The sequence below is a fragment of the Gymnoscopelus microlampas genome (assembly GCF_963454915.1).
Source record: "Gymnoscopelus microlampas genome assembly, chromosome: 3".
NCBI lineage: Eukaryota > Metazoa > Chordata > Actinopteri > Myctophiformes > Myctophidae > Gymnoscopelus > Gymnoscopelus microlampas.
This window is the reverse complement of record NC_139940.1, coordinates 48,393,240-48,537,418: the sequence shown is the minus strand read 5'-3', so window position 1 is coordinate 48,537,418 and position 144,179 is coordinate 48,393,240. Positions and strand designations below refer to the sequence as shown.

The window sequence follows — 144,179 nt, the reverse complement described above, 5'->3', positions numbered from 1 at the left end:
TACGTTTCAGGCAATTTAGAGTTGATTGGTAAATTTATTTTACCGAAACGAAAGTTAAATCCGAAAAAATCACTAAGTGTGGAGGCCAAAATCGTCCGCCCAAAAACCTGTTAGGAGTACGTTTCAGGCAATTTAGAGTTGATTGGTAGTACTTTGTAGTGACTTTTTTTGGTCCCTAACATTCATCGAGCTCTGGACTTAGTACATTTATTTTTTCACCATTGTGTCAATACCGAAACGAAAGTTAAATCCGAAAAAATCACTAATTGTGGAGGCCAAAATCGTCCCCCCAAAAACCTGTTAGGAGTACGTTTCAGGCAATTTAGAGTTGATTGGTAATTTTCGTTTCGGTAAAATTTATTTTACCGAAACGAAAGTTAAATCCGAAAAAATCACTAAGTGTGGAGGCCAAAATCGTCCCCCCAAAAACCTGTCAGGAGTACGTTTCAGGCAATTTAGAGTTGATTGGTAATTTTCGTTTCGGTAAAATTTATTTTACCGAAACGAAAGTTAAATCCGAAATAATCACTAAGTTTGGAGGCCAAAATCGTCCCCCCAAAAAACCTGTTAGGAGTACGTTTCAGGCAATTTAGAGTTGATTGGTAAATTTATTTTACCGAAACGAAAGTTAAATCCGAAAAAATCACTAAGTGTGGAGGCCAAAATCGTCCCCCCGAAAACCTTTAGGAGTAGGTTTCAGGCAACCGAAACGAAAATTACCAATCAACTCTAAATTGTCTGAAACGTACTCCTAACAGGTTTTTGGGGGGACGATTTTGGCCTCCACACTTAGTGACTTTTTCGGATTTAACTTTTGTTGTTGTTCAAGTCAAAGCACCAGGAAGGCTGTATTTCTTGGCCAACAGTTAGCTCAATGGGTTGAGACGCAGTATTCATTATCCAGAGGCCATGAGCTCAAAACCCACTGGTGTCTTTACTATGATGCTTCCCTTTGCAGACTAACTTCTAGAAAAACAAGTTAAATCCACCAGGAAACTTTTAACTCTCAGCCAACAGCTTAGCTCAACTGGTAGAGCGTCTGTCCAATAACATGACTTGACTTGACTTGAGTGGGTTCGATTCCCACTCGAGTCAAGTGTCCCCGGTAACTTGGGGCAACGGATAAATTGACTGATATCCGTATAATAACTTGTAGGGTGGGGCAGAGTAGGAGCCGGGTAAGGGGCAGAGTAGGACCCGAGCCGGGCCCGGGCAGAGTAGGGGGACGAGTGGGTTATGGTTTTGGTTTCTGTATGTGAGGACTCAGTTGAAGATTATCGTTACGGCTAACATTCCTATTTCCCTCTAGTTGTCCTCTTATTGCAAATCTCTAATAAGATTTCAGCTCCACACACGCGATATTACAAATGTTTAATAAAATTTCACCTCCATACAGAAACCAAAACCATAACCCTCTCCTGGCCCTCTACTCCTGCCCCTACTCTGCCTCCTACTCCTCCCCCTACTCTGGGCCCTACTCCTCCCCCTACTCTGGGCCCTAATCCTACATCTCCCTGCTCGGGCCCTGGCCCCTACTCTGCCCAGGCCCGGCCCTTACTCTGCCCCGGCCCGGCCCCTACTCTGCCCGGCCCCTAACCTGCCCGGGCCCGGCTCCTACTCTGCACGGGCCCGGCTCCTACTCTGCCCCGGCCCCAACCCTGCCCCTACTCTGCCGGCCCCGGCTCCTACTTTGCCCGGGCCCCTACTCTGCCCCGGCCCCTACCCTGCTCCTACTCTGCCCGGCCCCTACCCCGCCCCAGCTCTGCCCGGCCCTACTCTGCCCAGCTCCTACTCTGCCCGGCCCCTAGTCCTCCCCCTAATCCTACCACTACTCCCCGACCATATTCCCTCTTTACTCTACCCCTACTCTACTCCGCCTACTCTACACACCCTCTATCTATCTCAGTAACTGAGACCGAATTGGCCAGATTCGGTCTCAGTTACTAAGGTGGTGACTGGATTTGAACCAGGACACTCCTACAAGTTATTCTACGGATATCAGTCAATTTATCCGTTTCCCCAACTTACCGGGAACCTTAAGTCCTTGATTGGGAATCAAACCCACTCAAGTCAAGTCAAGTCATGTTATTAGACAGACGCTCTACCAGTTGAGCTATGCTGTTGGCTGAAAGTTACAGGTTTCCTGGTGATTTTAACTTGTTTTTCTAGAAGTTAGTCTGCAAAGGGAAGCATCACTAAGGATATCAGTCAATTTATCCGTTGCCCCAAGTTACCGGGGACACTTGACTCGAGTGAAAATCGAACCCACTCAAGTCAAGTCAAGTCATGTTATTGGACAGACGCTCTACCAGTTGAGCTAAGCTATTGGCTGAGAGTAACAGGTTTCCTGGTGGTTTTAACTTGTTTTTCTAGAAGTTAGTCTGCAAAGGAACGCATCACTAAGGATATCAGTCAATTTATCCGTTGCCCCAAGTTACTGGGGACACTTGACTCGAGTGGGAATCGAACCCACTCAAGTCAAGTCAAGTCATGTTATTGGACAGACGCTCTACCAGTTGAGCTAAGCTGTTGGCTGAGAGTTACAGGTTTCCTGGTGGTTTTAACTTGTTTTTCTAGAAGTCAGTCTGCAAAGGGAAGCATCACTAAGGATATCAGTCAATTTATCCGTTGCCCCAAGTTACTGGGGACACTTGACTCGAGTGGGAATCGAACCCACTCAAGTCAAGTCAAGTCATGTTATTGGACAGACGCTCTACCAGTTGAGCTAAGCTGTTGGCTGAAAGTTACAGGTTTCTTGGTGGTTTTAACCTGTTTTTCTAGAAGTTAGTCTGCAAAGGGAAGCATCACTAAGGATATCAGTCAATTTATCCGTTGCCCCAAGTTACCGGGGACACCTGACTCGAGTGGGAATCAAACCCACTCAAGTCAAGTCATGTTATTGGACAGACGCTCTACCAGTTGAGCTAAGCTGTTGGCTGAGAGTTACAGGTTTCCTGGTGGTTTTAACTTTTTTTCTAGAAGTTAGTCTGCAAAGGAACGCATCACTAAGGATATCAGTCAATATATCCGTTGCCCCAAGTTACTGGGGACACTTGACTCAAGTGGGAATCGAACCCACTCAAGTCAAGTTATTGGACAGATGCTCTACCAGTTGAGCTAAGCTGTTCGCTGAGAGTTACAGGTTTCCTGGTGGTTTAAACTTGTTTTTCTAGAAGTTAGTCTGCAAAGGGAAGCATCACAGTAAAGACACCAGTGGGATTTGAACTCATGGCCTCTGGATCATGAATACTGCGTCTCAACCCATTGAGCTAACTATTGGCCAAGAAATACAGCCTTCCTGGTGCTTTGACTTGAACAACAAACAAGACAAATACATTTATTTTTTCACCATTGTGTCACTACCGAAACTAAAGTTTGTCACTGCCGAAACGAAAGTTAAATCCGAAAAAATCACTAAGTGTGGAGGCCAAAATCGTCCCCCCAAAAACCTGTTAGGAGTAGGTTTCAGGCAATTTAGAGTTGATTGGTAATTTTCGTTTCGGTAAAATGTATTTTACCGAAACGAAAGTTAAATCCGAAAAAATCACTAAGTATGGAGGCCAAAATCGTCCCCCCAAAAACCTGTTAGGAGTACGTTTAAGGCAATTTAGAGTTGATTGGTAATTTTCGTTTCGGTTGCCTGAAACGTACTCCTAACAGGTTTTTTGGGGGACGATTTTGGCCTCCACACTTAGTGATTTTTTCGGATTTAACTTTCGTTTCGGTAGTGACAAACTTTCGTTTCGGTAGTGACACAATGGTGAAAAAAAAAGTCACTACAAAGTACTACCAATCAACTCTAAATTGCCTGAAACGTACTCCTAACAGGTTTTTGGGGGGACGATTTTGGCCTCCACACTTAGTGATTTTTTCGGATTTAACTTTCGTTTCGGTAGTGATAAACTTTCGTTTCGGTAGTGACACAATGGTGAAAAAAAGAGTCACTACAAAGTACTACCAATCAAATCTAAATTGCCTGAAAAGTACTCCTAACAGGTTTTTGGGGGGACGATTTTGGCCTCCACACTTAGTGATTTTTTCGGATTTAACTTTCGTTTCGGTAAAATAAATTTTACCGAAACGAAAATTACCAATCAACTCTAAATTGCCTGAAACGTACTCCTAACAGTTTTTTGGGGGGAAGATTTTGGCCTCCACACTTAGTGATTTTTTCGGATTTAACTTTCGTTTCAGTAGTGACAAACTTTCGTTTAGGTAGTGACACAATGGTGGAAAAAAAAGTCACTACAAAGTACAGTATGTATAAAGGCCTACTATGCAAATATTTATCACATATTTAATCACATATTTAAAACCGGGAAAACATCTGTCATTTTAGATGTTACCGTCGGCTATTCAAAAATAGCAGATCTACAAGCTCATAGCACGGCACCAAGTGACGCCTATAAATACATGCAATCAGCAGGACATCGCAGGGACTTGAACCCTGTCCTAGTGAGCCAGGAGTGAACCGTACCAGTGTCTTTTACCTCTTTGACTCATTTACAGGCTCAATAAATCACATATTAACGTTCACACTCATTTATATTTCAACTTTTACCTAGAGACACTCCGATGAGACGTGTTGTGAGCTTGTAGATCGGCTATTTTCACTATTTTAAAATGTTCTTGAAACAAGGACCCCCAAATGAGTCCGTGAGCCAGGACCCCAAATACGGGGTCATCAGTATCATCTGGGGGGAATAATTCTCATAGTGATTTTTGAGTAGGTATACACCCCTAGTGCTAGGAAAAATGTGATAGCCTTGCATCGGTGGTAACTTTCTGTGTGTTATCACTCCGTTAACCACATGCCAAAACAGTTTTCAAAATCCGAATGAAGCATTCTTCTTCAAACTGATGGTTCTCCCTTATTATTGACCCTCTCTCTTTGAAAAATGGTTGGGATAAGGCTCAGACTATATACTGTTCAGAAAGGTTGTTAAAATTAGCATATCTAGATTTTTTTTTTCTATTACAGGCAGTGACAACATAGTGACTGTATATGGCATAAGATGTACTTGGGTTTTCATGAAAGATGTAACACAAAGGTTCACTTTGTACTTAACCTAAATATTTTAATAAATAAAATATAGTGTAACTAATGCATAGGCTAAATATATTGTATTTTATCAGACATGAATATCAGTGGGGGGTGGGGTATTACTGATTTACCTAGTCACACCTGGCCTGAGTCAACCTTACACAAGCTGTACAACTCAGAGCTGACCAAACCTTCTAGCAGTAACAAGCAGAGACATAGTTGCTGCAGAGGCCCACTATCATGTGTCTTATACAAGAATCAAGAAAAAGGACCAGGTGTACAAAAATAAGGATGAGGAAACAGATGGTGATGAACTGTATAAAAGGATTGAAAGGGAAGCCTATAGTGATCTTTTGAAATATATCAGAACTGATATCATACCCAACTAGAAAATGTGCTCCTCGGAGCACAAGTCTCCGCCAGCAAATATTGGAATTTATTCCAATATTTGCTCAAGATTGGAACTTTGATGATAGTGTGTACGTCAGATGGCACATTGACTGCATTACCGTGGATTGCCTTGAACTTGTTGGCAACTTCTTGGCAAGCCAACAAGTTTCATGAAGGAAATACGTTGACTTATCAACCTTTCCTCTAACGGGTGCAAATCCTGCAGTTCTCGGGGTATGGCATCCAGTAATAAGTTGTTAGCCCATAGTTGCACTGTGTCATCAACTGTGATCTCAGTTTGTACTGGAATGTACTGTTCTTGATTAATCCTGTCTAAGCTATTTATATTACATATTGTGATGACACCAGTGTGTCTACATAATGTATTGCTCCGCCATTTCTCAGCCATTTCGTGATTATTCCTGTCTTACCTCACTTTGAAAGAGGCCAAGACTCTTTCAAAGTGACACATCTATTTATAGGCCGCTATACGTCATGCGTCTCACTAGCCAATCAGAGCACACTCTTTCAATGTATTGTCACGTGTCACGTGAGGCTTGACCAATGTTAGCTTGGCCGAGGGGGGGGGGGGGGGGGACGGAAAGTGAAAACATAGTCTCCTGGCGGAGACAATAAGACCATTGTAGCCTACAAGTCACTTCTTTGGTCGCGAAACTTGAACATTTGTGACCATTTTTGACTGGAGGACAGTCATCTTGCTGGTGCCCATTGTTCAGGAAAGGAGAAAAACTTTTTTCTTTTTTTACACAAAATGATTTTATGGCCCAGTTAGACTCACATACCAGAGTATGTCTGACATACATTTCAGAGCTTAAATCGACATGTAAATGTTACAGGCCTCAGGAATGAGTACCCGTTAGCAGAAGATATGTCCTGTTTTATACAGGGAAGATATTCAGACAAGAGACGTTAGATTCACGTTGTTCAAAGCAGGCTGTAGTCTGTCTCATTTATTCACAGAATTGTATATTCACTTCTTTTCTCTTTTTCTCTCTTTAAATTCAATCATCTGTCATATCTCAATAATCACATATTTACAATCCACATTTCACAATTTACATTAAACTGCTACTGGTGGGATAACATTGCTACACATTGGTCTATTTTATGTTACACATTTCACCAATATAATGTTTACAAAATACAATATGTGCTCTGGTTCTCTTAATACTGCTGTTTTAATCAGTCTCTGTAGTTTACTTTTTAAACTGTTAGTACTGTTGTACTGTTTTAAACCTTGCATTGTTTAAGTTTTACAGTCTCACTGCATACAGAACGTTTTTATCAAGAACACACAATACACAATTAATCAAAAATACTTGTTCCCAAAATATTACAAAACCTTCCATCAACATTTGTAATCTTACACCAAACACTATTAAACTGTGGAGTTGAGGCACTATAATGTCAGGGAGCTGCCGTTTCTACACAGACAATAAACAAGGCCACCATTTTAGAAGTCATTCATTCAATGCACATTTCCATATGTCTATAACTTAACCAAAACACAATATTTATGGATCAGTCTTTGACCAAATAAAAGAAGGAAGGCTTATGATTCCTTTGAAATAACTTGTGATGCTTTTGCACATGTTACTAACCTGTTTTATACAGGGAAGATATTCAGACAAGAGACGTTAGATTCACGTTGTTCAAAGCAGGCTGTAGTCTGTCTGAAGAACGGAAGCCTCAGTGGTCCATAATATCACCCACACCATGACTCACCCTAGGGCGATACTCCCCCTGGTGGCGTGATTAAGTAACTACTTTTACTATGAGTTGAACACAAAACACATGGATTTGGCCTCTCTCAATGCACATACACAAAATAAAATAAATAGCATATCACAATTGTGCACATACACTTGTGGGTGTCACACACTCCCCAACAAAAAAAATAAATGGCTCCTGACATTTTACCACTCAAATAATACTCCACAAGACCCAAAATAACAAACTTTCAGTGCAATTTCTTAACCCTCTAAGAATAGGTTGGCATGTTCTGGAATACTGGACAGGGGTAAGGGGATGGCCAATATGGTGATGGTATGGGATAAGGGGTTGGGACTGGGTAATGTGTCAGAGGGTATACTTGCATTCCCCAATGTGCCATCTGGGGTGGTCCATAAACCTCTGCACTACTAACTGATGGGTGTCCCTGAACTGAAGGCTGACCTAAAGTGTTGTAAGTGAAACGTGGTGCTGGCCTCCTATCTCTAATGGACCTTCTGGGTGTGGATACATTAGTGTCAGGGGTCAGGCAAGGTCTCTCTTGTATCCTTTCTGGAACAGGCTCCTCTGCTTCACTTTCACTCGCCGTGGAAGGTGTGTGTCTGACCCTTGGCTCTCCATGTCCTTCAAGTTCCTCCTCTTCAATGTCACTGTTAGGTTCATTGTTCTGGTTATCACCATACTGTTCATGTTCTGTTTCTCTCGGTTCTGTGGGTATAACTTCCACTCTATTTCCACTTCTCAGATTATATCTTAGCTCATAGTAGGTGTTTCCATCCTCATCAGAACTTGTATCACTGTTGTGTTGTGGTTCTGTCTCTCTGTGAGGTGTATTTGGGACTCTCCTCTTCTTTGACTTAGGTTTTTCTGTCTCTGCAGGCAGATCAACAGGTAGATCATTGACAAGATGCAACAAATTGCGATGCAGGACACGTGACTTGTTTCTATCATTTTCTTTGACCACCTTGTAGACTGGATTGTCATTGATCTGTTCTGTCACAACATAGATGGTGCTTTCCCAATATGCCCTCAACTTTCCAGGACCACCCCTTTGATTCAGGTTGCGCAACAGCACTCGATCACCTGGTTGCAACACTACTCCTCTTGTGTGTTGGTCGTAGTACTTTTTCCCACGAGCACTTGACTTTTTGCTGTTTTCTGATGCTATACGGTATGCTTCTGTCATACGTTCTGCCCATTTCTCAGCATAGCCCCTTGCCGTCTGGGGTTCTTCACTCATAAACATCCTGAATAGCAAGTCTATTGGCAACTTTGGGTGTCTACCAAAAAGCAAGAAGAAAGGTGAGTAACCAGTCGCTTCATGGCGTGTGCTATTGTATGCATGTACAATCTGGGGAAGATAATCTTTCCAACTTTCCTTTTTTTCCTCACCTACGCAGCATCTGGAGTATTGTACGGTTAAACCGTTCGGCCGGATTGCCCTGAGGGTGGTAAGGGGTCGTTCGTGAGTGTCCCACTGTACTCATTTGCTGTAGTGTTCGAAATAGTTCATTCTCGAACTCGCGTCCTTGATCATGGTGCAATTTGGACATGTAACCGAATCTGGGAATATAATCATTAAATATCTTCTCCGCTGCTGTTTTCCCAGACTTGTTGCGGGTCGGATAGGCCTGTGCGTATCTGGTAAAGTGGTCTACCACAACGAGTATGTATTGGTACCCTCCTCTACTTGGCTCTAAGTGCATATAGTCAATGGACACAAGCTCAAGTGGTGAGCTGGTGGTTATGCTACCCATTGGTGCTCGTATGTGTGTCACTGGCTTCTTTTGCTTTATGCATTTGCACTGTCTGGTGACATAGGTTTCAATCTCACGTCTCATATAGGGCCAATAAAATCTCTGTCTTGCCAAATTGAGAACTCTTTCAGTGCCTACATGGCCCATATCATCGTGCAAGTGCTTGAGAACTAGTGGTTTAAAGCTAGCGGGCAAGACTAGTTGGCGTCTCTCTGCTGTCTTACGCTGCTGTCTTACGATAGAGAACCCCATCTTCTAAGTGAAGCCTTGTCCACTCATGCATCATTTTCTTGCCAGTGCCCTTCACACTCCGTTTCATGTCATCTGTCAGTGTTTTGTTTGACTCCTTCATTTTCAGAATTTCACCGATCACTGGATCTGTTCTCTGGGCTTTCTGCAGTTCAGCAAGGTCAATAGGTGTCACAGCTTCTCTGCTGCTTGGTTCAGACTGAGCACTCTGTGCTAGAGCCAGGGCAGCAATCCAGGCAACATCTCCACTCTCACCTGCCCTGCACCCTCCCCATGTAGCAGTGACAGCTTCTCTGGGCAGTTCCTGTGTACACTCAGTGACATATTTGTTGATGTCTAGGGGGCACCTGGACAGTGTATCGGCGTCACCATTTGCTTTGCCAGGTCGGTACTTTATGTCAAATCTAAAATCGGACAGTTCACCCACCCACCGGAACCCAACTGCATTCAACTTAGCGGTACTCATGACATACGTTAAGGGATTATTATCTGTATAGATGGTAAAATGTGGGGCATAGTACAAGTAATCCCTAAATTTCTCACAGACGGCCCACTTCAGAGCGAGAAATTCGAGTTTGCCTGAGTGCAGTCTGTAATTTCTTTCGGCTGGGGTGAGGGTTCTTGAGCCATAGCCAATTACTCTTAGCCTCCCATTCTGGCGTTGGTACAGGACAGCTCCAAGTCCCTTATCGGATGCATCCGTGTGGAGCACGAAAGGCAGCTCGAAGTCTGGGTAGGCGAGAATAGGGGGACTCACTAACTGGTCAATTAACCTACACAGGGTCTCTTGGTGCTGCTCAGTCCATTTAACTGGAGTTCTGGATGGCAACTGTGCACCCTTTCCCTTCTGTGCTCTGTGCCTCTCCTGAGACTGCTGTTCTTGGTTTCTCTTTTGCTGCAGGAGCTCATAGATGGGTTTTGCCACTCTGGAGAAATCTTGGACATAGGAGCGATAGTAGCTCAAGAATCCTGCTATCCTCCGAACATCTCCAATAGTGGCTGGTGTTTCCTTCTTCAGGGCGTACACCGCCTCCAAGTCTTTAGGATCGATGCGGATGCCCTCGGCTGAAACCAACCGTCCAACGTATCTCACTTCAGGTTTAAACAGGTCACATTTTGTGGGCCTGAGTTTCACTCCGTGACTCTGCAGAGCTCTAAGGACTTTCCTCAGTCCATCAACGTGGTCCTCGAATGTCTTGGCATAGCACAGTATGTCATCTAAATAGGGAATACAACACTCATCTCTCAGGGGGGCGAGCATTTCTTCCATACTACGTTGAAACGCAGCAGGGGCGTTGGTCAAACCAAAGGGTATCCGCACCCACTCGAACAGACCCCAGGGGGTGATGAAGGCAGTGAAGTGGCGTGACCCCTCAGCAATGAACCCCTGGTGGTACGCCTTCCCCTGATCTAGAATGGAGAACCAACTGTACCCACCCAAGGTGTCTGTGAGGTCTTGGATTCTCGGTAAGGGGTGGCGGTCTGTGACTGTGCGCTGGTTTAGGAGACGGTAATCGATACAGAGTCTGAGTGTGCCATCTTTCTTACGCACGCAGATGACAGGTGCTGAGTAGGGGGACTTAGACTTCACGATCCACCCTCTGGCAAGAAGATCCTCAATATACTCCTTTACCTCCTTGTACAGGGGTTTGGGGATGGAGGCATAGGATTTCTGAACAGGGTTATTGTCATTGAGTGTGATAGACATTTCTAAGCTTGTTATACACCCCATGTCATTGTCATCTTGTGCGAATGCTGCTGACTCCTCTCTTAACAGTTCTTTTGCAATTTTATGCTGCTCCTCACTTAAGTGGCTTACATCAACTGGTGGGTCCCACCGCTCTGCCACACTACTCCCCTTGTCCTGATCAGTCTTTGGGACTTCCTGACTGCTACTGGACTTCAGGCCTCCCTCGTCAGTCTGGATTATTTTAACTACTGGCTCAATGCTTCCTAGCACTGTTCTACAGGACAGGGTCACCTCATGCTTAGTGTGGTTACCAATGGGGACTCTCACATAGGGGAATGTTGCCTGACTGATTGCCACAAGGCTGTCGCCAACATCCAGTTGTTGTAACTGTGGATTGTTCTCAGTGGGTTCAAAGAGCACAAGTGGGTGAGACGTGTCAAAGGGGAATGGAACCCTACACTTCACATGTCTGACCTGACCTGCTGGAATGACTACATCATGCAGTCCCACTCTCAACACACTTCGACTGACTTTCTCCTCGTTGGTGAGTTTGGTTTGAACAAAGCTGACTAGTGCACTGGCTTTATCATCTTGGAGGTTCATTGCACCCCGCAGGAGGTTTACAAGGGTGGGTATGAGGTCAGCACCACCCTCCGGTCCCAGTATCAGCTGCTCTATCACATTGAAACCGATTAGGGGGCAGTCCATGGGCACACTACTAACCAGGAAGGGCACTTGTATTGTCAGACTGGGGTCACTGTTGTCTGGGAGACTAACCATCACTCCCACCCAGCCGTCATACGGCAACGGTTCCCCATTGACAGCCATCACACTGAGAGGCCGTCGTCCTATTAGTTCAGCCAATGGACGCACTTTGTGATCAGGAAGGTAAGTCTTTACCCACTGACGATCGAGGAGACTCACTTGGGCACCTGTGTCAAATAAACAGTCCATTGCATAGCCATTTATATAGCACTTTATGTTACATTTCCTTCCCACTAACTGGGCCACTCTTTCACGGATTTCAGTATCTTTGTTTATGGGTGAGGGGGTCACAAAGTTGGTTTTAACATGGGCTTGATTTTCTCGTGGCAGCTCTACTTCTGTGGAGCATTGCTGTTCACTGCTGCTTAGGGCATGGGCGTCAGCAGAGGAATGACTAGTGTTTCTGGTCTGCCCCCCTTTAAGACATCCTAGTGCCCTGTGACCTGCTTCCCCACATTTGAAACAATGGTTGCATGAGCTTAAGCCATTCTCAATACACTTAGGACATCCGTATTGCCTTGATGTTGGTCTGGGCTTTGGCTTTGTATGGGCACACTGACAGGGTTGTTCTGGGGTCTTAACAGCTGCGAGAGACTCAACCAATTTAGTGAGAGCATCAACTTTGGCATTCAATTCTTCTATCACATTATTTTTACACTTTGCCTTGTTTTCAGGTTGTTTTTCAGTGTCATTATTCTCGAGTTGAGCACTGTGAGCATGCGTTACTTTTTGGCGAGGGCCATGTCCCAGTCTTCGCTGTCTCTCATTCTCTTCACTGCATACTTTGTTCACCTGCCTTATCAGTGACTCATCTGACACAGTGTAATCAGACAAAAGGGGTTTGAGTTCAGTGCGGATATCACTGTACTTGGGGAGAAGGCCCTGATGAACTGTACGTAAGAAAACATTCTGGACTGTGCGAGGTTCATATTCAATGTCCATGTTACCCTGTCTGGATGCAAACATGACTTTCTGCTTCAGTCCTATCATCCTGTACAGAAATTGTTGTGGACTTTCCTGCTCATGTTGTTTAGTGCTCATCAACTCCTGAAATAACTCACTTCCACTCTTTTCACTCAAGTGTGAACGCATGAAGCTCTTGAGCTCACTAAGGGTTAAATCATCCTTGTTAATAAGCATGTCCTTGAACTGTCCTGGCTTGACAATGCGAAGAACACCCTGGATGATCTCACTCTCTGGATGCTTTCCTTTCAGCCCCCCATCGATCTGCTTACTGAGCTCATGGTAGCTGATGTCTGACGTGCTGTCCCCCACCTGACCCCCATGGATTTTGAATTCTCTGCGTTGCAGGAATGATAAGTCTCTAAGGGAAACCATACTGTCAGGCCGGCTGTGCGCTGGGTCTGTGGTAGAATGGTCCTGAGCTAATGTCCCTGCACTGAGATCTGATGGTGGTGAAACAGTGGAGGTAGGTGTGTGTTGGGCTGGTGTGGTCCTACATTCAGCTAATTTCTTGCCCAAAGCCTCATAATTAGCCATTAACATTTGATACTCAACTGCCTGTTGATCAGCAGGCTCAGTAGGAGATGTGTCAGCTACCTTACCCCCCGTACTCTGACTAATTATTTTAGCAGGTGTAGGTAGTGTGAAACGAAGAGCAATGATCTCATTAACAACATCCCTTAAAGACAACAAATGTGAAAGACCCTGATCCTCAGATTCAAGCAGTGTTTTACAATTCAAGTAAGTACAGATATAATCAAAACAACTCTCCTCATCACCCTTAGTTACCCTTGAAGAGTCGACATCTGGTACTGGTGTGATGTTCTCAACGACCTCGAAGAGTTCCTCTGATGTCAGCTTGTGAAGCCGTTTCTTTATCTTCCATGTCAGTTCTTTCCTTTCGTTGCCTGACATGTTTCTCTCATTCAGCAGCGTTTCAAAGTCTAGTGGTCTTCGTCCGGCTGCTCCGGCACGTTTCACAGTTCGCTATCTTCGTCCAGCTGCACTGGCACGTTTCGCAATTCGCAAACAGTATTCCTTATGCAGTTAAAACACTGACGGGTAACACTGAGCTAATCCAGACACTGAATAGGTTTGGGCATGGGGTGTCTTACTCCCAATTTGAAGAGAATGACACTGCTCTATGTCTCCAAAAGCTAGCAGCAGTATCCACCCAGAGTTGTCCTTCCAGCCTCCATCAAGCCTCATGTCTTCACCAATCTTGCATGGGACAATATTGATAGACTAGAGGAAACTTTCACTGGAAAGGATACATCACATAGAGTCAATGGCACTGTGGTGCAGGCAGATGTCTATGGACCACATCTGCCAAGAGCAGAGCTTCCACATATGAGAAACGTAAGTCACCATTGAGGGCCAAGCACTGGAAGTATATGTAGCAGGTGCACGTGTGGGCCCACAGCCTCTCCCAACCAGGGAACACTTGTCCAGGGAATGAAGGAAGCTTCTCTGTTTGCCTGCAAGAAGAACCTGGTGTGGACACTTGCAACGCAAACTGATTCAGACAATCAGGCAATCCCAAGCTGGACTGGCTTTAATATTCTCACTAGGGACCAAGAACCAATCTTACAAGATATTGTTGGGTATCTGCCAACCATCAAGTCACCAGCCACAGAGTTGACCACAGTATTTGAAATCCTGAACCAATCAGAGCTAATTAGGAAGGAACTGCATCTAGAAGCAGTTGTGGTAGTCATGGATCAAGCACTCTATGCAAAAGCCACTGAAATTGCCTGGAAGCACAAAGAGCGATTCTCAAACATTGTTCTCAGGATGGGGGCATTCCATACCATATGTAATGCCTTATCCATACTAGGAAAGCGATTTTGGGATGCTGGTTTAAAGGATATTATGCGTAGAGGCTGGAATTGCCGCAGAGGGGTCGAATGGAGTCCTTGATGGTAATTCAATTCAATTCTATCTTTATTTCAGACCCAAGGGCGATCTATATCACACATAAAAACACCATACAAAATATAACAATAATAGAAAAAGAAATACAATAAAAAGAATTCCACCATGTTCAGTTTCGAACATACAGACAAGTGCGCCAATGGTTCCACAGTGTAGAGGAGAACCTGACAGAACTACGTAACAGGTTACTTATGACAGAAATTATGTCATTTACTGACTCAGATGCCCTACACATAAATCTATACATAAGATTGCGTAGCACAGCAGAGCAGGTGGGTACCCCAACACTGACAAACATCTGGCTTGCACTGGAGCTTCTTGGCGCTCTCAGCAGCAGCCGCATACAGTCATTATAAGCCACTGTGAGTCGTCTGATGCTGCCTTGCTTGTAGCGACACCACAGGTGGGCAGTATACAGTACCCCCATAGCAGTGCCTGAGAGATAGAAGTCAGGAAAAGTTGACTGTCTGTCTTCTCTGCTTCGGACAAACATCATCTTACTCTTTTTAGCATTGCACTTTAATCAAAAGTCAAAATCAACACCATGCTGTGAGCATGCACTCAGAAGCTGTTGAAGACCAGCACTATAAGGACTAAAGATGACCAGGTCATCCGCATACATAAGGTGATTAATTAGCGAATTGCCAACCCTACACCCTGTATCACATGTGTTTAAAATCAAAGATAAATCATCCATATAAACGTTGAAGAGAAAAGGGGACAAAATCCCCCCCTGGCGTACCCCATTGTTCACACGAAAGGGAGCAGAGGTTGACCTCCCCCATTTCACTCGCATCGTCTGGTGAGTATACCAGAAGACCAGGATTCTGACTAGAAAACTAGGGACCCCTCTTTGTGACAATTTAAAAAATAATTTCTCATGATTAATGCGGTCAAACGCTTGTGACGCATCAATAAAACACATAAACATGTAGAATTTTGCCTATTATATTTATCTACCTGGTCATTGGACTAGATGGCATGGCCTGTTCATGGTTCCAGGACTACCTGTCCAACAGGACCCAGGCTATCATGGTTGGAGATACTAAGTCCAACTTCTTAGAAGCCAGAAAAGGAGTCCCCCAAGGATCTATACTTGGACCCATCTTATTTACCATCTACATAAATGATATCTCTAAGAATATAAAACATTGCAAAACACATTTCTATGCTGATGACACAATACTTTGCACCTCAGCACCAACCAGCAGCCAAACTAGAACAAGGTTACAATCTGCTTTCAATATTATTCAGCAAGCTCTAGCTGGTCTTAAACCGTCTTTAAATATAGGTAAGACAAAGTTTATGAGGTGGAAACAAGTGACCCTATATTGTCCCTGAGCGGGGAACAGATTGAGCAAGTCTCATCTTATAAGTATTTAGGGGTTTGGCTAGATGAGGACTTTTCTTTTAAAACTCATTTAGCAAATCTAGCTAAGAAAATTAAGCCTAAAATTGGCTTCCTCTACCGAAATAGATCTTGCTTTTCTCAAGAAAACAGAAATAGGGTCATTCAAGCTACAATCATGCCAATGGAGGCAAACCTCTCCGGTAACAAAAACGCAGAAAGAGTGACCAAAAAGCTCAACAAAACAACACGCTATTTGTGGAGGATTGATCGTCTAGTCAGTAAGAATACTCTGAAGATTCTTGCAGGGGCCCTCATACAAGGTCATTATGATTATGCATGCACTTCATGGTATCACAACACCTCCAAGGCCTTAAAAACAAGGCTCCAAACATCCCAAAACAAACTTGTAAGGCTACTTCTTGGCCTCAATCACAAAACCCATCTAACCCCTGCTCATTTTGCTAGGATTGGATGGCTTAGGGTTGAGGACAGAGTACAGCATCCCCCTGTATTTGTCAAAATACTTCCAAAATGTTAATAAAGTCCATGATCATAACACCAGAGGCAGCTCCACAAATCATGTTCAACCCAGATTTGGCTCAACAAAGGGAATTAACTCGTTCTCATGCTATTCATCAAAAATGTGGAATGCCCTACCAAAAGGAGTAAAGGAGTGTAAAACCCTACTCACTTTCAAAACTGCCCTAAAGATACACCTTCAGGAGGCTGCAATTCAAAAATGGCCCCTGTCCAAGTCCTAACCTACCCCATGTCCTAACCTAACCTACCCCCCTAACCCCCCCTCTCTCCTTCTCTTGTACATATTTTCACTCTTCATACCAGTAACCTGTAAACTGATTGTATGACATTCTGTATAGTAGAGTGTATATCTGTCTGTCTCTTACATGTCATCATGATTTGTGTGCGTGGGGATCTCATCTTAAACAAGCTTAGTGCTTACTGAGCTTTCCAGTTTGGTAGACCTTGTATTGTGAATTTGTACTTCCATGTACTGTTATGTACTGTCATGTACTGTTCTCATGTCTTACTAAATAAAGTACATCAATCAATCAATACATCAATACTTGACTATGGAGATATTTTATATATGCATGCCGCAGACAGCACTTTAAAACCCTTGGACGCAATCACAGTGCTCTCCGCTTTATTACAGGTGCAGGTTTCAGGACTCATCATTGTACATTGTACACCTCAGTAGGATGGTCTTCCCTGGCTCTTAGAAGGAAGCAACATGTCACCCTGTTTACGTACAAGGCGGGTGCATTTCTCCTTTCCGACATGTCGCCTTTCCGATGTTGACGAACCCTATACCTAACCCTAACCCTAACCCTAACCGCACGCGGAAGCCACTAGTCGGAGTGGTGAGATGTCGGAATGGAGAGTGAACACCGTACAAGGCACTACTTGGCAAACTGCCCCTGTATTTGACAAACCTGTTAGAGCCCAATACCTCAAGTCATGGTACCAGATCTCAAGATAATAACATTTTGCTGAAGGTGCCCACAACCAGTACTAAACTGGGAGATACAGCCTTCAGTGTATATGCTCCATATACATGGAACGAATGTCAAGAAAAGCTGTAGTTAGAGGCCCTTGTTTCTTATGCTATTTTTAAAAGATTTTTAGCTGACCTTATATTGGAAGAAGATCTATGCACCTGCTTGGTGTAATAGATGGTTTTAATATACTACTTTTGCAACCTTTTTTATTTTTATATGTACATTGTTGTCCTTGTCACATCTGTAAAACCACTGTTGTAAATGTATTTTTGTACAAAGGCCACCATTGAAAAAGAGACCCTGGTCTCAATGGATTTCCCTGAAATAAAGGTTTCAATCAATCAAAAATGTCTTTAAGTGCAAAAATACACATATCAGTGCCATGCTTACGTTTGAAGCCAAATTGGTTGTCAATAGACTTGATGTACTTCTCAAGTCTACTCAGAATAATTGTCTCCATAAGTTTGGACAACACGCTGGCTAGGGCTATAGGCCTATAGTTGTCTGAGCTGTTTAGCTAACAGAGAGCATAGAATCAGGTAAAAACCTGTGAACAAAGAAACCTGTAAAACACATCGCAATTACAGGACACAGTTTCTTACTGGGAAATGTAACATGTTCAGCTGTTATATTGTCCAGCCCACAGGCCTTATTATCACCAAGCTTCAGAATAGCTTCATGGACCTCACCAGGAGTGACAATCACATCATCATTGAAATCTACCTGATCCACTACAAACAGGTTACTTTTCACACAGTTAAACAGTTCAAAATACTGATTCTGCCATAATTGTGAGATTTGCTTCGGACCCACTCACACCATCTATGGGAGACATGTTAAACAATTATTCATATTTTTTATCTCCTTCCAGAAGTCATTTACATTATTCTTATGCAACTTTCTTGCTAGAAAATCTGACCTCATAGTGTTTTCATTTCTTTTGATAACGTTCATATTTAAAATCAGCATTAGTGTGTTTTTTCTTTTCAAACAGAGGTCCATGTCTACCTTTGCCCGACTCAGCCCACATTTTAAAAGCATTTCTAGCCTCTGCATGAAGCTCTTCAACATGGTCATTCCACCCTGGCTTAGCATTAAACACTTTTGCCCTGTGCTTATAGAGAGTCCTGCTGGAGATACACAGAGACTCCACAATAGCTTCATACAGGGAACGTAATAAATCACAGTGTTGTGGGTTCTTGCAGTTCATATCCCGACACATGACCACATTTTTTGAAATTTCAATATTACCCAGTAAGGCATCAGAATGCCTCAAGTATTTATCCAGATCTTTTTTGGTTAATTTAGACCAATCTATTTTCCCAGCACTCATGCTGTTATCCACAGGCAACACAGGTAAGTTGCCTGTTTTTAACACCACACGAAAGGGTATGTGGTCTGTGGTAGCCAAATCATAAACAATGTCTATTGTATCAATCGAGTCGTGAGCATCCACTGTACAGAGGCAGTGATCAAGCCAGGACGTCGTGTGCCAAGCCTCGCTGATATAGGTATAACTATTCTCTGGTAGACAAACCTTGCTAGATAAAATCAATCCACTGTCTGAACAGAAATCCATTAAATGTTTACCAAATAACGATTTAGCATCAGTTACATCTGCATTCATGTCACCGACCACATATATGCAGGTGGAAGGATTGTCCTGAATAAAAGACACAATGAATGCCAATCTACTGAGATATTCATCCTCATTTTGATAGCACTCATATGGTGTGTAAACATTCAAAATGATTATCTTTTTACCGTGACAGCACAGCTCTATCCCAATAGCCCAGTTAACTCCCAATCTAATGACATTAACCGACTCAACAATATAGTGCTTTCTCACTGTCAACAAACAGTAGGCCTATAGTGCTTTCTCACTGTCAACAAACAGTATAGTGCTTTCTCACACACGCAATTTTTCAAAAATAGTAGATATACAAGCTCGTAGCGCGGCACTCGGTGCCGCACTACAAGCTTTATATCTGCTATTTTTGAATAGCCAAAGTGTAAAATAATGCTTTTTAGCTCAAATCAAAAAATGACAGAGATGCGTTCCAGGTCATGGGTTAAAATGAATAATATTACAACCCCTAATCTAAAGACAAATTAAAACAAACAGAATAGTTTAGATAAAATCCTATATCCTCCTATAATTCTACGAAGCTCTGTGCGGTGAGCCCAAAATCTCTTCTGCCCGGTTCAGTGGCTGGAGCAATTGCTCTGCATTTGCACACAGCCATTGACCATTACCATTTGTTACACATACACACACACATTACCATGTGCACGGAACACCAAAGCCCGTTTTTAGCTTTCCCCAAATGTCAGCCGTTTATTAGCGTTTTTATGTAAGAGAATATCGCATCAACCCTCAGTGAGAACCCCCGCATCAACCCTCCCAGTCTGAAACGACCCCTCCCGTCACCCCACTCCCCCCCCCTCCCTCCGTCATCGGCCGACAGACAGACAGAGAAGTTGACGGTTCTCCGACAGTGATCCGTGCCACTGATGATAGAGCCCAAAGAAGTGCTGCCCCCCCCCCACCGCCGGATAAAAATGTGTCGCGTGAGAAACGACAAACTCAGTAGGCACCAACTGTAACAATGTAACCAATCAACTATAGAGTGCATATAAACCAAGGAAATGTAAATGCAACACAAACCATGAGCAGGGCACCACAGGGATTTGAACCCTGTCTTAGTAAAACCAGGAGAACCAGACCAGTGCCTTTTGTTTTGGTTTGTTGTCTCCACTAGGCCGAAGGTATGGCGAGAGTATGTTGTACCCCCTGTCTGTCCGCCCGTTCGTGTGTCATTTTGTGTATGCAAAACATACTCTCTCTCCATGCCTTTCGGCCTGGCGGAGACAATAATTGCATTCATTTGATTTTATTATTATTTTCTTTTGTATTTTTATTCATTCATGTAGAATTTCTTTTTACTATTTATTGTGTAGCAATCAAAGACAATATGTCTCAAAAACACTGGCTTACAGTTGAATTATTGGCAACAAAATAAATAGGAATTCAAGAAAATAAGCCAAATACTGAACATGCCTCTGAACATTGGCTTGCAGTTATTGCATATAGCCAAAATGAAATAATAATATTAGGCTTGTCATTGAGGATGGAAACTAAAGTTGTCCTTTTGAGGAGAAGTGGAACTTAGAAGTCAATTCAGTTGGATAGACCATTTGGTATCATTTTACGCTCTCAAGAGTTACAGATCTATAAGGGTCCATTTGGTTACCAACTCTCCATTACTTAGCTGGGGACCACCTGGAACCCCCTCAAGAACCACTGGTGGTCCACGGACCACTGGTTGAGAACCACTGGCCTACACACATACACACAAGACACAGACAAAACACAAGCGGTTACTGCTGCCATTAATTAGTTGCTGTTGATTGCCTATGTGGTCAAATCAGGGTCAAATGCACAGGCTCAACGAGCCATCGGTAACCTGCTTGTGTTGCATAGCTGCAGTGGTGTAAAGTACATTTACTTAAGTACAATGTTGAGGTATTTTTTACTTGTGGAGTATTTCCAATTTTCAATACTTTTACTTTTACTCCCTACATCTCAGAGGCAAATATTGTACTTTTACTCCACTGCACGCATTTTAAAACTTAAATTACTTTGTAAATTTTGATTATTATTACAAAACATACATTATCCACTTCAGCCCTATATACATTTTGGCTATTTGAAAATAGCAGATCTACAAACTCACAACGCGGCGCGATTAGACAGGTTGTGAGTTTTCTGGTGGTGGAAAGAGGTGGTTTGAATTATATATATATATATATATATATATATATATATATATATATATATATATATATATATATATATATATATATATATATATATATATATATAAAATCAAAATGACACCGAAGCTCACAATGCGTATTGTGAGCTTGTAGATCGTCTATTTTCAAATGGCCAAAATGTATATAGGGCTGAAGTGGTTAATGTATGTTTCGTAATGCTCAAAATCTACAAAGTAACAAGTATCTAAAGTTTTCAAATAATTGCAGTGAAGTAGAAATATAATATTTACATTTGAGATGTAGTGGAGTAGAAGTAAAGGTAGTGAAAATTGTGCTCCAGTAAAAAATACCTACATTTTACTTAAGTACAGTACTTGAGTAAAAGTACTTAGTTACCTTAGAACTGTGGTTAAATGGCCTGTCTTGGTTTAAAGCCCACTCACCACGACAAGGTGCAGGCCGAGAGTGGGGACACCCCCTCCCCCCCACAAAGGTGGGGGGGAGGGGATCAACAATTGGGACAAGACAACATGAAACATTTATTACAAACATAAGCAAACAGATATTACATAATTGTACGAGACTTGGGCGTCTTCTTCTTTCGTGTATCATCATCATCATATGTCCAGCTCAATGACGTGCAGCAACGGTCCCACATCAAAGAGACCGGCCTCCGATGGTGATCTGTAGAGGACACAGAGAGGAGATTAAGTGATCAGCTGTCTGCTCAAGCATACTGTGCTGTCTGCCAGGCCCCACTCTTCATGCATGTTTTTCAGTGTTGAACCCCAGCACGCAGTTGGTTCAGCTAGGTCAATTGCCGGTGTGGCAGATCTTCCTCCTTTGATGCTGTCTCCTGGGTCCCAGATGTAGTGGTGACAACGTGCGGGCCCATGTAGAAGACTCCCCACTCCTGCTTCCAGGATGCCTCCATCCATGCCTTTGTAGACAGGTCCTCAGGGATAGAACTGAGCATCTCTTGTTGAATGGGCGGCGGGACTTGAGTCAGTTTGGAGGCACGCTGTCATAGAGGTGTCATGCAGGATATGCCAATCATGTTTCTGGGCTTTCCTTAGGGCGAGGATGTGAGGGTAAGCAGCCTCTTGTTGGAGGCCGGTTGAGGCGATTCCTGCTAAGATTGGGAATTAGAACATTCAGGTGGGATTCAGGCAACCAGTTATGATCCGGAGAACGTTGCTAAATGGCAGCATCAACCTTTTTGGCATGTGGGCTCCTACACCAGGCTGAGGCACAGTGTTTGGCTGCAGCGAAGACCAGGGCTTGCTAGGGGATTCGTAGTACCTTGGAAGAGGAATCTCAGGACGTACCAGCGAGACATCAGATTGGCGAGACCCTTGATGACACTTTGGCCTCTGGGTGTTGTTTAAAAGACAGTGTCCTATCGAGATACCTTGGGGCTTGCTGGAACTCCAGGTGGTTGTCCATGAACACATCCGGTTCCCTTTCTGCTTCGCTGTTGTTGAGGTGATAAGCTGCCAACACCGTCTTGCCAATGCTGAGCTGCAGGCGCCACCTACGAAGGTAGGCTGCTAAGATGTCCATGTGGACATGATGGAGGTCATTGGGGTAGAGCGGCTTAATTGGATTTGACAGACCAGGAGTGTTGGTATAGGTAGAGGCATGGCTGAAGAGCTTTGCCCATCACTCACTTCTTGCTGATGCCGAAGTCAAAACACAGTATATACCTTATTGTGATAGCTGTATGTCTGCAGTACACCCGACTGGTGGCAATTGCCTGGTTTTGATGCGTAGATGTGATCAATCAGGGTAAGCTCTTTGGTCGTTGCAGTGGAGATAAGCTAATTTGTTGTTGCATTTTTTTTGTGTGGCATTTGATATTTTTGTGGCATTCGACAGTTTTTGTGGCATTTGACATTTTTGTGGCATTCATTTGACAGTTTTTGTGTCATTTGACATTTTTTGTGACATGTTTTTGTGTTTTGTGTGTGTATTTGTTATTTGGCATTTTTGTGACATTTTGTGTCATATTTGGTATTTGCGATTTTTTGGTGATATTTTTTATTTTAGGTGACTTTTCTTTTGTGGCATTTTGTGGAGGTTTCGTGAATTATTTTGTGGTCATTGTCATGTTTTGGGGGAATTATTTGTGGCTTCTTTGTGACTTTTTAATGGCGTTCTTTGAAATGTATTGTGACAGTTGAGTTATTTGTTGCGGCATTTGTGGTCTTTTTAAACAATTTTGAGGCATTTTGTGGTGATTTATTTGTGAACGACCAAAGAGCACACCCTGATTGATCACATCTACGCATCACGACCAGGCTATTGCCACCAGTCAGGTGTACTGCAGACTTATACAGCTATCACAATGAGGTAAATACTGTGTTTTTACTTCGGCATCAGCAAGAAGTGAGTGATGGGCAAAGCTCTTCGGCCATGCCTCTACCTATACCAACACTCCTGGTCTGTCAAATCCAACTCATCCGCTCTACCCCAATGACCTCCATCATGTCCACATGGACATCTTAGCAGCCTACCTTCGTAGGTGGCAATTGCAGCTCAGCATTGGGAAGACGGTGTTGGCAGCATATCCCCTCAACAACAGCGAAGCAAAACAGGAACTAGACGTGTTCATGGACCACAATCACCTGGAGTTCCAGCAAGCCCCAAGGTACGTGGATAGGACACTGTCTTCTAAGCAACACCCAGAGGCCAAAGTGTCATCAAGGGTCTCGCCAATCTGATGTCTCGCTGGTACGTCCTAGGATTCCTCTGCCAAAGTACTACGAATCCCCAGGCAAGCCCTGGTCTTCGCTGCAGCCAAACACTGTGCCTCAGCCTGGTGTAGAAGCCCACATGCCAAAAACGTTGATGCTGCCATTAACAATGTTCTCCGGATTATAACTGGTTGCCTGAATCCCACCCCTATGTTCTACTTACCAATCCTAGCAGGAATTGCCTCAACCGGCCTCCAACGAGAGGCTGCTACCCTCGCATCCTGGCCCCAAGGAAAGCCCAGAAACATGATTGGCATATCCTCCATGACAACACTATGACAGCATTGCCTCCAAACTGACTCTAGTCCCGCCGCCCATTCAACAAGAGATGCTCAGTTCCATCCCTGAGGACCTGTCTACAAAGGCATGGCTGGAGGCATCCTGGAAGCAGGAGTGGGGAGTCTTCTGCATGGGCCCAGACGTTGTCACCGCTACATCTGGGACCCAGGAGACGGCATCAAAGGAGGGAGATCTGCGATGCCGGAAATTGACCTAGCTGAACAGACTGCGTACTGGGGTTAGACACTTCAAAACATACATGAAGAAGTGGGTCCTGGTAGACAGCACAGTATGCTTGAGCAGACTGCTGATCACTTGTATAGCTATTGGATTGTATAGTTACCTTGCGATGATGGAACTCCAAAGGTGGGTGAGAAATCAAAAATACTTGCTCCATTGCTTAGAGATTTATCATTAAAAATATACATCTTGTTGACTCAGTTCAGGTATGTTGGGACACATCGACATGATGTTCTTGATCTTGATCTTGTTCTTGTTCTTCTTCGGGCAAGAAATTAAAATTGAATTAAACTTTTAAATGGAAAAACGCAGATCATCTTCATTAAAATGTAGCAGCTTCATGTGATTCTTGTTCTTCTTTCTTGTTCTTCTTTGGGCAAGAAATTAAACTTTTAAATGAAAAACTTAGATTATGTGATTAGTGTGAACTACATAGTTCCCCCCACCCCGACTTTACACCCAAAAAAGGTCACCTTTGGGACCTACCAAAAAGTGACCTTTCAAATGACCAGGTCTTTTGGACCTTTTCAAATGACCAGGTAGGGGCCCGGATTTACAGAGGCCTATGTCTAAAAACCTGAAAAAAAAGCAGCAGGTTAGGGTTAGTAATTAGGACCGTCACAATTATAACATAATCGCAAGTATTTGCGATAATCGCAATACTATTTTGGGGATAATAGTTATAATCGTCGAAATAGCCAAACTACACGCTCAAAACTCATCACGACGTGATGCGTTTTGAGCTTGTAGTTGTAGGCTTTTGTTCACAAATTCAGACAAAAGTTTTATTCAAAATGTTACTACGACGCAATTATTTGAGCGACAATTAATCAAGCATTCAAGTTAAACATCATAATCGTGACAGCCCTAAAGAGGTTCCTACCCTGAGGCGTCTTCAGAGGAAACCCCCGGCGGGCCAAGGTCTTTGTACAAATAATTCCACCAGTGGAGACCACCACTCTGTAGACAGCGGATCTTCGAAAGACTTTGTATTCCTCTTAGAAAGACTTTGTAGACAGCGGATCTTCGAAAGACTTTGTATTCCTCTTAGAAAGACTTCGTAGACAGCGGATCTTCGAAAGACTTTGTAGACAGCGGCTCCTCTTAGAAAGACTTTGTAGACAGCGGATCTTCGAAAGACTTTGTAGACAGCGGCTCCTCTTAGAAAGACTTTGTAGACAGCGGATCTTCAAAAGACTTTGTAGACAGCGGCTCTTCGAAAGACTTTGTAGACAGCGGCTCTTCGAAAGACTTTGTAGACAGCGGCTCTTCGAAACACTTTGTAGACAGCGGCTCTTCGAAAGAGCTGCTGTCTACAATCTTTTGAAGAGCTGCTGTCTACAAAGTCTTTCGAAGAGGAGCCGCTGTTTTGTAGACAGCGGCTCCTCTTCGAAAGACTTTGTAGACAGCGGCTCTTCGAAAAACTTTGTAGACAGCGGCTCCTCTTCGAAAGACTTTGTAGACAGCGGCTCTTCGAAAGACTTTGTAGACAGAAGCTCTTTGAAAGACTCGTGTAGACAGTGGCGGAGGCAGGCTTAGACGAGTCACAGGAGGGTGCAGGCTGGGTAGTTTCACAGGAGGGTGAAGAACCTCTGCCAGGATGTATTCTTGAGTATCTGAAAGAAACAAAGAAACAAAGATTTATTCAAGTGACCGAGAGCCACCTATAGGATACGTATACTGTATCCTCATACACAGCCTAGTATACGTATACTGTATCCTCATACACAGCCTAGTATACGTATACTGTATCCTCATACACAGCCTAGTATACGTATACTGTATCCTCATACACAGCCTAGTATACGTATAATGTATCCTCATACACAGTGTGCCTGAAAGGCATTGTATTCCTATGTTCAATGTCAAAAACACAATTCATGGTTAATCACAATTACTTGTATGACAACCAATCGTCAACGTAAGTTTTGCAACGGTGACACAGCCCTATAGCCTGTCCTACACAGCATAGCAGTGACACATAACGGTGACACAGCCCTATAGCCTGCCCTACACAGCATAGCAGTGACACATAACGGTGACACAGCCCTATAGCCTGCCCCACACAGCATAGCAGTGACACATAACGGTGACACAGCCCTATAGCCTGTCCTACACAGCATAGCAGTAACACATAACGGTGACACAGCCCTATAGCCTGTCCTACACAGCATAGCAGTGACACATAACGGTGACACAGCCCTATAGCCTGTCCTACACAGCATAGCAGTGACACATAACGGTGACACAGCCCTATAGCCTGTCCTACACAGCATAGCAGTGACACATACATTACATTACAGTCATTTAGCAGACGCTTTTATCCAAAGCGACTTACAATAAGTGTATTCAACATAGGTAGGGAACGAAAACTACTAATCACCAGAAGTTTTAAGTGCATTTCCTGCAAAAACAAGCAACCAAGAGTATACCTAGCGCTAAGGTAAAAGTGCAATATATCAGCTACCTACTTTCTTAAACAGATGAGACAAAAATGGCAAAATCAAATGAGCAAGAGCTAAAACAAATAAGTGTATCGAGTAAACAAGATCCAATAAAACAATACAAAAATAAAACAACAAGTAGGCCAGGCAAAGAGGAAGGGTAGTGTTTCCTGAAGAGGTGGGTTTTCAGCCTGCGGCGAAAGATGGGCAGTGACCCTGCTGTCCTGACATCAGTGACTCTGCTGTCCTGACATCAGTGGGGAGTTCATTCCACCACTGTGGGGCCAGAACAGAAAAAAGTCGTGACCGTGTCGATCGACCAGAAGGACCGTTGAGTGGCGAGGGAATCAGTCGCCCCGAGGTGGCAGACCGGAGTGGTCGGGCAGGGGTGTGGGCATTGACCAAAACCCGGAGGTAAGAAGGAGCTGTTCCTTTCACTGCCCTATAGGCTAGCACCAGGGTTTTAAACTGAATGCGAGCTGCTACGGGGAGCCAGTGCAGAGAACGGAGAAGGTGACACAGCCCTATAGCCTGTCCTACACAGCATAGCAGTGACACATAACGGTGACACAGCCCTATAGCCTGTCCTACACAGCATAGCAGTGACACATAACGGTGACACAGCCCTATAGCCTGTCCTATACACAGCATAGCAGTGACACATAACGGTGACACAGCCCTATAGCCTGCCCTACACAGCATGCTCAGTGGCAATAGCAGGCAGCACATTAATCCATTAAAGGGATAGTCTATCAATTAGTCACCCCATGGAGACTTGAATTCATGGATATCTTTTAGTTTTTGTCTCATTCCTAAGACAATAATTTGATGACCAGCGGACTGGTAGGCAGCGGTTCCGGTAGGAGAAACAAAGGAGACTCCTTGTGTATCCTACCGGAACCGCTGCCATCAAATTCAGGTCATCAAATGATTGGCTTAGGAATGAGACAAAAACAACAAAATATCCACAAATTCAAGTCTTCAGGGGTGACTGATCGTTAGAAATAAGTTATTTTGGGGGTGAACTATTACCCTTTAAGACCGGGAACGCATCTGTGTCATTGTAAGATTTATTTGGCTATTCAAAAATAGCAGATATACAAGCGCTATGAGCTTGTAGATCTGCTATTTGAAAATCCTGAAAATGTGTTCAAATCTTTGAATATATACATGTTTTTTAACTGTAACTCAAATCTTTGCTTCTGGGGGTGTCTGGAACAAAACATTCTGAGATGGGGGTCCCTGGCCAAATACATATCTAAAAGTGTTTTCTAAATCCTAACTTTTCCATGTGAAGGACCCCCAAAATGATGATGTATTTTGTAAATTGCACATGACAAATAACCGTAAAGGGATATTTCACTTACAAACTTGTTTGAGTTCATTTTAACGTCCACTCTGCTTTTGTGATTCACCTCAGACACTTTAAATTGCTTGATTCAGTATTTAGATATTTGATGATATACATTGTATCAGACACGCCCCCTTCCTATACAAACCCATCGTTAACTTCAAACTCCATTGTAACCATGTTACATTCATTGAAAACACCCGTCCTTGGTTCTGGTGACTGATGTGAACCTTCTAATGAGTGGGACCGTGTTTTTTCAATTACTTTTTTTATTTATTTACAAAATCTTTTGGAGTAAATGAATAAAACGGTTAAAAAAAAGAAATAAATGAAAAAACTTATTGCAAAAACCCAGTCTACTCACACACTAGAAGGTCAATATCAGTCACCAGAACCAAGGACGGGTGTTTCTGATGAATCTAACATGGTTAAAATGGAGTTTGAAGTCACAATGGGTTTGTATAGGAAGGGGACGTGTCTGATTAAATGAATATCAAATATCTAAATACTGAATCAAGCAACTTAAAAACTGTCTCAGAACCACCGAAGACCCAGGCCATCGGCGCGGAGGAATCCTCCCCATGCAGACAAATCCATGGATAGAGAGAGATTCTCCATCTCTACGGGCATCCTCTGGTTGAGCCTTCCAGCGGCGTCTTGCACGCCGTGCAGGAACCTATTTGACCAGGAACACACACATAGATTTAAAACTACTTTAAATTCACACCTCAACAAAGTTTACAAATTATTTTTCTACTGTACCATTCATCCTAAGATATCATAACATCATAGAAAAGGTAAGAAAACCTTAGTCCAAAATTCTCCTTTAACTCTTTTACCTCCCCGGCACACGTGTAGCCAACCCCCAAATCAGTGACACCTCCCTCAATCAAAGCAACAGGACACACATGTGTAATAGTACCCCAGCGTTACAATAGAAACTTTGGGTTTTATCAACTGTCATTTTCTGATTATTCCTTAAGATTAATTAACATTCTTTGAAAAGTAAAAAAAAAAAATCTCATTCCAAGTGGCTATGACTGACTGACTTCCAAAGTGGGTAGACAGCCTGGCCTGGCAGAGATTGGCGGAAATCTGTGCTCCTGAGCAGGAGCGTTCTAGTGAAGGCAGTCCATTCATTCTACATGGCTCAGCCCTTTAGTAACTTTTGCCTTGATTTCTCATTCCCGGCTGCACATTTGGTACGCTCTTCTTTCACTCTACAGAAATCGATTCGCCCAAAAAAGCTCACTACACGTTGCGTGCATTGTGAGCTTGTAGATCGGCTATTCATGCCAACGTCCCCCCCAGGATACTGGGGGTTCAAGTGGATTAACTAAAGTGTCATTAAGTCTTAGGCTTCTGATCATCATGGAGAGCTGTCAAATATTCAACTTGGCCACTAGGGGGCGTCAACAAAGTACTCAACATTATTTGTAATTTGTATTTTCAATTGCTTCTAAAAGCAGATGATATATTGACAAAAAAACACTTTACTTTAGCTTTCATTTAATTATTACAAAACATACATCCAACTTCAGCCCTATATACATTTCGGCCATTTGAAAATAGCCGATCTACAAGCTCACAATGAGTCGCATCGCTATGCATTGTGAGCTTGTAGGTCTTTCAAGAGATTGTTATACATTTGAGAACTTGAAATGGGACATTCTGCACAATGAGTACTTTACTTTTGGTACATTTTAATGCCAATACTTTTGTACATTTTTAATTCCGGACTTTTAAAATAGTTCTATATTGTAGTATTGATACTTGTACTTAAAGGGTAAGACCACTTTAGTAGAGGTTTGGGTTGTGTAGTTACCTTGCCATGATGTAACTCCAAAGGTGGGCAAGAAATAAAAAATAATTGCTCCATTGATTAGAAATTGATAATTCAAAATGTGCTCCTCATTGACTTACATTGTATGGTAAAACAGCTCTCAAAGTCACTCTTTTAGCACATAAATGAACCCAAACGTGGCTGATTCAGACAATATAGAGCATCACCAAACCCAGTACTGTTTTTTTTTTAAATAAAAATGTCAACTTCCTGTTGATTTTACAATTTGAAGATCTGGATCCGGATCCGCCGATCCAGTCCGGGTTTTCTACTACTAAAAATGGCAAAATCAACAGGAAGTTGACATTTATATTAAAAAAAAAACAGAACTGGGTTTGGTGATGTTCTATATTGTCTGAATCAACTTTGTTTGCGTTCGTTTTTGTGCTAAAAGAGTGACTTTGAGAGCAGTTTTACCGTACAATGTAAGTCAATGAGGAGCATATTTTGAATAATCAATTTCTAATCAATGGAGCAATTATTTTTTTATTTCTTGCCCACCTTTGGAGTTACATCATGGCAAGGTAACTACACAACCCAAACCTCTACCAAAGTGGTCTTGCCCTTTAAGTAAAAACATTTTTTAACTCATCATCACTGCCAGCACTGCTGTCTTCCTCAGTACCTCTAAACATGACAAACCACCACAGCACTAACAAAGTAGTTAAAAACACTCAGAACATATGGATACTATTCAATAGACATTTCATCTACTGTTCACTCAACCTCCATCTACAACTAAACAGACAGACACTCCAACTTCCAGTGATGGAAAAAGTACTTGCATGTTTTAAGTAAAAGTATCAATACCACAATGTAGAAATACAAGTAAAAGCACTGTAGGCTATTAAAAACATACTTGAGTCAAAGTACAAAAGTATTGGCATCAAAAATATACTCAAAGTGCCAAAGTAAGGGTACTCATTATGCAGAAATGTCTCTTTTAAAGTTTCCAAAATGTATACAAATATTGTGACAATAGCTCAGACCGTGCTCACGTTGTGAGCTTGTAGATCTGCTATTTTTTGATATATATAACTAAAGTTTTCATATGATTGTAGTGGAGTAGAAGTAAAAGCATTGAAAATTGGAACTCCAGTTAAGTAAAAGTTCCTCAAAATTGTAATCAAGTACAGTACTTGAGTACATGTACTTAGTTACTTTACACCACTGACTAGGCCTACATGGACTGTCAGCATCACGACCGTCATGGAGTAACTTCAACCTGGTGTTTGCACTTTCTCTATTTACAACCCGTACATCTACATAAACGTTCATATTTATAATATAAAGTAATGACCTCATGGCCACGGATGTTATAATAATGTACGGGTCCTCATAAGTACCCGTATCTTCCGTGTGGTTCAATAAAAAGCATTTTAATCTGATCGGTGGCCATTTTCCTCATAGAGTTATATTGTAGCAGAGTGCAATACACCTCCCAACCGATAGGTTAGCGAGGTTTGAAGCACATGGCAAAAAGACGGAGAAAATGGCCACCGATCGGATTAAAATGCTTTTTATTGAACAATACGGAAGATACAGGTACTTCTGAGAACCCGTACATAATTACAACATCCGTGATCATGAGGTAAGCACTTTATATTTGAAATCTGAACAGTTATGTAGATGTATAGACCGTAATAAAGAACGTGCAAACACCAGGTTGAAGTTCATCCATGACTGGTCATGATATGACGGTCATGTTTCAGGGCTAAAACAAACAGCTCATATTCACATCACACAACAATGCTTCATCCTGACCAGTTGCTGCTTTTTACCAAGTCAAATAAAAGTGAAATTACACGCAATTTCATCAATTCCTTAATACTGAGCAGTTAATTAGCTAAGTAGCTACAGTAACACACAGTAGAAAACTCACCTGTCTGGTCTGGATGGGTGGAAATGTTTCCACAGTGTGTTTTAGTAGCAGCTTGTTTCACCAGCCTGCTAAAACACTGAGAACTTAACGCCCATGTAGAGTAATGTTACATTATAAGTTGTTTATTTCACTATAAGACTGTTTGTTTTTACACACAAACACACTGTCTGGACCACAAACATTTGTGTTTGCTGGTAGGGGTGTGAGAGAGGGGGAGGGGCGACAACTAGAGGACTTAAATAGCCCCGCCCCTCCCTGCTTCCTAGGGCAGTGGTTCTCAACCTGTGGGTCGGGACCCCGAGGGGGGTCCCCACATGATTATTTATTTTTTAGGCGGGGGGGTCCCAGATGTCAGTGAAGTGACAATTTAAGGACTTTAAAGACCTTATTGATACCAAACAAAGTAAGAAAGAAAATAAAAACACCATTATTACATCAAAAGTAATCAACAAACTATATAAACTAGTCAAACATATTATTGGCCAAATTGTCAAAGAATATAGAATAAAGACAGAGGCAAACTTTTTCAAAATAGCCGATCTACAAGCTCACAACGCCTCGCTTTGTGAGGTGTTGTGAGCTTGTAGATCGGCTATTTTCACAATATTTATCTGTGGAACCGAGTCAAACTAAATGTAATGCCTCAACTCCTACAATTCCAAGTGCTTGTCAGGGTGGGGGGTCCCCAGTTTAAATATGATTATTGTGGGGGGTCCCCAGTCCAAATATGATTATTTCAGGGGGTCCCCAGTCCAAATATGATTATTTCCGGGGGTCGCGGCCTGAAAAGGTTGAGAACCACAGTCCTAGGGAGTATGGAGCAATTCCAGAGCAGGGTTCCTTAAAGGACAACTTTGGTTTTTTACAACCAATGTTTATGTTTTAGATTGTAATTAAAGTAAATAAAAGATGAGTGTTAAAAATTTTAAATTTACTGCTTTCTATAGTTTTAGCAATTTTCACAATCTTTTTTACAGTGTTTTCACAGTGGGCGGGGGCATTCTGTCCAGTGGCTAAATATGTATTTTTTTAACACAACAACCCAGCGTTTTCTTTATTATTATTTACAGTAGCTCTTCTAGCCCCCAATAACTCACATCTGGCCATCTCAGACAGCCGGACCTTTTTTATTGTGTAAAAAAGGCATATTTAGCCACCGGACAGAATGCCCCCGCCCACTGTAAAAAATATCGCAAAAAATGCTAAAACTATAGAAAGCAGTAAATGAAAAAAAAATTACACTCATCATTTATTTACTTTAATTACAAGCTAAAATATAAACTTTGGTTGTAAAAAAACAAAGTTGTCCTTTAAAGTAGTCCCCCCCCCCCCCCCGTTGCACCCTAGGGTGCCGGGCCAGGGGTGCTGCAGAATACTTTGATAATACTTGGAATTCATCAATATCACTTCAGTTTCACCACTTCACCTCACTGCGTTCTTTTTCCATCTACTGTACAACAAATCTCTTTGACAAAAATAGCCGATCTACAAGCTCACAACGCGTCGCCTTGCGACGCGTTGCAAAATAGCAGCCACTGCAAAATAGCAGATCTACAAGCACACAACGCCTCGCGTTGCGCTGCGAGGCGTTGTGTGTTGGACCTATGGGGTGGGTGCTCCACAAGTGTGGAGAGGACATTGCTTTCTTTTAAAGTCTCTTTTACATTTTTAGAACTTTTTATCTTTTATTATAGAATTGAAGTACTTTGCTAGGTGTTTTAATTGTGGTGTTTATTTATGTATTGTCTTGTTGAATGTATGCATTGACCTGAGCAAAACAATTTTCCCTTGTGGATAATAAAGACATCTAATCTAATCTATGCTACTAGTCTTCTACTCCTGTTCCCAACACATTACATATCCACAGACCAATATGTAACAGACACACATTTACCATGAACTGTAGCAATATTATTCTCTCTCTCTGACGTTTCTCTTAAACATTGACTCAGGAGGGTGAGACTAGCCGGCCACTGCCACCGGCTCGCCTGAGGACGACGTAGAGAGAGAGAGAGACCTCTCTGTGTCAACTCTGCTTGCTTCTGACTGTGATTGACAGCTTCACTCTGACCATGTGACTCTTTGCCCAATTACTGTAAACCCTCTCAGCAATGGGCACAGCATTTTTTGTTATATATAAACCTTTTAACATTTAGTATTTTTTAATGCTATTTATTCAATAATTAAATTAACCATTTTAACCCAGAATGTACATGAGTTTCTACGTAAAAAAAAAAAAAAAACATATATTTATGTATATATATATATATATATATATATATATATATATATATATATATATATATATATATATATATATGAACTAAATAAGACTCGTGCACATCTTTGTAAGACCTCAACTGGAGGTGCAGGTCAGTGCAAGAAATGTGTATAACTAAAAGGAAAGACCTTCAAAAGAAGGGACCGCACAACTCCAGGACTGAGTTTGCTTTCTTTATTTGCACAACGCGTTTCGCTTGTTCGCTTCTTCAGGGTGAAGAAGCAAACCCTGAAGAAGCAAACAAGCGAAACGCGTTGTGCAAATAAAGAAAGCAAAATCAGTCCTGGAGTTGTGCGGTCCCTTCTTTTGAAGGTTTTTCCTTTTAGTTATATATATACAGTACTACCAATCAACTCTAAATTGCCTGAAACGTACTCCTAACAGGTTTTTGGGGAGACGATTTTGGCCTCCACTCTTAGTGATTTTTTCGGATTTAACTTTCGTTTCGGTAAAATAAATTTTACCGAAACGAAAATTACCAATCAACTCTAAATTGCCTGAAACGTACTCCTAACATGTTTTTGGGGGGACGATTTTGGCCTCCACACTTAGTGATTTTTTCGGATTTAACTTTCGTTTCGGTAAAATAAATTTTACCGAAACGAAAATTACCAATCAACTCTAAATTGCCTGAAACGTACTCCTAACATGTTTTTGGGGGGACGATTTTGGCCTCCACACTTAGTGATTTTTTTGGATTTAACTTTCGTTTCAGTAGTGACAAACTTTCGTTTCGGTAGTGACACAATGGTGAAATAAAAAGTCACTACAAAGTACTACCAATCAACTCTAAATTGCCTGAAACGTACTCCTAACAGGTTTTTGGGGGGACGATTTTGGCCTCCACACTTAGTGATTTTTTCGGATTTAACTTTCGTTTCGGTAAAATAAATTTTACCGAAACGAAAATTACCAATCAACTCTAAATTGCCTGAAACGTACTCCTAACATGTTTTTGGGGGGACGATTTTGGCCTCCACACTTAGTGATTTTTTGGGATTTAACTTTCGTTTCAGTAGTGACAAACTTTCGTTTCGGTAGTGACACAATGGTGAAAAAAAAAGTCACTACAAAGTACTACCAATCAACTCTAAATTGCCTGAAACGTACTCCTAACAGGTTTTTGGGGGGACGATTTTGGCCTCCACACTTAGTGATTTTTTCGGATTTAACTTTCGTTTCGGTAAAATAAATTTTACCGAAACGAAAATTACCAATCAACTCTAAATTGCCTGAAACGTACTCCTAACAGGTTTTTGGGGGGACGATTTTGGCCTCCAAACTTAGTGATTTTTTTCGGATTTAACTTTCGTTACGGTAAAATAAATTTTACCAATCAACTCTAAATTGCCTGAAACGTACTCCTAACAGGTTTTTGGGGGGACGATTTTGGCCTCAACACTTAGTGATTTTTTCGGATTTAACTTTCGTTTCGGTAGTGACAAACCTTCGTTTCGGTAGTGACACAATGGTGAAAAAAAAAAGTCACTACAAAGTACTACCAATCAACTCTAAATTGCCTGAAACGTACTCCTTACAGGTTTTTGGGGGGACGATTTTGGCCTCCACACTTAGTGATTTTTTCGGATTTAACTTTCGTTTCGGTAGTGACAAACTTTCGTTTCGGTAGTGACACAATGGTGAAAAAAAAAAGTCACTACAAAGTACTACCAATCAACTCTAAATTGCCTGAAACGTACTCCTAACAGGTTTTTGGGGGGACGATTTTGGCCTCCAAACTTAGTGATTTTTTCGGATTTAACTTTCGTTTCGGTAAAATAAATTTTACCGAAACGAAAATTACCAATCAACTCTAAATTGCCTGAAACGTACTCCTAACATGTTTTTGGGGGGACGATTTAGGCCTCCACACTTAGTGATTTTTTCGGATTTAACTTTCGTTTCAGTAGTGACAAACTTTCGTTTCGGTAGTGACACAATGGTGAAAAAATAAATTGACTAAGTCCAGAGCTCGATGAATGTTAGGGACCAAAAAAAGTCACTACAAAGTACTACCAATCAACTCTAAATTGCCTGAAACGTACTCCTAACAGGTTTTTGGGGGGACGATTTTGGCCTCCACACTAAGTGATTTTTTCGGATTTAACTTTCGTTTCGGTAGTGAAAAACGTTCGTTTCGGTAGTGACACAATGGTGAAAAAAAAAAGTCACTACAAAGTACTACCATCTCAACTCTAAATTGCCTGAAACGTACTCCTAACAGGTTTTTGGGGGGACGATTTTGGCCTCCACACTTTGTGATTTTTTCGGATTTAACTTTCGTTTCGGTAGTGACAAACTTTCGTTTCGGTAGTGACACAATGGTGAAAAAATAAATTAACTAAGTCCAGAGCTCGATGAATGTTAGGGACCAAAAAAAGTCACTACAAAGTACTACCAATCAACTCTAAATTGACTGAAACGTACTCCTAACAGGTTTTTGGGGGGACGATTTTGGCCTCCACACTTATTGATTTTTTCAGATTTAACTTTCGTTTCGGTAGTGACAAACTTTCGTTTCGGTAGTGACACAATGGTGAAAAAAAAAGTCACTACAAAGTACTACCAATCAACTCTAAATTGCCTGAAACTTACTCCTAACAGGTTTTTGGGGGGACCATTTTGGCCTCCACACTTAGTGATTTTTTTGGATTTAACTTTCGTTTCGGTAAAATGAATTTTACCGAAACGAAAATTACCAATCAACTCTAAATTGCCTGAAACGTACTCCTAACAGGTTTTTGGGGGACGATTTCGGCCTCCACACTTAGTGTTTTTTTCGGATTTAACTTTCGTTTCGGAAGTGACAAACTTTCGTTTCGGTAGTGACACAATGGTGAAAAAAAAAGAGTCACTACAAAGTACTACCGATCAACTCTAAATTGCCTGAAACGTACTCCTAACAGGTTTTTGGGGGGACGATATTGGCCTCCACACTTAGTGATTTTTTCGGATTTAACTTTCGTTTCGGTAGTGACAAACTTTCGTTTCGGTAGTGACACAATGGTGAAAAAAAAAGTCACTACAAAGTACTACCAATCAACTCTAAATTGCCTGAAACATCCTCCTTACAGGTTTTTGGGGGGACGATTTTGGCCTCCACACTTAGTGATTTTTTCGGATTTAACTTTCATTTCGGTAGTGACAAACTTTCGTTTCGGTAGTGACACAATGGTGAAAAAAAAAGTCACTACAAAGTACTACCAATCAACTCTAAATTGCCTGAAACGTACTCCTAACAGGTTTTTGGGGGGACGATTTTGGCCTCCACACTTTGAGATTTTTTCGGATTTAACTTTCGTTTGGGTAGTGACAAACTTTCGTTTCGGTAGTGACACAATGGTGAAAAAATAAATTAACTAAGTCCAGAGCTCGATGAATGTTAGGGACCAAAAAAAGTCACTACAAAGTACTACCAATGAACTCTAAATTGACTGAAACGTACTCCTAACAGGTTTTTGGGGGGACGATTTTGGCCTCCACACTTATTGATTTTTTCAGATTTAACTTTCGTTTCGGTAGTGACAAACTTTCGTTTCGGTAGTGACACAATGGTGAAAAAAAAAGTCACTACAAAGTACTACCAATCAACTCTAAATTGCCTGAAACTTACTCCTAACAGGTTTTTGGGGGGACGATTTTGGCCTCCACACTTAGTGATTTTTTTGGATTTAACTTTCGTTTCGGTAAAATGAATTTTACCGAAACGAAAATTACCAATCAACTCTAAATTGCCTGAAACGTACTCCTAACAGGTTTTTGGGGGACGATTTCGGCCTCCACACTTAGTGTTTTTTTCGGATTTAACTTTCGTTTCGGAAGTGACAAACTTTCGTTTGGGTAGTGACACAATGGTGAAAAAAAAAGAGTCACTACAAAGTACTACCGATCAACTCTAAATTGCCTGAAACGTACTCCTAACAGGTTTTTGGGGGGACGATATTGGCCTCCACACTTAGTGATTTTTTTCGGATTTAACTTTCGTTTCGGTAGTGACAAACTTTCGTTTCGGTAGTGACACAATGGTGAAAAAAAAAGTCACTACAAAGTACTACCAATCAACTCTAAATTGCCTGAAACATCCTCCTTACAGGTTTTTGGGGGGACGATTTTGGCCTCCACACTTAGTGATTTTTTCGGATTTAACTTTCGTTTCGGTAGTGACAAACTTTCGTTTCGGTAGTGACACAATGGTGAAAAAAAAAGTCACTACAAAGTACTACCAATCAACTCTAAATTGCCTGAAACTTACTCCTAACAGGTTTTTGGGGGGACGATTTTGGCCTCCACACTTAGTGATTTTTTTGGATTTAACTTTCGTTTCGGTAAAATGAATTTTACCGAAACGAAAATTACCAATCAACTCTAAATTGCCTGAAACGTACTCCTAACAGGTTTTTGGGGGACGATTTCGGCCTCCACACTTAGTGTTTTTTTCGGATTTAACTTTCGTTTTGGTAGTGACAAACTTTCGTTTGGGTAGTGACACAATGGTGAAAAAAAAAGAGTCACTACAAAGTACTACCGATCAACTCTAAATTGCCTGAAACGTACTCCTAACAGGTTTTTGGGGGGACGATATTGGCCTCCACACTTAGTGATTTTTTCGGATTTAACTTTCGTTTCGGTAGTGACAAACTTTCGTTTCGGTAGTGACACAATGGTGAAAAAAAAAGTCACTACAAAGTACTACCGATCAACTCTAAATTGCCTGAAACATACTCCTTACAGGTTTTTGGGGGGACGATTTTGGCCTCCACACTTAGTGATTTTTTTGGATTTAACTTTCGTTTCGGTAGTGACAAACTTTCGTTTCGGTAGTGACACAATGGTGAAAAAAAAGTCACTACAAAGTACTACCAATCAACTCTAAATTGCCTGAAACGTACTCCTAACAGGTTTTTGGGGGGACGATTTTGGCCTCCAAACTTAGTGATTTTTTCGGATTTAACTTTCGTTTCGGTAAAATAAATTTTACCGAAACGAAAATTACCAATCAACTCTAAATTGCCTGAAACGTACTCCTAACAGGTTTTTGGGGGGACGATTTTGGCCTCCACACTTAGTGATTTTTTCGGATTTAACTTTCGTTTCAGTAGTGACAAACTTTCGTTTCGGTAGTGACACAATGGTGAAAAAATAAATTGGCTAAGTCCAGAGCTCGATGAATGTTAGGGACCAAAAAAAGTCACTACAAAGTACTACCATCTCAACTCTAAATTGCCTGAAACGTACTCCTAACAGGTTTTTGGGGGGACAATTTTGGCCTCCACACTTAGTGATTTTTTCGGATTTAACTTTCGTTTCGGTAGTGACAAACTTTCGTTTCGGTAGTGACACAATGGTGAAAAAAAAAAGTCACTACAAAGTACTACCAATCAACTCTAAATTGCCTGAAACTTACTCCTAACAGGTTTTTGGGGGGACGATTTTGGCCTCCACACTTAGTGATTTTTTCGGATTTAACTTTCGTTTCGGTAAAATAAATGTTACCGAAACGAAAATTACCAATCAACTCTAAATTGCCTGAAACGTACTCCTAACAGGTTTTTTGGGGGACAATTTTGGCCTCCACACTTAGTGATTTTTTTGGATTTAACTTTCGTTTCGGTAGTGACAAACTTTCGTTTCGGTAGTGACACAATGGTGAAAAAATAAATTGACTAAGTCCAGAGCTCGATGAATGTTAGGAACCAAAAAAAGTCACTACAAAGTACTACCAATCAACTCTAAATTGCCTGAAACGTACTCCTAACAGGTTTTTGGGGGGACGATTTTGGCCTCCACACTTTTTTCGGATTTAACCTTCGTTTCGGGGGTGACAAACTTTTGTTTCGGTAGTGACACAATGGTGGAAAAAAAAAGTCACTATAAAGTACTACCAATAGACTCTAAATTGCCTAAAACGTACTCCTAACAGGTTTTTGGGGGGACCATTTTGGCCTCCACACTTAGTGTTTTTTTCGGATTTAACTTTCGTTTCGGTAGTGACAAACTTTCGTTTCGGTAGTGACACAATGGTGAGAAAAAAAAGTCACTACAAAGTACTACAATCAACTCTAAATTGCCTGAAACGTACTCCTTACAGGTTTTTGGGGGGACGATTTTGGCCTCCACACTTAGTGATTTTTTCGGATTTAACTTTCGTTTCGGTAAAATAAATTTTACCGAAACGAAAATTACCAATCAACTTTAAATTGCCTGAAACGTACTCGTAACAGGTTTTTGGGGGGACGATTTTGGCCTCCAAACGTAGTGATTTTTTCGGATTTAAATGTCCATTGCCGCATTAACAATGCATGGGGCGCTTAAAGTTAAATATCTCCAAAACTACAAATGATAATCTCGAGCATGCATGTCCACAGTAAGGTGGATTTTTTTTAACTCTGAATGGAGTTTCTAGGTGAAAGTGTTTTTTTGAGGTCCCAAAACCTTCCATCCGCCTCCATTATAAATCTCTGATCTTTTAAAGGAGTACAATTCTAAAACTATGCAACATTTCAAAGATTCCTTTTCAGGCAAACATGTCCACAGCAAGATGAACATTTTAAAGTATGAATGAGGTTACTAGGTGTAAGTATGTAGTTGTAACCCTGCCTTCAAATGTCCATTGCCGCATTGAACAATGGCAATGGATATAGAGCACCGAAGTGTGACGTCACTGCCAGTAGAGGGCCCAAGACTCAAGACCCAAAAGAGTCTTGAGTCGAACGCATGAGATCATTACATTACATTACATTACAGTCATTTTGCAGACGCTTTTATCCAAAGCGACTTACAATAAGTGCATTCAACATAGGTAGGGAACGAAACTACTAATCACCAGAAGTCTTACGTGTATTTCCTTTAAAAAACAAGCAACCAAGAGTATACCTAGCGCTAAGGTAAAAGTGCTATCAGCTACCTACTTTCTTAAACAGATGAGACAAAATAGCAAAATCAAATGAGCACGAGCTAATACAAAAAGTGTATCGACTAAACAAGATCCAATAAAACAGTACAACAATAAAACAAGAGTTCGTACAACTAGTTAACAACAAGTAAGCCAGACAAAGAGGAAGGGTAGTGTTTCCTGAAGAGGTGGGTTTTCAGCCTGCGGCGAAAGATGGGCAGTGACTCTGCTGTCCTGACTTCAGTGGGAAGTTCATTCCACCACTGTGGGGCCAGAACAGAAAAAGTTGTGACCGTGTCGATCGACCAGAAGGACCCTTGAGTGACGAGGCAATCAGTCGCCCCGAGGTGGCAGACCAAGTAGATCCAAGTAGACATCACATTTTGCTTTTGGGCCTTAAGTCCCAAGACTCAAGGCCCAAAAGAGAAATTTGATGTCTACTTGGATCTAATGCGTTCGACTCAAGACTCTTTTGGGTCTTGAGTCTTGGGACTCAAGGCCCAAAAGAGAAATTTGATGTTCATACTTTCTGTGGTCTCTTGCAAGCTCTTCAGTGAAAGATCAGATAAAGGTACAAGAGTCGGGTAAAAGTTTGAAAAGTGCACTGGTTGGATTTGAACCGGGAACCTTCTGGTTGCAAGTCCTGTATCTAAACAACTGCACCACAGAGGTCCTTACCTGTTCTGTTGACTTGCGTGGAATTTTCTTAAAGATTAGATAAAGGTAAAAGCCCCAAGTAAAAGTTAGAAAGATGTCCTTGCGGGATTTGAGCTCAGGACCTTCAGTATGCAAGGCCTGAATCTTAACCACTGCTCCACCATGGTACATACTTTCTATGGTCTCTTGTACGCTCTTCAGTGAAAGATCAGATAAAGGTGCAAGAGTCGGGTAATAGTTGGAAACCTGTCCTGGTTGGATTTGAAACGGTAACCTTCTGGTTGCAAGTCCTGTATCTAAACCACTGCACCACAGAGGTTCTGACTTGTTCTGTCAACTTAGCCTGGCAAAGTCTGTACCCTTTTCCCTTTAAATATCCATTGCTATTGACAATGCATTGGAAGCTTAAGTTAAATATTTCAAAAACTACAAATGATTTCAAAGTAAAACATCTCAAGGATGCATGTCCACAGTAAGGTGGATTTTTTGAACTGTGAATGGAGTTTCTAGGTGAAAGTGTTTTTTTGAGGTCCCAAAACCTTCCATCCGCCTCCATTATAAATCTCTGAACTTTTAAAGGAGTACAATTCTAAAACTATGCAACATTTCAAAGATTCCTTTTCAGGCAAACATGTCCACAGTAAGATGAACATTTTAAAGTATGAATGAGGTTACTAGGCGTAAGTATGTAGTTGTAAGCCTGCCTTTAAATGTCCATTGCCGCATTAACAATGCATGGGGCGCTTAAAGTTAAATATCTCCAAAACTACAAATGATTTCAAAGAAAAAATCTCGAGCATGCATGTCCACAGTAAGGTGGAATTTTTGAACTGTGAATGGAGTTTCTAGGTGAAAGTGTTTTTTTGAGGTCCCAAAACCTTCCATCTGCCTCCATTATAAATCTCTGAACTTTTAAAGGAGTACAATTCTAAAACTATGCAACATTTCAAAGATTCCTTTTCAGGCAAACATGTCCACAGTAAGATGAACATTTTAAAGTATGAATGAGGTTACTAGGCGTAAGTATGTAGTTGTAAGCCTGCCTTTAAATGTCCATTGCCGCATTAACAATGCATGGGGCGCTTAAAGTTAAATATCTCCAAAACTACAAATGATTTCAAAGAAAAAATCTCAAGCATGCATGTCCACAGTAAGGTGGAATTTTAGAACTGTGAATGGAGTTTCTAGGTGAAAGTGTTTTTTTGAGGTCCCAAAACCTTCCATCCGCCTCCATTATAAATCTCTGAACTTTTAACTGATCATGCCTTGTGCTAGAGGTATGGAAACTATCAGTGGCTACTTGTTAAAAGGTCAATACTTGACCTCTTGGGATCTAGATCAGTGGTTTTCAACTCTTTTCATATCAAGGTCCATTATGTATTCGGCATTTGAGCCACGGACCACTGTTTGATGACATTTAGACTCATATTTTGTTATCATTGGATAAGATTTTGTCCACAATTCCATCCATGCTGTATTGATGTTGGTACCATACGAGAGATAACAGGCAAACGTTGATCAAAATAACAATTCTTTAATTAAGTAATGCAGATGTTTAACAATAATGTAACTCTTGAGAGCCTAAAATGAAACCAAATGGACCGTAAGGGTCCATTTGGCTTCATTTTACGCTCTCAAGGGTTAAAGATCTCTAATGGGTCCATTTGGTTACCAACTCTCCATCATCTAGCTGTGTAGCACCAGGAACACACTCAAGGACCACTGGTGGTCCCCGGTCCAGCTGGCTGAGAAGTACTGATCTAGATGCATGGTGGTCGTTTCAAACTAACCTTATGTTTACAAAAGCATTGACAATTCCACAGAAGCATGGAACATACCGTTGACAGCTACATACTGTAGTTCAGGGGTCTTCAACAGGGGGTCCGGGACCCCTAGGGGGTCCTCAGAGTCACTACAGGGGGTCCGCCAAATCTTTGTGTGAAGTGATTTTTTTTTTTTTTACCTTAACCACTCGAACCCTAGCATCCCTTTTCTGAGAACTTTAGACAAAAAATAGCAAAAAAAAAAATAGCAAAAAAAACGCCTAGCGCTGTGAGGCGTTGTGAGCTTGTAGATCGGCTATTTTTTTTGGCAAAGGGGTGTTTGGTATAGAGGGAAAAAAGAGCAGACCAAGTAAACAAAAAAAGTTAAATCTGAAACACAATTTTATACAATATAGAGGGGGCCCCTGCTTCATCTCTCTCTCAGCTAGGGGGTCCTTGGCCTGAAAACGTTGAAGACCCCTGCTGTAGTTGAACATCTTTGATGGTGATGATTAGTCTGTAGCTGTAGCCTACAAAGGTCTGAGTTGTGACGCTGTCTTTGAACCGACCGTTTCATTGTATTCACAAAGTCTCATGGACACCGTAAAACAAAGCTTTAATTTTCAATCAGACATCAACCATAATAATTGATTGTGTTTTGTCCATATTCTCATTCTGGGCATGCTCATCAGTGAAGCATTAAAGCCAGTGCAAACTTAGACAAAACATGTGAGACTGAGGTTGTGTGGCCTGGCATGGCCAGCTATCACTGCATTCTTTTTTTTTGCACTGGCAGATTCGTCTGCATGGTTTCCAGTCTAGAGGTTTTGAACTCTCAAACCGCTGCTTTAAGAAGCACATGTTTTACCACTGTCTGCACTATACTGTGTTCTGTGAGATTCACATCGTCGTACATGCTCTCAGTGGTGTAAAGTAGCCAAGTACATGTACTCAAGTGCTGTAGCCTACTTAAGTACACTTTTGAGGATTTTTTTTTACTTTACTGGAGTGTTTCCAATTTTCAATACTTTTACTTCAACTCCACTACATCTCAGACTCAGAGGCAAATATTGTACTTTTTTCTACTCCACAATAATTATTTTAAAACTTTAGTTAGCCTACTAGTTACTTCGTAGATTTTGATTATTATTACAAAACATGTATCAACCACTTCAGCACTGTGCATAGGCTACTTAGGCTATTTGAAACTAGACGATCTACAAGCTCACAATGCTTAGCGAGGCGTTGTGAGCTTGTTAAAATGCTTCAAAAAAATATTACGAATGTTTAAAAAAAAAAAAGTAATTACGAGGTAAAAAAAACAAAAACTACAAAAACATACTACCAAAGTAGTAAAATACCTCAAGAATGTACTTACTAATAGTTCCACCACTGCTATCCTCTTTCAGGTTCATCACTGTTTTTTATGCACCCCCCATCTTCACCAGCAGGTGGAGCTAGTCTCCATGCTGATATAAGGGGACTTGTCCAGCAGCCTTTATCAGTTAGTTAACTACAATAACCTTGCATCATTAATCCTCTCCAGTAATGGAAAGGCAGTCTCAGTAAGCAGAGTGAGCTCGTCAGCAGAATCTGTAATGCTACTTTGGGGAGCAAAGGATGTCAGAAAGCCATCCATTAAATATTGAAGACGTGAGATAATGGACAGCTCTCTGGGAACGAGTCCAACTCTAACATTAACTCATGAAAGCTGAACTGACTTTGAGCAATTTACAGGCTGTGACTGAATCAGGTCACATGGACGTGTTAAGCCTGATGTCACACTTTGGGTGACATTACTCTACCTTATCAAACTGGAGGTCCTTGAAATTTGGTTGAGACATAAGGTTGATAAAAAATTGGTGTAGACTCTGTAGACCTATTATAGTTTTACAGTTTGTAGACTTGAACCACAAAAGTGAGTTAACAAAGGGTTCCCTGAGCAGATTTCCAATGAACCATGGCCTATTTTTATGTTGTTTTTATATTTAACTACCATGGTGCCTGAAGTTTACTGTGTCCTATTTAATGTTGTGTGAAACGCTTTGTAGCTGTTTAAAAACATGCTATACAAAGTTTATTATCATTATTTATTAGAGCACTGTAAACTTTGTTATATGACAGAAATGTCATACAACAGAAATTCTGTTCTGATGCCATTATGTGCTTTTAAAAATGTGTATTGTGTGTGGTTGACAAGCTGTAACGAGTGTCTTGATTTGTTGAACAAAACATGTGCCATCTGGGATTTCTGCATCCTGGGATTTCTGCACTTCTGCAAACCAGTAAATTCAGGCATATGGCATAGGTCACATCTGGGTTGGCCTATAAAAAGACTGTACTCTAATAAAAAAAAAGTACATCACAGACATCCCACCTCTCCCATAAGTTGCGGGAGTTTCCCGGAAATTAGACCTGTAATACATCTCCTGCAAATGCCGGATCCGGTCTAGAGCCCGCCTACTAAATATATTAACATATATGCCAATATATGCAGAATATATGCCATATTTAGGTTCATATATGTGCATATATGTGGATTTATATGAAATATGTGTCAAATATATTACACATATATGTATACATATATATATATATATATATATATATATATATATATATATATATATATATATATATATATATATATATATATATATATGTTCATTATTTTCTTGAATATTTTTTCAAGGGTGGGATGTCTTGACATCAAAGCAACATTTTAAATTGTTTTGTGGATTATCGGTAGATTCTAGTTGATTCAAGCCATTAGTAAATTCAGCGCAGGCAGCGTTATATGGTCATTCGTGTTTATTGTCTTTATCGTAAAGAGTCTGAAACAGATGAGGACAACAAGGCACAATACTGAGACTTCACAGGGAAATGTAAACAAATATATTGAGATGTGGTGCTGGTTGGCATGACGAAGAGTTAAATACTGTACTGTTACACACTGTATAAAGGAGATATGAGACAAACAGCAGCTGAGAGTATAATGTCCAAGTCAGTTGTGTTGTTCTGAGGTGAGGTAAGGTCATGTTTGGTTCCATAGAACTAAAACAATATGCTAGCATAATATGATACAATACTGCCCTCGCTGCTGGTCTTACAGACCTGCAGTCAAGCATACAACAGTCAAGTCATTTCAAACGTGGCACAAACTGAAAGGATCGCTTTTTAAAACCGCATTAATATCACTCCGTTTACACCTAAAAGCTCATTTCATTTAACTACGTACACAAGCAATTAAAGTCGTGTTTTTTGACTGAACCGTGTCGAGAGAGCATGATTCTCTTTGATTGCTAGGAGCGGTCGTTTCTGCCTTCTTTTTTTTTTAAGGTAGGTATACATGTTCATGAACTAAGTTTTTTAAACTCATAAACCAAGTTTACATGCGAGCTTATGATCAGTTTGAAAGAAAAAAAAGAAAGAGAGGCACTTTGTTTGCCTGATTCATCCACAGAGAAACAAGCCAGGGGAAGACACCGCTATGTCCTTCCTCTTCTGTCCAGCAAGGGGCGAGGGGGATTCCTTTGTCATTTTTGTCACTTATCTAGCAATCTAACAGCGAGTTCCCTTTAGGTTCCTTTTTGGACATCCTGGAGTATTTCCAAGTGGACGGATCAGTAACGTCTATGCCACTTGTGAAAAGTTCATGTCTCCCATTGATTTGCTTTGCCTTTTTTTTGTTGTTGTTTGTTTTTTAACTTACTTACTTCTACTATCACTGTAAATGTTTGATCTTCACAACGCCCAGTTCTTTACCGCGTGAAGTTTACAAAAATAAATGAATAAATAAATAAAATCCCTCAAATCCCATCATCCGTCCGCCCTTCCCGGCCGGAAAATAAAAGCTGTGTGTGAGTTACTGTAGCGGTCGAGTCGACTGCTGTGTGGAGGAGCTCTTGCAGTAATCCTGTGGGGGTTTGCAAAAAAGAAGAAAAGGCGTTGCACCGGTGCCTCGGGCACGATTTCGCGCATTCCCCGTTTCGCGGCCTGAGATTATAGGACACATCTCGTGTAACGGAGGGAGTGGAAACTGCGTCTTCTGCTGCTGCGGCCACATCAACTTGTATATATGGAGGGGGTGTGGTGGTGGGTATCTCTCACTCCGGTTTCACCTGAGTTGTGGCGTTTTTGGCCGGCTGCAGGACGTTTAAGGAGCATCCAAGGGGAGGACAGAGGCTCGCTGTGTTTTGTGCAGGGATGAATGGCCGGATGGGGAGGGGGGGGGTGGGGTTAGCTTAGCACTGACACTGCCGGAGGAACGGGAGAGAGAGTTTTTTTCACAGGCGCAGAGTGGACTGGGACTCGGTGCACACTGAGGTTCACATTGCTCACGCCGCTATACGCCCTCCTCCTCCTCTTACGTGTCCAGGCGGTGTTTTCTCTTGGCTTTGCGCGCGTACAGGAAGTACATGGTGTGGCCCGTGGTGATGAACAAGACGGAGATGATGACCAGGATGCCGAAGTGCTGCGGCTGCGGGGCGGAGATGACCATGATGAAGTGCAGCAGGTCCATCAGGTAGTTCATGGAGCTCTGGACGCCGTTGACCACGCCTCGCTCCGACTCGCAGATGTTCTCCTGCAGCAGCTGGGTCACCGTCAGGTCGAAGGACCACAGGCCTGGAACACACCAAGGTTATTATGGTTAACGAAAACGAACAAAATAATGAAAACTCAAATTTTAAAAACATTTTCGTTAACTGAAATCAATAAAAACTGAAAAAAAGGGGGGAAAAAAGATAACTAACTGAAACTGTAGTGTATTTACTAAACAAACTGAAATGATAGACAAAATGCTCTTAGTTTTCTTTTCTGTCAATTTACTTATAAGCTTAATCTGTAAGTGAATATATTTTTTAAATACATTTTTTTTTATTACACAATACTTACTCTGGCCCTTTCAATCCTGCACCTGCCTTATTTGTTTATTTGGTGCCTCATTGAAAAGGGCCGAAAGTATAAAAAAAACTAAAACTAACAGTAAAACTATTAAAAACTAACTAAAACTATTAGCATTATCAAAAATAAAAACTAGCAAATCCGCTCTAGAAACTAATTAAAACTAACTGAATTTGAAAGGAAAATTCAAAACAAACTAAAACGAAAAATCCAAAACTATTATAACCTTGGAACACACTCAGCATACACATAACGTCAGGTCAAAGGTCAATCTGTCTTCTTGACCCCTGGACTATACATCACCCCAACACTGACTTTCATAAGAACAAGGATTCCTGTTTCTAACGGTAAGAAACTAGTTGAGTTCAGTTCTACAGGGAGACACTAAGTGGTGGTTCGGTGTACTTTAGGGATGGGACAATAATCCTTATTATCGTTTATCGTGCTAAAAAAACGCTCACAATAATCACATTGCGGATATTTACCTTAAGTGGTTCTGAACATTAAAATCCCTAACACACCCTGATATGAAATTAATGTTTTGCTTTCAAGGACATTGTGCAAATGTCATTATAAGGCATCTGCCATCAGACCTCTGGAGCTTGTTCAGAAAGCTGCGGCTCGTCTGGTGTTCAACCGCCCCAAGTTCTCTCACACAACTATCCTTCTCCGTTCTCTGCACTGGCTCCCCGTAGCAGCTCGCATTCAGTTTAAAACCCTGGTGCTAGCCTATAGGGCAGTGAAAGGAACAGCTCCTTCTTACCTCCGGGTTTTGGTCAATGCCCACACCCCTACTCGACCACTCCGGTCTGCCACCTCGGGGCGACTGACTCCCTCCCCACTCAACGGTCCTTCTGGTCGATCGACACGGTCACGACTTTTTTCTGTTCTGGCCCCACAGTGGTGGAATGAACTTCCCACTGATGTCAGGACAGCAGAGTCACTGCCCATCTTTCGCCGCAGGCTGAAAACCCACCTCTTCAGGAAACACTACCCTTCCTCTTTGCCTGGCCTACTTGTTGTTAACTAGTTGTAGGAACTATTGTTGTATTGTTGTATTGGATCTATTAGCTCGTGCTCATTTGATTTGGCTATTTTATCTCATGTGTTTATGAAAGTAGATAGCTGATATATTGCACTTTTACCTTAGCGCTAGGTATACTCTTGGTTGCTTGTTTTTACAGGAAATGCACTTAGGACTTCTGGTGATTAGTAGTTTTGTTCCCTACCTATGTTGAATGCACTTATTGTAAGTCGCTTTGGATAAAAGCGTCTGCTAAATGACTGTAATGTAATGTAATGTAATGTAATTGAAACATATTGGTAGAATAGTGTCTGCTCAAGATATATATAAAAAAAACATCTGTCTGGATTACCATGGGATTTGCTGTGCAACTTCCTCACCAGAAGATGAACTCTACTGATTTTGGTGACCTTATGACCTTTCCTCTACAGGGGCCAACCTTTGTTGGGTTTGCTAGCGGGGCTTTTATAGACTCTTGGTCTTGTTTCACTGACCACACACTGAGTCAAGGGTGAGGGAAACGTTACTTTTGGAATCAGTTGACCTATCAGTTAAAGGGATAGTTCACCCCAAAATGACTTTTTTTTCTATCGATTAGTCACCCCATGGAGACTTGAATTCATGGATATTTTTTTGTTTTTAGGGTTTTTAAGCCAATAATTTGATGAACAGCAGCGGTTCCGGTAGGAGACACAAAGAGTTATCTTTGTGTCTCCTACCGGAAACGCTGCCTACTGGTCCGCTGGTCATCAAATTATTGGCTTAGGAATGCGACAAAAACAAAAAAAATATCCATGAATTCAAAGTCTCCATGGGGTGACTAATCCATAGAAATAAAGATTGTTTTTGGGTGAACTATCCCTTTAAGGTTCTTAAGCTCTCTATGTAATTGAAGACATCAGAGTAAAGAGGGAATACTGTATTATTCCCACTCCTATTAGTACAATGTCGTATCATGTGCTATATTTTATATACCAGTATGCAAGTAAAAACAGAGGAACAAATATACTAAAAGCTAAAGTCAGCACCATATAGAAATTATACTAAAAGTAAGCAGAATCATGAGTGACACAGACTGGTGTTTGCATATCTAATCAAGGACTCTGCCCTGGTGTGAAATGCAATCACAGCTCCATTGTTTAACCTGGAGACGCTAAGTCTACCTTCCTGACAACTGTTACTCAGGATGGCCAAATGATCAAAGAACTTGGTCAACAGCTGGTGGGGGATTCTCCCCCACTCCACCCGTTTGTTTGTATTTAAATGTGAACGGACAGTATAAGTTGACTGATACGTGACTTGTTAAGTTAGTACCACCAGGTCGTTAGGCTGTGCGGGAGATCAGGGCTCTGCCCTGGCTCTCTGCTTTTATGATGCTGCTTATGCTGAATAAATGAATGAGTGGAAACCTTGGTCAAGACGTCTCTTCTCCTCCACTTTATTACAACTACCAGCCTGCTAACCGCAGTTTACTGCCTCATTTGACACGACAACAACATAGCTGATCCACGTCGTCTCTGTAGGGTCGAAACCGCATATGTCCAAAACTCTTACTTTCAGGATTCCGATGCAAAATTAGCAGGTCGCCCAGCTCGAAGCTTGTGGATCTACTACTTTTGATACTTTTGTGTGACGTATGATCAAGTACGAGCGTTAATTTAAGAAAAAATCACCAAAAGTTCAAATATGGAGATAAGAGGTTTCTGCTTGCCAGTAACAATATACAATGTTACTACTCCTGTTGTGTAGGGTAGTGGTTCCCAAACTTCTTAGTTCAAGATCCAAAAGACAAATTAGACGTTTGCCCGGTACTCAAACTAGTGAAAATAGCAGATCTACAAGCTCACAACACGTCGCTTCGTGCCGCGTTGTGAGCTTGTAGATCAGCTATTTTCACAACTTCTTGCACATATATTGTCTAATTAATGGAGTTTCTTTGATATCTTTTTTTTATGTATTTACGAAAAATACAAAATACATTTGTTTCAAGAAAATGTAGGAAACTAAAAATGTAGGGATATTTACTCATAAAAATGTGTCCGCAACCCACACATTTGGAAAGAGTGGTGTATGGCACGTCTACGTCTCTACTCACCGACGCGCGCCGTTATGACGCCCAGGAACAGCAGGATGATGGAGATGTAGGACTCGGGCGTGGTGCTGACCGGCACGTTGTCGAACAGCACCGTGTTGTTGGTCCAGTGGATGGAGGAGCGGTCGGGCAGCAGCGGCTGGTTGACGCCCACCATGAACGGGTAGGTGTGCTTCTGCCTCTGGCCTCCGCCGCCCGCCATCTCCGCCGAGGAGGAGGAGGAGGAGGAGTTGGCGTCGGCGCCGGGCACGAGCAGGCTGAGGTCCATGGGGCTGCCCGGGGCGAACACGGAGCACACGCACAGCAGCAGGCAGCCCAGGTGCAGGCAGCTGGAGATGATGCCCGTGTTGACCAGGCCGTACGCCTTCCTCAGCTTGGTGAACATCACGGTGCCCATCAGGCCCGTGATGGCCGACACGCCCATCAGCAGGCTGAGCAGGGAGCCGCTGATGCCCTGCGGGCCGTGGTAGAGATGATGTTATGAACAGACATATAACACGGTTCACACATGGATGTGTGAAATCACATGGTAACATTAACTTATTGTTTCATTATATTTCTTTTGTTGGTTTATTTCATTTTTAAAGGTTTTGCCTTTGAAAACACCATTGTCAAATAATGCAGTCTTCAACTGTATTACAAAATAGCATTTTCAGTTCTAAATTATTATTTTTTACACAGTTAAATGAGCCTCTACAGAGTAGGGCTGTCACCATTACAAATTTAAGTTGATGAGAAAAAATTGCACAAGGCAGATAAGACAAAAAAATTGAATATACAAAGAAATTACTGGCATATTTAATAATTGTATACTTTCAAAAGAAACAAAATAGCAGAAATAGCTGATCTACAAGCTTACAATGCGTCATGCATTGTTTGATAGAAATAGTGGTTTGATAGAAATAGCAGATCTACAAGCTTTGTCGATCTGCTATTTCTGCTATTTTTGGAAAATGATTGAAAATGTATGAAAATGCTTCAACGTGGAAACGATTATGACTATGATTGTGTTTTTGGCATTGAACATTGGAACATTATGAATAAAAACTTTATTTGTTTGCCTTTTAGGCTTTGTAATCAAAAATTGCACAGGGCAGATAAGACAAATAACTTAAATATACAAAGAAATGACTGGCATGTTTAATAATTTTATACTTAAAAAAAGAAGCCGAATAGCCGAAATAGCTGATCTACAAGCTTACAACGCGTCACGATGTAAGCTTCATTTTGCGTCACGTCATTATTGGAAAATGTTTGAAAATGTATCAACATGGAAACGATTATAATTATTATCTCAACTAATTGCGATTAGGCGATTATGTAATAATCATGACAGGCCTACCAGTATGTTTTAAATTGTGGGTTACTTAAGTTAACATCCGTATTACCTGCGTGTAGGCGTAGCCCGTGGTGATGCAGTCGAAGCCCAGCACGGTGGTGTAGAGGAAGGCCAGGCCCATGCCGGCCAGGAAGACGGGCTGCCGGTAGTAGGCGCTCCAGCCGTCCTTGCAGGTGCTGAGCAGCCAGCGGAACCTCTGGAAGCACAGCGGCAGGTTGGTGATCTCCTTCAGGTGCAGGCTCATGTCACAGTGGTCCTCGGCCAGGCCTGGGACCACCTCCTCCCTGCTGTCCTCGTCTCTCTCTGAGGGAGGGGGAGAAGAGAAGAGGAGGATCAGTCAGAGCTAAGCAGTATGTAGACAAGTTGTTCTCAAACCTTTCTGGCTTAGTCAGGGCACCCCTGTAATTTACTGTTTTCGTCCACGGCACCCCTGAATTGTGAGTTTACAGCACCTTACGTTTATATCATATTACGGTAAATCTCCCCCCCTAAGCTGCAGTACTGTATGTCATGAGGAAAACGTGAGAGAATATCTGTTTCCATTTGAACAGATTGAAAACAACTTTAAATTTGACATCTAACCACTTGAACCCAAGGATCCCTATTCTGGTGGGAATATTTGCCAACAATAGCCGATCTACACGTGGTTAATGAGTGTTGAATGTTCAGTGTGTGGTTGTAATCCCACAGATTACAACCACACACAGAGATTTTGAAAACATGACCAATGACAAAAAAACTCCCATATCTGCTGGGCGAAGTACAACAATGTGCAAACACAGCAGCAAGATTCGTGAGTTGCTGTGATAGGAGAAGGATATCAAACGGAACACAACCACCCTAAAGACTAATCATTGTATATATTCCTGCACAGTGATCTTGGTACATAGAAATTGATCTATTGAAGATTCTGACTTTCAAATGTACATATTTTTTGTTTTGATTGTATTGCTGTATTGTTGTATTGTGCTTTCCGCTTTGGCAATGTAAACGTATGTTTTCTCATGCCAATAAAGCCCTTTGAATTGAATTGTGTGAACAGGTGAATGTAAATGCACATTATAAAGCACTTTGGATCAAGGAGCTATATACTGTAAATGCACCATCTACGATTTTATATAAGCCTGTATTTGGCCCATAACCTCTACTCTTAGCATCCAGTACAGTGAGTCAACACCTCCGCACCTTGTGGGCGAAGGTTCCTCTCCCTGCTCGACGGCGCCACACACTCCTGGTCGTCCTCCAAGGCGGGCGGCTTGACGGACAGGGCCGGGACGATGCGGTACACCCGGGACAGGAAGATGAACTCCACGATGAGAGACACGAGGTTCCAGCCCAGGATGAAGCCACAGCCCACCACGTTGGAGGCCAGGGTCATGACCTGTCCCACCGCCAGCGGGGCCAGGATGTTGGTCACCTGATCGATCCGCCTCATGGTGGCGTTCATTCCTTTAATGACGACAAATGAAACCATGACAAAAGGTTCATGTATGAAGCATGAAACCAACATACAAGTGCAGTCATTAGTACTTCCCTGCTATTTTGGAGGGATTTCCATTATCGTCTCTGTCGGGTGGAAACCTCACATGTCCGAAACAGTTACTTTTCAGGATTCAAATATTATAAATTTCTTTGCAAAAGTAGCAGATATACAAGCTCAAAAGCTTTTGAGCTTGTGGATCTGGTAAATTTGAGGGACACTGTAGCATTATCAAGTAGGGCATTCATTTACGAAAATACCCCAAAAGTTAAATTATAGAGATAGGCGGTTTCTGGCCGAAAGCAACGATATGTAATTGTGGCCTGGGTCATGATACATAGCATTGTTTATAAAAACAGTCTCTGTTATTCAGGTATTGAACATCATTGATTAAAGGCGCTGTAAGTGGTAGTGTTTGTTTAAAACACATTTTTTTTCTATTAATTAGTCACCCCATGAAGACTTGAATTAATGGATGTGTTTTTGTTTTTGTGTCATTCCTTAGCCAATAATTTGATGACCAGCGGACCGGTAGGCAGCAGTTCCGGTAGGAGAGGAACCGCTGCCGGTCAACAAAATATTGGCTTAGGAATCCGAAAAAAAAAATAAAAATAATATCCATGAATTCAAGTCTCCATGGGGTGACTAATCTATAGAAAAAAATGACATTTTCGGGGTAAACTATCCCTTTAAAGCTCTACATTCTGAGAGTAATGGTTGCTAGTATAGAGTGTTTGTTCAGTAACAGGGGTCTCCCCGTGTTCTCCAGCTCTTTAGTAAACAGAAAATACTCTCACCAGCGAGGTGTCCGCGGTTGTAGCCGGTGATGACCACGATCCAGTCCCTCTGAATGGCAATGGTCAGTGCTGTACTTGCAAGGTTTGCCACATCTGCCAGGACGATCACCACCGTATAACAAACCACCTTGCGTGAGTTTTTACATGATGCAACATGTTACTACACGTGACAACAGAAAGGTTTTTATGATGCAACATGTTACTACACGTGACAACAGAAAGGTTTGTATGATGCAACATGTTACTACACGTGGCAACAGAGTTTTACATGATGCAACATGTTACTAACACGTGACAACATAGTTTTACATGATGCATTATGTTACTAACAGGTGGCAACAGAGTTTTAAATGATGCAACATGTTACTAACACGTGACAACATAGTTTTACATGATGCCACCTGTTACTAACACGTGACAACAGAGTTTGATGCAATATGTTACTAACATGTGGCAACCGAGTTTTAAATGATGCAACATGTTACTAACACGTGGCAACAGAGTTTTAAATGATGCAACATGTTACTAACACTTGACAACAGAAAGATTTTTATGATGCAACATGCTACTAACACGTGACAACAGAGAGTTTTAAATTATGCAACATGTTACTAACTGCTAGAGACAAACAAGGACTCAGGCAGCAGCAACAGTACTGACTGACACAGGTGTGATCGTTAGCAGTGGTGGAGGTAAGTAAAATACTAAGCAACGCCACAATAAGGAAATACTCTCTCAGTAAAAGGCCTGTATTGAAAATGTTACTAGTATAAAAGTATTGGCATCAAAATATACTTACAGTAACAGTGCCAAAGTGAAAAATACTTATGAATGGCCCATTACACAATTTAAAAAAATCTAAAAAGTAACTAACAGTTTTCAAAAAAATGTAATCCACTGATTGTTAGGTTAAGTTGTACTCACAGTCAGCCATCCGTCCCAGATCAGTTCAATGGATTGTTTATAAGAGAAGACCAGCATGAGGACGATGCTACACACCGTTACCGAGATGTTCTGAATGAACAGTGAGGCGTGAGCAACTAGAACAAGAAAAGACACAATGTATCTGAATGAGCAACTAAGACAACAACAGACACACTGTATCTGAATGAGCAACTAAAACAATAACAGACACAATGTATCTGAATGAGCAACTAAAACAATAACAGACACAATGTATCTGAATGAGCAACTAAGACAAGAACAGACACACTGTATCTGAATGAGCAACTAAAACAATAACAGACACACTGTATCTGAATGAGCAACTAAAACAATAACAGACACAATGTATCTGAATGAGCAACTAAAACAATAACAGACACACTGTATCTGAATGAGCAACTAAGACAATAACAGACACAATGTATCTGAATGATCAACTAAAACAATAACAGACACAATGTATCTGAATGAGCAACTAAGACAAGAACAGACAAGATGTTCTGAATGAACGGTGAGTAGGGCTGTCACGATTGCAACATTTAAGTTGACAATTAATTGTCACAAAAAATTGGGATTAACCATTTAATTGTGTTTTTGGCATTGAACATAATGCATAAAAATGTAATTTCTGTTTACTGAGATATTTAACAATTGTATACGTTAAAACAAAAAAGCAGAGATTTCTAATATTTTTTTAAAAATGTTTGAAAATGTATGAAAATTTTTCAACATTGGAAATGATTATGACGATTATGCAAAAATAATTGTGATTATCTCAAATTATTGCGATTATGTAATAATTGTGACAGGCCTAACAGTGAGGCATGAGCAACTAAAACAAGAACAGACAAGGACAACTAAGTGTACAATGAATAGCAGCACAAAGATTAATCACAATTTGTTTACATGCTAAAGAGATACAGACCCATTATCATCCATTTGGTTCCTAACTATCAATCATTTAGCTGGAGACCCCTGGGGCTCCGAGGACCCCAGTGCCCTATAATATGTATACAATGTTACAATGTACCGTATCATCGCTGTCGGGCGCAGACCTCCTATATCTCCTTCCGTATTTTCTTTTCTTTAATAAAGCAGTGCTATTGAACACGAACTCCATTGGATCCTCAAACTGTCGGTCAAACCTAACTCCGACTCAGGTTTTGTTTCCGCCTGACTTCGTCATTCTAATCAATGATGGACATAACAACTATCTCCACAATAATGGCCCAAAACCTCCTAACTCCACTTAAGCTGGAGTTGGGTAAAGTGACGATAATATAAGGACAAATGCAAGTATCTGACAATGTATAAAGTTACAATACCAACTTTGATGTGGCAGTATTGTGTTGTTTTAAAAACATGTTTTTTTCTTCATTTCCTGAAAAGTTAATATGTTGGACATAGTTGGTTTCTGCCCGACAGCAGAGATATAATACTGTATGTTACAATGTTAGAGTTGTAAATGAAACCTGTGAGGTGCCTACCTTTATTCCTAGGATTGCGGTCGACCCAGTCGCCGATCAGAGCCCCCAGGAGGAGCACTGACCCGGCCACTACCAGGCCAAACACTGCGGTCAAGAGGAGGTTACGGCCATACAGCTCGATCAGAAACACAGAGATAGCAAAGTGCCACATGCGGTCCCCCTGTTTTTTTTTTACCAAAACAACAACAACAATAAATTCAATCACGCTCTGTTGTGCAAGGAAGGCACGTGTGCTGTGCTGTCCAACGGGTCACAGAGTTCAACAACACACAGCCCTGCAGTTAACCCTGTCTGCTCGCTCTGCGTCTCAGAGGTGGGCTGGGGGACAGCTCAGAAACTGGACCTCATCGGTGTAGTCTCGCAAGTAGGGATGGGTTATCGATAAGGATTTATCATAAATCGATTCAAATACTGTAGATTCAAATTGGTGACAATTTAAATCGATTTAATAAAAAAATTATTGTGATGCAAACAGCAAAGACCGCATACAAAAAGAGGAAATACAGGATCTTTGTAAGAGAATTGATTAAAAAAAAATAGTTTTCAGTCATTTGCTACTGTATTGAAAAGAGGATAAGAGAAAAGACAGTATTGTAAATACAAATAAGAGAAGAAAATATTAGTTTTGTGTAAGAGGAATAATAAAAAAAATATTTGTTTGGTCATTTTGTATCTTGATTCGAATCGAATCGCATCGTGAGTTGAGTGAATCATTACATGCCTAGTATAAATTGGGTTTTATCCGATACCGGTGCTAAGCCGGTATTTTCAAATCAGTGCCGGTGCCTAAATGGTGCCAGAACCGATACAAAAACTGCAGTGCTGCCTTACTTTGTGCTGATTCTAGATCAGCTTAATCATCACTCAAGGTACACAGCACTACAAAACGGTACCTATTCATTACTATGCTACTACATCGGCAGTATGTGGTGGTACCGGTTCTAGTATGGTACCGGTTCTCGGTACTCGACCCTACTCTCGTCTCGAGCCAGACTGTTGCCTCCGACGATTTTCAAATGCTTCTGTCATACATTGGGAGATTGTGGAATAGTTATCTGGCCACGTGAGAATATCATTGGTGGGGGATTCCGAGCTAATGAAACTACATCTCTTTCTGGGAAGTTGGCATGCTGAAATAGAAGCCAATGTAAAAAAAACTACTTTGAAAACTCGTTTGAAATGACCACCAATGATGTGACTGACTGACGGGCAGGTTTCTGAACTGTCCACAGCCCTCCTCTGAGACACAGAGTGACCAGACAGAAATGGTGCCATCTCTACCGTATAATGAGCATTACTGAGGACCAATTATATATGATGAAGATAAGGTTGAAAATGCATGAAGTGCTGCCGTTTCCCCACCAATTGCTGGTCTGTCTATCAAATCAAATGGTCTTACCCACATTGACAGAGCTCCACTGACATAGATGAGAAACTTGGGACCTTTGAGGTAGATGAGAGGAGACCCTATAAGGAGGAAATGTTCAGATAAGATAAGATACTATTAAGGGGAGGTTCCCCCAAGCCAAAATCAGGTTGGTTCGGTGCATCTCATGGAGCAAGACACATATAGTATAGCACATTGGTTCTCAAAGTGGGGTCCGGGGACCCCCAGGGGTACTTGAGGGGGTTCCAGGGGGTCCCCAGCTAAATGATGGACAGGAACCAAATGGACCCTTATGGGTCTGTAACTCAGAGAGTGTACAAATGGAACCAAATGGACCCTAACGGGTCCATTTGGTTCCATTTGTACACTCTCAGACTTAAATTAACATTGGTTTTACAATGTGAATTGGGGTCCCAGAGGTATAAATGCCATTAAATGGGGGTCCGTAGCCTAATGCATGTCAAACTGGGGGTCCTTGAAATTAAAATGGTTGAGAATCACTGCTAGAGAGCCGTAAAAACCTTCTCTTATTGGGGTCCCTGGCTTATCTTTTCAAATGGGGGTCCGCGGGGTAATAAGTGTCAATTAGGGGGTCCTTGACATGAAAAAGTTTGAGAACCACTGGTATAGCAGGTAGGAAGAAAGCACTGGAGCAGGAAAGACAGCGTTTCATCATTATTACTCTCTCCGTCAGGTCACGACCTGATGAAGATGTAATAATGTTGAAACGTTGTCTTTCCTGCCTTGCACCCTGCTGTCTGGGCTGCTCCAGGGCATTCTTCTTACCTAAGATAAGATAAGACCTTTGAGGTGGATGAGAGGAGACCCTAAGGAGGAAATGTGCTCAACATGGACCTGAGAAGCAGAGAGTTCATGAACGTTGCATATCGTCGCTGTCAGGGCAGAAACTTCTTATCTCCATGTTTAACTTTTTGTGTTAGAATGCTCGCCCTACTTGATCATACTACAGCGTCACACAAAAAGCTTCAAAAGTAGCCGATCTACAAGCTCGAAACGCGAAGCGACGCGTTTTGAGCTTGTAGATCTGCTACTTTTGGGTTCGAATCCTGAAAAGTAAACCGTTTTGGACATATGAGGTTTCTGCCCGACAGACACCATTATACTACTGCACTGTAAGGGTCACTCCGGGTCAAGTGGAGGTTACCTGGTATACTCCTAGCCGGCCTGGCTCTTGTGTCACTCGAGTCATCCGACTCGAATTCGACCACCACCCCTCCACACTGTGAGGCGTTCGTTCGCAGGGACATTGCCTGTAGTGGGATCACGCAAACAACAACGATGCAAAATGGCGCAAACATTGATAAACATTTTGCCAAAAAAAGTATGAACAACACAGCATTTGACATACAGAAAGCTAATACTATACCGACTTGTTTTGAATGGTTATGGTAACTTTTCACCCTGTGTTTGCGTCTGCGCGAAGGTGTTGTTGACCACTAGTTAACACAAGCACTGGTCAGTTCCTCTTTCACATACATATGAGGCCCTTCTAGAAGTCAACACTCTATGGGTATAGTTGATCAAATCTGACAGGATATTGATTTAAAATCAATTCACACAGAAACCAAGCTACCTGGTCAGTGTATCCAAACAGAAACGTCATTACATTGCTGAACCCTACAACCCACATCAACCTCTCAGAGATGCTGTAGCACCGATCTTGTGTCCAATATAAAGCATTCGATGTTTACATATTTTACTTGGCCACAATTAATGATTATTTGCTTTTCTGAGGTGTAGACAAACACACACGTTGCAGTTAGTTTAGATTGTGTTGACTCCATATGCTACTGTATATTTACACAGCCGTCAAAAACTGTATACACATGCAATGAAACTTAGAAAGAAAAAAAAAATAAACATTTCAAATACATGTGTGAGGTTTAGATATGAATTACTCATTCATATATAATAGTAGAATTTAGCTTGTTGCTTTTTGCCTTACAAATATCTACATTCAGCTGACGGTGAAAATTAACCAGAAGATAAAAGACCAAATTAAATAAGATCAACCATTTGTCAGAATAAGTCAGATCATAAAAGGTTCATAATCACCTTGGTGCTGATGTTACATTCGATCCTTGCTGAGGTCGATCGGTTGCTCGATCCTTGATGATGATGAGGATGATGATGAGGATGGGAGTGTTGCCATGTATCTTACATTGGGATGCTAGTCTTTCCTGAGAGCTAGGCTTCAAGCTGTAGTAGTAGGTTGAAAGGCTCGATAACAGTGCAGGTCTAAAGTGCTCCACCACCATTGTGTGAAAGTGCCAGAAAAGCAGAACAGACAGAGGGGACAACAAAGGCCGCCAGCATATTCCACACGCAGCACGTGACGCTGTGGGGACAATGATCACTGGCCCTCCAGCACCACAAAACACAGGCCCAACATTATGGTGATAAAAAGCCTGATTTATGCTTCGTCGTAGGACGGTGGTGTTGCTCGCCGGGGGGAAAAAAAAGTGATCTACAAGCTCACAACCGTTGTTGCAGCGCGTTGTGAGCTTGTAGATCAGCAATGTTTTGGCGTACAACACCACCGGTTCTACGACAAAGTATAAATGAGGCGGGTAGTGATATGACCCAAACAGTAGTAGGGTCACTAGTGTGTCCACACACACACACACACACACACACATGTGTCCATTCGCGCGCACTCACAGTGTATGCTCACACACACGGTCTCACACACACACACACACACACACACACACACACACACACACACACACACACACACACACACACACACACACACACACACACACACACACACACACACACACACACACACACACACACACACACACACACACACAATGGGAGCGCATGGACCCTGTTACTGTAGCTATCACATAAAAAGCACTGCCATGCAACACTACACAGCAACATCCTAAGTGTTCATTTGACTCTATATGGTAAATTGCATTGATTAATATAGTAACACTGTGTACATGACCTTTAGGGCTTTCAGAGGAAATAAGAATGCTTATTGACTTATTGATTGCAAATGTTTTTGATTTGTATGCATTCATTTGGAATGTCATTATAGGCGAACATTTTCTTTGAAAATCTTACAATAATCTTGAAAATAGGACATCTACAAGATCCATTGCAACATGTTGTGAACTTGTAGATTTATTATCTACAAGCTTCTTTTTTTTAAAGTGGTGAAATAATGTGATCGCCATGGAAACCGATAATAATGTTTGACTACCACTCCACCTAGTGGCGATGAGCAGTGCAACACTAGCCAGACCAGAATATGGAATTTTGAGAAAAAGATGATATCACCTGTACACAAAAAGCATGTACAGTGCAATGGATACAGAACAAATGAGAGATGAGCAGATAGGAAGCTGTTGGATCAGAATAAAACGAACACAGGTACACTGTAAGGAAATGCAAGTACCGTATGTGCATTGGCTGATGAGATGAAAGTTGCAGAATGGGTAGAAAGATGATTAGCTTAATGTGCAACATTGTTTTCTCACTCAACAGTAAACAAACCAACATACATTATAAGTGTATACGGGATATCTGCACATTTCTAAAGTGACAATTTAAGGACTTTTAAGACCTTCTTAATACTGCAAAAATATATATTACTATTACCGCATCAAAAGCAATCAACAAACTATACTATTAAAAATGTCAAACATTGGCCAAATTGTGAAATATTACCTGAGTATGAGGCAAAAATAATAATAAATAGCTGATCTACATTTAGCTGTGGAACTGAGTCAAACTAAATGTAATAATTCAACTCCTACAATGCCAAGTGTTTGTCAGGGTGGAAAAGGTTAAGAACCACTGATCCAGATAACAGAGTAGTCCTGTCTGAAGAACAGAAGCATATCTGCTTTGGTCTATTGGGGATTCTTCCCATTCCATTAGAACCCAGGTGGTAAATGATGGATAGCTGCAGACTTTCATGCTATGCCAAACTGTTTCATGTCAGGGACCCCTGGAACCCCCCCAAGGACCCCTGGGGGTCCAGAGACCCCACTTTGAGAACCAGTACTATTAGAGGTCTGACATATGAAGGGAATAATAATAATAAATATAGCTGCAAGCAGCAATGAGCGGTTTCGAGAAAACTGGCAGACTGGCAGACTGGCAGACTGGCAGACTGTGACAGAGTGGCAGACTGGCAGACTGTGACAGACTGGCAGACTGGCAGACTGTGACAGAGTGGCAGACTGGCAGACTGTGACAGAGTGGCGGACTGGCAAACTGGCAGACTGTGAGAGAGTGGCAGACTGGCAGACTGTGTGAGAGAGAGTGAGAGAGAGAGAGAGAGAGAGAGAGAGAGAGAGAGAGAGAGAGAGAGAGAGAGAGAGAGAGAGAGAGAGAGAGAGAGAGAGAGAGAAGAAAGAGAGAGAGAGAGAGGGAGAGAGAGAGAGAGAGAGAGGGAGAGAGAGAGAGAGGCAGTGAGAAAGAGAGGCAGTAAGAGAGAGAGCGAGAGAGAAGAAGTGAACATGCATTAATTAACAAAGTCATGATTTTTGTTCAGTAAATTATATTTGGACCGGTTAAATTGGGGTTTGAACCAGGGACCTATAGACTTGTGGGTAGACAGTGTAAAGGATAAGGATAATTCCAGGTCCGTTCATGAAAGTCCTTGCCGTCTTGTTTCCAATGAGGGCCTGTGAGCAATTAGGGGTTAAGAGTCTTGCTCAGGGACAAATTTCATTTCATCAACACATTTGCTGGCCTGGAATCGTACCTGGGGCAACCAGGGCCTCTGGCTCCCTAGGTGGGCTCACTAACCACTCAGCTATGGCCACAGTACAGACTGAGCCATTGGATAGACAGAATTGGATTTCATATGTGGTAAGTTATCATACAGCATGGGTTGCTTATTATATACATATACAAGCTCATAACGCGACACATTGTAGATCGGCTGTATGTGGTTACTGTAGGTGTTGTATTAATAATTACATCTGCAAAGTAACAAGTAACTAAAGCTGTCATCTGCTGTAATTGTAGTAGAGTAGAGTAGTAAAGTAAAAGTACCTAAAAATTGTACTATGCATGTGGCAGGTGTGATTGGTGATGAGTGAGAGCAGGTGAGAGGGGTGGATCCAATCCATGGGAATAGGGGGAATTCCAAATGATGATCACCTCAACGCATTGTTGGGGACAGGGATCGAACCAGCGACCTATGGATTCACAGGCTGCCTCTCTTCTCATTGAGCTAAAGATATGGCCTCCCTGATGGTGTCTGTTGATATCTATAGGTTTTTCCGTCCTATAGGTTCTTCCGGTGTGAGATTGTAGATCAGCTATTTTCACAAGAAAGTATGTCATACATAAAAAACAACTACTCTCAAAAGCATTTCATGTTATTGTTTAAAAATTGCACATGTCTGAATTAACAGGGTCATGTTTTGTACAATGCAATTTAAATGTAAACTGTGACGAGTGGGGTTTGAACCGTGGACCTTCGGCACATGAGACTAACACTGTATTGATCAAGCTATTCAATCCACAGCCTTGGTCAGTGAGAAGGGAGAATCCAACAAAACAAAACAAAACAAAAGAGGGAATGAAGTACATCATACATTGAAAACAACTACTCTCAATAAGCGTTTCATTTAACAATTGCATGTTTATTCATTGATACAGTCATGTTGTGTGCAATGCAATTGAGTTGAGGTCTGCATGAGGTGAGATTTGAACCGGCGACCCTCTGGTATCAAGGCAGATGATTAAGCCATTGGGCCAACAGACCCGAACTGATGAAAAGGGAGTTCACACACTTGACACACTTTCACGCAAATTGCTCAGAAATAGTGGATTTAAATGTTTTTCAAACTGCTCAAAATTGCAGACAATCTAAGGGCGGAGTTTACTGGTTAACAATTGCACATGTATTCATTGGTACAGTCATGTTGTGTGCAATGCAATTATAATGAATTCTACATGACGTGGGATTCGAACCAGGAACCCTGTGGTTTCAAGGCAGATGATTAAGCCATTGGGCCAACAGACCTGTACTAGTGAAAAGGGAGTTTACACACTTGACACACTTTCACGCAAATTGCTCAGAAATCCTTGGTTTAAATGTTTTTCAAACTGCTCAATATATTTCGGAATGGAAACTAGTGGAAAATAGTCGATCTACAAGCTCACAACGCGTTGCTATCTAAAAAGGTGTGAGGTTGTAGATCGGCTATTTTCACAAGAAAGTATGTCATACATAAAAAAAACAACTACTCTCAAAAGCATTTTGTGTTATTGTCTAAACATTGCACATGTCTGAATTAACAGGGTCATGTTTTGTACAATGCACTTTAAATGTGAACTGTAATAAGTGGGATTCGAACCAGGGACCTTTGGCACATGAGACTCACACTCTACTGGTGGAGCTATCCAATACACAGCCTTAGACAGTGAAAAGGGAGAATCCAACAAAACAAAACAAAAGCGCGAATGAAGTACGTCATACATTGAAAATAACTACTTTCAAGTATTAATTTCTCGTCATCTTTAACAATTGCACATGTATTCATTGATATAGTCATGTTGTGTGCAATGCAATTATAATTGAGTCTACCTGAGGTGGGATTCGAACCGGCTACCCTATGGTTTCAAGGCAGATGATTAAGCGATCAAGCTAATGAACCAACACACCTGAACCTGTGAAAAAGGGCCTCAAACATGTATTTGACACAGTTTCATGCAAATTGCTCAGAAATCCTGGATTTAAATGTTTTTCAAACTGCTCAAAATTGCAGACAATCTAAGGGCAGAGCTTACTGGTCAAAGTGATACATGTGTTCCTCATGAGTCAAGGCACATGTGTAAGCAGGTTTAACGGCTGTCGGCCAAACGAGGCATGACTTTTGCCTGTTTAAAGTTTGCATTTTCAAAAAATTGCTATAGCGCCCCCCTTTGACCAATTGGAGTAAGATTGGTTTCAGTGATACTTGGAAGGACCCTCTACAATATTGCAAAGTGTCAAACAAATGTGAGTCTGCATGTATGTGTTAGGGGCAGATGAAAAATTAAAATAAAGCTGCAATTTTCATTGGCTTATAAAAGCGTAACGTTTTCACTTATGGAAAATCCGCTTGGTTACGTCTGTCGGCATTGGTCCAAAGTTCATGTGTAGACAGTTTCGTACAGATTGCTCAAAAATCCCAGGAGGAGTTAGATTTTTACTGCTTTTTACTGCTTTTCATAGAATTCGAAATGGTGGGAGATCTAAAGGTCAGAGGTCAAAAGTCAAACAGTGAAAGTTGTTAGGCATGAAGGAGACGCATGTGTGTATCAAAGTTTCATGGCTGTAGGTGAAACAGGGCATGAGCTGTACCTGTTCAAAGTTGGCATTTTCAATTGAGTGCTACAGCGCCACCCTTTGGCCAATGGTTGTGAGTTTCGGGTTTTCGCCGTTTGGCATAGCCCTCTACCATATTGCCGAATTTCATAAAAAGTGACCAGGCGGTTAGGCCAGAACTGGCAAAAACGGCGGAAGAATAATAATAGTGAAAGTGTAGAGATGTAATAGCTTTCGAAGCCTGATGGCTCTCGAAACCTAAAAACAACTACTCTCAAAAGCATTTCGTGTTATTGTCTAAACATTGCACATGTCTGAATTAACAGGGTCATGTTTTGTACAATGCAATTTAAATGTGAACTGTAATAAGTGGGATTCGAACCAGGGACCTTTGGCACATGAGACTCACACTCTACTGGTGGAGCTATCCAATACACAGCCTTAGACAGTGAAAAGGGAGAATCCAACAAAACAAAACAAAAGCGCGAATGAAGTACGTCATACATTGAAAATAACTACTTTCAAGTATTCATTTCTCGTCATCTTTAACAATTGCACATGTATTCATTGATATAGTCATGTTGTGTGCAATGCAATTATAATTAAGTCTACCTGAGGTGGGATTCGAACCGGCTACCCTATGGTTTCAAGGCAGATGATTAAGCGATCAAGCTATTGAACCAACACACCTGAACCTGTGAAAAAGGGCCTCAAACATGTATTTGACACAGTTTCATGCAAATTGCTCAGAAATCCTGGATTTAAATGTTTTTCAAACTGCTCAAAATTGCAGACAATCTAAGGGCAGAGCTTACTGGTCAAAGTGATACATGTGTTCCTCATGAGTCAAGGCACATGTGTAAGCAGGTTTAACGGCTGTCGGCCAAACGAGGCATGACTTTTGCCTGTTTAAAGTTTGCATTTTCAAAAAATTGCTATAGCGCCCCCCTTTGACCAATTGGAGTAAGATTGGTTTCAGTGATACTTGGAAGGACCCTCTACAATATTGCAAAGTGTCAAACAAATGTGAGTCTGCATGTATGTGTTAGGGGCAGATGAATAATTTAAAAAAAGCTGCAATTTTCATTAGCTTATAAAAGCTTAACGTTTTCACTTATGGAAAATCCGCTTGGTTACGTCTGTCGGCATTGGTCCAAAGTTCATGTGTATACAGTTTCGTACAGATTGCTCATAAATCCCAGGAGGAGTAGGCTTTTTACTGCTTTTTACTGCTTTTCATAGAATTCGAAATGGTGGGAGATCTAAAGGTCAGAGGTCAAAAGTCAAACAGTGAAAGTTGTTAGGCATGAGGAGACGCATGTGTGTATCGAAGTTTCATGGCTGTAGGTCGAACAGGGCATGAGCTGTACCTGTTCAAAGTTGGCATATTTCAATTGAGTGCTACAGCGCCACCCTTTGGCCAATGGTTGTGAGTTTCGGGTTTTCGCCGTTTGGCATAGCCCTCTACCATATTGCCGAATTTCATAAAAAGTGACCACGCGGTTAGGCCAGAACTGGCAAAACCGGCGGAAGAATAATGAACTCTTACAGATGTAATAGGGTTCGAAGCCTGATAGGCTCTCGAAACCTAATAATACCATTTGATATTATAATTTGTATATCACCTTTAAAAACCGTGTTACAATGTGCTTTACCCATGAAATAAAATACACATGTAGAAACAACAGGAGATATGGCACAGCAGATTCATTAAAATGAGGAGGAATAAGCATTAAGGGCTAATCTATAAAAGTACAAGGATTAAGTAAGTAAGTACTTAATCCTTACTTACTTAATAAAGTGCAAGGATTAAGCAAGGATGTAAAACAGACTCCGCAAGCCTGATCTCCAGGGAGTGTAGGAGTTCTGGTTGCAAAAGCCTGGTCTCCTTTTGTCTTTCACCTACACCTTGGAATATACTGCCCAAGGATCTCAGACAACGCCGCATTTCCACATAGGGGGAGTGTAAATCATATTATATTTCTACACTGTACCACTGTTGATTTCATCGACTAAAACTATGACGAAAAATGTTCGTCAATAAATAAAAACTACACGTTAGGGAGGGACTAGTGGAGAAGAGATCCAGTAGAACCAAGACAAAGTCATTTTATGTTTGGTGACGCTCAGGTGTTGCGTGCGCTCTGAAAATAGCCGATCTACAAGCTCACAACGCGTCGCGCTATTTTCAGCATGCTACCAAGTGTAAAAACAGCCCTTTCGACGCCATCAAGGCCCGCCAAAATACGTTTTAGTCGACTAAATCAACTGTAGATTTAGTCGACTAAAATCTTATGGCATTTAGTCGACTAAAACTAGACAACAACTAAAACATTTCAGATGACTAAAATATGACTAAAACTAAATCAAAATTCACTGTCAAAATCAACACTGACCTCTACAGAGGAGGCTAGAAGTGGAGTTGTTGAGTATTGTTTACATGGGTATTAGTTGGGTCAGTGGGTCAGTATTGTCCCGCCTTGCCTCAAGTCCCCGCTGTCAAACACAGACTGGCTAATGATAAATTAGCAACTGTTGCCCTCTGACTTTCTCACCTTTCATTAAGCATGGATGTATAAAGAACATGTCTTACAACACTGTAGAGCTGCATGGAGTCGATTCAGTTGTTTTGCGATTTTACACTGCTTTATTGGGGTTTTGTAGAGACATTTGTCAAAGGTTGTACATGGTGTACATGGTATGTAAATGAACAGAGCAAAAACATAGAGCAAAATGTCTCCTGTTGGATCAAGCAGTATGTCAGCCAGGTTGACAGTTGTTCCATAACGGTATCTAGCAGAAAGCAAAACCGTTACTAATTCATTAGTCTCGCGTAGCCAGACTAATTATTACACAATCTCTGAATGCTATATAGAGTCTGGGACTACACCTCCCGAAAGCCGAGGATGGAAGCGGTCATCTTGTTCATCATTTCCGTTCACGAAAACGTATTTAAAAAATATCTTTACATTTTAGTTTAGAATTTCCATTTCTGATAAGCAGCAAGCTATATATTTACTTTGATTATTGTGATTTATATTAGGACAAATTTGCACGACTGTAAAGACAAAACGGAAGCGGGGAGGAGGAGGCATCAACATCCGCTTTATCCCTGGGTCATTTTCAGAGCTTCTGTTGCTCCAGACTGCATGACGGAAGCAGTTGAACATTGTGGGAGACAACAGTCTGGCTCATGAGACTAATCAACTTAGCCTGGTAAACCCTCCCTCCGGAAATCTCATTTCCATTTGATTTCATGAGATTTCCGTAGGGGGGTTTACCAGGCTATAATCAACTAGGAATACAGATAAACTTCATAGGACAAACATCTGCCTGTGTGACAGGTGTGATGTTGCACATATACCCCTGTCTTGAAGCTACGCTTCTTTTTTTTGTGTTGTTCTCTTATCTTTTTTTACAGTAAGCAAAAACACAAAATCACTTTTGTAATCAACGGTTCATGATTGTTGTTTATAACAATAATCAAACATAATAGAAAATAAAATATTTAAGAATAAAATACTAACAAGAAAATAGTAAACATGTCATATCCGACAATTACAAATTGGAATTTCAAACAGGTACGGTAAGCGGCAATGTGAAGGCATCCATACCAAAACAAGGAAGTGGACATACAGTAGATCATAATATCATGTACCTTCTGATAGTTCTACTTGAATATTGACATGAAATAATAATCTCACTACTGTTTCAGTAGCACAAGCGTGAAGAGCGAGAGAAAAAAAAAGGCACTTGTCGCGGGTGAATAGGATAAAGATACCAAGGATTAATCAGTGATGTCACTGTTACGCGATACGGTACATTCGATGGCAAATGCTAGAGGCTGCTTATCAGATACCAAGGATGCGTCAGTGATGTCACTGTCATGTGACAATTGCAGACAACGTTGCGTTGAAAAATCCCCCAGAAAAAAACGTTCGAATCAATCAGAGCTAGTGTGAATCCACCCTGCTCACTGACTGACTGACCATATGCAGGGACACAGTTTAACTTAGTCCTACATGTTACTCAGTTTAACCAAGTATTCATGTGTGTCTGGACTCTGGTGGAAATAGATAGACATGCGCCACACAATAGAGGGACCACACAATAGAGGGACAGTGTTATGACGTGTGGATTTCAGTATGAATACGTTTCTTCTTTGCCCCCGACTCATGTTGCCTTCCCATTCCTTCTGTATTATTGTTACAGAGGTCAGGGATCAACACCAGACGTTGCCTAATAAACACACAATTTGATGCAGAAACAAAACATAATTGCTTTGATACAAGTAACATTAACGAGTGTCAACGAGCGTCAGCTGAACAGTGACACACACACCTCAGCTGTGCTGAACTGAAAGTGACCAGAGTAAGTTTAAAACAAGCCCTTGAATATGACTGAAGACATGATAATGTTTACTGTGGTTATGGTAAGTTTACAATTCCTATCACAAACACCATAGAGTAACTCCAGTAACTTTAAGCTGCAAAAAATATATAAAAATAAACATAAAATAAAAGTCGATTGTTAATTGATTTTGAATCATTGATAAGAATTGCGATTCTTACACAAATTGATTTTTTCCCAACATTCCTACAAGTAGAAGTAGTGTGGTAGTGTTCTGTGGACGATGGATAGCTTTCTGTAGGGAAGAGATCTACAATCCAACAATGTGGCGCATGATCATGACTTCTGGAAAACCAAACAGCTCATATACGTGTAGATCTGTTCTCCTTTCAACATGGGCTGCCATAGCTCGGTGTGCTATCTTAATATGATATGTCCATGTGAGAACTTGAAATTGAAGTTCTGCACGCAAAATCTAATATTATATACACTGTATATTGTCTATATATTTATGCCACTCGTTCAGTATACGCCTGTACCGAAGGCCCCGTCCTCTTCTTTTTTCAAGTTTTTTCATGTGGTGCCTAGTGCTAATATGCCCTTATACAGCTCTTTGGGTTGTAGTTCTGTTCAAAAGCTGTCTTTTGCACACTACGTTTAGTGCATTAAAAAAATGGTGTTCACCGAAAAATAAATCTCAAGTAATGATTCAGCATAATTGTGAACTCAAAGTGTGCATGTATTGTATACACACATCAAACAGTAAAGGATACGGATGAACAGAAAGTCAAGTTACTTGACAAAAGTGGAACTTTATCCAAGTATATTATTTAATTGACACCTTCCCGGTCTGGAAAGAGACGGTCATTGTGGTGATACATGACTGGAGGCACTGTCTTCATGTGGATCTGAATGAGAGAGAGAGAGGGGGGGGGGTGAATAAACAGAGGATATTAACATATTCCCCAGTGGCAATTCTCGTAGTAATAGTATTATGTCAATAGAGGTCTTTGGACACTGCGGGCCCTATCTTACCACACCTAATCTTTTTAGACATTTTTTTTACTACTATTTTTTTACTAAAAAAACATTTTAGATAACTTCAGAAGTTTAGGCATAAGGAGTAAGGCGGCACGCAAGTCTAGTTTAGGATTTTGTGTATTTAGTTCATCTCGATGTCTCTCTGTCTGCATGATACATTGCTAGAAGGAAAACATGCTTTGTATCACAGGAATGTCATAGGATGCTCGTGTGACATGGCTGACTGTCCACTCCACACATACTGTAGAATGCTGTATATCTTTATTAAAATCACATGTTGGTGATGATGACCCTCTATAAATACAAAGCTTTTTGTAAAACTTACTGAAAATGGAATTCTAAGTTAACTATTCATACATAATCCTCCAGGGCCTCTGCATGGTAGAAGGGCCGCTCTACTGCTCTAAATAGGCTCTATTCACAGCAGCCATATTATGAAGACATTCACAGGTGTTACCAATGATACTACAGTCGTAGCCAGCTGAGAACCTCACGATTTTCAAATCAGTACTCATAGGTACTGATTTGTCCCTTGGGTACCTCTGTCGGCCACTCCCCCAGATTCTCAGACACGCCCCCTAAATGTATTATATCTTATTTCAGTGTGTAGTGTGGCCATTCTGCCACAGGGTGGCGCATTCACAGTGAGCAACATAGCTATAGACTGTTTCTGCTGCTTTTGCAAAGTAGAAATACTCTGTTATAAGTAAAAAGTCAGGAAATAAAACTATACTTGAGTTAAAGTACAAAAGTATTGGTATTAAAATGTACTTAAAGTAGAAAATCTTTTGAAAATAGCATCCATTAAAGGATGGTTTCTTTCAAAATTGAACACTGGTTTGTTTCAAAATTGGCCTGAAAAAAACATCTAACAGGAGACGAAATAAAACTATACTTGAGTTAAAGTACAAAAGTATTGGTATTAAAATGTACTTAAAGTAGAAAATCTTTTGAAAATAGCAGATCTACAAGCTCTACAAGTAAATGCGTAAATGTACTTAGTTACTTTCCTACACAACAAAAAATAGCATTTTTTGGAAAAGTCCCATTTCACAAGTTCAAAATGTACAAAAAATCCTTTGAAAATAGTCTATCTACAAACTCACTGTATGCTTGACGATCGGCTAGTTTCGATCAGCTGAAATATATATAGGACTGGAGTGGTTAGTGTGTTTTGTAATTGTAATCTAAATCTACAAAGTTATAGTACAACCTCAAAATTGTACTTAAGCACAGTATATATATATATATATATATATATATGTATGTATATATATGTATGTATATATATATATATATGTGTACATATAAATATATATACTACAGCTATGTTGGGTAGGTTTAATTATCAGATATTTCACGTTCCCAAACCAAGGTTTCAATGGCCTGACGGTCCAGGCCGTGGACTATCGAACTATAGGTCGGCGTTCGATCCCAGCATATGACAGAGATTATAGTCTTACTTTTTTTTTAGCTTTTGCTTGCATCATGACACGAAGTGGCGTGTTGTGAGCTCGTATATCCCGAAAATGCTATGTTTTTAATGTGGTTTTATTTTTTTTTCACAACTTTTCAAATGTATTTGAAGTTAATGAGCGATCGTCATGTCTGTCTGTCTGTCTGTCTGTCTGTCTGTCTGTCTGTGAAAAATCCCCCCTCTCTCTCTCTGCCGGTAATAACTAGTGCGTCCCAGGGACCCCGCGGCGTCAGCGACGCAGAACGCAGGCCTATGAGCATCTCTGGCTGTGTGCTGTTTTTTCTTTCCAATCTGACTCGCTCTCGCTCTCTCGCTCTCTCGCTCTCTCGCCCCCCCCCTCTCTCTCTCTCTCTCTCTCTCTCTCTCTCTCTCCTAATAGCGAATAATAAAGTGGTTACTGTGATCTAGGAACCCAACACCCAACCTCAACACACTTTATACATTAATGTCAGACAATCCTTGTCTATACAGTGTGCATTTTTCAACCATACGGCAGAGATAAACATGGAACCTCATCTCTCTCTTCGTGTGTGTGTGTGTGTGTGTGTGTGTGTGTGTGTGTGTGTGTGCACACGCGTCTGTCTGTCTGTCTGTCTGTCTGTCTGTCTGTCTGTCTGTCTGTCTGTCTGTCTGACTTTTTTCAACTCGGTGGATTTTATGGTGAGTTAAAATGTCAAACATCTGTGATCATTTCAGAATACCTTTACTTTTTGGATACGATGTGCAGAAAGGGGTAAGAAACATGTAAAGTGGAAAATGTGCGGACATTTTTCAACCATACGGCACAGCTCCACGTAGGACCTCATCTCGGAGCTACATAGCGGAGGGAGAGGTACTAAATGGGGCTAAGAGAGATGGTGCTACTATAATTAACATAACCTGTTTGGCTACGACACCCCCCTCACAGCCAAACAGAAGATGTTCCACTGCCAGCTACCAGTGAATTTAACCATTTCAATTTCAAGAGGACCCCCAGTTTACATGCATTAGGCCCATGGTTCTCAAAGTGGGGTCCGGGGACCCCCAGGGGTCCTTGAGTGGGTTCCAGGGGGTACCCAGATAAATGTTGGATAGTTAGTAACCAAATGGACCCTTATGTTGCTGTAACTTGAGAGTGTACAAATGGAAGTGTACAAATGGAACCAAATGGATAGTTAGTAACCAAATGGACCCTTATGTTGCTGTAACTTGAGAGTGTACAAATGGAAGTGTACAAATGGAACCAAATGGACCCTTACGGTCCATTTGGTTCCATTTGTACACTCTCAGAGTTATGGTGGTCCGTGGTTTAATGCAGGGGTTCCCAAAGTGGGGTCCGGGGACCCCCAGGGCCCTATATATATCAGCTATTTTCCAAAAATCTTGATATTCTTTGAAAATGTTTGAATATTTTTTACATTTTTATCACCACATCTGGAACTCTTTTCTGATGGGGGTCCGCGACCAAATCCGCATTCATTTAGGGGTACTTGACCTGAAAAAGTTTGAGAACCACTGCATTAGGCGACACCCATTTAATGGCATTTCTATCCCTGGGACCCCGATTTATATTGTAAAATCAATGTTAATTTAACTCTGAGAGTGTACAAATGGAACCAAATGGACCCTTTAGGGTCCATTTGGTTCCATTTGTACACTTTGGTTCCATTTGTACACTCTCAGAGTTACAGACCCACAAGGGTCCATTTGGTTCCTAACTATCCTCCATTTAGCTGGGGACCCCTGGAACCCCCTCAGGTACCCCTGGGGGTCCCCAGACCCCACTTTGAGAACCAATGTTCTATTGTTCCATTAAATTGGATTCAGTTCTAAAAGGCTAGAAACTGTACACGTCTTTTCTTTTGCGGGGGGCGTGGGGAAAGTAATATAAAGTAATATATTACCCTTGATTCCAAGTAATAATAATAATTACTTTTCAAAGGAGTAATAAGTAATAAGTAACATATTACTCTCCTAAGTAATATAGCCCAACACTGATTACAGAACACACTAACCATTATTATTATTATTATTATTAAAAGAAAAGAAAAATATTGTGATACAAAATGCCTAAATAAAGCAATAGATATGAGTAATGAAATTGAAATGAAAAAGGTTGAGAATCACTGGGTTAAACTGTAGAATATAGTTAAAGGGATATTTGAATTCCCCACCAAGTAGACTAGTAGGTAAACCAACCAAACCAATAGTTGCTCGGCCCTGCCACCTACTGTCCAGCTACTGTATTGCACAGTGGGGAAAAAATAATGCTAAACTCCACCCTCCAGGGCAAAACCACACCCACAGAGGGGTGTGGTTTCATATCAGTACCCCCCGGGTACTGATTTCTTAGGTACCTAAGGTGAGGTTCTCAGCTGGTTACGACTGTAATGAAGGCTCTGTTACATTCTGGTCAAACACAGTCAGGGTGCTGATATTGTGCATGTTGGCTCACTGGAAACACTCTGCTACACCAGTGGGTCTAAAGTTGGGGTCCAGGGGACCTTCATGGGCTTCCAAATGGCCCCTTACAGGTGTGTAACTCGGGTCCATTTGGTTCCATTTGTACACTCTCAGAGTTATGGGGGTCGTGGAAACCACTGTGCTACACTAAATGGAACAGAGCCTTCATTAGTATCATTGGTAACACATGTGAAGGAAGTGATAATATGCTGCTGTGCATAGAGCCTATTATTAAAAGGTGCTGTACGTCAGTGGTTCTCAACCTTTTCTGGATCAGGGCCCACTTGAAGATCTTCTAAGTGTTCTGCCTATCCATCTAACCACTTGATGGGTGGACCAAGTGCCTTTTCAGAGCATGTTTTGATTTGAATGATCAATCAATCAATTGTGTTCTGGCTTGGATCAATGGAGCTAATGATAAACAAATTGAGTTAAAAGTCTCTACTAAATGATCACGGAAAATATCAGTGAATGAGTCAGAACTAGGTGATTAAATAAAAAAATTTAACAGTTCATTGCTGTAAAGGACTTAATGGATACAGTTTGATGCTAAACATAATACAGAAACCAACAGTAAGGCCTGTGAATCTATGTTGTTGTTATTTATTTCATCGTTAAATAGTAAAGCACACAATAATAGCAATAATAAGAAGACATGTATAATAATAAGGGTAATAATAATAATAATAATAATAGTAATAGTAATAATAATAATAATAGTATAACATTTTTTCTATCTCTTACCGACACTGGGCGCCCCCTGCAGGTCACTGGTGGTGGTGGTGGTGGTACGGGTCTTCTTCTTAACAGGGTCAGAGGAAGACTGTCGCTGCTTCTTGACATTGGCTGGCAAACACGCAAATGAAAAGCAATTTAAATGTATAATATATTATTATTATTAATGTTATTAACATGATGGAAATGCACATAATTTGGAGATTTGGGGAGAATTATAATTTGTGAATAGAATAGCTTAAAAAAAACAGTACAATGATAACACGTATTGTGTTGATTTAAATTGGTTGATGTTGACATCATCGCATTGTGTAATAACTCCCCTTTGGTATTCAAAACGTGTAACTGTCATGTTGCCATACTATCGTTGATGAAACCTTGTATCTCCAAACTATTCATATTTGTATGTATTTATTTTATTTAAAGGTAGGGTCAGTGATATTTTTTGGTTAAAACAAAAGGTTTTTAGTTAACCGGATAAAGCACTATATTCTGTTAAAGCACTATAATCATTGCTATAGTGTTTGTTCAGTTACAGTGGTCTCCCCGTCTCACCAGCTCTTTGATAAACAGAAAATACATTTTCAGGTACAGTAGGTGACAATATTTCAGCCAATCAGGAGATAGTACCCATTTATCAGCTTCATTTTTATAGTGTTCCAGTTCCAATGTTGTCTGCTTATTTCTTTGTGTCATCACTTCACTTGTTTAATCTGTATCCTGTCTGAGTTCTCCTGATTGGATAAAATTTGTATCCTGACATGAGAATGCATTTTCTGTTTAATAAAGAGGTGGAGAGACATGTCAGACTCCTGTTACTGAACAAACAGTCTATAGCAATGCATACTATCAGAATATAGAGCCATGTAACACTTATTTTAACCAAATAAAATCTCTTACCCTACCTTTAATGAAAGCATGAAAATGTTGTAAAAAAAAAAAAAGTAGCACAAATAGGGGACCAAAAGCTCACACAACGCCTCTCACATCACAACGCGTAGATATGACATTGTGACCTTCAGCTATTTTTGCTACTTTTGAAAAGTACAAAGAAATGTTTTGCCTACTGTATATGATTATGATATTACCATAATTGGATGCCAGGTTTGTGGGTTTTAAAAATATGTAACCAATGAAAAGTAGTTAACAAGAGCTTGTGACTAAATAATAGCTACATTGGATCCATTGGAACACAGGTAATTATTTTTCCAATTTCCTGAAAAGTAATGGTTTTGGACAAACAAGGTTTCTGCCCGATTGTGATGATATGTTTGTTCTGCATTAACATATCATGTGTCAGCACAGACTGAAAAACAACAAACATTTAAAATCATTTGACACAAACCACAAATAGAGATGTTTTTGTTGTTGTTAACACATTGGGTGCCAAAACCGGGAATCTCCGGTTTTACATTTTTAGCGCTTAGGTGCCAAAACCGGGAATAATAATGAAATATTTTTATTTATATATTTTTTCGACAGGAGGGGGGGGGGGGCTAGCGCAACTTTGGAACCACCCACGGTGCCTCTTAGAAGTCATTTTCGATGCACGATCACTCCGCCATGGCGATACAAGCGTTACAAATGGTGAGATCTCTGGCACTCAACATACACTTTTTTAATAAAACTCTGGCACCGAATGTGTTCATATTACCTGCATGTGTTCTCATGTGCCTCTTCAGATTGGTTGATAGACTGAATCTTTGATCACAAACTGCACAAGTAAAGGGCCTTTCCCCTGTATGAGTCCTCATGTGTTGTGACAGATTACCGGTTCCACGAAAGCCTTTGCCACAAACTGTGCAATTAAAGGGTTTTTCCCCTGTGTGAGTCCTCATGTGAAGTGTCAGTTCAAACATTCGGCCAACTCCTTTGCCACAAACGGTACAAGTAAAGGGTTTTTCCCCGGTGTGAGTCCTCACGTGTCGTTTCAGATCACCAATGTGACCAAAGCCTTTGCCACACACCTCACAAGTAAAGGGCTTTTCCCCTGTATGAATGGTCATGTGTCGCTTCAGATCAACCTTGTGGCCAAAGCCTTTGACGCAAACCATACAAGTAAAGGGCTTTTCCCCTGTGTGACTCTTAAAGTGTCGTGTCAGAGTGCCCGTGTGACCAAATACTTTGCCACAAACGCTACAACTACAGCTTTTCCTCCCCGTTTGTTTTGATGATTTCAGGTCCTGGGACAGCTTGTTACGCAAAGACAAACTTTGTATTTCCACACGTTGGGTCAGTGTGTTTAAATCTGACTGATCTTCCCTGGTCTCCTCCCAATCATCGCTGTCTTCAGTGTTGTCAGATTCAGAGCAGTGTGAACCAGTTGGTTGTGGTGCGCCACAGTCCTCTACAGCAGCTTGTGTTTTCATGTGTGCAGTCGAGGTGTTGGCTAGAGGCTCTGTCTCTCTGTTTTTAGCATCTTCATCTTCACTTTTCACTGCTAGTAATGTCGTCAACATTGACCCATAAGCATCTAGAGGCTGCGTTCCTCTGTTTTCATCATCATCTTCACGTTTTACTGCTAGCAATGTCATTGCTGACCCATCAGCCCCCTCTGGTCTTTGAAGCAGCTCCTGCTGTTCTTCTTTAATCTGGGGAGGCTCTGGTTCCTCCTGTAGCAGAATACGACTGCTCTCCTGCTGTTCGACAGAAACCTCCTCTTGACACACAGGGAGGTACAGGAAGTCTAGGCAAAACACATACACATTTCACAATTATTTAAATGATTAACAAGTTACCAATCCTCCATTTCCTGCAAACTGGAATGGATATCGTATCTAACTACATGGACCCGTAGCATCCCAGTTCTTGGCAGGTCGACCATTTGACGTCGACATTTGGTGTAGAAGGAAAAAAGAGGGGACCAATTATAGACCCCTGGGGGACTCCAGTCAACAACCTATATATGGTGCATCAACAGTGGTTGAAGCAAGACTGTATAACGTATGTGACAAACACATTGAAAAACTATTTCTTTAGTGAATAAAATGTTATTTTGTCCAATCTGTATGGTACAGTATGTTAAAGGTTTCATGACATAACATTTCACAATCATTTTACACCTGAATAACTTTAACTATTATTTTATTATCACGCTATGAGCTTGTAGATCTGCTACTTTTTCTCAACAATGTTTGAAACATGTTGAATATATATATATATATATATATATATATATATATATATATATATATATATATATATATATATATATATATATATTTTTTTTTAACACACATCTTCTATGCTGGGGGTTCCTGGCACAACAGATTTTGAGATGCAGCGGCCACATACATATCATTTTGGGGGTCCTTGACATGAAAATGTTTGAGAACTACTGATCTATGGGCTGCTAGCGGGGCTAGCTTACTGTAAGGTCGTCACTAAGGCTGTCACCATTATGACATTGTACTTGACGATTAATTGTCACTCAAATAAGTGCGATTAACAACTTAATTGCGTTTCTGACGTTGAACATTATTGGAACATTATGAATAAAAAAGTACATTTCTGTTTGGCTTTTAGGCTTCGTAAACAAAAGTTGCACTTGGCAGATATGACAAATAAAATACATAATAATTTAATGAGTGTAGTTTAAATAGTGGAAATAGCAGATCTACAAGCTCAAAACACGTCGCATCGTGACACATTTTGAGCTTGTAGATATGCTATGCTTATAGATATGCTTATGTAGTATGCTTCCAATTTTTTTTTAAATGTTAGAATATTTGAACATTTTTAAGATGTAAATGATTAGATGATTATGACAATTAAGCAAAAGATAATTACGATTATCTAAAATAATATGATTAGGCGATGTTATAATTGTGACCAACCTAGTCATCACACACCGGGAACAGTTATTTTGCGCGATTAATTCACATCAATTCAAACTGTTTAATAATGTCATTAGTACAGCCACTCTCTAAGTTTTCAACGTCCGGAGTACTAAGGGATAGGAGTCATTGGGATTTTATTGATTTCAATTCTGCTTAGATTCCCTGTCTGGCAATCTGGGAAAAGAAATCAGAGAAAAAAATATTTTTATAAATCCTATAACATTAGACCGGACCGGCTGGATTTTTTTTAGATCACGTGATTCCCGGGTGTACTCTAAGGAAGTCCTAAGATCACTCACATGTTGTGGAAGAGCGCCCTCTATCGTAATCACTGAAAACACCAAATGAGTCATGACGTGTATAACAGACATCAATGGCAGTGAAGTGTTTTTTAAATGACGTTCATAGATGTCAATGGCACTCAATGGCACTCAATGAGTTAACAATCAACACCCCCAAACAACTCCTGTCTCCTCCAAATGTGTCCATACTGTAGTGGCCAAACTGCATGCAGTGCTGCAGTTGTGATTATTGGGTCATTACATAACAAAAGATGGCTGGGCAAATTCACGTCCTCAACAACACCATCATGATCAATAGATAGGCCACACAAAATAAACAAGAAAAAAAAGTTACACAAGAAGAAGATTTTCCCCCAATCCCCTGTGTCCATTATTTCTTATTATTTAATGATACTACCAATAACAACGTGTTCTTGCTGTTGGCCTGTTAGATGGTCTGTTATTGTGTTATAGTGTCTGGGTAGCTCGGTCGGGAGAGTGAGCTCTCGCCTTTGGACCACAAGGTCATGGGTTCGATCCCGGGCACCGCCAACTCAGCATTTTAGTAGCATAGCTTAGGTGCGGCAAGTCATGCAGGAAGTTCTGGGAGCTGATGGTAGAAGTTTCGCTCCACCTCAGCAATCCATCTCCCGGGGCTCTAGTGCATTGAAGCGGGGATAGATTCCCACATTCCCAGCTGATACCGACAATACGCCTCTCCAACCTACTTACTTACAAAGTCTGTTATTGTTATATGTCTATTTTTGCTCTTGGAGTTGGATTATTCGGGGGATTTGCCTGTTAGTGTTATTTGTAGGCCACTCTGCTCTGATGTTTGGTTACATGTCGCCTTTCCGACGTTAACGAACCATATACCTAACCCTAACCCTAACCGCACGCGGAAGCCACTAGTCGGAGTGGTGAGATGTCGGAATGGAAGGCGGTTACCCTGATGTTTCTTTCAGTCAGGCTGTCTGGAAATGCAATTCATGATGAATCAAGATGATGAATGGACACGTTGAATTGGGTCGATACTCGGAGTCGCCAGTATACAGTATGTTCTTTTGCTGTCTTTTGTGCACCTGCATCGTATAAGGCCTAAAGTGGGGAAGCCATGCGCTTTCCAAGTCCATTTCAAAAGAGTTTTTTTGCATTACATTGCAATAGTTCTTTCTCAGTAAACACATGTGGACCTCAGGAAGAGTAGCTGCTGCTTAGCTAATGGGGATCCAAATAAACAACAATGAACATCAGCCACCTGCAGTGCTGTGTGAGTTGTAATTAAAATAATTACCATAGGCTGTGTAGCATTGGTGGATTGTTTAGTTGTCATGATACCGGCATGTGAGGACCTTATTCTTTTAAGATTAGTACCAATAAGGTGATCTTGTTTTTACCTGATTGAGTGTCGCACCTCGTCTTGTTGTGTAGTAATGTCATTGTTGACACATCAGCCTCCTCTTCCTGTTCCTCCTTAATCTGTGGAGGCTCTGGTTCCTCCTGGACCAGACTGGGGCTAATCTCCTCATGTTCAGGTGAAACATCTTTACACACAGACAGAAGGAGGAGAGAAGAGGTAGCATCAGCAGAACAACTCAAAGTGCTTTTTCTCATCGGATTATATTTGTTATCCAACTGATTGATTTGTTTTGTCACGATCTTCAGTGTTTTTATTCTATTTTTCTAGTGTCTCTTTTTTCAGTAAAAATGGCTGAAATGGCCAACAGATTCAGAGCGTTTTCCCTCAGTTCACCGAAGATGTGTCTGGCTTAACTAGGTTTTAACAGGCCAGGATCGATTTCTGTGACCGCGAGACACTGAACAGATCCAGGTGTTTCTGACTCTTTTACCGTAAATGAAAAACATACGGTTTTTCCTTAAAGATTCTGAGCTAACACCCACCCTAGCTCCTTGTTGTTACACGTTAGGTTCCATCACTAACAAGTTAGCTTGCTAACTCCAGCTTAGCCTAGTAGCACTCGTTAGCACGGAAGCTAGCGAGTGACTCGCGAGCAATAGCTGCTAGACTAGACAACGCTGCAGCTCGGTAAGCCCACAAGCTAATCTTGACTACACGTGTTGCGGCCTACTAGCCACCAAGGCTAGCCCGATGAGAAACTCGTGGTTGGCGTCGGAACCTTCGTCAGAGTTTACCCAAGCGGCACGTCAGCCCAGAGCCGACATCACCCCCCACCCAGGTTAAAGCCTAGTTAAGCCAAACAAATCTTCGGTGAACTGAGGGAAAACGCTCTGCTTCCAGACGAGAAGAGGAACGAAAGGACTGAATGAAGATCCGCCCCTTGACTATATAGGCGGAGGGCGGGACCTCCGGTCAGGGGAGCAAATCAGAATTCAGCCTAAAGGTACCTTGTCTGGAAGTACATCAAGAAAATGCTTCTGTGTTTGCGCTAGAGGGCGCTCTCCCATAGCGAGACCTCTCGCTTCGTATTTCATAGAACCTGGGTTACGCTAGTAACCTATAGTTTCTCATACTGTACATAGAATCTATTCTGGCAGCCTGCCCAAATAGATTACGCTGTCTACAGTTTGGCTTGTTGTCTTGGTAGAGTTGCCAATTTACAATTTGGGCCTTTAGCAGATCTAGAGTAACTTAAAAGTGCAGTAAATGGTGTGAACCAGTCAACAAACAACATGGCAAATGTTCATGTAAGTAAACTTGCAATGAAAACGATTTACTGCTACAAAGAAACTAGGATACCAGATAAACATCAACATAGTGTCTAAACAACTTGCAATCATTTAAATTACATTTTTAGCATGTGGTCAAAACAAATCTAAATAATAGCAAATTACTGTTCTGCCACAGCAGTGATGTGGTTATGAATATTCCATTAGTATGACAAGCACACATCCATGTTTTTATATTGGAAATGCTGCACAGGCTAGTAGTATGGTAAAAAGTTGAGCCATTTTCTCATAAAATATCAAAACAAAAATGTTACATTTCCAACGGTTTAGCAGATACAGCCAGAGAATGTCAGAACTTGAAGCAGCAAAAAGGGCGAGGTCATTTGTCTTTGTTTTTGTTTTCTTGGTCCAGATCATAGACCGTAATATGGATTTTATATGGATATATAAAAAATATGGACAACCTTACACCATCGGTTTCTACAGACCGTAAATGAAGCCTATTTTCTATATCCGGTTCGAAATGCAACCGGAAATTAATGCTATTGGCTGCAAACATAGCGAGGGCGTGTCTTCACTCGGTAGAACCAGTTGAAAGCCTAGAAACATACCCTACTTTTTTTACTTAACTCATATCATGATGATTTAAAAACGGCATCTACCCGAAGTGAGCTTCAATTCCAGTGTAGTGGGTTTGCCCCTTGGTCCAGATGCGTATATCCATTTTGCAAACGGGTTACGCAAAGACCCGCCCCTGCCTGATTGGCCAGAGCTCGTTGCCTTGTCAACAACTTAGCAACGTCCCCTTCCGTGACACACGTGGAACTGCCTCTCACATGAGCGGACGGTGCGGACGGCTTTAAATAACTCCTAAACCCCTGGGACAAAAGAAGTCTCCGTGGCGTGCACCCTTAATCATTAGACTTCCAATACAAGCGCCACAGGATCGAATCCCGCTCCCCTCGTTGTTTATTTTATCTAAAATGGATCGCAAATTATTGAATTAGGATTAAGGTTAGGTTTAGGCATAGCTTTACCAAGCGAGGCAGACCATTCTGCCCACTTGGTGAGAACAGACTACAGACCCTAATATTAAGCTAGGAAGTAGTTTGGCAAAAAAACAACATCGGAGGCACGCCGTCTCTAGTGGACTTGAGCAACGAGAGGCACCGCCGAGCGAGCCGCTGCAAAGTCCACTAGAGTCGACTCAGCGGCGTTCGAGTTATGTAAAATAACAGGGACAGAATCGTAAATTATCCCCCCCTGGCAGTGCCAGCGCAGAGCACTATTTTCCACCATGGAGAAAAGCCAGGCAGTGCTGCCCTCCTGGAATGTGATGTGACACAGTAACTAGGAGCGAAGTAGTTCTGCGTGCTTCACACAAGGGGGCGTTTGGTAGGCCAATCAGAGGCGGGTGCGGGGGCGGGTCTTCTTTGCGTAACCCGTTTGCAAAATAGATATACGCGGTCCAGATCAGAGATTCTGGCATACATCAATTTAGGATTTAGGACTGTAACCTCTATCAATTTATTTTCTTAGTCATTATTCTATCCATTCTTTTTTCAATTAACTGAATAACAGTAGTGTGTAGTTTGATGTTGTGCATGTAACAGACATACCTGCAGTAGTTTGATGTTGTTGTGCATGTAACAGACATACCTGCAGTAGTGTGTAGTTGATGTTGTGCATGTAACAGACATACCTGCAGTAGTGTGTGTAGTTGCTGTTGTGCATGTAACAGATATACCTGCAGTAGTGTAGTTGCTGTTGTGCATGTAACAGACATACCTGCAGTAGTGTGTAGCTTGCTGTAGTGCAGTGTCTCTATCTCTCTCTGGAAGAGGTTGCACATGAACTCTGCAGCCGCACTGAGGCGCTCCAACACCAACACTCTGACATGAAGCTTCACATAACACACATCACTCCGTCTCTGTTGTTTCTCTAAAACACACAGGATCTCCTCTCCCACAGAGGTCAGGTGGTCCTTTATTGACAGCCGTACAGACTCCATGTGACACATGATGATGATGTTGACAGCTCTAGATAGATGACAGAAAGAATCCCCCCGAATCCAGGAGATTGTAAAACTTTACAATCCAGGAGAACAGCTGGATAAAGGCTTAAACAGGAGGAGACTCCGGTCGAATCCAGGAGTGCCGTTGACACGTCTGTTTATGAGACATGGTTCACCACCGTCTGTGTTCCTCCCATAGAGTTATAATGTATCACTGTGTTCCTCTATGCTGTGTTCCCATAGAGGTATAATGTGTGTTCCCCATCCATCCATCCATCCATCACAATGGAAGAGAAATAAATAAACTACACGTTGCTTCCGGGTCAACGTGCGTCGCACATGGATCCAGCCATGGGATCCAGGCAGCGCTGTTGCGCCCCCCCCTGGTGGAGGAGGTGAGTAACTGTCAGAGAGAGAGTGACAGAGAGACAGAGAGACAGACAGAGAGACAGAGAGACAGACAGACAGAGAGACAGAGAGACAGAAAGAGAGACAGAGAGGCACAGAGACAGACAGAGAGACAGAGAGAGAGAGAGAGAGAGAGAGAGAGAGAGAGAGAGAGACACACACAGACATAGACAGAGAGAGACAGGGCTGCCCAACACTCCTGGATCCTGCAGGAGTCTCCTGGATTTGGGAGAATCCAGGAGAACCTCCCCAAATGCACCAGAACACTGGAAATCTAATGACATCTACTATGTTAACCCCCCCGCTACTATGGACCCCCAGACCCCCGCTTGGGGTGTGTGGTCAGTCAGTGCATGCAATCATACAGAGATATTAACTTTTAATGAATGGTTATTATTAAAGACAACAATAGGTCAACAATACGAATGACGCTATTTTTTTTTATTCATTTATTTTTAATGAGTGGCCACACCAAATCACCGGAACTACTTGATATTCATCAGAACTGGACCAGAACTCTGACCACGGGACTAGGGCAATTAATTAATACCTTTGCAACCACTACATTACACAAGGACAAATACACAAAATAAAACAATGACTTGATGCCAGCAGTTACACAATGGGTGGTGTGTGGGTTGCGTGAGGGTGCTGTTATTTTCTTTATAGTCAGTGTGCCATAACACCAAATTGAATTAATAGATTTAGATTTTCCATAATACATAAACAACAAACAAAACCAAAAAAGGCTTCTTCTTTAGAATTTTTTTTTTTTCACATCAGGACATTGTTGATCATTAGATTCAGTCAGAGTTCAGAGTTTGAATGAATGTACAATTATGTGCAGGATGTGAAAACAGATGTAAGAGGACTTCATTTAATTGACTACATTTAAAAAAAAAGTTGCACGTATGCACGACAGTGAATTTGAACCCACGACCTCCACGGTAGTGGGCAGGCACTTTTACCACTGCGCCACCTGAGCACTACCCGCAGAGTCGATGGGAGGAGAGAAAGAACAACCCAATTATTGGGTTAATAACTCTCTATCTACACCACTGTGTCATAATTGGCTCAGAACAAAAGAAAGCAGCATCAACAAAAACAACACAACTTTGCGTAAAAGCAAACAGGCTATAATAATAATAATAATCTAAGCAAAGACTAAGTAAACTATGACTTCAACCTTGGTCCAAAGACACAAGTGCAATGGAGTCACTCTGCAAACCTCTTATACCAACAAGACGAGAAGGATCGTGATATTTCACTGATTGGTCATCATGTACTGTAATAGCTATATGGTATTTGATTGGCTATATGCTCATAATGTGTTTCACTGTACTGTGTATATTATGACACAATCATAGAATCTTCTTCTGAGAAGGCCTATAATAATTATTTGTATTGTATATCTTCAATCTGTTGAGTATGCAAGAGAGGATGCATGTACAGTTAATGTTTAAATAAGTGATTGTCAGTATAATAACATTTTTATGAAAATTTGCCCGATATGCCCCCTATTCCCGCATATCTGAGTAAATACCTCCAAAAGGTTAGTGACACCCACAGTCACAATACCAGAGGGAGCGTTAACAACAATTTGGTACCACCCACCCATAAAACAAACATGGGCAAATTCTCCTTCTACAGCACTGCCACCCAGGATTGGAATGGGCTAACCCCATCCCTCAAAAAATGCAGTTCGCTGGGCTCATTTAAAAGAGCCTTAAAAAATCACCTTTCAGGAGGCCAAAAGAGGAGGTAGTACCATTTTCCTATTAGATAGCCGACCCCCCCCCCTGTTCTTGTACATATCTCCCCCCCCCCCCTTTTTTATTTTTTTATTTTCTTTTGTTGTACATAGTATTATATGTATGTATATATGTATGTATATATATATATATATATATATATATATATGTGTATAGATATATATATAGATATATAGATATATATATATTCTTGCTGTTTTTTTTATTTTCTTTGTGTAATGATATTCGAACTGTGATGCCACTATATATGTCTATGAATTGAATACCAAGGCCCTCATTGGAAACAAGTCCGCAAGGACTTTTATGAACGGACCTGTTAGACAAAGTATTTTAAATGTAAATGTGTTGTTTTACATTTTTTGCCTAATAAAATATTCAATCAATCAATGAGATAAATTATATAACTAACTGTTGTTACAAAACTATAGTTTTAGAGCACTTCTATAAACATTTAGGCTACATATACATTTTGTTTGTAAAAATGTGTTAAATGTACTTCATCATTCACTATTCACATATTTCTGAATTTTCTAATGATTATGTTTCATGTTGGATTGAACATTGAAGAAACAGACACAAATTTGACATTTCATGCACTTTATTTAATTAATCAATACATTTCACATGTATCATTATTATTGATTTACAGTAGTTGTTTATAGTTTTCACAGGAGAGAAATAAAAAAATACTTAATTAACGTACACACCAAAAAAAAAAAATCATAAAAGCATGCAAAGTCATACATACATTCATACGAATACAAATTTAATATATTGGAGTCCTTAAAAGATGTCCACTGGTTCACTCCACTAGCTTGTCCCCTGAAGATCCAAAGCAAAGAGGAAAAAACAAAAACAAATTGAATCCACAAATATAATAATTAACATTATTGAGTCAGCACTTAAATTCTTCAGTTCTTATTGTTGTTCTGATAGGCCTACTCACAGGTGATTGGTCCAATGGTGATGGGTTTGAAGGGTACAGATGTGGAAACGGAGCGACGACGCCTCCCTGAGCAAACCTGTGAATGGTGAAGGAATAGCAGTAAGCACACAGTTTGCTACTGACTTAACTGTCTGGTGTGAAACAGCAGAGTGTGGAAAGAAAGTGTGAAACTTACAGGAGAACATGAGGAGGCTCTCTGGTCACACAGGTGGAGGCTGCAGTGAAGGTAGATATCTCTGTAGTCTCCATGGAACAGGAAGAGCAGGGCAGAGAAACGAGCCTGGAGGGAAGAGCCGCTCTCAACCACTGTCACCTGACGACGGTTGATAGAACACCTGGGAAAACACATCACAATTTCATCCAATGTTAATTTGTTTGTTTGTTCTTTTTCTTTCTTTCTTTCTTTCTTTCTTTCTTTCTTTCTTTCTTTCTTTCTTTCTTTCTTTCTTTCTTTCTTCTACCACACACCCCATACCCAATCCCACCCAATCCTCTCTTTCATTTCTTGATTATTGTGACACAAACCATCTGCTGAGGCTGAAGAATGAAACATACTTGTTTTGAATGAAGAAGTGCCGTGTGGGGTCATCAGCGTTGGTAGAGTTAGTGATGTAGCAGTCGTCCAGAACTACCACAAACCTTGGATCTGTTTCCCCTACAGATACTCCTACATACAGGGCAGAGCCCACTGAAAGGGAGACTGGGCCTGCTGGGTAAGGCACCGTGTAGTTGGAGTCTTGGAACAAGGATATAGCGACGCTGTCTGGTGAACCCACAACTGGTGAACCTTGTAGCCTGTGAAGGAAACATGGCACTTGAAGGATCAAACCGTACATGTGGTCTGGCATGTTTAGCACATTGGCGGGTGCATTTCTCCTTTCCGACATGTCGCCTTTCCGACGTTGACGAACCCTATACCTAACCCTAACCCTAACCGCACGCGGAAGCCACAAGTCGGAGTGGTGAGATGTCGGAATGGAGAGTGAACACCCACATTGGCATATTACTTGACATTACTGCCACCCATTTTCCAAATCATTACTGTGTGGTTTGATTTTCAAAGAAGCCATTGGATTTAGTTAATTTCAGAACTTTATGAAAGTCATAATTGTATAGACTTGAAACTTTTGAAAATAACTTACTGAATGTTTGGTCTGATGGCCACATCTAGGCTGGTCTCCATAGCCAGAGGATAGACACAGGAGAAGGGAAAACTGTCTGGAAGTGAGACATCATTAACAGAGTAGACAAATAAACAGTTGGAGTAGATGGCATGGGTGTTGTTGGCCTGAAAGACAGAGGTTAACTGAATGGTCAGTCCCGTGAATCATCTAGACACCTGGAAACACCTGAAGTACTAAATTAGTCGCCGTCACATAATTAAACAGTATGTCTTAATTTTAAATCCATCAAGTTGATTAAAAAGGAAAAAAGAAAATCATGGTTTACATGGATTTATACAACTGTTTATTACACGGTTTGGTTGAATGCTTGATTCTGATTGGTCAATCACTGAATTCAGCTGTGTGTTATTTCTCGATAATGACCGATGAGCTAAATAACAGACCTCTGTCTAATCAAAGACTATGAGCACCTGCTCATATCAATCTGCGCTGCTTGATTTTATGCTGTATCCAACATGACAGCTTTGTTAACAAACACACCAACTAATTTACAACTAAACGTTGCTCTCAAGAATGTTTTTGAAAACATTTGAAGCGAGAAATAGACGATTCAATAACTGAAAATGTATTCTATTTGATCAACACTTCCTTGTTTTCCGAGGCGACCGTGTCCGCCCAGCACAACACATGGAATACTTTGATTGCCGTAAGCAAGGAAATACTTCATTTTGTCGTTACTTTTGGGTCAATTTATAAATGTATTTATTAAGTAGCCGTGTAATAAGCGGGATAATTGACGTTGTGGTCGTCGGCCATTATTGAGAAATAAATCCCTTTTTTATTATGATTTACCCATTAAAACAGGGAAAACATCTGTGCCATTTTTTATTTTAGCTATACTGAACGTTTATAGCAACATAAGTTTTTCATAAAACCCTTTTTATTTATACTACTATAAAACTCGATTTATAACAGTGGTTTAGAACAGTGGTCCTCAAAAATATTTTTGAACATTTTTTATGAAAAATCTTGAAAGTGTTTTTGTGCTTTTTGCACAAATCTTCTCTTCTGGGGGTGCACAAAATTTTCAGATGAGCGGTCCGCGGCCAAATACATATCATTTTGGGGGTCCTTGACATGACAAAGTTAGAGAACTACTGATTTAAAAGGCATTTGTACAATCGCTCTTAATGGGTAAGACTACGAATCACAGGAGACGAGAAGACTGCAGCTCTTTTCTTTGCACAAAAGAAAAACTGAAACAGACTTCACAGCCAACAAAAACAACAGCAACAAGTTTATCAGACAAATCCTCACCGTAAATGTGTTCCCACAGGTGTCAGCCTGACGGTCCACTTGGTGCCACATCGTTCCATCACGCTCTGTGAAAGATGAGCACCGCGGGTCGGCCAGGTGACCAGAGGATCCATTCAGACCAGAGGATTGCAGACCAGTCAGCAGCAGACCAATCTGGATTTGACTCTGACCACAAATAATTACAGCTGAAGGCGGTTGAGGGACAGTAACTGGAGGGGGTTGAGTGACGGGAGATGGAGTGGGTTGAGGATACCTTGAGGAGAGATCTAGGAAGGTGAAACATTTTTTTTTTTAAATTATTACAGCATATCTTTAACCCAATAAGACCGGAGGCAGATTCTACAAATTCCTTCTAAATCAGTAGTTCTCAAACTTTTTTGTGGCCGCGTACTCACATCTGAAATTTTGTTTTGTGCCAGGAACAACCAGAAGAGAAGATTTGTGTTTAAAAAATGTCAAATATATATATTTTTTAAATGGAAATGTACAAGCTTGCAGCACGGCACAAAGTGATGCGCTGTGAGCTTGTATATCTGAAATGTATTGGGAACTACTGTTCTAAACCACTGTTCTAAATCCTAAAGAGTTTTCTGAAAAACGTATGTTGCTATATTATTATAGCTAAAAATCTAAAATGACACATGGTGCTTTCCCGGTTTTAATTTGTTAACAAAAAAAACACTGAAACCTTCAAAACCATCAAACAAGCTTTGTAATATATTATAGATTCATATCTTATGAACAATTTTACAACAACACTTTACCTGCACAATAGGCTGCCACTGGGCTACAAGAGATCGGCCTTACGAGCTTGTAGACATAATAATTCATTTGACAGTTCTTGACGTGGATGGGATGTGAGGGAACCTGGCAACAGTCGTTGCCCCAGTTACCACAGACACCGCGCTGTACAATTCCATCTGCCGCTGCAGGGTGAGACTGGTTCATCCACAGAGTTACTTGTGTACTACACCTGGTCTGCGGAACACAGCTGTCTGGTATCTGGGCACTGGACCCCGAAAGCTTTAGTCGATACCACCCTTGCCACCCGTGATCTTTGGTGTCACAGCGGGGGACGCCGTTTTCTGTATCTATGCTTCTCCATACATCATTCATTACATCGTAGTGATCACAGGGATCCGCACAGCGAGAGTTCCCGTTAGTACTGATACAGTCCTCGCCTAATGGACAAACCGCGTTGCCACAGGAGAACTGGACGACAGATCTTTTGGCCCTGGAGGACTGGCTGTTTCCAGTAACATTCTGTATGAACAGAACTAACAGAACAACAGCTAATACTCTCACCATGGTCCACATCCTGGAGACCATGACACAAACCTGTTGAAAATATACAAATACTATTTTAGACAGACTACAGCACCACAAAGAAAAGCTAAGAATGTAAATGTACATAATTGTATTTACAAGTATTTTTTACATGAAAATAATGACCAAATCTGTAGGGCCTACAATAGAAACGTATTTCTCGCCTATCCTCTTACCTTGCAGAGGCAGTGATTTAAGATTCAACCTGGAGGTGAGCATTTATAGAGCTGAACAGTGACTGCCCTCATAGCGTGACTTGAAAACCTCAGAATGCCTACTGAGTAAACAAAGACTTGAAACTTGAAACCCTCAGAATGCCTACTGAGTAAGCAAAGTCGTCTGTGTCATCTAAGGACATTAGTGGCGAGCGTTTGTAAGGTGTGGGTGCAATCATCCATGACAGGTGTCATGCAAACAGCAACACACAGATTGTTCTGTATTGCAGGGCCTGAACGCTCCTATAGTCGGTGGTGGAAAAGGTACTCACATGTTTTACTTCAGTAAAATATCAATGAATGTAATGTATGTTTTGTAATGTTTTTTGTAATAATAGTAAAAATCTACAAAGTAACTAAAGTGTTCAAATAATTGTAGTAAAAGTATAATATTTGCCTCTGAGATGTAGTGAAGTAGAAGTAAAATACTGATTGGAAATACTCCAGTAAAGCCTCAAAATTGTACTTAATTACAGTACTTGAATAATTGTACTTAGTTACTTTACATCACTGCCTATAGTCATGCAGAACAATTCTGTTGAAGCTCAGTAAAGTGGACTAAAGTGGACCTGCACAGCTGATTCAAATGATCAATGCATTATTATCAACTGCTAAAGATGGTTGTGGATGAGCTCATCCTTTAAGATAAGATTTGGTGTGATGGGAAGATATGTAGTATATGTGTTATACCAGCAACAGCGGTAAAAAGACGAGGGTAAGTGTAAGAGTCAATAACCAAGCCAAGATAAAATAAAGGTAGGTAAGTGATATTTTTGGTTAAAACAAAAAACAGTTTTTTATTCTGATAGTAGTCATTGCTATATAGTGTTTGTTCAGTAGCAGTGGTCTCTCAGTCTCTCCAGCTCAAGTTGGTGACAACACTTCAGCCAATCAGGAGAGAGTACCCATTCATCAGCTTCATTTTTATAGTGTTACAGTTCCAATTTTTGTCTGTTCATTTCTTTGTGTCATAACTTCCAATTTGACTTGTTTAATATGTATCTTGGCTGAGTTCTCTATTGTATCCTGATTGGATATAATGGTAAATGTACTGCATTTATATAGCACCTTTATCTAAAGCACTTTACAATATATTTCACATTCACAGACTGAGGAAACCATGCAAGTTATGGGTTCAGTGTCTTGCTCAAGGACACTTTCAGAGCCGACCGTTTCATTAGGCAGAGTAGGCAATTGCCTCGGGCGCCATGAGGCTGGGGGGGCACCCACCAAGCCTAGATTTGTTTTATTTATCTTTTAAGAATTGAAATATATATATGTATGTATTTATTTTATAGAACACATCATCATCATCTGTGTTTACGCCCGTAGACCCCTGTCCAGGACAGGCTTCAGATGCGCCTCCTGAGGAGCAATCTGAACCCATTTGATTTGGCGTTGGGAACCCCTTGCAACCGCATGTCCTTGCTGACGTCGACTCAGGCAGTAAAAATAACTCTAATTTGTACGTTTTAAGTATTTGAAAAACTATAAGTTAGGTGCACCTCATCTCTTTCATATGTCTTTAGTTTCGCCCAGCTATGTGTATCCAGACAGCTTTTCTTTCAGTTTCAACAGTGTGGCAGAATCAGAGTTAAATCAACTTTGAGGATTTTGCTTTTTATTTTTTTTCTCGGTTTTTCACTCTCTGTGGCAACAAAGAGGATGTACACAGGGGTCATCAACATGTCCGTACATGGTCAAACGTGTCCGTGGCAAGACGTGGCACATTTTTAGCGGTGCCAACCGCTCTACACTTGACTTTGTCCGTATGTCCGTCCGTCCGTCCGTTTAAGCCCGGGATGAGCACGGGATTTTAAACAGCTATAACTCCAGTTTGCAGCATGCCACCAAGTCCACATTTGGTATGTGGACTTAGACCACCAATAGGCACGAGCATGCATTGATGAAGTTATCAAAGAGGGGTCCAGGGACCCCCAGCGCCCGTATGAACGGATGTCCGTGTAAGCCCGGGATGAGCACGGGATTTTAAACAGCTATAACTCCAGTTTGCAGCATGCCACCAAGTCCACATTTGGTATGTGGACTTAGACCACCAATAGGCACCAGCATGCATTGCTCAAGCCCCGCCCCATCAGTATTCTATACCACTCTTATCTCATTGTTGTCTTATGGTGCGTTCACACGGGCAGATAAAAAGATGCATGCAACAATTCATTTTCAATGGAAGCCAGCGACATGAAGATACAAAAAAGATACAAATCTACAAATTCAAGTTGAGCTGGGTTCAACTTCCAGATACAAAGATACAAAACGACAACTGTAGCTCTGATGTCCTCGATGACGTCAACGACCGCGTTGAGCAACACAGATACAAAGCAACACAGTGACAAAGATGCAGTGTATTTTTGAATCTTTGTATCTTTTAATCTGCCCGTGTGAACGCACCATGAGTCACATGTAACTGAAATAAAAGCAGGTTCATTGTCAATGTCAGTAATAGTCACAAATGTTATATGTATCTTGATTTCTGCCTTTGTATGACTCTGTTGTTGACTCGCTTTATATTTTGTCTAGAATGGCTTGCACAAAAATTGGGATGTCAGGTTTATAGAGATTGGCTTGTCAAGGACAGTGTTACTTGAGGACAGGAGGAGATCATGCTCTACCAGCGATGCCATTGTCTTGTTCCGCACGGTACCTTCAATAATTGTGGTTTCCATTCAGGTGAACAGGTTTCTATGTTGATGAGAAAGTCTAAGGTATGCCCCATACATGATGAGTGATTAATGAAGGGCATAACAGGACTTTTATTGCATGCCGTGTCACAATAGTTAGGCACCTAACTTTGGGTGCAGCACTCTGGTCACAGCTTCTGTGGTTAAAGCATTTGGAGCAGACCAACGTCAACTTAAATAATTGCGGAAATCAACAAACTCCTGGCAAACATCCAACACATTTCTAGAACACAATCTAGGGGACCCACAGTGTAAATAGGTCTATGACAATACTGCATTTAAAAAAAAAAACTTGATTATCTTTTTAACCTTATTTGTTTGTTGGTTGCAAGCAATTAAATCAATCAAATCAAATCACCACTGAGATTACATAGAGTCTGCTTCCCACACCCTTCTTTACCCACAGATATAGCTGAAGACTTGTTCTGATTTGTATAAATATTTGTGTATTTACAAATATATCATTTGTAAATCTGCAACCTATAGCTTGCATGTGAAGTGTTGATAGTGCATTTGTTAGAAACTATCTGTTGACTGGAAGATGTAGCATCAAATGAGATATTACACTGCACTCCATTCAATGGCATCACTCATCAACTATGTGTTTGTTTTCAATGTCAAGTTAATTCATCCATTGTTCCCATGCAGGGGTCATCAACATGCCATATACATTAGTATACATTTAGGGCTAGGCCAATGTGTTTTTGATAAAATGATTAAATTGCATGTCAGTGGCAAAAAAATATTATTAATTAAAATGTCCATCACAAGCTGCCATGGTGATGACCCCTGGATGTACAATATAGACAGGTTTCTTGTTTACAAACATTGTGTAAAACTTTGTACTCGCACTCTCTAGAGGCCAAGGAAAAACCTTTGCCCTGCACTTTTCACATCTGCCTTTTATAGCGCCACCAGGAGGCCGACTTATGTAAAACACATGTTTTTAGATTACTCCTTCATATTTTATCCAAATTTCAAGCAAATCGGTACACATGATCTCTATGATCATGTGATCAAGACGGATCTGTTTGATTTTTCATATTCCATCCTGATTGGCTAAGATTGACATCTAAAGTTTGCAAGTTTTGCACAAAATGCCACAAATCATGAACGCAGCGTCCGATTGCGGTGAAACTTTGCAGGCACATTTACACTACGTTGAGGAACAAAACTTTTAACATTGCCCTATTATAGCGCCACCAGGATTTTTGCAAGTCTTTTCTTTTTTATATTACTCATACAAATGTTGTCCAAACATCATGCAAATCAGTACACATTCTCTCTATAGTCAAGTGATCAAGATGGTTCCGTCCGATTTTTCATATTCCATCCTGATTGGCGCATTTCGAACATTGCTGGCCCACAATAACCTACCTGACCTGGCGGAGACCTGTGCTCCGAGGAGCACTTTTTCTAGTTTTATGTGTTTTTCCGCCATGTTTTACAGATAAATACTATGTTTGTGTAGATTATGAAAGATGTATCATGTCAGAAGAGGAAAACAATACCAGCCACGCTGTCACGGTTGGTAAGAATACAAAGAAATCAGGGTTGGAACAGGGTTAGACCTCAAACATGTAGCGCAACAGGTACAGTAATCCAGGAGATATTCTTACATACTGTAAGCCACTAAGGTAGGCTATGTTATGCGATAAAATATGTTGTTATTGTAGGTTGACAATGCAGTCAAGTAAGGTGAGATAGATGTAACGTGCACTGATGTTCACCGGACGTGGAACTCAGATGTGAGGAACGATGCACGGCTGAGGAAGGCAAAGCAGTGTGTGAGGAATGCCCAAACCAAGAGCTAAGGCCAATGGTTAAATTCTGTTCTACTTCTGTGATAGTTGGCAGTCATCATCATACATGATGTATCCGTGAACCGACACTGAAAACTGATATTGTTGAGATTGAAGCTTAACCCTGCAAGGCCCAGTGTGATCGCACGATCACATGTATGTTTTATAAAGAAATGAGTTTAAATCATTTTCCTTTTCTGTTATTGGACAGAGAAGTATTCTCTGTCCTTACATCTCCTCCTGGGAGTTATGCCAGGAATTCGGCTGTTAGCTCCGCCCACCTATAAAACATTTTGCCGAGTGCCCGCCCACAATTCAACGTCAGACATTCCACACACATAGAATGGCCATTTGAGTTGCAGACACTGAGCGAACCAGAGGTCTGAACCAGAGGTCTGTCTCACAGCTAAGGCCTAGCCCCACCCCTTTCCACACACACACACACACACACACACACACACACACACACACACACACACACACACACACATCGCTGAAAGTTCTCAGTTCTCCATAGTGGCTAGTCGCGACGGCTCCCTCCTATGAGGCTATTTATGAGATCAGTGCAGCTATGCAAAATAAATAAATGGGGGTAGGGCGTGGGGTATGTGTGCATAAGGGGTCTAAACACGTTTCTCAGCCAAGGACCCCTTAGCTGACAGAGAGATGAAGCAGGGACCCCCTATACATATTGTACAACATTGTGTAGCTGATTAAACTTCTGTAAATAAATAGCTGCCTATGTATACACAGACTCACCTTTTACAGACACATACACATTATTTGTCACATAGTGCGTGACAGAGAGATGAAGCAGGGACCCCCTATACATATTGTACAACATTGTGTAGCTGATAACACTTCTGTAAATAAATAGCTGCCTATGTATACACAGACTCACCTTCTACAGACACATACACGTTATTTGTCAACATTGTGTAGCTGATAAAACTTCTGTAAATAAATAGCTGCGTGTGTATACACAGACTCACCTTCTACAGACACATACACATTATTTTTCACATAGTGCGTCATTTATTGTAAACAAATACAATTACATACACGCTGACATCCTTCAGTATAAATGCACAATATTTGAGCGCCATCATGTTCACACATTACAACAACAATAAGGCTGTAACCCTTACTCCTAAACGCGATAGATCAACAGCTTAGCATAGAATGTGTAAATTGGGTTTAGGACAAGGAATGGGGGTATACACAGACTCACCTTCTACAGACACATACACGCTATTTGTCAACATTGTGTAGCTGATAAAACTTCTGTAAATAAATAGCTGCCTATGTATACACAGACTCACCTTCTACAGACACATGTGCGTCATTTATTGTAAACAAATACAATTACATACACGCTGACATCCTTCAGTATAAATGCACAATATTTGAGCGCCATCATGTTCACACATTACAACAGCAATAAGGCTGTAACCCTTACTCCTAAACGCGATAGATCAACAGCTTAGCATAGAATGTGTAAATTGGGTTTAGGACAAGGAATGTGGGCAATCAAAACAGTCATAGTACGAATGGAGTAATTTACATGGAGCAAAACATGCCAAACATATGCCAATGTCATCTAATGACTCAACCCGTCGTACAGACGCATAAGTACCCCCACACAACTGCTGTATAGCATGTAGCCATGCTATGAGCGCTGGGCTAATGTGTATATTTCAGTGTGAGCCACGCACTCTTATGAAATCATGGTCTATATTGGTTAATTTCTGCTCAATGTTGAACTGAAGTGAAGGTCTGGGGCGCAGGTCGTGGGTAATGGAGAGACAGTGGGCCACAAGATGTGGAGTGTGTAGATCACTGGGCCGATTTGCAGACTGGACGTTGAAGGTTATATACAGTTCGAGCATGGTAAATAACAGTAACCTTCGTGTGAGTGAATCACTCTGTCTATGCACAAATACAATTGCATACAAGCTGATATTCTTCAATGTAAATGCACAATTTGTGCGCGCCATCATGTTCACACTATTCAATCTGTCGCATCATACACATGGACATAGTAAATGCATCTGTATGTTTACACATTGAAATGTGAAAACATAGTGGAGCACAATAGCATAAGTGTAATGTCACCTTAAACATGTTGGCTAGATTTGTTGTTTTATAGCAATAGTATATAAATGAATTTCCTGTCATCAAACCTATGTATTCCTTTTTACGTTACTGTATGTGTTGTTTAGCACAGGACAACCACAACATTCAGGTCAGCTGTTTGTAACATCGCATCCGGGGTACTACAGCCAACGTCATTGTCAAGACAACATAGAGTGTGTGTGAATGGCCCCTGCTGGACGGGCTGCTTTCCCAGTTAGCATTACTTCATAACGTCACTATATCACACAGGTTTATAGACCTTTAGTTATGAATTGCATTGCAAACTGACGTGATTCAAATATAAATGAAATGGCATGGTGGAAAGAAGTGATCGAATGTTTTACTTAAGTAAAAGTATTGCATGATGAGAAAGGATTCGGAGATAATAATGTGCTTCAGTAAAACTATTAGTATTTAAATGGGCTTACAGTACCCAAAGTACAAAAATGTTTGCAAATAGCAGATGTGGAGCTGACAACGCAAACTTAAACTACGACAAACTAAGCGTTATTCTCTGCCAGCCCTTGAAATACCCGTACACACAATTAGCTTTGGTGCCATGAGGTCAGCTTGTACATGGGCAGTTTAAAACATATTTTCATAGGCTACATGTTACCACTTGAAAATGGGACATTGTGCATAATGACTACTTTTACACTTGATACTTTACGTACATAATGACGCCAATACTTTTGTACTTGTGAAACTCTAGTAGGCTACATGTAGAATTCCGGACCATTTGTAACAGAATATTTTAATATTGTTAGCCTTCAGTGCTATCATGCACAGTTCTAAACAAATTCGTCTCATCGTCCGACAACAGCACAGTCAAATGCAAAAATCACACATTGCAAACAGCACAGTCAAATGCAAAAATCACACATTGCAAAAAGCACGCATTTCTTTGATGATGATTTTGCTTTGGTCATTGTTGTCGGCCAACCGAGCGCGTCCTCCTCTCGGAATGGGTCGCTCCGCTCTGCTCAGCTCTTTGATGAACAGCTGGCTCTCCCGCACGTCCTCCACGTTGCTTGTCCGACTCGGAACCGAAGTCCCTCTCGTCTCGTGGGGGTTGGTTTGGCAGAGATGATTACGTTTCGCCTCTCCCACGACGCTCGTCGACAAGAGACCCACGACGTCGAGCTAGCCTAGCACTCCTCACGTGAACAACACCAATCTCCGTACTTTCCTCGTCGCACGGACTGACTGTTAAATAACTGTACCGATATCTGAGCTCAACCTAACTCAAGCTATTCCCCTCGGTCCAGGGACGAATACACGTAGATTTGGCGTAAATCACTCAAACTACAGCACAACAACTACACATAAAAACACGCAAAACCGATACTCACTTTTGGTAATTTATAACACACACACACACACACACACACACACACACACACACACACACACACACACACACACACACACACACACACACACACACACACACACACACGGTTACTAAACTACTAATACTTGGTACAGTATCTGATAGCCTCAGCCAGCCCAAGAGCAACTACACACATTAGCTCTCCTTAAAGTGGGTGCTAAAGATAAGCATTGTACGGTGCTGCTGCAGTAGAAGTAGGTTATTTAACTGTAAACAGAAAACACACAAATGGAAAATACTATTAAAACTATGCAAACAACATGTATAATAAAATAACACACAAAATGACCATTTTCCATGCGCAATTGTTTACCAGCTCGCATTCAACGTGCAGTCGTTCTCATATGCTGGGATGAAATGCTCTTTCAGATGTAAACAACTTTACTGCGCATCACAAAATTCAGTCATTCTTCCCATAACATCTTAACCCTGAATCTACACATTTTCACAGCAAACTTAATACTGTGTCTTTTTCATGGCCTTCACTTCCGCATTTTCTTCTTCGGTGGTATAAACTATGACACGGTTATAAACTATGACACGGTATGGTTGCCAGATTCTCGAGAGAGAAATAAGCAACCAGGTCAATGAAAACAAGGCCAAAGATGTAAGTGACTTAGGCTATATGAGCACTTTAAACCTATATGCATCGGCTTTTTGGAAATAGTCGATCTACGAGCTCACAACAAAATAATAATAACACATAAAAAGCAACTAGCAATATTTGCAAGCAACTTCACAGAGAACTAGGTCGCTTATAATTACTATACATGGCAACAGTAGTTACAAACAAAACATGTGTCATGAAATAGCAGATCGACAAGCTCACAACGCGTCGCCGCCTTGTGAGCTTGTAGATCTGCTATTTTGTATTTTGATTGAATACTATACTTACAAAAGTATTTGTAGCTATGATTCCCTGCTTTCATATGACATGAAAAAAACAAAAATGAAAAAAGCCTAGATGACTTATCCGTTGTCGTGGTGGGTTAGATAGATAGATAGATAGATAGATAGATAGATAGATAGATAGATAGATATAACCACATCCCATCTTCACTTTTAAAACCCCACCCACACAACAGCAGTACTTCAATTCACGTCTACACAAAGTAGCTTCAATTATGTACATGTTAATGCTTAATACCTTTTCATGCCACGCACAAAGAGGTGAGACCATACCATTGACACATACATTTCTACCACGTCTTTCACGCATTCAGTCTTCCAAATCCTCACATTTTTTTTACAATAATGGCATACCCCTTTTTCAAACACACATTCCACTAAGCACGTACTATGCGCAAATTCACAACACCAATGTACCACACAAAAGGGGGGAGGGGGGCCTACACTAATATGGAGTACAAAACATCCTTCATTCATAGTTGCACCTACATCAGCATTACAATTGCTTATGTTACACCCAAAAGTAATTGCATCATATGATGTCTTTAACTGACAGCATTATTTACATCTCAATACTCATACATGACTGCATACTATAGGTAAAATGATTATGACAAATACAAGTTTGCTGCCATTAAGCATTTTCTCTTTTAAGTAGCGCAACAAAATATATCACAATACTTCAGCAAAATGTCAAACACTGCTTACTTTGTTGCCATGAAGTACTCATGCAAATGTTATGCTGTTTTCCAGTTTGTGTTAGTGGTTGGGGATTCACATGTCAGGGCGTTTGTGGACAACGTTGTTCCCATGCCAGAGGGACGCCTCTGTCTTGGTTTCATGGCTACACCTGGTGCAGATGCTGCTACTCTGAGACGCCAAATACACCACGCAACTGAACCTCCACTGACAACCACACGCAGATCAATTCTGCTACAGTGAACTGTTACCACATGAACCAATATTGCACGATGTAGACAAAAACAAACTCACTCCGTGAAGAACGCATGCGTAAGTGCATATGTTTGTGAGTAGCTGGGAAGCACAAATGTAAACAACTGGGGTCCTCTTTTACTGGGAGTGGCCAAACAGGAGCCTCAACAAAAGTGCAAATTGGGTCCTCAGAAAAACTACAGGGTGCCTGAAGCACTCCTGCACTAAAGTAATTAGGACAACAAATGTGGATATAGGGAATTTTGTACACACACACACACACACACACACACATATATATATATATATATATATATATATATATATATATATATATATATATAGATATATGTTTTTACTTTATTGGAGTATTTTCAATTATCTGTATTTTTACTTCTACTCAACTACATCTCAGAGGCACATATTGTACTTTTACTCCACTACAATCATTAGAAAACTTTAGTTACTTGTTACATTACATTACTTGTTACATTACATTACATTATAAAACATACATTTACCACTTTAGCCCTATTTTGTTCAAGTTCATTGCGCGTTGTGAGCTTGCAGATCTGCTATTTTCAAAACATTGTATTCATTCTATTTTGGCTATACTATGTGGCTCAGTGGCTGACCGGCTATGCAGAGTGCAGATTGCATCTTGCATTCATTCTGAAACGTGTTAATTGTCCATCACCTTAGACTCATTAGTTGTCTGTATTTCTTTCATAGTTAAATCTCGTGCAATTGACGACCATTACCGGTTCATTGAAATACATTCAATAGACTCCACGCATATTTATTTTATTTCTTTCATACAGAAATGAGTACTAACTGGTCACCACCGGTCTTTTGTACAGGAACAATGAACACAACACTAACAACACAGCCTCATTTCAATTCACAAAATTTGCACTGCATGTCCGCCTGTCTTCCACCCTTTTCACAATGAACAACAACTATTCCCCACTAACCTCACAAAATGCCATGACTTATACATGACACACGAAAAAGCACTAGCAGCTGTCAAACTCAATATCCTGCCCCATATGCACACTGTGCGACAAGCCCACGAAGAAGCACAACACTTCCTCTCAAATATAGGAGACGCACTAGATGCCACTAATGTACTTGCCAATGATGAAGCCAGAGAAGAGCCAGAACAAGAAAATCCTGCAATGGCATTCAAAGACCCTTCTACACTTTCGAATGAAAACCAAAACCCACCATCTCTAGACCAAACATTCCGACGCATTGACCTGCAGCCTGACAACGAACTTTACTCCAAAATAATGACATTCGACAAAGACCGAAGAGCTGTATTAGACAAAGCCCTTACATTTGCACGCCAATACCAAAGAGCACGCAAACACACTAACCCCTGGCCCACACCTCCACTCCTCATAGTTAATGGAGGGGCCGGCACAGGTAAAAGCACTGTGATTGATGTCGTTGCACAGATTTTAGAAAAGACATTTCGAACCAGTGGAGATGATCCAAGCCATCCCTACGTCTTAAAGTTAGCTTTTACTGGCAATGCTGCAGCCATTATCAAAGGCCAAACCATTCATTCCGCATTCAACTTGCCTTTCGGCAACACCATTACATCAATGGGGGACAAAACTCGCGACACAAGGCGAACACAACTACACAACTTACGTGTCATCATTATCGACGAAATCAGCCTAGTCAAATCCGACATGCTCTACCAAATCCATTTCAGACTTTCGCAAGAAATCTTTCAAAACAATTTGCCATTTGGCGGTGTTGCATGTATAGTTTTCGGAGACATTCTACAAATAAAACCCCCACTTGGTACTTTCATATTTGCCTCTCCAATAAATGCCAAATCCAACATGCTACATGCAATTGAACCCCTATGGACACAATTTCAAACTATAACATTAAAGACAAACCACAGACAAGGCGCTGACAAACAATATGCAGACTTACTCAATCGCATCCGCATAGGCCAACCAACCGACATGGATCTCACACTTTTGCAAACCCGTGTCTTTCCCAGAAATAGCCCACATTTACCTGAAAACGCCCTTCTGATCACAGGAACAAACAAAATAGTCAATTCAGTCAATATTACTGCCTTACAGAAGCTTCCAGGCCCACTCATTGAATTAAAGGCCAAAGTCACAAGCCCCACACAAACACATTTCACTCCACCAGTTGAAACTTCAGGCATGATAAAAAACACACCATTACCATATTGCCTACAACTCAAAATCGGCGCCCAAGTCATGCTCACATCCAACATTGACATACAAGACAACCTCAGTAATGGCAGCCTAGGACAAGTCATTGACTTCCAATACAATTCACTCAAAGAAGTACAATACATTATGGTACAATTCCATGACCCCGATTCTGGCAAACACAGAAGACAAAAACTCAACTTTGACAAACAATATCCTACATTGAATGCCACTGCCATCGCATTAGTTGCATTTGACTTCAGCCTCCACAAAAACAGCACTTACACTGCCACTGCCATCAACTTCCCCCTTAGACTTGCATGGGCAACAACTGCCCACAAGATCCAAGGCCACACTGTTACAAAACCACTGATCCTTGACTTTCACTGTTGGCTTGAGCATTCAATGCTATATGTTATGCTCTCACGCGTACAGTGCATCTCACAACTATTCATACTAGAATCACTTCCACAGAATAAAAACCTATTTAAACCATGGCCCTCTGCACATACAGAGCTTAACAGACTCGAACTAATTGACATCAGCCAACAGCAACATAGAACACCTTCCATGATCCAAATAATGTCCTTGAATGTACGCTCACTACCAGCCCACATACAACACATAAAAGCCCATTACGAGCTCATGTCTGCACAACTAATTTTGTTACAAGAAACCTGGCTCCCAACAACTCCACACTCAACACACCCTTACACACTACAACACAAACAACAACACTTCAATAACGCAGGCCGTGGAAAAGGCATCACAACATACTTTCCACCAAACTTTGCCTTGTTAAAAGACGCTACACACAACACTTTCCAAATGACATCAATTACATCTAATGACTTAGTTGTCACAAACATCTACAGATCAACACAAACTCACGCACATTTCTTACACATCTTAACCCACTTCATCCAACACCACACCAAAGCACACATTCTCATTGGAGACCTAAATTTCTGCCAAAGAGAAAATCCAACCCATCCACTCAAGCAACTCTTACAACACTACAACTTCCAACCAGCCATACTACCACCTACATCCACACACATGGACGGCAGATGCCTTGATCAAATATACATGCGCTTAACTCCACAATATACCTGCACAAACATCTCTGTACACACTTGCTACTACTCTGATCATGAACCCATTTCCATTACACTTTCAAAACAAGAATGAATCCATTACCCTCAGTTGCAAAACCCCAACCACCTTTACATTGTTGAAATATGTCATATAAAGTCACCATGTCTTACTTCTGTACTTGTCATTGCTTCGCCAAAAATATCTGTGCAACTCATACTCTACACCTACTTCAATAAGCCAACACCTGTACTGTACAATGTACCTGCCCTGCTCCTTCAATAAAAAACATCTAGCCACAACTCATCTATATGAACTCTTCTTTCTTGTCACTTTCTACCACATTTACTTCCACACCCACAGGTACACTGCAGAGTTTCAACAGACTACAGGGAGAAAAGCCCTCCTGTTTAATTTGTTTATGTGCTGCACACACTGTCTATGTTTGCTCACTGCCACTGTCCTCTACAACCGCAGCAAGAAAGGACAGGGGCCAACTTGCATGGTTTTCACAGACAGTTTGACGATCCAACAGAGTTAACATTTACATTAGTATGTGAAACTACATTCTTTTCACTTGCTAACATCATTTACATACATTCCCAACTATGTTATAACTACCAATGCCAACCACATCAATCACCTACATAGCAGCAATCACACGCTGCCCTCACAAACCCACATCCCACACACATCCAGCGACTGCCAACTCTCTGTCCACCATGACAGTATGTCATTCTTTCTTGTTTTTTATTTTTTTCACCTCTAAATCCTCATTGGGTCCTATTGTTTAGACTTACAATGCCTTTGGCCAGGATATTTGCATATAAATACCCCCCACAGAGCCAGGAATCATCACAACTTGAAAATAATCTGGGCCTTGCAGGGTTAAACACTGATAACAATCAATTTTGTTAAAGGGGAAAAATAAGAACAAATTTAAAGTATTCATCCATACTTTTGTTTATATACAGTATATACGTTCCCTTGCCGGAATGCTACCGTGAGAACACACAACTGAGCCAACATGTCACTTTGTCCATGAAGTCAGGAGACACTATATTCAGTAACATAACAACATTCCTCTATCAAAGTTTTCGGGGAGTCTGTGACCCTGTCAGGTTAAGAAACATGTCTTAGATATGGCTCGGATGTATTCTACCACTATACAGTAAAATATTATTGTTTGTGTTCAAGAATTTCTTGTTAAATGTGAACACAAATAAAGATATGAAGTGTGTGCGTGCATGCGTGTTTGCGTGTGTGTTGTATATCTATCTATCCTATCTATCCAACCCAGCAAAGACAAGTAGGATTTAAAGATTATGAACTTACAATGAGAGCGTGACAGTAATTGTCAACCTCCATCAGTGCTCTGGTATTACAGTGTCAACAGTAAGTTTCTTCCTCATGCCTTCAATATGCGTTCCCCTCAAAGAATGCCGACGTTGACCCCAGGCAGGGTTCGCACGCACGCATGTAAGGCGTATGCCCTAACAGCTTCACTAGGGCAATATAACACTGTGATGCATCACATAAAACCAGATCATTTACAAACAATCACAGTTGAATTATTACAATTTCTGATCCCAAACTCTCTGAAATGCACTTCTCTGGTGTAGTGGGCAGCCAAATTGTGGCTAATGTAACTGAGCAGCGACCACCAGGGATGGCAAGGACATGTATTATTATTAGGTTTCGAGAGCCTGTAAGGCTTCGAACCCTATTACATCTCTACACTTTCATTATTATTCTTCCGCCGGTTTTGCCAGTTCTGGCCTAACCGCGTGGTCACTTCTTATGAAATTCGGCAATATGGTAGAGGGCTATGCCAAACGGCGAAAACCCGAAACTCACAAACATTGGCCAAAGGGTGGCGCTGTAGCACTCAATTGAAATATGCCAACTTTGAACAGGTACAGCTCATGCCCTGTTCGACCTACAGCCATGAAACTTCGATGCACACATGCGTCTCCTCATGCCTAACAACTTTCACACTCTGACTTTTGACCTCTGACCTTTAGATCTCCCACCATTTCGAATTCTATGAAAAGCAGTAAAAAGCAGTAAAAAAATCACTTCTCCTGGGATTTATGAGCAATCTGTACGAAACTGTATACACATGAACTTTGGACCAATGCCGACAAACGTAACTTAGCGGATTTTCCATAAGTGAAAACGTTAAGCTTTTATAAGCCAATGAAAATTGCAGCTTTTTTAAAATTATTCATCTGCCCCTAACACATACATGCAGACTCACATTTGTTTGACACTTTGCAATATTGTAGAGGGTCCTTCCAAGTATCACTGAAACCAATCTTACTCCAATTGGTCAAAGGGGGGCGCTATAGCAATTTTTTGAAAATGCAAACTTTAAACAGGCAAAAGTCATGCCTCGTTTGGCCGACAGCCGTTAAACCTGCTTACACATGTGCCTTGACTCATGAGGAACACATGTATCACTTTGACCAGTAAGCTCTGCCCTTAGATTGTCTGCAATTTTGAGCAGTTTGAAAAACATTTAAATCCAGGATTTCTGAGCAATTTGCATGAAACTGTGTCAAATACATGTTTGAGGCCCTTTTTCACAGGTTCAGGTGTGTTGGTTCAATAGCTTGATCGCTTAATCATCTGCCTTGAAACCATAGGGTAGCCGGTTCGAATCCCACCTCAGGTAGTCTTAATTATAATTGCATTGCACACAACATGACTATATCAATGAATACATGTGCAATTGTTAAAGATGACGAGAAATGAATACTTGAAAGTAGTTATTTTCAATGTATGACGTACTTCATTCGCGCTTTTGTTTTGTTTTGTTGGATTCTCCCTTTTCACTGTCTAAGGCTGTGTATTGGATAGCTCCACCAGTATGTGTGAGTCTCATGTGCCAAAGGTCCCTGGTTCGAATCCCACTTATTACAGTTCACATTTAAATTGCATTGTACAAAACATGACCCTGTTAATTCAGACATGTGCAATGTTTAGACAATAACACGAAATGCTTTTGAGAGTAGTTGTTTTTTATGTATGACATACTTTCTTGTGAAAATAGACGATCTACAATCTCACACCTTTTTAGATAGCAACGCGTTGTGAGCTTGTAGATCGACTATTTTCCACTAGTTTCCATTCCGAAATATATTGAGCAGTTTGAAAAACATTTAAACCAAGGATTTCTGAGCAATTTGCGTGAAAGTGTGTCATGTGTGTAAACTCCCTTTTCACTAGTACAGGTCTGTTGGCCCAATGGCTTAATCATCTGCCTTGAAACCACAGGGTTCCTGGTTCGAATCCCACGTCATGTAGAATTCATTATAATTGCATTGCACACAACATGACTGTATCAATGAATACATGTGCAATTGTTAACCAGTAAACTCCGCCCTTAGATTGTCTGCAATTTTGAGCAGTTTGAAAAACATTTAAATCCACTATTTCTGAGCAATTTGCGTGAAAGTGTGTCATGTGTGTGAACTCCCTTTTCATCAGTTTGGGTCTGTTGGCCCAATGGCTTAATCATCTGCCTTGATACCAGAGGGTCGCCGGTTCAAATCTCACCTCATGCAGACCTCAACTCAATTGCATTGCACACAACATGACTGTATCAATGAATGACCAATGCCGACAGACGTGAGCAAGCAGATTTTCCATAAGTGAAAACGTTAAGCTTTTTATAAGCCAATGAAAATTGCAGTTTTATGACAATTATTCATCTGCCCCTAAAACATACATGCAGACTCGCATTTGTTTGACACTTTGCAATATTGTAGAAGGTCATTCCAAGTATCACTGAAACCAATCTTACTCCAATTGGTCAAAGGGGGGCGCTATAGCAATTTTTTGAAAATGCAAACTTTAAACAGGCAAAAGTCATGCCTCGTTTGGCCGACAGCCGTTAAACCTGCTTACACATGTGCCTTGACTCATGAGGAACACATGTATCACTTTGACCAGTAAGCTCTGCCCTTAGATTGTCTGCAATTTTGAGCAGTTTGAAAAACATTTAAATCCAGGATTTCTGAGCAATTTGCGTGAAAGTGTGTCATGTGTTTGAACTCCCTTTTCACTAGTTCAGGTGTGTAGGTTCAATAGCTTGATAGCTTAATCATCTGCCTTGAAACCACAGGGTTGCTGGTTCGAATCCCACCTCAGGTATACTTCATTATAATTGCATTGCACACAACATGACTGTATCAATGAGGAATATATCTATCACTTTGACCAGTAAGCTCCGCCCTTAGATTGTCTGCAATTTTGAGCAGTTTGAAAAACATTTAAATCCAGCATTTCTGAGCAATTTGCGTGAAAGTGTGTCATGTGTGTGAACTCCTTTTTCATCAGTTCGGGTCTGTTGGCCTAATGGCTTAATCATCTGCCTTGATACCACAGGGTCGCTGGTTCAATTCTCACCTCATGCAGACCTCAACTCAATTGCATTGCACACAACATGACTGTATCAATGCATGTGCAATTGTTAAAGATAACGAGAAATGCATACTTGAAAGTAGTTATTTTCAATGTATGACGTAATTCATTTGCCCTTTTGTTTTGTGTTGTTGGATTCTCCTTTCTCACTATCTGATGCTGTCGATTCAATAGCTCCACCAGTAGAGTGTGAGAGTGTCAACAGACACCATCAGGGAGGCCATATCTCTAGCTCAATGAGAAGAGAGGCAGCCTGTGAATCCATAGGTCGCTGGTTCGATCCCTGTCCCCAACAATGCGTTGAGGTGATCATCATTTGGAATTCCCCCTATTCCCATGGATTGGATCCACCCCTCTCACTCATCACCAATCACACCTGCCACATGCACAGTACAATTTTTAGGTACTTTTACTTTACTACTCTACTCTACTGCAATTACAGCAGATGACAGCTTTAGTTACTTGTTACTTTGCAGATGTAATTATTAATACAACACCTACAGTAACCACATACAGCCGATCTACAATGTGACGCGTTATGAGCTTGTATGTATATAATAAGCAACCCATGCTGTATGATAACTTACCACATATGAAATCCAATTCTGTCTATCCAATGGCTCAGTCTGTACTGTGGCCATAGCTGAGTGGTTAGTGAGCCCACCTAGGGAGCCAGAGGCCCTGGTTGCCCCAGGTACGATTCCAGGCCAGGCCAGCAAATGTGTCGATGAAATGAAATTTGTCCCTGAGCAAGACTCTTAACCCCTAATTGCTCACAGGCCCTCATTGGAAACAAGACCGCAAGGACTTTCATGAACGGACCTGGAATTATCCTTATCCTTTACACTGTCTACCCACAAGTCTATAGGTCCCTGGTTCAAACCTCAATTTAACCGGTCCAAATATAATTTACTGAACAAAAATCATGACTTTGTTAATTAATGCATGTTCACTTCTTCTCTCTCGCTCTCTCTCTTACTGCCTCTCTTTCTCACTGCCTCTCTCTCTCTCTCCCTCTCTCTCTCTCTCTCTCTCTCTTTCTTTTCTCTCTCTCTCTCTCTCTCTCTCTCTCTCTCTCTCTCTCTCTCTCTCTCTCTCTCTCTCTCTCTCTCTCTCCCCTTCTCTCTCTCTCTCCCTCTCCCTCTCCCTCTCTCTCTCTCTCTCTGTCACTGTCTGTCTGTCTGCCAGTCTGCCACTCTGTCACTGTCTGTCTGTCTGCCAGTCTGCCACTCTGTCACTGTCTGTCTGTCTGTCTGTCTGCCAGTCTGCCAGTCTGCCACTCTGTCACTCTGTCACAGTCTGTCTGTCTGCCAGTCTGCCACTCTGTCACTGTCTGTCTGTCTGCCAGTCTGCCACTCTGTCACTGTCTGTCTGTCTGCCAGTCTGCCACTCTGTCACTGTCTGTCTGTCTGCCAGTCTGCCAGTCTGCCACAGTCTGTCTGTCTGCCAGTCTGCCACTCTGTCACTGTCTGTCTGTCTGTCTGCCAGTCTGCCACTCTGTCACTGTCTGTCTGTCTGCCAGTCTGCCACTCTGCCACTCTGTCACAGTCTGTCTGTTTGTCTGTCTGCCACTCTGTCACAGTCTGCCAGTCTTCCAGTCTGTCACAGTCTGCCAGTCTGCCACTCTGTCACTGTCTGTCTGTCTGCCAGTCTGCCAGTCTGCCACAGTCTGCCAGTCTGTCAGTCTGCCACTCTGTCACAGTCTGCCAGTCTGCCACTCTGTCAAAGTCTGCCAGTCTGCCAGTCTGCCACTCTGTCACAGTCTGCCAGTCTGCCATTATTCTCGAAACCGCTCATTGCTGCTTGCAGCTATATTTATTATTGTTTTTAATGTAGGCTTCTTTGATCGTGTTTTGACTACCATTAGATAATACAATTATGTCATTATAATGAACAGACATTGCTCTAGTCTACATTGATGTGTAATAGATAAAACAAATAACACATTTATTAAGGCCTGAGGATCTTTTTAAAATTACTGTTGCTGTGTGCTGTTAGGGCTGCACGATTATGGCCAAAACAATTATCACAGTTATTTTTGATCAATGTTGAGGTCGTGATTTTTTGTCACAATTATTCATTGAGTGTTATGTGTACAGTATGTACGTAGGTAGATTATCTGGATTGTTATAATTTGTTTGTTCTCTTTGATTTCTTAACTGTTTGATGTTCCTCCTTGCTCTCCCTCTCCCTGTCCCCCTCCTTTCTGAAAACAACACAAATGATGGAGCTTGAGCAAAAACAAATTTCACCCACTTCTGTGATGTGACAACAAAGTTGATTCTTCTTGAAAAATATGTTTTATCGGACTGTCACATAAACATGCTGTAGTGAAGGGAGTAAGGGATCAAGGTACCCCTGCAAATCAGTGTGTGTGTGTGTGTGTGTGTGTGTGTGTGTGTGTGTGTGTGTGTGTGTGTGTGTGCGTGCGTGCGTGCGTGCGTGCGTGCGTGCGTGCGTGCGTGCGTGCGTGCGTGCGTGCGTGCGTGCGTGTGTGTGTGTGTTGTACGACCTACTATTAGAGCATTACAGTAATTGGCAAATGCAATTATTTTTCTTGTCATCCAACCTACACTGATGCTGTTATTACAGTATTTAGTTTTCATCCTCTTGCCAGAGAGATATATGTAAGAGCTTCCATCAAAAGTGACAGGTGGGCGTATCCTCCTTTGTCTTCCACGCCCACCTGTGGTGATTTAATTATTATTATTGAATTATTATTCATCATAATTAGTATTGTTATTATTCATGTAATATTGAAGGTGTACTCAAGGATGACGTATGTGTGAGGTCATTGTAAGTGTATAATATCTTTGATGTTTCTTTGATGTATCTTTGATGTGATAATGTAATATATATGGTAATAATGTGGTAATAATGTTTTGTTAATATATGGTGGGAATATTATGGTTGGTGTGAATGGGCCTCTCTCTAGTATAGAGAGGGGAATACAATTGTAGATACAATTGTCTAGTATAGAGAGGGAGTAGAGAGAAAGGGTCTCTCTCTAGTATAGAGAGGGGAATACAATTGTAGATACAATTGTCTAGTATAGAGAGAGAGAGAGAGAGAGAGAGTAGAAACTTTTATAAAGTCTCTAGAGTAGACCATGACCATGTGCATGTGGTCAGGCAAACCATGTGCGCTCTGGCCCGCGTGCTGAAGTCATTCTGAGTCTCTGCATGCGTTCTAAACAGTATGTGGTCTTTCCCACATCGGGGATCGGGGGAGAGAGGGTGCAGAGCGAATGGGTTTGAAAGGGGTTACTGGACGAGTTACTCGGCTGGTGGTAGTGACGCAAGAGCTAGCGTGATGCGTGAGATAATTGGGGGGTATTGTCTAAAAGCGGAAAAACAGATTTGAATAAACTTGCAGGTTGATTGCCTACACCTCGCGAGCAATAGGGTCTATAGGAATGAATAGATACAAAAAAAAGACAAAAGGTTGAATTCTCCTTTTAAGTTCTCCTAAAGGCCCCTACATAAATATGAGATCTTCAATCATATGTAGCGCTATATCGCGATGGGACGTAGGAGTAAGTGTAGGGGTGAGAAGAAGCAGAAGAAGTCAAATAATTTTTCAGTCAGAGATTTCATTGAAAATAGAGAGCAACTGTTTGAAATCCTTGCTGAAAAGGGTCATGAGGGTGTAGATCTTCTTATTAGAAGAGCGTTTGAAACCGGATTGCTGACTGAAGCTGAATACAATAATCTTATGGGGATCCGGATTATACACTCTTCTCCGTCGGCCTAATTTTTTTGTTTTATTTCTTTCGATGGATCCGTCGGATAAAGATTATCCGATTTATTTGAAAGCAGCGTACTTGAGCGGTTTGATTAGTGAAGCTAAATATCTCCAGTGTGTAGAGTACCTCCGACTTATTCCTCTCCTTGACGTGGACTTTCCTTACGTTTTGAGAATAATTTTCGAGCAGGGGTTAATAAGTAGAGCTCAATACAGGGAGTTTTTACTTAAACGTTTTTTACGTAATCGGTTTTCACTAATTTGACTAATTTCGTTTTATTTGTATGGAGTTTCGGAGGGTGGGTTGGGAGATAGATCAAAGTTTTTTTGGATCTCTCGAGGATGTCGGATTGAGAGGAATTAGAGCGCTTTTCAAACTTTTCATTGAAAAATACTTCCCCTCTCATTTAAGCTTAGATTTAGAACAAGCAGAACTCATAGAAGCTCGCTACCAGAAATTTTTATCTCTTTCAACCGGATATTATTATTTCATTGTTCCTTTCCCGACTACTGAGTGATGGGAGACTCTCTTTTGGAAGTGATAGATGTGTCAGACGCTGAATCAGAGGGTGAGTTTCAAAATTTAATTAAATTCTTAAATTAAATGTAACTAAATTTAATTAAAATTGTACTCATTACAATTGTACTCATTACAGAACTGCATCTACCATCGGGACAGGGACAAAGCGCACCTCTCCATTTCTCTTCAATAACCCCGATTGGTTGTAAGTGTATATATAGTGTATATATAGAATACTACTATTCTGATTATTATATATTTTTGAATTCTAATTTCTATCATTCTATCATTTCCTCAAGCTTCAAGCAGAAGCGCTCATCATTTTTTAACGATGGCTTACGAAATGGACTCCTCCCTTACCCTCCCAGCCGCCGGTATCATCCCAGCTGATGACGGCGTCACCACTAGCACGCAGCTGATCCCATCGAGCGAAAACAACAACCTGCTTCATTCAGATGACATTCCTTCAGTTACAGCCCCCTCCGCTGAAGGAGACACATCGATCCTCAGAGAGCCAGGCTCCCCGGAACCGCAGGGGGGAGAGGCGGCGGCCCTCTCTGACACGTCTACGGCGTCTACGGTGTATGTCCCTCCGAACGCTCCTGTGAGGAAACGACTGGTATTCCACCCTTCCATACGAAAAAGCCAGCAGCGCGCTCCAAAGCGTATCAAATTGTTCTCCCTCCCACCTCAACCATCAGGCAAGTAACCTTTGAAATTCCTCCCCCCACACATACACACACACACACACACACACACACACACACACACACACACACACACACACACACACACACACACACACACACACACACTGAGGGGGCTGAGACGTTGTCCATGGTGCTGATTTATAATAACTGATTTCATCCTTTTCCATCAGATGTGGAGATCGATCAGACGGTTCCGGATCAGGGGGGTGATCCTGTAGAATCCCACGGTGAGTTTCTTTTATTTGAGTTTCGTTTATTTATTTTTTAATTATTATTTTAATTTCGTTGAATTATTTTCTTTAAAAGTTGGATCGGAAGCGGAAGCGGAAGCGGAGGAGGTGAAGAAGGAGAAGACTGACAAAGAAGAGGGAGAACGGATCGATTCCAGCCACAGCAGGGTGTTGGAGCAAGTTTTGAAGACGATTCTCTCAGTTTCGGGCAGAACCGATCGTTCAGTTCATATGCTAAGCCTTGATGTGGAATTGAAATGCAAGAAATAGTGTTAGACTTAGAAAATTAGAAATGGAAGATAATAGAATAATTCCGTCACATTTGTTAGCCGTAATTAATGACTTAAATGAAATTCCAATAGTACCGTTAGAATTACAAAATATGGTTAATGAATTAAACGGCGATGACGCAATAGATGATGATAATGAAATAATAGCTCTTTTAGACCTCGAAATAGATGAATTTGAACAAGCCTCATCGGGTGATTTAGACCTCGAAATAGATGAATTTGAACAAGCCTCATCGGGTGACTCACAGTTATCAAACTCTCAAAGGGGCGATGGGATTCCTGAGGGGAATCCTGGGGATAATGTAATTCATAGAGATAGATTTAATAATTCAGAGATTCGACAACTTTTAAATATAATCCCCCCCGACCATGATGATATTAATTATGCAGATTTTTATACAAGCGTTGTAGGCAGCGCACAAACAACTTTGGAAAATATTTTTAATAATTCTTCATCTTCCGACATTGTTCAGATTGAAATTAGAGGGGATAATATTTCATCACACTCGAGCATAATATTACGGGGGGATGCCACGTTTGATCAGAGTGGTTTTTCAGAACTGCTGGAACGAATGGTTCAGTCCAATTTTTCAATAATATCAGACCCCACGTTAGAGTTGGTTGTAAATATAGTTCGATCTCCTGAAGGATGTGGTAAACGTCGTCGGTTGGAATCTGTTTTGGATTTTGAAATTTTAAATAAAAAAGCTAAACATTTACTCGTAGTAGAAAATTCAGATGACGCGCTATGTTTTAGCATTAATTTTGCCCATTTACTTTATCCGCAAGCTAACGATGCCAGTTGCGTTGTAATTGGTCGAGATATTCATCTCCGGGTCGGTCTGTCCGATCAATCGCCTGTGTCGTTTAGACACGTGATTAAATTTGAACGCTCTTTCGATTGTAAAATTATAGTGTTTTACAGAAACCCCGATTCCCAAGCGGTTCTGTGTAAATTTCAAACGGAGACCGCTTATAGAGACAAAACCTTTTACTTTTTTCTCTTTGATAATCATTACTACGGCATAAAAAATGTCACGGGATTTTTAGGCTGTAATAATATTTGTAATTACTGTTATTCAGGATTCGATTCCAAATTGAGTCACAGATGTCACGGTTTCTGTTCGGTGTGCTACGAACCCGGTTGTGCACGCGATTCCACTCTGATTTGTAAAGACTGTCGCAGAGTGTGCAATTCGGATCAATGTTTTACACGTCACAAACTCCCGATTCAAAGAACTAACGGGGAACTTTTGAGTAATTGCGACGTCAATAAATATTGTCCAAATTGTAAACGTATTTACTCTATAACGATAGGAAATCGTGAAAAACGGCATGTTTGCGAACTGATAAAATGTAACGTTTGCAGAGAGGTTTTACCGGATTCGAGCGAAACCACTCACAAATGCTACATTCAAAAACTAATCCCCGATGAATCCCATTCAAAAAAAATGATTTTTTACGATATAGAAACCTTCGCCGATGAATCAAAGCATCACGTGCCATTTCTCATATGCGCAAAATCTTTCGAGGGGAAATCCTACCGTTTTTGGGGCGTGGACTGCGCCCGTCAGTTTTTAGAAGAATTTCGTAAACCCTCGTATACAAATCACGTATTTTTAGCTCATAATTCCAGATCGTTTGATGGATACATTATTCTCAACGCTTTTATAAAATTAGGTTTAAATCCTAACGTGATCCTTCAAGGGGGAAAAGTACTCTGTTTTGAAGATGTACATTTTAGATTGAAATTTATAGATAGCCTATCTTTTTTAACGATGAGACTCACGGAGCTCCCAAAATGTTTAGGATTTGCAAATAAAATGGAAAAAGGTTATTTCCCCCATTTCTTTAGCTCTCTAAGACATTTAAATTACGTGGGACCGTACCCATCGCGTGATGCGTACGGATACGCTCAAATGTCCCAGGGTCAGCGCTCCGCCTTTAACTCGTGGTACGAAGAGACGACGGCCCGGGGACGGTCGTTTGATTTCAAAAGACAATGTATAATGTACTGTTTGAACGACGTGGATATTCTACGCGAAGCGTGCATCATTTTCCAACAGAGTTTCATCGAACAATGTCAAATCGATCCTTTTTCATGCATCACCATAAGCTCGGCCTGTATGAAACTATTTAGAAGTTATTTTCTAATTCCTAATACGTTGGCCATCCCCTGCCCTCTAAATTATAAGAGGAAATCTAAATGTTTTTCCTCTTCCAGCATTCGGTGGTTAGACTACGTGGCCCATTCTCAAAATATATTTATCGAGCACGCCTTAAATCGAGGTGAAAAACGTGTGGGGGATTTTCACGTAGACGGCTACGATCCACACACGTCCACGGTCTGGGAATACCTGGGTTGTTTTCATCACGGGTGTATCGGGTGCTTCAACGGACATGAAAAGAATCCGCTATCGGGTAAATTGTTTGAACAATTATATCATCAGACTATGGATAAACTCGATTGTTTAAGGATTAAATGGGGACTGCGTGTAGTTTCTATTTGGGAACACGAGTGGGAAGAAATGACTCGAACAAACCCCGATGTCATTTCGTTTTTAGCCGACAGGCCTCCCCTAGACACGGGGTTGGAAGCGCGTCACAGCCTTTACGGCGGACGAACGGAGACTGTAAAAATGTCTCATTCCGTAAAAAACGAAGAGAAAATTCACTACGTGGACGTTACCAGTCTCTACCCGCACGTTTTAAATTGTAAACAATTTCCACTCCATCACCCCACAGTCCATTATTCAAATTTTAAGGAGGTGGGTGAATATTTTGGATTGATAAAAGCTACGGTTTTACCTCCGCGAGGGCTCTTCTTCCCCGTATTGCCTTATAAATTGCAAAAATCTAATAAACTTGTCTTTACACTTTGCAGATCTTGCGCGGAGGAAAACAATCAGAATACCTCGTGTCCGCACGACGCTCGCGGCAGGGCCTTAACGGGCGTGTGGGTCTCTGAGGAATTAAAATACGCCTTATCGTTGAATTATAAAATTTTAAAAATCATAGAAGTGTGGGATTTTGAGCACAGAAGCGATACAATTTTTAATTCCTACATCAAGTCGTTTTTAATCACAAAGCAGCAAAGTTCCGGCTTCCCGACATGGTGTAAAACTCGAGCCGATAAACTCGAGTATGTGCAAAACTATGAATTATCCCAGGGGGTTAAACTCGACGTGGATAAGATTGAAAAGAACGACGGCCTGAGAGTGGTGAGCAAATTATGTCTAAATTCCTTATACGGTAAATTTGCTCAACGCAACGATTTACCTCAAACCGAGAGACGTTGGTGAGAGACGTTGAAAGGTTTTTTGAATTAATGTTTTCAGATAGATTCAGCGTTAAATATTTTTCTTTCCTCAACGATCACGTAGCTCTGTTACAGTGGAGCGACGGTCCAAAATTTATCTCCTCTCCCAATAAAACAGGTAACATTTTTTTAGCCTCGTTTACCACAGCCTACGGAAGGTTAGAATTGTATAAATATTTACAAGCGTTATCGCCCGACGATGTTTTATATTTTGACACAGACAGTTTGATTTATTCATCTAAAACCGGAGAACAACTTCTCCCTCTGGGTAGTAACCTCGGCATGTTAACGAACGAATTGAACGAGGGGGATCACATTACACAATTTTTCAGCTCAGGTCCTAAATCTTACGCCTATCTCACCGCAAATAACCAGGTGGTATTAAAATGTAAAGGAATTACGCAGTCTTACGAGGCTGCGCAATCTGTAAATTTTGATTCTATGAAAAAGTTGATTTTGGGTTATGTGAACAAGTTTGATAACTGTGATGATGATGATGATGATGATGATGAAGAACATGTTTTATTTGCAACTCAACGTAGTATAAGAAGGTTTAAAAATGGATTTGTGCTTCAGAATGCAATAATTAGGAAGAAAGTCAGGGTTGTTTTTGATAAGCGGAGATTGCTCAAGGGTGGTGCTACAGAACCATTTGGCTTCTGACTATGTCGATGTCTAACTATGATGATGATGATGTTGATGTATACCCTGAATACCCTTGTCAGGAATATGATTTCAGACTAAAGCACCCATTCAGCGCATGCGTCTGCGGTCCCAGCGGATCGGGAAAGACTGTTTTTATAACAAAGCTGTTATTAAATGTGGAGACGACTGTTTCGATCGTTCCTGACATTATCCACTTTTTCTATTCTTGTTGGCAAAGTCTGTATGACACTCTGCAAAATAAAATAAAAAACATTTCCTTCCACGACCGTCTGCCTGTCTCCTTTGAAGATTCCGACTTGTTTTCCGAGGGGAAAAATCATCTCATTGTTATCGATGATTTAATGACAGAATCTAGCGATTCTTTACAAATATTAAAATTATTTACAATGTTCCGTCATCATAAGGGCATAAGCGTCCTGCTCTTGAACCAGAATATTTTTTTCCAAGGGAAATACTCTAGAACCATTTCTTTGAATACCAACTATTTTATATTATTCAATAATCCCAGAGATAAACTTCAGATTAAAATTCTAGCTCAGCAAATGTTTCCCGACGACTCTAAATTTCTAACAGAGTCTTTTAAAGACGCCGTATCCACTCCCTACAATTATTTAATGATCGACATGACTCAGAAATGTCCAGAAGCCTGTAGAATTCGCAGCGGGCTGGTGGGGATTGATGACACCGTCGTACCTGTCGTGTATAAGAGATTGTGAATGCATCATGGCCCCCGTCAAGAGGAAACGAAAGAGAAAACTGGGAAAACTGGGAAAACTGAAAAGGAATGTTTCCGCTTTAAAAAATCTATTAAAAAGCCCCCCCTCTCAACGTAAGAATATTCTGAAAAATGGTTCTAACGAGCTTATCAGCTGCATATCAGACTCAGCAATTAACGTATTAAAGGGGCACGTCCCTCTGACTTCGTGTCAGTATAAAACTTTGAAGCGGAGAAAACATTTTATTAAAATGTTAGCAGATTCCAAGGTGCCGCTGAATCGAAAGAGAGGGGTGCTTCTGAAACAGACCGGTTCGGGCTTTTTTCTTCCGCTGCTCGCAGCCGTCCTACCGGCTATAACATCTCTGATAGGTAGTCGAAGATGAGTGACAAAAAGAAAAGATTTGAAAAACTTTTCCTAATAAACTCGCGTCAGCTGGGTGAAATGAGAAATGACAAAAATACGACCCAACTGGAGACCGCTCAAAGCCGTCTGGATCTGGAGATGGATTCGATTTTAAGGGACAACTCTTTACATCCCGTGGAAAAGATAAAAAAATATAATTCAGTTTTACAGAGATATCTATCATTTCATAAACAATCGGAAAATGAACGCAATAAACCGATCGCCGTATCACTTCAACCGTCGACGTCATCGTCGGATCAAAGCGATCCTATAGAATTAGGGGTTAAAATAAGCGATGTTTTAAAAGGATTACCGGATAGAACTCATAGAAATGCAAGATTTATCCTGGATAGACTGGGGAGAAACACCGGTGTAGGATGGAACGAGATTAGCGGGGAATTGGTTATAAACGATCGAGTAGTGACGGGGAGTCATATGTTAGATTTGATAAAAAACACTGTGGTTCCCCGTGGGAAAAAGACCGCGGCGAATCCTAAAGGGTGGGAGTTGTTTTTATCAACTTTAGCAAAATTAAATATTCCCACAGCAGTCTTCGGAAACCCTGCTGCTAGGGAACAATACAAAGCCAGCCGGCAAGGGAGCCCCTCGCAGCAGCAGCAGCAGCAGCAGCAGCAGACACCGATAAGGTCCGATTATTATAGTTCCCCGCCCACCCCCCAGTCGAGAACAAAGAGGAGGCAAACCAGGAAGGACAAAAAACGTGGTGAGCGAGCCCTCAGTTCTTTAACGTGGGAAACGGTTGACGATGAATATTGATGAGTGAGACCGCGTGTATAAAGCTGGATCAAGTTCTAGGGGGTTCTACATCAAGTTCAAACTCTAATGCAGCAGCAGCAGCAGCAGCAGCAGCTTCGGCAGCAGGGAATCAACACCACCATCAAAATGTCATTTTTTTCCCGAACCTGGAAATTGAATCACTCGACTCCCGTGGCCACCACACTTGCCGTTTCATTTCAAGAGGACGGTGACGGTGACGAGACAACGGTCATCATCTCCACGCGTCGAAATGGTCGCTCAAGCAGAGAATTTCACTTGTCTGGCGGACGTGAAAGCTTGGAAGTTTCAGAAAGTTTGTTTCCAGGTTTTTTCATAGCCGTCACTACCATGATAGAATATCTCAGAAGAGTGAGCGACAACTATGTTCAAAGCAGCATAGACGTGACAGGGTTTGGGAAAAAGACCGGTATTCTGGTCGACTGCAGCAGATCTAAAAAATGGATCCTGCTGAGATATTGTGCGGACACTTCACGGCTGGAATTCGACACATGCCGTCCCCACTCTGTGGTTGAAAAGGAACTTTTATTCCCCATCCGAATCTGCGTGGAAACCGACGACCTCGGATCTCTCCTTCAACTTTTACACCACGCTCGGGAATCTTTGCAGAAGATCCAAAAAGAGCGGGCTTGCGGACGAAGAGGGGGCGGAATGGAGGAGGGGGTGGTGGAATGTGATGGGTGATAAATGTATTTAGTATAGATCCTCTCTCTAGTATAGAGAGTAGAATAGGATTGTGAATTAGTATTGTGTTGGTGCCTCTCTCAATGAGAGAGTAGAATTGAACTAGACTCCATGTGATGCTGTAGTGCCTCTCTCTTTCTAGTATAGAGAGAGAGAGTAATTGAAACAGAAATGTATTTAGTAGAACCACTCTCTTTCTAGTATAGAGAGAGTAGAATTTAATTGTGATGGATCCTCTTTTTTTATAAACTCTCATAGACAGAGAGATGAATAGAAATGTGAAATGAAACAAATGAAACAAAAATTGTAATTGTAAATTTTATTGAATTATTTTGAAACAAATAAACAAATTGTACATCCTCATTTTTTTTGTCACATGTTTTTCATTATGAATAAAAAGGGCAAGACCCTTGGATAATGCAATTATTTATACAAGGAAGATTGGGCTTCATAGGGATACACATTTTATTTTTTTTCACAAAATCAAAAACCATTTTATCATTCCGATAACAATCTGTAGAGTATAGTTTTATGACGTCCTTGTAGCGCAGGCCTTTTGCACGCTGACACAGATAGAAAACGCAGTGCTGACCGCAAACTGATGAATGCAAATCTTGCAACACGTCGGTCTGATAAGTGATACTTTGTTGAATTTCCAAAAAGTTTATTATATCCGGGGAATAGTGATGAGGACCAAAACCGAAACTATCAAAGAATGTTCCGGAGCCGTTTTCTTCCAGGGTTATGCATAGCCAATGACTACCCTTTTTACATCGTTCGTCGGCATTTACGATATAAAATCCTGGTAGTTTTAGAAATGGTAGAGTATCGCTGGCAAAGACCCCTTTAAACAGCTTTCTACCTATTAATTTAAATAATAAATATTCCAATTCGTGAGTATTCATTTCCCTCCCGATAGATTAATAATAATCTACCAATACCTGTCTTTTAGAATCGACTTCTATAATACTGTCGAACGAGGCGTATGCGAGCAGGGTGGCGGTGGCGGGGAGATCGACTCTGAAAGAAATTTCCAAACGGATAGAACCCGAAATGTTGGGCGACGCGCAAGAATAATCTGACGGTGAAACATTAAATAGAAATACTGTGTAGCCGTGGTTAAATTCGGTTCGATTGATGGCCAGCGGCAAATCCTTGAGGTGTCGACCCGTGGCCAGATACAGGTTGTAGAATTCTCTCACGCTTAGGCTGTGCTGAAAGTCCGGATGATAAGCGGCGCTGGGAATTTGACGACCGTTAACGTTTATGGATATTTGCTGTAGGTCGAAATGCTGGAAGTTGAACGGATTTAAAGCTCTGCTCCCGGTGAATGCCTGGTGGTTCAGAAGACACACTGCGATGTACTTTGGGGCTAAGCCCAGAAACAGGTTTTCCTGCGTGAACGATCGCGTCCCGACAGGAATGGTGTACGATTTCACGGCTATACGTGAAATGGGGTAAATGGCATTGCTTTTCATTAAAGCCGATTCGATCCCCAGACGTACCGGTGCGCTGACGTTAACTTTTTTAATTAAAAGCGAAGCCCCCAAAATATGCAGTTTAAATGTCGAATCCGCCGGGCACATTAGACTAAACGCATCGCTGGCTCTGATCAATTTAATCCGCAGATCCAGGTTATTTAACATTAATTTTTCACAAAAAAATAGGTCCGAATGTAAAGGGCCTAATACGTGAAATTCGCGCCCCAGAGCACTGTGACGGGCGCGTGAGATAAACCCGGCGTTTAAACCATCCAGCGTGGTGACATTGTGCGAGCCTGCCGTATCCTTATAGAAGAGCGAGGCGGTGAAGTAGGACTTCAGAGTGGCATCGGAAAAATTAAGCAATGTTTCCAGATAACTTCTGAAACTATGACTGTTTGAACTTTGAGATATTTGTCTATCTCCCAGTATAACGTCACATTGTGAGAAAATTGTATTGATAGGATAGTTGATGAGCGCGACTCTGTCGTCGGCGGCTAAAGCAGCCCCGTACGCTTTTGTTATTTTTAATCTAAGACTTAATATGACATCGTTAAGATCGATGAAGCGTTCGTCTCCGGCTATAAAAAATTCCAGAGGGCTCCCCCCATTAATCTCGTTCGTAACGGCAGAAATGGGAAAATACTCAATAAATGCTTCTGATTCCACGGAGTATTGAGTAAGCGGCGCCGTAAATAAATCCAACGAGCTGATGGTACATTCCCCTGATTTGTGATGAATCGGAGCCGTCATGTTGTCTATGTCTAAAATATGAACTTCTTGCCGAGGCGTGACTTCTTGATTTTGCGAGCGCGTTTTCTAAATGAGGGAGAAACTTTCATCCGTCTTTTTTTATATCTTCTCACTCCGGGTGGGATTAAACGCGGTAATCGCGCGAGGGTTCTCAGACCCCCCTTCCCCTCTTGTTTATCACTTCCCATGGAGGTGAACTTTTTAATAGCCGTCGATGCAATCTCGCCGGCGATAGACTTTGCAGCTGTCTTTAAATGAGGTTTAGCGATGTTCACCCCGGTTCTTAGCAGAGGAGTAACAAATCGGAATAATCTACCGAAAAGGGAGCCTATCCCTTTTCCGGATTGTCCGTACTGTACGGGGGCGCCCACGAAATAATGTCCCCCTCCGATCTGATTATTATAATAATTTACAAATCTATAAGGATCCAGATGAGCCATTTTTTTTTTTTTTTTTTTAATTTTTTTTATTAAAAATATATAAAAAATTAAAAGTGAGAAGGTTTCGGTCTAAAATGAAGTTTGACGAGGACCTTCCCGTATAAAAAATGAATCAATTTTCCGGTATCCGTACGCAGTTCAATCTGTATAGATTCGATATGCGCTTTAGACAAAGGAATATAATGGGGCGTTGTATAATGCAGAGAGATTATCTCTCCCCAACCGCCGGTAATTTTAACGGTTCTCAACAGCGGTGCGTGCGCGTCGCCTATCAACTGATATGTGCATATATCCGAGTATAGATAAATGTTATATTTACCTCCGGTGATATCTACACACCCTTTCGGAACATTATGAGAGTTATAAAATTTCAAAGGAGTCCATCCTAATATATGCCCCAGCGTCTCACTTACTCTCACTTCCATTTCTCTCCGCCCGAGCAGGCTTACTTTCCGAGTTATAGGGTTGTAATAAAAATCCAACTCCTTATGAGCTTGACGAGCATGTTGTTTAATTTCGTAGATTAACTCCTCGGGCCTATTGTAATATCCGCCTTTAAACATTGTTCTGAAAATGGGAAATGTTTGAGGTTCGGCGGCCGCTTCACGCGTAGGAACGCGCTTTGATACATCGCCCGCGGGCGAGGGAATAGCTTCGCTCAAAGTGACCGGTGGCGAGGGCATAACATATCTGTATTCGATAAAACTGTCTTTGGGCGGTAAATTGTACCACGTGCGGGGATAGGAAATTTCCACCAACCCCACTTCCCATTCGCCTTCTAATTCGATTTGTTCCGCCAACGCCACACGAAAGCTCGATATCGAATTATCTGGAAAAACTCCAAGACTAGCGTTTGAGGGTAGTTCCACATAAAAACTATCTCTCCGCTCCATGACGATGCTGTCCCCTCTGCTGTCTGCAGATGCTGTCTCTCTCTCTCTCTCTCACAGCCTCTTCTCTGTGTGTGTGTGTGTGTGTGTGTGTGTGTGTGTGTGTGTGTGTGTGTGTGTGTGTGTGTGTGTGTGTGTGTGTGAGAGAGATGAATGAATCTGCTAAATCCGTTTGATATCAGAGACGTTTACCCACGAATTAAATTTAGCCGGCCAGTCTTTCCATGAGACAAAATATTGTTTAATTTTCTTTTTTTGCACGGTCACTACGCGTCGTTTCAATATTTTATCCAAAGTGAAATATGCATCATTAGATAAAGATTTTATTTTCTGCAACTCCTCCGCGTAAAACACCCCCTCGATCTCCTCTCCATCTAAATCGGTAATTTTGAATACCACGGGGTCGCGAGCTATTACCCGCTTGATTAAAAAAATCTCGGTGGTCCACGAAGCCAGATATCCTTTGGTGAACACAGACTTGGCCTTGGATATTCGTACGTGATCCCCTGATGCAAATTTTATCTTCAGCTTCGTTTTTCTCAAAGGGAAATTACCGTATAGATTGTTAAATACCAGACTCGCATTTGCCTCGCTCACTTGATTCGGTGCCATTTTAATACTTTTATGATACGAATCGTTATAGCTCTGTAACAAATCCTGTAATATATCAATGTATTTGTAGGTGTTTTCAGCAGTAAAATACTGAAACATTTTTCCCCTGAGAGATTTATGGAAACGTTCTATAATCCCGCTTTTTATGATACTATGCGTGGAGAAATGTCTGATTCCATGCTTTTTCATTAATCCTTGAAACAATGAATTATAAAACTCTTTCCCCATATCAGTTTGTAAAGATTGGGGGATAAGTTTGGAGCTCTTTAGTATGTCAGCAAAGGCCTTTGTCACCGAGGCTCCTGTCTTATTCATGAGCGCTCGTGCGTAGGCTTTCTTTGAAAACACATCAATCACTGTTAAAAGCCACTTTCGACCTTTATTATGAACACTCAGCGAGCTCATATCCACCAAATCGGATTGATACTGTTTTAATGGTTTTGTCACAAAGACTCTGTTACGTTTATATTTCAAGCGGGCTGGCTTGTGGAGCGTGTAGGCCGTCTGTCCTTGTAAAAAATCTTTAACCCTACCCAGATCCACTTTAACACCGTCATGGTTAATCAATTCCCTTTGTAGCCGTTCAGGTCCGCCAAAGGATCCCGGATGTTTTAAAGTGTAATAGGTTTTTTTCAAAATCTTTTCTACTTCGTCGCTCATTTTGAACGCTCATGAAAGATCTCGTGTGCAGAGAAAGAGGAAAGCTGAAACAATGATATATTTTTCAAAAGTGTTCTTATTTATTAGAAAAAGTAAGATCGCATACAAATACATTTCTATTATACTCTCTCAGAGAGAAGGATCTAATCTAACACAATTCTATAACAATCTAATTTTTTGGGGTCCTGTATAATGAAAATAAAATTCAAACTAAAAGAAATAATACAACACAATTCTATAACAATCTATTTTTTTTGGGATCCTGTATAATGAAAATAAAATTCAAACTAAAAGAAATAATACAACACAATTCTATAACAATCTAATTTTTTTGGGATCCTGTATAATGAAAATAAAATTCAAACTAAAAGAAATAATACAACACAATTCTATAACAATCTAATTTTTTTGGGATCCTGTATAATGAAAATAAAATTCAAACTAAAAGAAATAATACAACATAATACAAATCAATTCTATTATTCTATATCATTCTAATCTAACGATCTAATTTTTTTGGGGTCCTATATAATGAAAATAAAATTCAAATTAAAAGAAATAATTAAAATATAATACAAATCAATTCTATTATTCTATATCATTCTAATCTAACGATCTAATTTTTTTGGGGTCCTATATAATGAAAATAAAATTCAAATTAAAAGAAATAATACACATAAAATACTAGAAAGACATACACATTTCCCTCAAAATATCCATGCCTATTTTGTCTCGGATAAACATGTGTAGATTTCTCAACAGAATATGCAATTTTGATATAGATAAGGTTTCAGCGCGTACATAACGTTCCGTTAGATCAGCTAGAAATGTGTAAAATACTAATAAATGGTTTAATGAAAAATTGGAATCTCCCGTCGCTAACATTGCGTTAAAAACAGATTCCAACACAGCTTTCAGATCCGTGTAATGTGGTGGGGAAATGATGACATATTGTCCCATCGGGTAGTCTTTACAATCTCTAATAATTTCAAACATTGAAATTAATTTATTTACACTCGTGCAGCATTCAAAATTACATTCGGTACTAGACGCACGGGCGTCTATGACTTTTTTCAGCAACAAACACAGTTTGTTAATAACCCAATTATCGTTTTCGAGCCCGGGTGGTGTCAATTTTGAAAACCAGTTCCCCATTTTCTTTTTTCTTATCTTTCAGTCACAGTTTCAGAAGAGTTCAAAGTGGTTTCGCATCGAGCGCATTTCTGCTTCTGAGAGAGTCGTCAATATGGCAGTAATATAAACACCGACGCTTTTAACGTCGGATAATTCAATCAAAACAGATTCGACAACACCGCGCACGCGACTACCGTTGAAACATGGATCTGCATTAAACAGAATGTTGTCCTTCAAAAGATTAAGAACCCCCTCGACTATCCCCCCGTTAAATATTCTACCTTGAAGCTTAGAAAAATAACGTTTAAGAAAGAAATCACCCATTCCCTTATAACACATGTAGTGCAAACCTTGCATTTGCGCATTAGTACATGCGCGACACCTCGCCATTTTCATCTCTAGAATTACCACAGATAAAACAAAGCAAACAGCGTTTTTCACAGTTCTAACCAAAGTTTCGGATTGTAATCCATTACATTGTTCCTGAAGGGAGTCAGGTTCTGATCCTAGCGGGTTTACCGCGCTAAATCCCGCTCGGAGAGCGTAGGCGTCATCCAGCTCTTGGATAATTTGATCGAGGTCATCTATCGAATCTGACAGACTGAAAGATTGCTCAGTCACGAGAGGGGAGGGAGGATTTGGGGGGTAACTCCCCTCCGCTGACACGAGATGTCTCATTGAATCGGAGTGTATGTGTGTGAGTGTGTGTGTGTGTGTGTGTGTGTGTGTGTGTGTGTGTGTGTGTGTGTGTGTGTGTGTGTGTGTGTGTGTGTGTGTGTGTGTGTGTGTGTGTGTGTGTGAATCACTCGGCCTCCATTCCCCTCGCCTCTTCCTCTTCTTCCTCCTCTTCCTTCTGCAGATTAACTAGATCGGTAAGATAACGCTGTAATGTTCCACTCCTTTTTTCAGGATCGAGCAGTTTAATTTCGTCGTGGAAAACTTGCGTGCAGCACTCGAATTTGCGCTCGTTCAGCTGTAGTCCATACGTCTTCAAAGTGTGAATGGTGATCTCAAAGGCTTTATGGCTTGCTCGACACCCCGCACATTCACTGGAAAACATCAAACTCATGTGACACAAACACTCGCTGTTCAGATGTTCCAACACGCTTTTGACCACGTTGCGGAATATGGCGTTAAAAGCCTCGGTCAAATGGATGGCATCCCTGGGGTAGCGTTGACTTCTTGGCAGCGTTAAGCTCAGATTGGATTCTGAACCTGACCTCGGGGGATCAACATTTATCGTCGTTGGGACAATTATATCCCCCTCAGACCCCCTCTCCTCCTCCTCCGCTTCCATGACTTCATGGTCACCCGCTTCCATGACTTCATGGTCACCCGCTTCCATGACTTCATGGTCACTTAACTCTCCTCCCCTCTCCCCCTCATCGTCCCCCTCCACCACCCCGTCATCCCTCCCCCCCACCTGCTGCCCCTCCTCCCCCGCCATCTCATCTTCCTCTTCCAGCTCATTTTCCCTCTCCTCATCATCACTGTCCTCGCTCATCTCCTCCCCTTCCTCCTCCTCCTCCCCTTCCTCCTCCTCCTCCTCCTCCTCCTCCTCCCCTGCCATCTCATCTTCCTCTTCCTCCTCATCCTCATCCTCATCATCACCATCCTGATCCACCTCCTGCGTCATCTTCATCACTTTCATACGTCTACGATTGTACTCTAAGATGGCATATTGCACGTCTTGTAACAGCATGCAACCGTTTTCAGCTAAGGGGACGTAAAGTACATCCATCTTTCTTTTTTTCCCCTTCCTTAACTTTAGCATGTGATAATGAGTACCAAAGGAACCACCACGCTCCATCTCAGAATCAGACATGATCTTACGCCTCGCCCTAGCCTCTTCTCGCGCTAAATCAGACTGTCTCATCTCCTCTTCCTCCTCCATAAAGCGCATGGTCTGTTCCTCCCGTGTCTCATGACCTTGCATTTGCTCATCTCTCCTCTTATCACATCTACGCCACATCTCCTTTCGCCTATCCACCCCCGCCTGAGCTGCTCTATTCCACTCCTTCATAGCTTTTCTTATAGACTCTCTTTTATAAAATAACATACCCTGCAAACCCTTGGGGATGGGGAATGATCCGTACGCGGGGGTACCAACTTCTCCCTCAGAATCGGATGCTGGAGAGGAGTGGTGCTGGGGGGGAAATGAGATGGAGGGGCCAGGAGAAGTACTAAAAGTAGGGAGGGAGGAGGAGGTGAGCCCGGCGGAGATGTGGGACCCCAAAGTGGTGAGGGAGGAGGTGGTGTTCTGGGTCCAGTCCGGCCCGCAAAAGGTGATGACGGTATGAGGATAGGTGGGAAGGGAGGAGGCGAGCCCGGCGGAGGAGATGCGGGACTCCAAAGTGTGGAGGATGGAGACGGCGTCGTGGGTCGAGTCGGGTCCGCAAAAGGTGGTGATGGTATCGGGTTAGGTGGGGAGGGAGGAGGTGAGGATGGAGGCGGCGTTGTGGGTCGAGTCGGGTCCGCAAAAGGTGGTGATGGTATGGGGTTAGGTGAGGATAAATCTACGTCGATGAAACTGTTCCCCTCTTCCTGAGCAGAATCCGAATCGATTACCAATTCATCCGAGTCCTCAGCTTTTAACGACAAATGTCGACTCAAGAGTTGGACCGCCATTTCCTCATCCGCACGCCTCTCTATGAGAGCCATGGCTTTCATCTCCTCCTCCTCCTCTTCCTCCGATGCCCGGGCCTCAGATACCACGTCGATCATACTTTTTACAACCTGAGCCACGGCTGATTTGATAGACGCGGTGCAGACACTCTCTGGTAGCTTTTTCAATATCACCCTGGGTTCTGGAAGAATTGCGACGCATCCCGCAGGGACGAAATCCAACCGATCAAGTTCCATTTTCATACGCTCGCTCTCGGACATGATTCGCTGCAAGGCTCTGGTGATTATCGGTCCTCTAAGCGTGGACTGATCAGCCATGTGGGGAGATGAACTTTGAATGAGAGGCGACTGGAGTAGTTCTAAGTCTCAGTCAGGTTCTATTACTGAAAGAGGGAGGGTAATTCATTTAAATAAAGGGTCTGACTCTGAAAGGAGAAGTTAATCTCATATTTATGTAGGGGCCTTTAGGAGAACTTAAAAGGAGAATTCAACCTTTTGTCTTTTTTTTGTATCTATTCATTCCTATAGACCCTATTGCTCGCGAGGTGTAGGCAATCAACCTGCAAGTTTATTCAAATCTGTTTTTCCGCTTTTAGACAATACCCCCCAATTATCTCACGCATCACGCTAGCTCTTGCGTCACTACCACCAGCCGAGTAACTCGTCCAGTAACCCCTTTCAAACCCATTCGCTCTGCACCCTCTCTCCCCCGATCCCCGATGTGGGAAAGACCACATACTGTTTAGAACGCATGCAGAGACTCAGAATGACTTCAGCACGCGGGCCAGAGCGCACATGGTTTGCCTGACCACATGCACATGGTCATGGTCTACTCTAGAGACTTTATAAAAGTTTCTACTCTCTCTCTCTCTCTCTCTCTCTATACTAGACAATTGTATCTACAATTGTATTCCCCTCTCTATACTAGAGAGAGACCCTTTCTCTCTACTCCCTCTCTATACTAGACAATTGTATCTACAATTGTATTCCCCTCTCTATACTAGAGAGAGGCCCATTCACACCAACCATAATATTCCCACCATATATTAACAAAACATTATTACCACATTATTACCATATATATTACATTATCACATCAAAGATACATCAAAGAAACATCAAAGATATTATACACTTACAATGACCTCACACATACGTCATCCTTGAGTACACCTTCAATATTACATGAATAATAACAATACTAATTATGATGAATAATAATTCAATAATAATAATTAAATCACCACAGGTGGGCGTGGAAGACAAAGGAGGATACGCCCACCTGTCACTTTTGATGGAAGCTCTTACATATATCTCTCTTGCCTTCTATATCCGTTCCGCTTCTGTTTTACTGGTTGAATAACCAACCAGCCATAATTTTGTCTTATTTTTATAGAGGTTCAATCCGACAGCTATGGAAAAACAGGTTGTAGGCTATTAGTTAGAGTATAATTTTCAAGGTCTAAACATTTACAGTAATTTATTAGGCCTAAATGTTATTTATAATCAGCATGACAAAATAAAATGTAAAAGAATTTCCGTTTTTTCATAAATGGCGAGTTATATTTGGCTGTGATAGAGCTCAGACACTTGGGTTAGCCAGCTTGCTTGCTTGCTCGTGGGAATTATCACACTGTGATACAACACGCAATACAACTTCAACAGGTTTATTTGCCAGATCAAACAAATATTGCCGCATGTGAAACATGACAGCCAGACAGCCATTCCTAGCATAGCAGGCATATACTACTGTAGGTGTGTGAACAACAAGGGATTAAATGTGTTCTACTGCTGTATGCCACACACATGTGGAATGCCCTACCAACAGTTTTAAAAACGTGAATTCTTACTCTCCTTCAAAACCACTCTAAAAGAGCACTAAAAAGTCAAAGCATACCAAAAAAAAAGGTTTTACTGTACATATTTTTATTTTATATTTCTACCCGTTTATAGAATGTTTTTGTTTAGTAGTGTATATTTGTCTGCCATAAAAGGTTTCGAAGAAATTGAAAGTACAATGGACCCCAATGGAAACAAGCCATAGTGCTTTCTTGGGTTTAAAATCCTCTTAACAGACCTTGAATTGAACTGTACTTCCCTGTGCTTGTCCTTGCAAACTGTTAATAAAGTATTCAATCAATCAATCAATGAATACAGTGCATGGCATGGTTGGATCATTTCATTATCAGGATAGCGTTTACACTCCGGTGGAGAGCATGTGCTCCACCGCAAGGGTTCCCACACTTTTCAGGCCTCCTTCCATCTGGCACGCAGGACAGTGTCCCTATAGGTGTATTTACCAGTGAGTGAGTGCCACGCGATGAGCTTGTAGATCTGCTATTTTTGAAAAAATCTTGAAAAAGTTTGCAAATCTTTGAATATATATTTTTAAAGCAAACAAATCATTTCTGTCTGTCTTTCCACTTCGACCACTCCTACATTCCACATGGGCCTGGCATTTCCAGTGCCGATGACAGGGGGGTGAACTGTGAGGAAAATGGTATGAAGTGATCGTAATCTTCATCGCCGTAGAGGACGGAGTCGAATGGACTCGGGCAATTGTCGTCCAGCTCCGGTTCTGTCTGGGCCGCCGCCATCATCATGAGCTCTAGTTCCCCCTGAGATTCGAGAGGTAGGAGTTCGTCAGCGTTTTCTGCCCAGTCATGTACAGGGGGAGCGGGGTCGATACCGCCTCCCTCCGTGTCCATGGTTTCCCCGAGCACCGGGTCGTCAGCTCGCTTAGCAAGCTTGCTTAGCTAGCTTGCTTAGCTAGCTTGCTTAGCCGTCGTACTAGGAATTTCATTTTCATACGCTAGCAGTGCTCGCAGAAACCAGGCTGCAGGCCCATGGTCGCGTGTAGCAAGCCCAGCCATCTTAAGCAGCGGGTATGGGTGTCGAAGCCCGACATTTTGTTACAGGGGCATAGCTTTTGGCCGGGCTTCTTCGACCCGCTGGCTGCGGGGGAGACACTCTTTGCCGCTGCGTTCTGGGAGGATGGTGGGCTAGACATTTTGTAACACGGTTCGACTTCTGAGGTAAAAACGGTGTTCGTTTTTATTTCGGTTTGGCGTTCGCAATTCAAACTGGGAATTGTGTAATTAATTCGGCTTATATTTAGCTCAAATTATTACTTGTTTTGTATGTTAGCTTCTGAGGCTTAACACAGTGTTTGTTGTTAGCTTTTGAGGCTAAAACAAGCTCTTCTCTAGAGCGAAGGTAGCTTAATAAGCCTACCCCCAAATCTCTGAGTGCACAATCGGTAACGCTCGAGTCCAAGATTTGACACTTGTCTCAAGTCGAGCTGTTAAGCTACACGATGTCCATCTGAGAGATAAGGTTGAGAGTATGCTCTGTGATTAAGTGAAGGGAGGAAATTTCAATGACACGGGTGGCATTCATCAGTGCTTATAAAGGCACGCAGGGGGTGGTACCTGCTGATGACGCCAGCACACAACCTTGTTCCAGCCAATAATATTGCCTGGAGTGTATAACAATGCTTCTATGATCACGCCAGGGTGCGCTCTCCCATAAGCCAATATTGAGCGAGTAATATGATAAAAGAACTGTCCAAAATAAATGCTAACAAGTCCAAGGGGGCAGGCAGGTCTCCAAAGTATATGACAGGCAAAAAGTCAAAAACAAGAGAACAAGGAACACTAGGAAAGTACCAAGGAATAATGCAACATAGAATACATAGGAGTATATACCAAACACGGTGACATTGGTTACGAACTAGCGCTGAGTTCGCAGAAAGAGTCCAATCTTATTATAGGCAGTGGCTTAAATGGTGAAGTGTCGTAGCTGACGAAGGCCACATCGGCCGAAATGTAGTTTTTTGACCGGTCTGTTATTAAATTATGTTGTGAGCATCAAGACGTGTGCAGACCTTTTCCTTTTGTGTAGTTTTGTGTAGCCGGTATCATTGATATCAATTGGATCTTTCCAAACGTGCAGTACGCCCGCCATAAATTCCACGCATACGTGTGCTTTGAAAAGCCTGGTGTAGTGGAACATGGAATGGAATGTAGGAGTAGCCGAAGTGACCACAGACATAAATGAGCAGAGAGAGACAGAAAGAGAGAAACAGGTGGAGAGACATCATGATAGAAGATTTCTCATCAAGATATCACCGTAATGGAAAGCAACCACAAGTATCTCATGCATGTTGTAAAAGCACGTCAATCATCCTCACCTGTGTCTTCTTTGTTTGCTGTTATCTGGTCGTGAAGTTCGAGGCTCAACTTCAACTCTGTTCCTTGGTCGTGGTGAAGGTCGAGGCTCAACTCCAATTCTGTTCCTTGGTCGTGGTGAAGGTCAAGGCTAAACTCCAACACTCTTCCTTGGTCGTGGGGAAGGTCGAAGCTCAACTCCAACACTTTTCCTTGGCTGTCGTGATGCTCGAAACTAAACTGGAACTGGACTTCAGTGTCAGCCTCACACACACAGAAGAGGACAAACAGCAAAGCACCACAAGCCATCCTGAAACTCACTGACTAGTGACCCATTACAAACCTAAACTCACTGATTAGTGACCCAGCACAAACCTAAACTCACTGACTAGTGACACAGCATGCAGCCGTATTAAGACGAAGCTACCATACCAATCCAAAAAAAAATGTTTTGGATGGTAAGGTAGAACTGGTAGAACTTGATCTCCTCCTCACCTCAAGTAACACTGTACTCTGTAAAGCCAGCAATCTCTTCAATAACCATATGACACGCACCCACTCACCTCTGCACCTAAATGGCCCTTTGCTCATGTAATGTGCGATCGAAGCACTAACTGTACTGATTATTGAAATCCCAAATACGGAATAGACTTCCATCATACCACATTTAATGCCTGTCTTACCTGGCAGTCTTAAGGTTTTCTTCAGAATAGGTAACCTCTTTAGCCCCGGCATACCCATTTTGGGCATGTCATTATAGGCCAAGTAAATAAATAATTTGAAACATTTCTGAAAGGTTTCGAAAATACCAATCTCTACAATCTCTCAACATGTCAAGACGTAATGTGTTGTGAGCTTGTAGATTGGCTTTTTAAACAATGGCTTGTAGTATAAACATTAAAGCGAAAATGTCACTTGTTTATCCTGTATCCTGTAAGAGTTCTATCTCCTGATTGGATGAAATTGGTATCCTGTCTTGAAAAAGTATATTTTCTGTTCTCTTACTAAAGAGCTGAAGAGACATACTGAGAGTTAAACTGTTACTGAACAAACACCATTTTTAATTAAAAAAAAAGTTGTTATAATTAACCCAAAAATATATAGTGGAGTCAGTTAATATTGCACTATCACAATATAGAGCTATTTAACACTTACTTTAACAATAAATAAATAACTGTAGCCTTTAAGAAATAGACAGGGGGGGGCTGCATTGAGTTTACTTTACCAGACTGTGTGTGCATATACGATGGGTGCCATTCAGACTGCACACTACACAAAACAAACTCCAGTAAAATGAAACAAATTGACATATTTCAAGCCTTATAGACTCACATTTAAATTTTTATGTCAGTACTGGCAAGAACAGATCTCATTTCAGGTCTCAATTCAATTCAATTCAATTCAATTCAACTTTTCTTTGTCACGTATAAAACACTTTCAGAAACAAGGACAAAGTACATATTTGTTCCAAGTTCCGTTCACCCTTTCTGTCGGTTTTTGAACAAGATTTATTTACAAAAATATATATAAGCTATTATATTTCCCCCAATTTTGAAATATTTATAAGATTTTCAATTCATTTTACTTACTGTACCTGGCAGGTGACAGACGTATTAATTGTAAACATCTTTCATGAAAATGATGTAAATGTTGTGTGAAATGTTTGATCAACTGTATTTGGGACATAATTAGGAAGTTATATGGAGTGTTAGTGACCTCTAGAGGATAATAATAAACATAGCAGGCAGAGCACTGGTGTGATAAAACTCGAGTAGCAAGACAATATTCTACAATCTCTGAATGCTATGTAGATAATTATAAGCTATCGATCCTTAAAAAAAAAGATCCTTTTGAAACACTGGCATGGAATGCAATTGCATGATGTATTTAAAAATAAACCCACTGTAATAATACATACAATTTATAGCTTTTCTGAGTACTCAAAGTCGCTTTACAAAACAGCAACAAAATAAAAACAACTTTTTTTTTAGGAAAAACTACTGTAGTTTCTTGAGAACCTTGGTGGTGACACTGTATAGGAGGCTATTGCAGCAGTCGAGTCTGGATGTGATGAAGGCATGGATGAAGTGTCTCATCAGCAGTGTGTGATATACATGTAGGTTGGGACGAAGGCGGACAATGTTGCAAAGGTGGAAAGAGGAAGTTTTAGTGATCTGGTTGACAATAGGACTGGAAGGAGAGGGTGGGGTCCACATTCTCCTACTTACGAGTGCAGGGTTAGGTGTAGCACTTGTGTGCAATTAAATCAGAGATCTCCCAGTGTATGCTCAACATACTCCTACCTACACCCATCAGACCACTTTGACCAGCCTGTCCAATTCCATCCCACCTCAACCAGGTGGATGTTGTTCTCTCTCCCTCTCCCTCCCTCCCTCAAACTAAGTATGTTTGGGTTTTTCAACTGCAGACCACTAATTCAGTTGTCTTCAAACACAAATAATTCTGTTAGGAAGGAAGGGAGCAAGCGTCCAAATGGTACTTTTCTCATATAGATTCATTTGAGCTGACTTTTGGACTAGGACACTTAACGGGTCGAAGTTGCTAAAGCCACTAATATCGGATTTAGGACTAGGCAAGGGGCGTTCCCCCGCAAAAGTTGCTATTCTGGGACATCTGCCTAAGTCTGACCCGCATGACGGAGGCGCGCCAACTCAGCAGAGCTTGAGGCCGAGGAGGCACTGTAGTAGCTGAATTATGAGGGCCCGCGCTGACCGGCCGATGCTCTGCTAGTCGAATCAGCGCCACCCGAGTTGTGAACCGATAGGGACAGAATAGTTATTTTCATGGATCACTATCCGTGTGTGTGTGCGTGTGTGCGTGCGTGCGTGCGTGCGCGTGTGTGCGCGCGCGTGCGTGCGCGGATGCGTGTATGTAACAGTATTACTACTGTTGTGAAGGAAAAATGTCTTGTAGGCCTATAATGAGATTTGAGAGATAGACATTGTGAGGGGAAAAAAGGTTGTTTTATGGTTAAAAATAAAGATTTTGAAATGTCTTACAATTAGGGAAAACATTCAGGTTGGGGTTAGTATTAGGATTAGACATTTAGAGGTTAAGTTTAGGAGTTGGGGTTGGCAATGTACACGTAACTGTACACCAATGTCACACACCGAAAATAGCCGATCTACAAGCTCACAACGTGTCACACTTATCTGCATTGGTGGACAGCATACTGTATACTCAAGTAAATACTCAAGTATTAAAAAGTACAAATTACTGAGTACATTTTCTTTTGAAAATCAATGCATTAATGTGTTGGGAAAAAAAAATCTGAATTTTTCAAACAGTGAAAAAAGCTGATCTACAAGCTCACAACGCCTCACACGAAATAGGACTCAAGTGGTCCATTCATAATGTATTTTGTACGTTTGGGTCCCAAGGGTTCCTTCCTAGAAATGTACTGCAGTCAAAAGTACAATATTTATATTTAAAATGTAGCTAAAGTCATCAGCTTGGAAAAAGAAATAATACTTAATACTCAAGTAAATGTACTTAGTTACTGTGTACCACTGTAGATCGGATATTGTCAGCTTTAGAGTTTGGGTTAAAAATGGAACAAAATAAAAAATATAAATAGCATTAACCCATTCAGACCGGGAACTCATCCGTGTCATTTTTAGATTTCCTTAGCTAATCAAAAATAGCAGATATACAAGCTCATAGCGCGGCACCGAGTGCCGCGCCATGAGCTTGTATATCTGCTATTTTTTGAAAGATCGTGAAAATGTGTGCAAATCTTTGAATTTATATTTTTCAAAGTGAACATTTGTAGAGAGACAGCGAGATCCAAATCTGGCGGTGGCGTGCGCCGCGGCGGCCGCCGCATCCACCACGACCGCCACGGCGGGTGGCGGCCTTCGTGGCGGCCGCCACAACCGCCGTGGCAACCGCCGCGTCCGCCAGATCCCCCGCCATAACCGCCGCCTCCGCCGCGTCCGCCAGATCCCCCGCCATAACCGCCGCCTCCGCCACCGGCGCCGCGTCCGCCAGATTTTCCGCCATAACCGCCGCGTCCGCCAGAACTTCCGCCACCGGCGCCGCGTCCGCCAGATTTTCCGCCATAACCGCCGCGTCCGCCAGAACTTCCGCCACCGCCGCCGCGTCCGCCAGAACTTCCGCCACCGCCGCCGGCCGCCTCCGCTGTGCCCGCCAGATCCTCCCCCGCCCTTCTGGCACGAGTGCCAAGCAAGCCTCTGCCAGCCTCCGCAGACAGAGCAAGAAGTTTTTTCCGTGCGTAATTACGCACGTGTTCTGCTCTCCCCCCCCTCTACACCGATAACTCTTTGCCCAAAATAGCCGATCTCCAAGCTCACACTCCGCGCATATAGTCAATAAGATGGTTATTATTATTCATATTATTATTAGAATGACAAACAGTGCATATAGTCAATAAGATGGTTATTATTATTCATATTATTATTAGAATGACAAACAGTGAATGTCTGACGGACAGAAAGCCTTCTCGAATGATGCCCCGTGAAAATAGCCGATCTCCAAGCTCACAACGCCTCACGCTGCAAGGCGGTCTGTCTGTCTGTCTGTCTGTCTGTCTGTCTGTCTGTAAGTCTATCTATCTATCTATCTATCTATCTATCTATCTATCTATCTATCTATCTATCTATCTATCTATCTACAGTGTCGGCCCTATGGGGGGGCATTGGGGGGCAATGCCCCCCGCAGGTTAGACTTTGTGCACCCCCAGTTCAGATTGGCCAGATTTTTTAATTTAAAAAAAAATAATTAAGCAGCGCAGCGCAGCGCAGTATAGCCTGCCTTTTTTTTCTCCCGCTGTGGAGTCTGTGCCTGTGGAGATGCAATGCCGACATTACATTAAAGACATTATAATGCTATAATTGTATTTGTTGTTGGTGCATATAGGGGCAAGGTAAATTAACTGAATTAACCGAAATAGAGTTACAAAGCACCCCAAAAATAAAATATCCATCCAATAACCTGTGTGTGTGTGTGTGTGTGTGTGTGTGTGTGTGTGTGTGTGTGTGTGTGTGTGTGTGTGTGTGTGTGTGTGTGTGTGTGCGCGCACACAGACAGACATCTTTCCTCTACAAATGAGACTAACAAGTCAGTCGAATCCCATGCTATGAGCTTGTAGATCTGCTGTTTTTGAAAGCATCTCTCTGTCTTGCGCGTAATTACGCACGTAACTCTGTCTGTCTGTCTGTCTGTCTGTCTGTCTGTGGGTAAGTCTATCTATCTATCTATCTATCTATCTATCTATCTATCTATCTATCTATCTATCTATCTATCTATCTATCTATCTATCTTTGAAGAATTACATTTCTCTCTATGAAGCGATATCAAGCGAAAATAAAACTTCGTATTTGGAAGGTTTTCTGGCCGACATCTGCTTGTGTGCGTGCGCTCACCACCGTGATGGAGTGTCTGTCTGTCTGTCTGTCTGTCTGTCTGTCTGTCCAATCCAAAACAGCGCGTGTGTGTGTGTGTGTGTGTGTGTGTGTGTGTGTGTGTGTGTGTGTGTGTGTGTGTGTGTGTGTGTGTGTGTGTGTGTGTGTGTGTGTGTGCGTATGCGCGAGCGTGCGTGCGTGCGATGCGAAGCGTTGAAAGCTTGTAGCCTAGATCTGCTATTTGCACATAGCCTAGGTATAAAATAGGGCTAAAGTGGTTAATGTATGTTTCATAATATCGTAATATATGTCTGACAAGTAACTAGTAACTACATTTTTCAAATAATTGTAGTGGTAGTAAAACTACATTATTTGCCTCTGAGCTGTAGTGGAGTCGAAGTAAAAGAATTGGAAATAGCTCAATTAAAGTACAAATACCTCTAAAGCTACTTAAGTACAGTAGCCTACTTAAGTAAATGAGTTAAATTCCAGCTGTCTTTATTATTATTATTATTATTATTATTATTATTGTTGTTATTCATATATATGTCATGCTATTTTATTATTAATATATGTTATTATTGTTATTATTATTATTATTACCCTTATGACAATTATCACTATTAATATTATGATTATTATTCTTTTTATGGGGGGGGGGGGGGCGGGACACCACTTTGGATATAATAATAATCATCATCTGCATAAGATAGGCTATACGTACTTTTATGGATACTCAGAGAGAGACAGAGAGAGAGAGAGAATCTGACTATATAGTGGTTAATTTAATGTACCTGTTCATTAATAATCATCGTATTAATCTTAACACTGACAACAGATACATTGAAAATATTTAATATTATTTCAAATACACAACACACATTTTTTTTGTAGACATGCATTGGAAAATACAGCCTAATAGCACAACAGCAAATGAGATGTACACATGTATCCATATTGACATGAAACGATGATTCATTTACCAAAGTCACATTGTAAGCGTGGGATCACTCGATGTACATTATACAAAACCAGCACAGCACAATAACACTCTATCAAATCTAAATAAAAAATCGATGGATAACAAGGACTTTACACAAATAAAAATCATGCCATTGGTATGACATTCAAATAAACCCCCCCCAAAAATCCAATAATTACAAATGATGTTTCATCAACCATGTACATTTTCTATATCGGTGTTAAACACTCTTTGACTTGGCTCGTAGCTTTCAGTATGAAATAAAATACAGTCTTGGCAAAACATAGTCCAGTCCTTTCCACGTCACATTTTTGGTCAATGTTGCAATATGGATGTAGCTGATAGTAATAATCCAAATATTACTAGATCAATTCTGTTATATTAGTTAGGCACTTCATTAAATCAACACTCAGAAAGCGAGCAGCAGGCATTCATCATGGGAGTATTCAACAGTAGGCTACGTCAGTGGTTCTCAAACTTTCTCATGTCAAGGACCCCCAAATTGACACTTAATAGCCCGCAGACCCCCATTTGAAAAGATATGCCAGGGACCCCTATAAGAGAAGATTTTTACGGCTCTATAGCAGTGATTCTCAACCATTTTAATTTTAAGGACCCCCAGTTTGACATGCATTAGGGCTACGGACCCCCATTTAATGGCATTTCCATCTCTGGGACACCAATTTATATTGTAAAATCAATGTTAATTTAACTCTGAGAGTGTAACGGGTCCCATTTGGTTCCATTTGTACACTCTCAGAGTTACAGACCCATAAGGTCCATTTGGTTCCTATCCATCATTTAGCTGGGTACCCCTGGAACCCCCTCAAGTACCCCTGGGGGTCCCCGGACCCCACTTTGAGAACCAACGGGCTACGTGCAAATAGCAGATCTAGGCTACAAGCTTTCAACGCTTCGCATCGCACGCACGCACACACACACACACACACACACACACACACACACACACACACACACACACACACACACACACACACGCTGTTTTGGATTGGACAGACAGACAGACAGACAGACAGACAGACAGACAGACAGACAGACAGACACTCCATCACGGTGGTGAGCGCACGCACACAAGCAGATGTCGGCCAGGAAAAACCTTCCAAATACGAAAGTGTTTATTTTCGCTTGATATCGCTTAGAGAGAAATGTAATTCTTGACAGATAGATAGATAGATAGATAGATAGATAGATAGATAGATAGATAGATAGATACATAGATAGATAGATAGACTTACCCACAGACAGACAGACAGAAAAACAGACAGACAGACATTTGTTTTGATATAAATTTCAACGGGGCATCAGTTTGTCATTCTAATAATAATATGAAGAATAATAACCATCTTATTGACTATATGCGCGGAGTTGTGAGCTTGGAGATCGGCTATTTTGGGCAAAGACTTATCGGTGTAGAGGGGGGGGAGCAGAACACAGTGCGTAATTACGATATTATGAAACATACATTAACCACTTTAGCCCTATTTTATACCTCGGCTATGTGCAAATAGCAGATCTAGGCTACAAGCTTTCAACGCTTCGCATCGCACGCACAGCACGCTCGCGCTACATACACACACACACACACACACACACACACACACACACACACACACACACACACACACAACACACACACACACACACACACACACACACACACACACACACACACACACACGCTGTTTTGGATTGGACAGACAGACAGACAGACAGACAGACAGACAGACACTCCATCACGGTGGCGAGCGCACGCACACAAGCAGATGTCTGCCAGAAAACCTTCCAAATACGAAGTATTATTTTCAGCTTGATATCGCTTCATAGAGAGAAATGTAATTCTTCAAAGATAGATAGATAGATAGATAGAAAGATAGATAGATAGATAGATAGATAGATAGATAGATAGATAGATAGATAGATAGATAGATAGATAGATAGATAGATAGATAAATAGATAGATAGATAGATAGACTTACCCACAGACAGACAGACAGACAGAACATTTGATTTGATATAATTTCAACGGGGCATCAGTTTGTCATTCTAATAATAATATGAATAATAATAACCATCTTATTGACTATATGGCGCGGAGTGTGAGCTTGGAGATCGGCTATTTTGGGCATAGAGTTATCGGTGTAGAGAGGGGGGGGGGGGGGGGGGGGGGGGGGGTGGGGGGGGGAGCAGAACACGTGCGTAATTACGCACGGATAAAAAACTGCATGCTCTGTCTGGTCGGGACCAGGGGCTGTGGAGGCTGGCAGAGGCTTGCTTGGCACTCGTGCCAGAAGGCGGGGGAGGATCTGGCGGGCACGGCGGAGGCGGCGGTTATGGCGGAAGATCTGGCGGACGCGGCGCCGGCGGCGGAGGCGGCGGTTATGGTGGAAGATCTGGCGGACGCGGCGGAGGCGGCGGTTATGGCGGAGGATCTGGCGGACGCGGCGGGACGCGGCGCCGGCGGCGGAGGCGGCGGTTATGGCGGAAGATCTGGCGGACGCGGCGGAGGCGGCGGTTATGGCGGAGGATCTGGCGGACGCGGCGGTTGCCACGGCGGTTGTGGCGGCCGCCACGACGGCCGCCACCCGCCGTGGCGGTCGTGACGGCGGTTGTGGCGGCCGCCACGACGGCCGCCACCCGCCGTGGCGGTCCTGGCGGACGCGGCGGCCGCCGCGGCGCACGCCACTGCCACATTTGGATCTCGCCCCTCCTGCATTTGTAACTCAAATCTTTGCTTCTGGGTATTCTACAATGTCTTCTAAATTCTAATAGTTAAAAAAAAAAAAAAAAACGTTGCTATAATCAATGGTTCTCAAACCGTTTCTTGTCAAGGACCCCCGAATTATATGTACAGTATTTGGCTGCGGACCCCCATCTCAAAATATTTTGTTCCAGGGACCCCCCCCCCCCCCACATTCTCCTACTTACGAGTGCAGGGTTAGGTGTAGCACTTGTGTGCAATTAAATCAGAGATCTCCCAGTGTATGCTCAACATACTCCTACCTACACCCATCAGACCACTTTGACCAGCCTGTCCAATTCCATCCCACCTCAACCAGGTGGAT

At 41.4% G+C, this 144,179-nt stretch overlaps 3 protein-coding genes across 7 annotated transcripts; all 3 read right to left on the bottom strand.

Moving 5' to 3' along the window:
- Nucleotides 1–47,946: 47,946 nt before the first annotated feature.
- Nucleotides 47,947–60,308, bottom strand: LOC311042270 (ferroportin; the record flags this gene model as incomplete). 2 transcript variants are annotated; one of them, XM_084052909.1, is made up of 9 exons in its annotated part: nucleotides 47,947–48,210; nucleotides 51,609–52,059; nucleotides 52,994–53,247; nucleotides 54,130–54,393; nucleotides 55,222–55,348; nucleotides 56,146–56,261; nucleotides 57,654–57,813; nucleotides 59,053–59,120; nucleotides 60,206–60,308. In XM_084052909.1, the coding sequence occupies 9 exons, from the start codon at nucleotides 60,306–60,308 to the stop codon at nucleotides 47,951–47,953; spliced, it is 1,803 nt and encodes a 600-aa protein (XP_083909035.1). In that variant the 3' UTR covers nucleotides 47,947–47,950. The 2 variants fall into 2 exon arrangements, with proteins under 2 accessions (XP_083909035.1, XP_083909036.1); XM_084052910.1 differs by having other exon boundaries at nucleotides 59,057–59,120; nucleotides 60,206–60,271.
- An 863-nt stretch (nucleotides 60,309–61,171) lies between these two features.
- Nucleotides 61,172–85,410, bottom strand: LOC311042162 (uncharacterized protein). Of its 2 annotated transcripts, XR_014600468.1 has the most exons (6): nucleotides 84,952–85,410; nucleotides 81,912–82,058; nucleotides 78,049–79,080; nucleotides 76,404–76,505; nucleotides 71,473–71,607; nucleotides 61,172–61,260 (listed from the first exon to the last, which is right to left on the bottom strand). XR_014600468.1 is itself a non-coding variant. In XM_084052722.1 (5 exons), the coding sequence occupies exons 1-5, from the start codon at nucleotides 85,181–85,183 to the stop codon at nucleotides 71,564–71,566; spliced, it is 1,557 nt and encodes a 518-aa protein (XP_083908848.1). In that variant the 5' UTR covers nucleotides 85,184–85,410; the 3' UTR covers nucleotides 69,644–71,563. The 2 variants fall into 2 exon arrangements, 1 of the variants encoding a protein (XP_083908848.1); XM_084052722.1 differs by lacking the exon at nucleotides 61,172–61,260 and having other exon boundaries at nucleotides 69,644–71,607.
- A 2,581-nt stretch (nucleotides 85,411–87,991) lies between these two features.
- LOC311042017 (uromodulin-like) lies at nucleotides 87,992–135,114 on the bottom strand. Of its 3 annotated transcripts, none has more exons than XM_084052519.1 (8): nucleotides 92,247–92,359; nucleotides 91,509–92,082; nucleotides 90,745–91,010; nucleotides 89,446–89,591; nucleotides 88,859–89,098; nucleotides 88,479–88,638; nucleotides 88,304–88,379; nucleotides 88,004–88,179 (listed from the first exon to the last, which is right to left on the bottom strand). In XM_084052519.1, exons 2-8 carry the CDS (start codon nucleotides 92,071–92,073, stop codon nucleotides 88,160–88,162), a joined length of 1,473 nt encoding a protein of 490 aa, XP_083908645.1. In that variant the 5' UTR covers nucleotides 92,074–92,082; nucleotides 92,247–92,359; the 3' UTR covers nucleotides 88,004–88,159. The 3 variants fall into 3 exon arrangements, with proteins under 3 accessions (XP_083908646.1, XP_083908645.1, XP_083908644.1); XM_084052518.1 differs by having other exon boundaries at nucleotides 92,197–92,271; XM_084052520.1 differs by lacking the exons at nucleotides 91,509–92,082; nucleotides 92,247–92,359 and adding an exon at nucleotides 134,754–135,114 and having other exon boundaries at nucleotides 87,992–88,179.
- Nucleotides 135,115–144,179: the final 9,065 nt, after the last annotated feature.

What these genes read in the sequence shown, in the direction of transcription:
- LOC311042162 (XM_084052722.1), bottom strand. Translation starts at nt 85,183, where the DNA reads ATGTGTCACATGGAGTCTGTACGGCTGTCAATAAAGGACCACCTGACC. An exon ending in CAAGCTACACACTACTGCAG is followed by an intron (nt 82,059 to 84,951) that starts GTATGTCTGTTA and finishes CTGTGTGTAAAG; the next exon opens with ATGTTTCACCTGAACATGAG. An exon ending in GAGGTGCGACACTCAATCAG is followed by an intron (nt 79,081 to 81,911) that starts GTAAAAACAAGA and finishes TGTTTTGCCTAG; the next exon opens with ACTTCCTGTACCTCCCTGTG.
- LOC311042017 (XM_084052519.1), bottom strand. Translation starts at nt 92,073, where the DNA reads ATGGTCTCCAGGATGTGGACCATGGTGAGAGTATTAGCTGTTGTTCTG. An exon ending in GAGCCTCCTCATGTTCTCCT is followed by an intron (nt 88,380 to 88,478) that starts GTAAGTTTCACA and finishes CACCATTCACAG; the next exon opens with GTTTGCTCAGGGAGGCGTCG. An exon ending in CACCATTGGACCAATCACCT is followed by an intron (nt 88,180 to 88,303) that starts GTGAGTAGGCCT and finishes TTGGATCTTCAG; the next exon opens with GGGACAAGCTAGTGGAGTGA.